Genomic DNA, 106600 nt, shown 5'->3' with positions numbered 1-106600 from the left:
CGTGCGCTTATGTATGTGTTTTACTTGCACCAGGTTTAGCATCGAATAGACCCCTTCCCATGATGTTATATATGCTTACTTCTATAAAAGAAGATATAAAATGCAGAGAATTATCGGATACCCATGCACTTATTTTTTACAATCTGTGTCTTAGTTGTAAACACAGGAAAAAAAAGAAAAAGAAAAAAAGAATGATTGTGTTAAACATAGCATATATATCTTAACAAACCTGTAACCACATCAGAGTAACATTCATTCAGTCTATTTCTATGATCTCCCTTTACAAAATTGAGACCATTTCTCACACTTTTAATTATAAGCTTGCTTAAAGAACCTTTTTCACAGCAGTTAGCAAGACTCGACAGTGTAGAATCTATCAATTCCATATAGAAATATATCATCATGGTTAAAAGTAAAACCATTTCAAAGTCAGTATACCAATTGTTGTGTCAATAATCCATTATTATAATTATAGATTGATGGAATCATTAATCAAGCTTGAAGAGAATGTATTGAAAAGCTCTTAATGAACAAAATCAATAAGATAATATAGGATGCAACCAGTCACAAGATCACATAAAGGATGCATGCGAAAAAAAAATCAGCACAAATTCTCTTCCGTCTCATGATGCCATAATTAGTGTGAGGGGCATGACAAATGCATTTTTGTAATTCATAAAAGGGCTAATGTCAAATCATTGTTATCACCATCAGCTAAAGGTAAAAAAAGAGGAAAGGGGGGATGTCTGTTGTATTTCTCCAAAGCTCAAACATAGAGCTACAACCCAAATAGTACAAATGAATCTAATAAATCACAAAACTTAATAACAAAATAAGTGATAGTGAACAAATGTATAAAATATAGCACCCTGTACTACAAATTGAAAATATGCAGCCACAGATTATAAAAAAATGGCATGTGAACTGCAGTCTCATAATATTCATATTCAATTAACACTCGATATGTAGAAAATATTTTTTTTTACGGATGCTATAAATAATGGTCACTGGCTAGACAGAAAATAAATCACAATTCAACTTGAGGCACAGGGTAATTCTGTTTTGAGGAAGCACAAAATACATCTACAACAGTGAAGGGTTCTCAAAGGATCCAAAATAAGTAGCTGTTGTGAGACAGCCGAAGGGAACTCTGATGTTGTTTCTGTAGCTGTGGCTGCATTCCATGAACTTCTTGTTGACTCTGTTGTACATTGTTCTTGGAGCCATCTTTAACCACATCCACTAATGGCGCAGCAAAATTACTGCGAGCAAAGAGCAGAAAATGTCAAAATGCATCTGATGCATGTTTAAGATGTCTTGATTGAAATGCAAAATATAAATCAGGGTAAGACTGTTGCCTAAAAAATCCTTGCACAACCACAAGAAGTCTATGCACCAAAAAGTTCACAGCACCACAATTTGTCATCATATATCCCTCTTCCTCCCCCTTGCAGATTTCTACTACTTGAATGTTTATAAACAAAGTAATACTGTAGTGTTAGAGCAATTGCCACGAACATGAACATATTAATGCAAAGTAAGATTATCATATTTTCCATGCTAAAAACATTTAGTAATAAAACTAAACACAAGCAAAGTGCTCAAACTCACCTAAACCCTACTGTGCTTGATCCCGTCCTCAACAATGTCATCCCACTTTTTATCATCCATGTTGAAGTACTCGTCCTTCACCATCCTCTTCATCACCACGTCCCTGGCATTGTACAAATCGTCGATCTCCTCGTTGGTCCCTGGCGGGGAGTACTTCCTGGCTCCCCGTCTCCGCCCCCAGCTACCCCCTGGTCCCCATCCCCAAACCCTGCCGCTGGGAATTTTTTTCCGTCCCCGTTCCCACGGGTCCCGGCAGTCCCTGCAGGACCCCAATTTTTCTTTTAAGAAACTCCAAATTTTAAATTCTAATACAAATAAATTTAAAAAAGACTTAAAAAATCTCACCAACATAATATTCAAATTCAAATAATTAAACTCAAATAAACAAACATGGATAACAAGTTTAATCTGAAATAATACAAATATAATATTCAATAATAATACAAATAGTTCAAACTACAAATATTTTTTTGTAATATTTTGAACAAGTAAGTCTTTAAGTCCTCTAATTCTACAACCAGCAAATCTAAAGTCCTCTAATTCAACAACTAGCAAGTCAGTACTCCTCTAATGTTACAAGTCAATAAACTAATAATATATTAATATATATTCATTATCTCACTATTATCATCCATGTCCTTGACAACAACAAATTCAAATATATGTGTTATGGATAAGAGTATCATAAATATCAAATTGAAATAGATAAAATCATATATATATATATATATATATATATATATATATATATATATATATATATATATATAAGATCAAAGTGAATTACTAAAAATCATATTGATCAAGAGTGTTTAGATTTTTAGTAACTAAAATATCTTATTTATACTATTTCGTGAAAATAATTTAAGAACTTGGTCTAAAGAATAGGATCTAACTTATTCATAGTTAGGAGTCAAGATGTAAGTTAATTTGAATGTACAAGGAAATCTTTGGGTATAATTCAAAGAGAATTGGTCTAATTAGTTCTATATTTTAGTCAATTATTAGTGAAAACAGATAAATAATCATTACATTTTTCAATATTTGTGAATTCATGTAATGGTCAAATATAATAGAACTTTTAAGTTACATGTTACAATGAATATTTGTTGAATAACTAATAATCTCATTATAAGTACTAATAAAATAGAATGGGAAACTAAACATTAACTTTTGTTTTCAGTGTACTGCATTCATCATTCTGCTGCAAGTATCAATTTATGACAAAAAAAGACAAGAAAAAACAACCAGGGAAAGAAGAAACAATTAGGGAGACAGTTGAACCCCAAATCATATATTTTCAATGATGGATCACGGGCATAAATTGTAATATCATCCACGATCTTTCAAAGAAATAAAGAAAGTCCAAATAATCAAAACATGAAACAAACATGGGTTTGAACTTAAAACTAAAATCCGAGCAATCAACTAGGCAAAGAAAATAGAAGATTAAAACTTTTAAATGTAAAATGTAATTCTGAAATGATCAAGCAAAACTATAGGAAAAAAAAAAAGCAATGAAGACAATGTGTAGCAAACAAATCTATTGGCAGGAAGAGAGTAGCCAATATTTACACTCTGAGGCGACCGATGGCGAGGAGTGACGTGACTGGGTGGCGATGATGCGGTGTGGGGAAAAGTGAGCGGTGCGACGTGATTTTGGACGAGAAGTGAAGTGAAGTGAATGAGTAATTTGAAGGTTTAAACTTTGGGGGAGACTGAGTCATTAGAGTTTCTTAAAATATAAAGATAATTTTGTAATTTTCTCAAACTAGGAACTTGCAGGAGGGAGGGGATGATCCTTGTTCCTGTCCTCGCTGAAATATTTATCCCCATCCCTGACCCACTGAGTAAAAAAAATCCTCGTCTACGGACTCCAAAGAGGACAGTTCCCATGAGAATCTCCGTTTATGGTACAAGTTGACACCACTAACAATAATTTGCTTTTTAAAAAGCCACTCAGTACTATATATTTCTTCTAAATATATACTTTTAATTAATCTCATTTAACATATATATTGTTTATCAATTGATATAAAAAATGTATAGACACTACCTGCGCGTACGCATGGATATTGTACTAATGGTTTATAAAAAGTGGTTCTGTGTCAGATGACGGTGGAATTGACACACGTAAAAACAACGTCCAAAGGTGAGTTTCATTATTATAATTATAGATGACGTAGTTTGTTTTAGTATCTTATTAGAAACTAAAAACACTTGTTAAAATGTAGGGACTAAAAATATTAAATTTATATAAAGATTAAAATCAAAATTCAAGATATTTTGAGGGGAGAAAATGCATTGTACCCTTTTAATTTTTATTATTTGATTTGTCATATATGAACATGTAAGGAATTATGACTGATGTCGATATTAATGAAATTTAATGTTTTTTAATGTCAAGAAATTGTTTTTGTGTAAATTATTTTAAAGTATTTTTCAAAAGTGAAATTAGTCTTCGTCTTATATTTTTTAATATTTAAAGATGCATTCGATAATTTAATGCACTTAAATATAAAAAGATTTTACATCGCAATCAATTTAAATTTATTCTTTGACTTTTAAGGTTGTTATTTGTTAATATAAAAGTAACAAATCTAGATTATACGATAACTTGTGATTAAATAATAGTATAAAAGAATTAAACAGTCGGAGCATGAATTATTTACTTAATTTTTTGTTTACGAGTAGGAATAAAAAAGTAAAATGATGATAACATAAGCTACTGAAAATTAAGCATAATAGCATGGGTTCTGAAAAAGGGTTCTATAACAGTGATAACCCAACGTAAAATAATAAAATACTAAATTACAAGTAGGGAGGGGGTGTTGCGAGAATCGAACTCGCGACCTCTCGCACCCGAAGCGAGAATCATACCACTAGACCAAACACCCTTAATTAGTAGATGTTTTGCAAATAAGATCTATCTCTTGAATATTTTGTATTTCTGCTTTGATATCTTTTTCCTAATCCCCTCTATGTTACTGTGTCCTAGGCAAAATACACTACACTAGGCTCACGATTCATCCAAACTGAAATGGCGGCAGTAGTATCAGCATCTTCTCATCTATTGTTTGTTCTTCGTTCACAACCATTATCATCATCACCCTCTTTCATTTCTCTTCTCAAACCTCTTCTTGTTTCTTCCCCCTATGCTGTATCTACACCCCTTCGGCATATCCAAGTTCCACCGCTTCGAAAACCTCTCTTCTCTACTTCCTCTTCCCCCTCCCTTACCGTTTCTCAAGATAGTGAAGAATTGGAAGAAAAAGAGATTGCAGACGATGATGATGAATTGGAGACTCCAAGAAGAGATTTTGAAGATACCCAATTGGGTCCCACTTGCTCACCGTTGGAGAGAAAGAGGAAAGAGAGTGTGAAGTTGGAGGTTCCGAGTTTGAGTGTGAAAGAAAGGAAGGAGCTTGCGTCTTATGCTCACAGTTTGGGGGATAAGCTCAAGACCCAGTTGGTGGGAAAGTCTGGTGTTACGCCCAATCTTGCCACCTCTTTCATTGAGACCCTCGAAGCCAACGAGCTTCTCAAGGTATCAATCAAATCAATTACTATGTTCATTTCTCTGTCCCATGTTTATTGGATGTGTTTGATGAATTTTGCTAATACATTGAAAAAGGAACTTGTTTGATACTTTTACTTTATACTTTTATGGCGAGTTGCAACCCGGTAGATGTGTTTGTTTTAGGCTAGTGATTTGATAACTTGCTATGCTTCCAATTCTAAAAAATTATTTCTATTGGATTGCTTGTCTTATTGGTTTACCGTTTCTCAATGTAGCTTTCTTGTGTTAAACATGTGTAACTGCCATTTTACATGCTTTTATGTTGTGATTTGGGACGGTTGGACTTTTGAACCAGTTGATGGTAGTAGCTGTGTTGTTCTTGCATGCTTGTTTTTTTATCCGCAAATGTTAGTTTCTTAGTTTTAGTTATTGCTGATTAATGATTATACCTTTGTAATTTTGCACAGCTTTCATTGATTGGGTGATTTTTATTTGAATGATTTTCATAAACTTCAGTGTTGTACTTAAGTTGGTTGAAATATCTAGTGGCGGGAGGGATTGATTTTGAATGAAATTTTGCAAAATTGGTTTTTATTAAAATTGATTTTAAAGTAATGCAATTTATGTTGGAATGTTTTTATTATAAAATTAAGTTATGAGTAAAATTCAGCACAAAATTTTAGATCTAACGTAAAAGTTACTTAAAGTTGTTCTAATCCAGAATCAATTCTTAATTCTTCTCCAATGTGAAACCAATCCAAAACCAATTATAAACAATTTTCCAACCAGACACCAAACACACAGTTACTTTGCACGCCTAGAAAACAAAATGCGATTTTCACTTGTCTGGGTGGATTTTATCTTAACTAGTCACTATTGTAGACTGCAGATAGTGATTTTTTTGAGCCCACATAATATGTCTACTATTGTGTGATTTGTGTCTTCATCTTGTGTTTTCTCTTTTGCTTTGTAAACTTGTAAAATGCAGAAGTGTCAAGTTTTTCAAAATCTTGGATCCTTACTTGCAACCTGGATGATATTTTACAGATTAAAATACATAGGACCTGTCCAGGCGAGTTAGATGATGTGGTGAAGCAGTTGGAAGAAGCAACTGGTTCAGTGGCTGTTGGTCAGATTGGTCGAACTCTCATCATATACAGGCCCAGTCTCTCCAAAATGAAGGCAGAAGAAAAGAAGAAACAAGCTCGGAACCTTATTCTTAAAAAACAAGTCAAACAAAGACTAGTTAACAAGGTAAAAGTTACGTCTTTATTTATGTTGTTGTGAATAAACTATTGTGTTCTATTGCTATGTTTCTCTAATGGTCTTGTGAAACTGCAGAGTAAGGAACAAGTACCCAAACTATCGTGGCCTGGTTCATCATGGAGTGGAAAAAAACGTAGGGCATAATAAACTCTCTAATTGTGTCGAGGTTTGTCATGGTGCTTGGCTTGAATTAGCTTGAGGCTTTTGCATGCATAAATACCAAAGGTCATGGTACTGGATGTATTATTGGCACAAGAAAAGGATCGAAGAACGCTTACATACTATGATAGAATGTGTTTGTGACCACAGCTGAAGAACATAACGATGAATTGAGTTTGGCTAGAATTGTTTAAAGACCAATTCAGTAGATTCTATTGTATTTGCAATTATTACTTAATATGAAATCTTATTGTAATATTGTATGGGTAAAAAAATAGTAAACCTAAATAAACTACATTTCCTTCCAAGAATAATCTTTTGTTGGAAACAACAGACTCCCTCTCTGGTTACAAGAGACATCTTTTACTGCAAGGAAAAGAGAAAGCAATTCTTGATTGGCATGCAGCAATTATTTTAATTGCATTCTTGTTCAGTTTACAAGCATTCTGAACAATATTAAAATACACGAAAAAGATTGAGGCAGCAGCAACTTGCTTACAGTGCATTTACAATGCAAATGTATTGTAATCTGTGTTAAAATAGAACTGATTTTATAATTCTAATTTGCAACAGACAACATTCTTCTATCCTTCTAAGTTCTAACGCCTCATGAATTATAAAATAAAAAAGGTCACAACTTAGGCAGTCCTTAGCTTTCGCAGCTTATACTGATCTGTATCTTCCGAGTATAAAATGCCCTTGGGAGAAAGAAGGCGCCGGAGGGCAATTGAAAACCGAGCCTAACAACCATAAAAGAAATGCAAATTCAAGAGCTAATACTTTAATTCATTTCAAGCTCTAGCTAGGTCTTGTTCTTACCCATTGAAATAATGCGAGGGAAAACCAGCAGCCTAGCAAACCGAATCTACTACTCAAAGCCTGGGCATCATAAAGAATAGGGTGTTTCAGGCAATATTGGTCAAGCAATATAACTAAAGGCCTGTTTGTATACAAGTCAAAAGTGCTTTTGTGAGTTTCTCTATTCGAAATATAGAGCTTTTCCAGTAGAAAAGTTCTCAAAAGGACCTCTTGCTTTGTATCCAAACAATAAGCCAGGAGTTCAAGGAAAAGTTGTTACCCATAATACTAATGTACCCACACAAAAGCATCCAGTCATTGATAAACTTATAAATTTCAGATCCCGTCCAGCCTGCAAGAGTAAAGATACATGCAAGTTACAATACTTTTAAGACAACTTATCAACAGTCCCCCTTACGTCCAGTCCAGGGCTATGGGCATGGAGCGTGGCAAATCGGCAATGCAAGTGGCCCAACAGTCCTTATCATATATCACGGATAAAGGGGGTATTTGGAACAACTTAAAGGAGTTTATTCGGACATGAAAATAGCTTAGGACTGGTCTTTTTAGCTTATTTTAATAAGCTTCTCAGTAAAGTTTATTAAAACAAGTTCTTTTTAGTTTGTTCCAATAAATTTTATAGTCAAATTGGTGACATAAGTTATTATATGCTAAGAGCTTATAGAAAGCACAATTCACTAAGTTGTTTAACCCTAACACACCGAAAGCCCTTAAACATCCTTGAATAGTATTCACGTTAAAAAAAATAGTAGTTTTATGTGCTAACTTTCCCATATATATAGAAGATGAAAAATACCAGCAACGTTCCCTCGAGGCTGTGAGTAGGGGGTGTTATAGCCAGCGCTATAAAGTATGGAATCAGCACCTTATGCATCTGCATGGTTACAAATACATTAGTTAACAGCTATCTATTGTCTAAATTTTAAAAATATTATAATCCAAAATAGTCGCTACATTTCCATTTGTTTTCCTTGTTGCGTATCAGCTGGTGCAACCAGTTCAATCAGGAACTGGCTCAGTTATTTGAAAACCAGTCAAGAATCAAGTGAACAGGCCTGTTTAGTTCTTGACTGGTTTGAGCTTGCCAAAAAAAAATGTAAAACTTCCAGTCCTAGGATTCAAGACGGGAAATTTGTCCCATTAGATTCATCCACATAAAAACTATAGAGACCAACTTATGTTTGGACCAAAAAGGGACATAAATAGGGTGAAAAATGCATGAAAAGTGAGTTCTCATAAACAACCAAAAAACTGAAAAATCTAATATCACATTCTTTTCTTATTGCTCATAAGACTCATTTTTCATGCAATTTTCACTACGTTTGTGACCTTTTTTATTTCAAACATTAGTTGATTCCTATAGCTTTCATATAGGTGAATCTAATGGGACAAGTTCACGCCTTGAATCAATCAAAAATAGGTTCAAAATTGTCCCAAAAAATAAAAAACGATATGTTTTTTCAAAAGGCTAACTTGTCATAAATTAAATAAGGGGCCACTTTAGAACTTTAAAAAATTAGGGGACCAATTTAGAATAAAAAAATAAGATAAGGGACCATTCCTATGCTTTAGCCTTTCTTTTACTAATAATACTTTTGTAACATAAACTTATTTATTAATTCAACTCTGACTATTAATTTTTAACAATGCAAGACACATACTATGGTATTTTATGTTATTTTAAAATCTAAACAAACTTAACTTCTATAAGTTTTACATATAATAATTACGGTGTGTGTGTATAATTAACATTGGTTCACCCACGGTCAAACCCATAAACTGTGAACTATCTTTACTGTTTTAATACTGATCTGACTTTAAAAACAATATTATGCAGATTATGATTTTAAATCATGAACTCTCAAAGAACAAAACAAACCAGGGAAAAACTAGTGATTTAACTTCTAAATACTTGATTGACAATACCGCCACATGTTTTGAAACAAGTCTCAAAGGATTAAAAATGAAAGGGGAGACAACACAAATATAAAATCTAAATTTTAAAAAAGAATGACCTGACCTCCTGAATCACCATCCGATCAGGAGTAAAAACATAGGGAAATAACCAAGGTACTGATGTTCCAACAATCCCTAACAATAATCCAAGCATAGCTCCAATTGTCACAAGAGACTTTAGAAGCAATCGGGCCTGTTGATATTATGAAAATATGAAAAATGATTGAGAAATGAGAAAACAACATTGATAAGTAAAGATAACCACATAACATATTAGCATTTTGTAAAACTACCCTTCCCAACTAAAAAAAAAATTATCTTCTTATTTAACATGAACGTCACCTAGACGCAAAAAATATCAGAAACCAGAGATATGAGGATAGGGGAGAGACCTTTGGACATCAGAGTATGTGACATTACAAATGAGAAACACTTACCTTTGACAAACTCCTATTTACTCCATATATCAATTCAGGCATAAATGATTGAGCAGTTTGGGAGAGAGGTTCACCCCATACTGTACACATACCATAAGTTTGGACCATGACCTGAAGCAAGAATTAAGTTATCACTGGCCCTGAATTTGATTTTCAAAAAAGCCCAGATAGCAGGCAAATGAAGGAATAGTTCAAAACAGGAGACATAAATAAAACTAACTTGATGAGCAGCCATTGTATGTGTACCCATTGATGTAGCAAAATATATAAGTAGTGCGTAGAAAGCCACCTAAACATCAGAACTTCAGATTACATTAAAAGGTGAGCCTACTCCATACTAAGCTACAGATCTAGTATAATACTTGAGACAACCTTTGACATCAGTGTCAAAAAAACAGGAGCAGCAAGCCCAAGTATCATCAGAATTTCCTTCCCTGTAGGAATGGAGAAGGCAAGTGCATTATATCCCTTCATGTTTAGATTTTGAATCATCATGTAAGCGGCAACAACCTAGAATCAGCAAGGGAAAAGAAAAGCAGTATATAATGAGTTAGAGTACTTTGAGAATAGGTAGAACCATACACACAATTAATATATTATGATGCATAAGAGTTAGCTCAGCATACTTGGGCAACCATTGTAGCCCACGCAGCCCCTACAATTCCATAGCCTAAATAGGTGCACAAAAGTATACAACCAGCGAAATTTATAACTGTAGCAGCAGCCAAAGCTTTCAAGGGTCCCAAGGAATCTTTCATACCAAGACTGCAGAGTGTGAATACCAAAATAATAAATTGATTTAGTAAGCCAAGTCTTAACATATTTTTCAAATCATACAAAGTAAACATTGAGATTTGGTATTATATTAAGCTCTGCTGATGGTAAGAGAAATTTAAAAAAGGTTGTTTAAACATTTTCTTTTCTTTTCTTTTTTTCAAGTAAAACCAGAAAGAGGAAAATGCATACTTTATTCAAGATATAAGCAACAAACCATATATTCCACAAACAGAGGTAAAGTAACCTTGCTGTCCCAGAAATGTCAAAAGGAATTTTAGCCAAGAGCTTCCGACAAAATATCAAGACAAAATTTACGATTAATATTGAACAGTATTTTGACATGATATCAATTGCTACATGAAATAGAATGTCAAGACTCTAGAGCAGTATCTCAGATTGAACATAACCTCTAACTTCAGAGAATCAGATGTTAGAAATAAAAAGAATATTTGCACCTTGCACTCTGAGCAACCCATCCAACAAGTAAAGCAGGCCATGCCAAGCCTCGAATCTAACATAAAAAAAATGAGTGTAACCAGAAAATCACTGCAGTAAATTAGGCAGAGAACACAATAGCTTATCATTTAAAAAAAAAAAAAGGAAATATAAAACATAAAGCAAAGTGTTATTAGTTATTTACAAGATTTTATCCCTTCGTAAAAGGAGTGTTGTTATATTATTACCTTCGTCTACAATTACAAGAAAACAAAAGTTGACGAAAGCATAAAATACTTCCCTCCATAAATAAAATGTTCTGTAACTTATTGGATTTATAGAACATGAGTTGCAGTCTTTATTTAAATCAAAGGATATAAAATCATGTAGAATCAAACCTTCACATAATTGCTAGCTGCAGGTACTACGTGTGCATTCTTTGGCCCAGTGAAAGCTGAAAAGGCATAAATAGAAAAATCAACAGTTATGGGATTTGTTCTGACACCCTTTCAGTACAAGTGAATTATTGTTATCCAAAATGTGTTGAAGAACAAAAATGCCTAAAGCACTCTCCATTTTGAATACCAGTTATTAGTGATGCACCAAATAGCCTTGAGAACAAAAGCATCCCAACGCCACAAGATAACCCAATAAAAAGCAAGACAGATATGTGATGCTGTACTTCTTCTTTGTCCTACACAAACCCGTGAAAGAGCAGTATAAGTCCTGAAAGTGCATACAGTGGTAGATATGCAGATTTAAGTCTACAAGATCATGAAGGCTAAGCTGTAGATCTCAAGTTTCTAATGAACGACAGATTCAAGCAGTGGTCGTTGCATTACTACATATTTAAATACTGCAAAGTTGAAGGTTAAGCTGTAGATATTAACTATACATCAACCAACAATCCGGCTGGCTCCTTACTGCTAATAATTGTTATAATAATGTGTTGCCCTCACAGGCAAGTTATATATAGGATAAAACATGTCATAAGATTTGTGAAGAGAATCGCAAAACATGAAGCACCATCCTAGTAACTTCACTTCACTCACTCACTGTATATTCCAAAGAACACACATCAATGGTGTCAATATTCACTGATCTAGATCAGGTGTGCCTCGTGTATCAATTTTTGTAAGACATTATGCATATGTATCTTATTTAACATACAATCACACATTTGCTGCTACTAACCTGCTTGGCAAGGGCAGTAGCAACCATATTGGAAGTAGCAATTGATAGAAACATGAACACGTAGCTCATGTAGTCGCAAACAACTGTAGCAGGACCTGCTCATAGAAAATTAAAATAAGATAAATGTGTGTGCTATATCCTTAATTATAAGAAACTCTAATAATGTAAGATATATTATAAATGATAATTTATTTATGAGTACCTAAAGCAGCAAGCTCAATTGAGCTTCTCTGACCAATAACTGCAGTATCGATGAGACTCATAAGCGGTCCACAAATCCAAAGACCCGTTGCTGGTCCTGTAAACATCACAATTTCCTTTATCTGACTCCATATGCTTTGCTTCGCGAGTTCCTTTTTCTCACCCTGCCTCGATATTTCTTCGTCTTTTTCTTCTTCTTCAAAAACATCACTGCTTTTGCTTTCGTCTTGGCTTTGAAATGCGCGAACGGTTACGGCGAAGAGAGTGCGATGAAATGTGGAGACTGAGGCTGCGCCGGAGAGACACGAAGTGGGAGGAAGGGAAGGTGCAAAGAAACGAAGGGGAATGCGATGGTTTGAATGCGACGAATTAGGGTGCTGGTGGCGGAGAGAGGAGTGAAGAGATAGTGACGAGAGTTTCAAAGCCATTTTTCGCTCTCTGCTTTCGTTTGGTAGAGGGAACGAAAAAGAACCCGAATATTTCCTCCCACCTGCACCGAGTCCAGGCTTCACGGTGCTAAACTCAATATTTATTTTGTAATCAGGACCGAATGTTGAAATTTAGACGTTTAATGCCGGTGTAAGGTCAAATTTACATTTAATTTTTAATTCAATACTATTGTTAATATTTTTTTTTCAACGGTAAAATTATTTATCAAAATTTTATAATTAAATACTTTTATTATATATATATATATATATTAAAAAAGCATGTGTAGCATATTGACATGTAAAATGAAAATTCATTCAATTTATTCTTTAATTAACATAATTTTATATAAGATTTAAGTATTTCACATGTTACTCTTAATTGTCTATTTCATTAAAATTAAGAAAAGTGATTAATTTTATTTATAATAATAAAATTGTCTTAAATGTATAATTTTTTTCAAAATCATTCTTCTCATTGATCTTTTTCTCTCTTATAATACTTTATCAATATATTTTATTACTTTTTTTAATGAGAGATATTTTAGTCTAAAAATAATTGATACAAACAATAGTATAAATTACATCTTATAAAGAAGAAAAATTATATTATTTTAAATTTTGCTCTTATAAATAAGAAGGGAGAAAGTAATTTAATTTAAGCAATATATAGTTACAAGGATTGTCAACCATATTTTAGAAGCAAATATATGTAGTATTTGAATTTTGTAGTTGATAGGGAGGAATGTGGTAGTGAGTTTTTCTCAAAATTTCATAAAGAACTAGTAGAAGAAGAAGATAATAGAAAAGGTACTTGTATGTTGATAAGTTCTTATGGTTTTCCTTAGCGAAATCATCGTAGGGATTCTTGGAACCCTTTGCGGTCCTTGTCTTTTATGATCAGCCCCCCTTATGCACAGTGAAGGATTTTAATTATATGTTTTCCCAAGATGACAAGTTTGGTAGGGTGGAGCATCTAACTTGGTTATTAGAGGGATTCAAGGAGGTTGTTTCGAGTGATGTTGCACAATAGAGGTAGCTTTGAAACTATTGAGGAGCAAATCAATAGGGTGATGGCTAACCTTTTCTGAAGGAACCTATTTACTAAGGTTTGTCTTAGGAATGCTCCAACTCTTATCTCAAATCACACAACCCCTTCTTCTTTGCTATAAGGAGCACATACAAATGCTTTTCTGAAGACATTCCAAGTTTGAGAATGCTCGAATCAATGAGGAAGGGTTAAATGAAATAGTGAGTATGATAACGAAGGTTTGATGATTGATAACTAAGAAGGACTCAAAGTTATCGTTGATGATTACTTTAATAATCTCTTTGAGAGGAAAACAAGTAGTTTTGATATTGATAATGATGTGGTCTAATCTAAGATTATATAATCTGATATTACATATGAAGATATTAATGTTATGTTTTATAAGATTGAGTTTAAGAATGTCCTATTTCACATGCATTTAGACAAAAGATCTGTGTTCCCATTTGTTAAAAGATAGTGTGTTTAGAGATATTCACAAGTTGGCTGGTCAGATTTAGGAATTTTGTTTACATATCCAACCCAACCAGATCATAAATGGATTGCATTAATTGAGTTTTGATATTTAAAAATTATTTATATTTTGTAAAAATTAAATTTTTTAAAATAATAATTTGTTTTTGTCAAAATTTTGTAAGTATATAATGATTAAATGTACTCAAAAGAGATCAAAATGTAATAATATTTAATTAATAGAATTAATGATTTCAATGTTAATATGATATTTTTATTTTAGATAAAAATAAAATATTGTATTAACATGAAAAAATATAAACAAAATCAAGAGAAGAATAAAAATAACAACTTTAATAGGAAAAAAAATCATAGATGATTTAATTTAATAAATTATGTGAATTAAAAAATAATGTATTTTTTACTTAAAAATTAATTTATATATAATAATAAATTTAATTATAGTTGAGTTGGATTAAAAAAATAGAACTCATTAATTTGAGTTTTAATTGAGTTCCATCGACTTGGATTAAAATATTAAAAAACTCAACTCAAGATCAAATTGGATTATGAATTGACTTAAACCGTGAACACTCTAATGTGTTTTTGTCAAACAATTACAATGCTTATTCCAAAATGTGACAATCCAAATTTATAAAAGACTTGAAACCAATGGCTCTTTGAAATTTTGTTTATAATATTTTATCCAATGTAGTACTAGCAAATAGACTTCACAAAGTCATCGGTGAATGTATCTCTGAGGAGCAATTTGCATTAGTAAAAGGTCGCTCTATCCTAGACCATTCACGTTCAGGCACCAACTATTTATTTATATAAAAAGAAGTACCACAAATATACCAGTCTATTTTTTTTAAAAAATGAAAAGTAATTATTTTTAAAGTCCGTATTATTTAACCAAAACCTTTAAATAAATAATAATACTACAATCAAATAAATAAATAAAACTACATGTTATGGCATAGTTTTTCAGTGTGGTACGAATTACCACCACACTGCAGACTGTCTATCAAGTCAAGTAGATATAATAAAAACTTGGCAAAATAATTACACTCGTCTCTGCTTACGCCACGTGTGGCGAGTTAGCCACGTCAAGGTTTGTCTTCGAGTCCGTTGAGGCCAAGAGCGTTTACCTCTGGAATTCAGTGATCAATGGGTATGTTAAAAATCACGACTTTCGCCAAGCCCTTGCTTTGTTCCGCGAAATGGGTCGTAATGGGATGTTGCCCGATGATTACACTCTCGCAACGGTTTTCAAAGTTTTTGGTGAACTTGAGGACTTGGTTTCTGGGAAATTGATTCATAGGAAGGGTATAAGGATTGGGTTTGTGTCGGATGTTGTTGTTGGCAATTCTCTGATGGCAATGTATTGTAGGTGTGGAGAGTTTGGTGATGCAGTGAAGGTGTTCGATGAAACGCGTCACAGGAATGTGGGTTCATTTAGTGTAGTAATTTCTGGGTGTGCTGCATTGGAAAACTGTAATTCTACTTCGCATGATGATTTATCGAACTTTTTTCTGAGAATGCAATGTGAAGGGTTTAAGGCTGATGCTTTCACGGTTGCAAGTTTGTTGCCTTTGTGTTGTGGCGATACTGGGAAATGGGATTATGGGAGGGAGTTTCACTGTTATGTTGTGAAAAATGGGTTGGATTTGAAGATGGATTCAGATGTGCATCTGGCCCCTCAGAAGTTGGCCGTTTGCTAACTATTAATGTTCAATTGTGATCTTCTTGGACACTAACATTACCTGATTTTAATAAATAAGAGGACAAATTTTGTGAATTAATTTATTGAAAGACAAAATTCGAAATTGAAGATAAACTGAGAGACTAAATTTATAATTTTGCCTAAAAACTTACTAATTTTCAAAATCCTAAAAAATAACAAAAAGTCAGAAAAGAAATACTCCTAGTCTCCTAGGTTTCATTTCTCAAGCATATCGTTAACTATTTTGAAAATTGATTGACCTTATCCGAAATGTGATTGTTCTAAATGTCCTTAGTTTACGGTCTACAACTGAGGTACTCAGTGATGCCATCCTATCCTATTAAATAAATAAATAAATGCAAATCAAATAAACAAATATAAATTGCGCCCAATATAATTAAGAATCTGAATTAATTTTTCATGCTAATTATTATAGCAATCATACACATATAAGTATCAAAGTGAACTCCAACCTATGAGCCAACCCAGCTCGCGGACTAAACAAATTATAAAAACGATGGCTCACTTTTTAGCCGGTTGTCCTGGTCTTAACTCGCTTAACCCATAAGCTGAGATGGTCCAACATACTACTATCCTCTTTTTTTTTTTATTAAAACATACTTCTATCCTTGTAACTGGTGTGATGACTTCATCAAACTAGGCAGTCCTTAGCTTTAGCAGCTTATACTGTTCTGTATCTTCCGAGTATAAGATGCCTTTGGGAGAAAGAAGGCGCTGGAGGGCCATTGAAAACCGAGCCTAACAATCACATAAGAATTACAAATCAGAATGCTTTAAGAACTAATACTCTTGACTCAGAAATGCTGGCAACACACTCATTGCAAATCACAATTATTAGTTAAAAATTTTTGAAAATTACAAATTTTTATAGGTTTCACCTCTTATTTAATGATTCTTTTTCTTGATTTAGTAGTTTTAAATAAGTTTTAGAGATATGCTAGCAATATACTCTCTAACACACTCCTCCTAACACAATCTCTCATTAATTAAAACTTATTGAAAACTACAAAATCATGAGTCATTAAATTAGAGGTGAGGCTAACAAAAAATTGTGATTTTCAATAAATTTCAATAGAGTGTGTTTAAAAAAGTGTGTTACTAGCATTTCTCTAAGTTTTAACCAATGAAAGAGTGTGCGTTAGGACTTAGGAGGGGTGTGTTGCTAGCACTCCTCGTAACTGAGAGTGTGTTGCAAACTAGTGTAACTTGATACAAGCTCTAGGTCTTATTCTTACCCATTGAAATAATGCGAGGGAAAACCAGCAGCCAAGCAAACCGTATCTACTACTCAAAGCCTGGGGCATCAGGAAAAATTGGATGTTTCAGGCAAAATTGGCCAAGCAAATATTACTATGTATGTACGCCAGGAGTTCAAGGAAAGGTCGTTACCCATAATACTAGTGAACCCACACAAAAGCATCCACTCATTGACAAACTTATAAATTTCAGATCCCGTCCAGCCTGCATGAGTAAAGATACATCAAAGTTACCATAAAAGTTTTTACTTATGACACATTCTGGTCCCTATTGAATGAGTTGGACTGTTGGGGAATAAGCTAAATCCTCGTCAAATTAAGCATGTTACCGATATGATTGGATAATTTATAATATCATAGTACTGTATTGGTTTAATTTTATTACCGTTAAAACAACATAATTTAGTTGAGTTGAGAAAGTTAATGTTAAACATCCTAGAAGAGTAAGTATGGGAGAAGAAATAGTAATTTTATTATTATATGCTAGCTTTCCCATTTGTATAGAAGATGAAACGAACATACCAGCAACGTTCCCTCAAGGCTGACAGTAGGGGGTGTTACAGCCAGGGCTATAAAGTATGGAATCAGCACCTTATGCATCTGCGTCATAACAAATGCAGCAGTTAACATGTGTCCTATTGTCTAAAATCCAAAATATTATAATTCATAAAAATCTATGCATTTCCATTTGTTTTCTCTGTTGGGTATCAGCTTGTCTGACCAGTTCAACTGGGAACTGGTTCAGTAACCAGTTCGGTACATCCTCTTTAATAACTGATGATTTGAAAACCAGTCAAGAATTGTGTGACCTGGCCTGCTTAGTCCTTTAACTGGTTGAGCTTCTTTGTACACAAAATGTAAAACTTCTAATGATTGATTAATAATAACACCACACATTTTGAAACAAGTTGCAAAGGATTAAAAATGAAAGGCGAGACAACACAAATATGTAATCTAAATTTTGAAAAAATGAACTGACCTCCTGGATGACCATCCGATCAGGTGTAAAAATATTGGGAAATAACCAAGGAACCGATGTTCCAATAATCCCTAACAACAATCCAAGTATAGCTCCAATTATCACGAGAGACCTTAGAAGCATTCGGGCCTGTTATGAAAACTTGAAAAAGGAGAACTGAGAAATGAGAATTGAATATATTTCCATAAAATAACATTGGTCAGAAAAGATAAATGGATTACCATCTTATAAAACTACACTTCCTAACTAAAAATAATTTATCCTCTTACATAACAAAAACGTAAACTAGGCACAAGAGAGATCAGAAACCACAGATATGAGGATTGGACATCAGAGTATGCTTTGTAATGAGAAACACTAACCTTTGACAAACTCCGATTTACTCCATATATCAATTCAGGCATAAATGATTGAGAGGTTTGGGAGAGAGGTTCACCCCATACGGTACACATTAAATAGGTTTGGACCATGACCTGAAGAGGGAATGAAGTTATCACTGGCCTTGAGTTTTTGTTTTTAAAAAAAGCTCAGATGGCAGGCAAAGGAAGGAATAGTCACAAAACAGGAAACAAAAAAAACACTAACTTGATGAGCAGCCATTGTATGTGTACCCATTGATGTAGCAAAATATATAAGTAGTGCGTAAAAAGCCACCTAAACATCAGAACTTCAGATTATATTAAAAGGTTATACCACTCTAGACAAAGCCACAGATCTAGTATAATACTTGAGACAACCTTTGACATCAATGTTATAAAAACAGGAGCAGCAAGCCCAAATATCGTCAGAAGTTCCTTCCCTGAAGGAATGGAGAAGGCAAGTGCATTATATCCCTTCATATTTAGATTTTGAATCATCATGTAAGAAGCAACAACCTAGAATCAGCAAGGGAAAAGAAAAGCAGTATATAACAAGTTAGAGTACTTTGAGAATAGGAAGAACCATATATAATGCAATTCAATATATTATGATGCATAAGAGTTAGCTCAGCATACTTGTGAAACCATTGTAGCCCACGCAGCCCCTACAATTCCATAACCTAAATAGGTGCACAAAAGTACACAACCAGCGACATTTATAACTGTAGCAGCAGCTAAAGCTTTCAAGGGTCCCAAGGAATCTTTCATACCAAGACTGCAGAATGTGAATACCAAAACAATAAATTGATTCAATAAGCCAAGGCTTACCATATTTTTCAAATCATACAAAGCAAACAATGATTCTTGGTATTATATTAAGCTATGCGAATGGTAAGAGCAACTTAAAAAAGGTTGTTCACAATTACAGTTTTTTTTTTTAAAGAAAGTAAAACCAGAAAGAGGAAAATGCATACTTTGTTTAAAATATAAGAAACAGACAAGATATATTCCACATATAGAGAAGCTGTTTCAGATATGTCAAAGCAAGGGAATTTTAGCCAAGAGTTTCCAGCAAAATATCAAGAGAAAATCTACTATTATATTGAGCAGTGTTTCAACATGAAATCAATTGCTTCATGAAATAGAATGTCAAGACTCGGGCAGTATCTCATATTTGACATAAAAAATTCCAACCTCTTATGATAATCAGATCTTAGAAATAAATAGCATATTTGCACCTTGCACTCTGAGCTACCCATCCAACAAGTAAAGCAGGTGATGCCAAGCCTCGAATCTAAAAAAAAAAAAGAATGAGTGTAACTGAAAATTCACTGCAGCAAATTAAGCGGAGGAGAACACCATCGCTTAACTTTCTAAATTAATTAAGAAACATAAAGCAAATTCTTATTCACAAGATTCCATCTCTTTGTAAAAAAAGCTTGTTATATAAGACCTTCACATACAGTTACAAGAAAACAAAAATTGATGAAAGCATAAATTACTTCTCTCCATAAAATGTTCTGTAACATCTTGAATTTATAGACCATGGATTGCAGTCATTATTTAAGTCAAAGGATATAAAATCACGTAGAAACAAACCTTTACATAATTGCTAGCTGCAGGTACTACGTGTACATTCTTTGGTCCAGTGAAAGCTGAAAAGACAAATAGCAAAATCATCAGTTATGAGATTGGTTCTGCTACCAAAATGTGTTTAAGAGCAGAAATGGATAAAGCACACCATTTTCAATACCAGTTATTATAGCAGCACCAAATAGCCTTGTGAACAAAAGCATCGCAATGCCACAAGATAACCCAACAAAAAGCAATACAGATATGTGATGTTGTACTTCTTCTTTGTCCTACACAAACTCGTGAAAGAGCAGTATCAGTCCTGAAAGCACAAAGTGGTGGATATGCAGATTGAAGTCTACACAATCATGTAGTTTTAGTCAAATCAAATCATAATAGATAAATCATCGCATCACCACCACATATTTAAATATTACAGCATTGAATGTTAAGCTGTAGTGTGGATATTAAGTTCCTATAACCAATCTGGCTGGCTCATTACCGGCTAGTAAATGTTATAGGTTAAACTATTCATATGTTCCCAATAGTTGTCCTCATTCTAGGTTTTAATTCCCATGCGAACAAACTACAAGTTTTAATCCCTACACATGCATAATAAAAGTTGAGCTTTGGTCCATAGTGTTAACACCAGAGAAAATTTTTCAATGGTATAAAACTGCAACAAAAACTTTCTGGTGGGGATAAACCACTACAAAAAAATTGTCTAAGAACTAAAACTTGCTGTTTTCTGATACAGGGACTAAAACTTAAAAAGAAAACAAGAATAGAGACCAAGTAACTAGTTCAAGTTAAATGTTATAATTCTATGTTGTCCTCACATGCAAATCATATATGGGATCGAATGTGTTATAAGATATGTGAAGAAAATAGCAAATGCATGGGGCACCAGCCTAACTTGTGGCACATAACAGTTGATTTTTTATCAGCAAAGGTGAGTTGTTAATTGTTAGTTTTTTTTTGTTAGAAAAGGAATCGAACCTACCACTTTTTTCTCCCTCCCTTCTCCTTTTACCATCAATACAACCTTATAACTCTGGTACATAACAGTAGCTTCACTTCACACACTATACTTAAGAACATCGATGATGTCAACATCACAGATCTAGATCTGGAGTTCCGCGTGCATCATTTTTTTTTTCGTAAGAAGACACATCTTATTAAGCATCCGATATCACGCGTTTGTTACCAACCTGTTTGGCAAGGGCAGTAGCAACCATATTGGAAGTAGCAATTGATAGAAACATGAACACGTAGCACATGTAATCACAAACAACTGTAGCAGGACCTGTTCATAGCAAATTAAAACAAGATAACTGTGTTATATCCATAATTAATAGAAAAATCTAATAATGTAAGGTATATTATAAGTGACAATTTATCAGTACCTAAAGCAGCAAGCTCAATTGAACTTCTCTGACCAATAACTGCAGTATCGATGAGACTCATAAGTGGTCCACATATCCAAAGTCCAGTTGCTGGTCCTGTGAACATCACAATTTCCTTTATCTGATCCCATATGCCTTGCTTCGCGAGTTCCTTTTTCTCACCCTGCCTCGATATTTCTTCGTTGTCTTTCTCTTCTTCTTGTTCAAGAGCCTCAGTGATCTGGTCTTCGTCTTGGCTTCGAGCGGTTACGAAGAAGCGATGGCGATGAAAGGTGGACGCTGAGGCTGCGCCGGATAGGCACAGGGTGGGAGGAATGGAAGGTGCGAAGAAGCGACGAGAAAAGTGATGGTTTGAGAGTGTTGAATTAGGGTTTTGGCGGGAAGGGGAGTGAAGAGAGCAAAGGAGAGGTAGTGATTTCAGTTTGAAAGCCATTTTCGGTGTCTAACTCTGGTTGGGTGGAGGGAAGGAAAAAGGGAAGCTGAATAATCCCTCCCACCAAACACAGGCTGAGTGGCTCACGATGGTAAACTCATTATCTAGTATATAGTAGTGTTTTCTTATCATACTTATAATAGTATGATTTCATTTTATGGAACAGGATCCGTGACACTAGCAAAACAGAAATTTCTATGGACCCTGACCTAAATGTGACGTGTTTACACATCTAATACTGTTTATAACAGCACAGTAAAATTTTAGGAACATTAAAAGATACTAGTAATTTTCATTTTCTCAACTTCCCTTGATGCTTGCTTCTTCCCCACTAAGGCACTGAGGTGTGATTCTAAAATTGGGATGATAATGAACAAAAAAAAAAAAACTAGTAATCTCTATTATTCATTTGCCTACATAAAGTAATCATCGTATGAATCTGCAAATCACCACTATTATTCATTTGTTTCTATTTCCAACAATCCAACACCATTAGTTAAAGCAATCGAATGGAGGATCAATGCAAGTCACTTCTTTTTATTCATCTTTTATTGTTATTAATCAATTACACTTTTTGAATGAGTTTGGGATGGCAATTTGGAATTGCAATACACACTGTTCGTTTGAAGCAGCGTCTAGGAAACTGCATCCTAGGTGATCAATGAAATGCTAGAGTGTGGCTTTGCACCCTGATGTTGTAACTTCTGTAACTTTGATAGATTTTCTCTGCAATATTGATTTGAAGGCTGCACGAAACTATATTGCCTATATGACCAAGTTGATGTTCCTTATGCACAATTGCACATGCACCTGTGCACCTGTGTTAAAGGTGCTTCTAGATCGTTTGCAGAATTACAAGACTCTCTTTAAGGTGGGTGTTGGGTTTCTTTCATGCGTGCCAAATTGGAACCTCTTGTGTGATGAGGTCCTGTCCTGAGGGCGCAGTGGCACTGGCTGGACCCACTTCGTGTTTCTCCAGTGAGGCTCTTGCAAGTTGCAATCTGTGAGACTGTGGTTGAATCAATTTATTTATTTATTTAAAATGATGTGGTAATATCTCAGTTAGTTGCTAGTGACTAAGACACATTTTGAAAAGTGTCCAGGGAAGTCTTCCTCCCGTAAATGGGGCTTCTCATCCAATCTAGTGGCTCCAAATATTTCAGCTAGTAAATAAAAAATAGTCACGTGTCATTAACCATATTGGGTACCCCTACCGGTGGCTTCAATTGATTTGTTTTTAGTTCCTGCTTCAATTGATTCAGTAATTTTTCAGTTCACGTGTGTTTCTTTTACCTTATTAGTGACTGAGAATTCAATTGATAAATTACGTGATTATGATTTTAGATAAGCGGGAATTCAAGTGATGAGAAACTGGGAATTCAATAGGTTATATGCTTCAATTGATTTATTCGAAAAGCATGAAGTAACACAATGGTGATATGAATTGACTTCGATTGGATAAATCAATGGGAAGAGCAATTGAAAGTTTTCTGTTAGTACAGTGACGGTGTGACTGTGGACCAATTTGAATAATTTTCAAAATATAAAAGATGAAAGTAGATTTTTTTTTTAATCAAAGTATATTTTTTTAAAGATGAGAGATAAAATAAAATAAAAAGAATTTTAAGATGATACTTCTACTACATTTTAAGATGAGTCTATTATTCAATATAAAGAAAAATAGACTTATGTAAAAACTTTAATATAAAATAGATTTTTAAATAGATTAATAGACCAAATAGATTAAATAAAACCTAAAAATAAAATCTATAATAGATAATAAACCAAACTCAATCATTACATATTTATTAACATATTTTATTTTTTACATGTTTTTTTTTCTTATCATATCATAAATCCTTTCAAACTTATATTTTATAATTATTTTTTTCTCTCGCCTTAGATATCTAATAATAACATTGTGAATGTTCATTAAATATTTTTTTCCTATCAAATGATATCACTTATCATATTTATACATATCATATGTTTTTTAATTACTAAAAACAGACTAAAATTAAATAAAATTTTAAAAGCCATTTTTTAAATTAGAAAAATATTTAAGTTAATGATAAAATATATTTTATTTTATTTTCAAATTTTAATTAAATAAAAACATTTAGCTTATTAAAAATAAGTGGAAAAATAGAAATGAAAATAAAAAGAAAAAAGAATGTAGCAAATGAGCAAAAGAAGATAAAAATATAGCAACAGCTTGAATTGAACTAAAATATATAAATTTGAAACAATATAACAATTTTTAAAAATACAAAGAATATGACATGAATTTAACGTTGTTGGCTTGAGTTTACATGGTAGGAATAATTTTTCTTTGAATGACTCGAGATGCGACACATGGAACATCGCTTCGATTGATCTGGTTCTTGGATATTTGTTTTGGTGTGGATATGAGAGGAGACAAAATTACCTTTAGAATTTATTTTCTTGTCTAGGTTGGGGCAGATCATTGGCTTGTGACATGATGGTCAATATGCTTCGTTGCGCAATTCTCCAAAAAATCTTCTATATACGTTGGAGACACTTTCCAACGTATACACAGGACGTATTTGTAGTTCATGTATTCATGGTAAACATAGCTCACGTCATTCCACCACTTTGTCGTGTAACATCACATCACAACACAACATGTCTCATTCATTTTTACTTCACTCACGTATTCAAGGATCAAAACACAATATCACTAAACCAATCACTATTGATTAATACATAGGCATTATGCAACATATACATTAAGACTCAATCCTATATGCAATATGGTACCATGTCAGTGAAAAACCTCGTCAGACGCATAAGAGTACATGACAAGACAAACCACACACTAGTAGTCAGGTCACTCTCACTAGGTAAAATCATAGGGAGATTAGTCTGGGTCACGCTGTTTTGCGAGAATGCTTCAGCCATGTGGGATCGGCACAGACTTAAAGGAGCACTCAAACCGGGTGTATTTACCCCTAAGGCTTACACTCCGAAGAGTTCATCAGGGTTTCTCCCTCTTGATTCAGGTCTAACTCAGAAAACATTTTAACACACAAACTCTATCTATGAACTGTACAAAATACATGACTCCTCAATTGTTCTCAAAATAATTTTATCTCGTCGCGCTTGTGATTAAACTCATCAGGTCCCCACTATGGTTCCTATCACAATACTCGTCACGCATTAACTCGTCGCCTTTAAAGGGTCTTATAGTTGTGTGATTGTACGATTCATAGCTTACAACTCAATGCACACATATATATTACAAGTCAATACATACTCAATTTATCACATACATTTAGTCTCAATTACAATGGTATAATCCCAGAGTAGCATGTTATCACACCTCATGAATCATATACACTTTACCTATGAACTATGCAATACACACAACTACTCAATTGTTTTCAAAATCATTTTAACTTGTCACGCCTCAAAGTGATTCAACTCCCACAGTGGATCTCATCACAATATTCATTGCGCAAAAACTCGTTGTTCTTAAAGGGTCTTACAATTGTGTGATTGCACAGTTCATAACTCACAACTCAATACATACAACATCTCAATACATATGTATCTCACCATTCATCACAGGTTCAACTTGTCACTTACTCACAGTTTGAATCACCATCTCATAATTTCAATATAACAATTTATATAAAATGTTTCTCACAACATGGGGAGTAAAATCCCTCAAACAATTTCCCACAATCATATTAAAATTAATGAATCAAAATCATAAGTCAGAAATACGTAAACACCAATAACACTCAAGTTTATCTACCAATTCACATCAGAACATCAATTGGTCCGTCAAACACAACAATATTGTATTTATAATCGTAAAGAAAGATTATAATTCAATAAACATCCCAAAATAAACTCTAATTTAATCATCTAAGGATCCCTACATATATTCATTCGAACCCCAATTGTGATAAACTCATCCCTTACCTCTAAGCGGACTCACGTGTGTAGTCTGGAAGTGACAACGGCGTCTCTGACAGTTCCCTAAGATTCTTCAGCTTTTCCCATATTTGCTTTGTTAGGATTTCTAAGGGTTAGAGAAAAGTAGAAGAGATTGTAGCCTCAATATCACTGTTAGTGTGCGAGACTACTTTTTCTCTATAAAAACGTTCTTTCACAAATCCCAACAGTCAGACTGTGAGAAAATAAGTTACTAATGTGGTGTACAAATTTCACAATGATCCAATGGTTAACGAGTCCGAGATCATAGTTTTACTGAGACAGGTTTGAGTGTATACGGGAAAAGAGAAAGCTCAGTGCAAGGAATATTTTTTCCACCATAGACATTATCTCAAAAATCTCAACGGTGAGAGTGTGTGAAAATAAATTCCGAACCTCTTGTTCAAATTTCACAATGATCCAACGATTAACGAGTCTGATATTATCATTTTATTGAGACAAAGTTTGAGTATATGCGAGAAAAAGAGAAAGAGGTGTAAGAGGGAAGAAGGGAAAACGAACTTGAGAGGAAGATAAAGCGTAGAGATGTATCATCTGAACAACTAACCTAACATGTCTCTATTTATAACTAGATACTCTTAACCTATTATTTACTCTATTTTTTTTATTCTAAAAAAATCTCTATTTTATTTTCTATAAAATGAATAAATAAAATATTTTTTTTCTTTCAAACTATTATTTTAATTAATAAATCTATTTCTCCTTATTTATTTAATTATAAAAAACTCATTATTTTTTTAAAATTATATTTATTTTAAAATAATTTTTTTTTAATTTATTTACGAAAAATGAAATCTAGAACAATTCTTCTCCAATATCTAATTGTGCATACCAGAGAAAGAATGTTCAGGGTTATCACTCCAAGTCTATGTTTTGCTGCCCTTTTTGAACGTATAAATTGGATTGGACCTATTTTCCATTTCCTAATGAGAGCAACAACCTTTTTTCTATTAAGTGTATTTTGCTCGGGTCAGGGGTGTGATTCCCATTCCGGCACGGGAGAATGTTTATCCCTGTCCATGCAGAAAAAAATTCTCGCCTGTGAGGTCCGATATAGGACAATTCCTGCAAGGATCTTCGTTTCGTTTGTGGATCCAAATTAACACCCCCCTTACTTGTAACACCCAAAAAAAAAATATCAAATTTGGAAGCAAATAAAACGGGAAAGATATGAAACGATTATTTTCTTTTTAATAAACACTAGTATTTTATAACATTTTTTTAAGGAGGTGTCAGTTGACCTCACATTTTATACTTGCACGTTCACCATAGTCTTTCTCTAATTCTCTAATAATTTTATTTGAGAGTCACGCTGTTAGCATGCCTCTCGCTTCTCGCGTGGCCTGCATAAACAAATTGGTTGCAAAGAAATGTGTAAGAAAAGTGACAAAATAGCAATGTTGATTATATTCTCAAAAAAAAAAAAAAAAGCAACTTTGGTTATATTGCACAGTGCTCGGCAACGAAATATTACGCCTAAGACCTTTTATGTAGTTTGGATTTTGGAGAGTCCAAGTCTATTCCTGGCCATATTGCTATTTTTTCAAATATTGCTATCTTTATTAATTTCCCTTCTGATCATTTTTTAAAATTAATTATGTTAATAATTTGATTTTTAAATATATTTTAAAGCCTTTCGTAATTAATTATGCGATGGTTTTAAATATCTGAATACTTTTTTTATTATAATTCGTACATTTTAAAGAGTTCAATTTGTATAGATTTTCACAATATCAATCAATTAAAAAATTAGCTTAGATATAAATTTTAAAGTGTTAATAAATTTATTATACATGATAATTTATAATTAAATTAGAGTATAAAATCCATTTACATTGAAATTGTATTTCAATTAAATCTCTTTTTTTTTTACAAATTAAACCTCATTTTAAAATTTATATCAATTTAACATTTAAAAAGAATGTGTAATTCTTTGAGTTTAATAGACTTATAGTGACGCGAGGGTAAAAGCTTGTGGGTCACTGATATAATTAGATAACTAGCATTGAAAATCGTCTTTAAATTATATGGTTGGTGTTCTTATATCCATAACTTACTGATTACAATCACTATCGCCTTTATGTTGGATGATTTGGTGTTTACACAATCCTTATCTTGATGACTACATTTTTTTGTATTTATTATCGCTTCTACTATTGTTTCTCCATTTGATATTTTGATGATATTAGTGGGTCTATTTTTGCATATTTACTTTATGGAAACAAAATCATTTTTAGTGTGATAAAAATTTGTATATTATCAACTAGTTAAAAATAATTCCCTAAAAAGCTAATTATAAATAATAATTGTTATTAATTTTAAGGTTGCTATTTTAAAAAAAGTTTAACTATTTATTTGGTCCTATACTTGTTATCAGTTTCTGTTTTAATCCTTATATGAGAAAAATGTAAACTGTAATTTCTACCCATGAATAAAAGTATTGGTCCTTATTGCTTAAACTTTTTGGTGGTACAAATATGTTACAAAAACTTTCTGACAATATAAATTGTCACAAAAATTGGTGGTATAAATAAGTAGCTGGGGACTAAAACTTAAAAATTTATCGAATAGGAATAAGAATTTAAAATGAGAATAACTATAATAATTAAGTGAATAATTTGTGATTAAAACATTGTTATTCCAATTCTTTAACTCATGTGTACGATTTTGAGTAATGATTTATTTAAGAAACATAATTGCTATTTAATTTCTAAAAGTTAATCTATTTTTTTATAAATAATGAAAATTATAAAAAAAAGCATAACTTTAACCAAATTATACAAAATTATATTTTTATATAGTTACTTTAATAAATTATAAATAATTATATAAGATTTTTAAAATTAGAATTATTATTAAAATATTTTTGTTAAAAAATATATTAAAAGACATATTCCAAATTGCATCAATTCACTGATGAAAGTCCTGGGAATAATCAATAATGAATTGCTGCAATTTCTACACCGATAATATATAGTAGTATAAAAATTAAACCCAAATCAGAAAACTCAAATAAAACTATCAAAAGACCAATGGGCTTCACTGGACGCCGCATAGGACATGTTACTAAGTAAAATTTTAGGTTTGAATTTGTGAATGAAAAAATATGATTAAAAAAAATTGTTAAAAATATTCAACTTTGATAAAAAATAATCCTCCATACCGTGAATATTTTATATTAATAATATAATAAAAAATTATTAAAAATAATCAAAATTTAATTTTAATTAAGACTTAAATATATTTTTTATGTAATTTACTACCTAAAGAATAATTTATTTTATTTTATTACTTGATATTTTAAGGTGTTATAAGGTGACAAATTAATAAAATGACACCTAATCATCTAATGCATTTAGATTAACAAAAAATAAAAAATTGAAAATATCAAATATCAGCGTCTTGTGGTTATGCAAGGATGGGTATAATAGAATTGGGGAATGGATCCTACAAAACGGACAAAGCGTGCATTTAAAACTAGAAAACAAATAATAACGCAACTCCCACCCAAACCGTGAGTGCGGAATCTATCAATCTCAAACCGTTGAAAACACGATGCGAAATATTTTCAACCTCAAATAAATAACGTTGAGTTTCCAAACTTACCACACTCAATCACGAGCCAACCATAGGCGAAGAACGGAAGAAGCCACCATAGTCGTCGTCGTGAGCGAAGATCCATAACAATACAGTTACAAATTGCAACAACACACTCCTCGTTCGATCGTAGCCAGAAGAATGGGAAGTTTGGGAGCGATTCTGAAGAATCCAGATGACTTTTACCCTCTGCTGAAGCTGAAAATGGCGGCGAGAAACGCCGAGAAGCAGATCCCGCCGGAGCCACATTGGGCGTTCTGCTACACAATGCTCCACAAGGTTTCTCGAAGTTTCGCCCTCGTCATTCAGCAACTCGGCACCGAGCTTCGCAACGCCGTTAGTTCCTTGCATTTCTCGCTCCTTCCTACTTATGCCTTTGATTCCACGTTTTTTCTTAATTGACATCTCTTTTTTTTTTTTTTTTCAGGTTTGCATATTTTATTTGGTTCTGCGAGCTCTCGACACCGTTGGTTTGTATTCGTATCTTCGATTTGAAGCCTCGCGTTGTATTTCATAACTTGCGATGATGAACGATAGATATTTCGGTTTTAATTAACTACGCTGTGTTGACGTGGTTGTTCGGTGTTTAATTTTGACTTATTTCTTTATTTGTTTGTTTTATTCTTAGCGTTGAATGTTGTTGAGTGGGGATTGATGTTATCGTCGAACGGCTTTGGGAAATAAAATGTGATTTTAAGATTCACCTCTTTGAAAAAGCTTTTGAAAATGAAAACTCAACAGAAAAGCAGTAACACAAGTTTTTTTTTCTTTCTTTTTTTGTTCTAAAAATCATAATTATTATAGAAGGCATGCAAAATTTGCTTACACTGAAACTATTCAAAGTCCATCAATCTGCTGGATATTTATTGTGTCTATTGTCTTTGAAAGATTTATGTTTAAACCTTAAAATTATTCTATTGAGCAACTGTTCTATTCTTCAGAGATTAAAAAGGCTATCTATATTGTTGTGATTTTTTTTCTTTTCTTTTGACAGAGGATGATACTAGCATAGAAACAGATGTCAAGGTGCCAATACTGATAGCCTTTCACCGTCATATTTATGATCGTGATTGGCACTTTTCATGTGAGTGAGTCATTCTTTTTGCTTTTCTTTTTTTAAAATAATTTCTTGCCAAGATAAGATTCAATACAATTTGAACAACCTTCTTCCAATCTGTTGTTTTTTTAGATGTAAGTATTCAATTTAACCACATCTAGCTTGATTGGATTTTAAACTACGTACCCATAGCAATTGCTTGTAATGATATCAAAGACAACCTTTATCAATCATCAGGAGAATGGTTTTATTGTATATGTGCCTCAAAATTTATTGATGCTGATCTGCACATTAATTGTTTCTAATGTGACTAGGTGGCACAAAGGAGTACAAAGTTCTAATGGACCAGTTTCATCATGTTTCAACTGCTTTTCTGGAACTTGGGAAGAAGTCAGTTCTTATACTTGCACATTTAGCTAAATTGAATTTTAATATTCTGCAGCATATGTGGTCTCAAGTTGCTGTTTGTTTCCATCCTTGATCCAATCAGCAGCCCTTTGGGTTTTATTGCCAATTCTATGCTATTATTGCTTATTACCCTTGGGGAAGAGGAGAGGGGGGTGTACTGTTTATCATTAAGACATGCAACTAAAATATCATTTAGAAGTTAGTTTGTGAATAGCATTTTGTGAGATTCAATTTATTATCCCTTTTCTGTCTGGAATATTAAAATTTGGATACGGAACTGTTGTGGCATGTTGTTGGTCTGGAGGTTGTTGTCAATGTCATGCACCTTTTAATGTAATTACTTATTATGTTGATTATTGACTACACATTATGGATAACTATGGTCCTTTGTGTTTGTGATTGATAAGAATTATCCATTGTTTCCATGCTATATGATAGAGGTTTCTGTATTTTTTTTTCACTAGCTGTTACTTAAATTTCTGGGTATCTGTCCATTGCTGGTCACATTCCACTTAAAATATTTTTTTAAGGCTGGGCAGAGGGGGGGGGGGTCTCATTCTATAATTTGTCTTTTCACAATTGAGTTGGGTCTTTGAGATGTGTATATGGACTATAGATTCACTGCCTTTATTAGCTTCTCTCATTTATGTGTAATTAGAGTTGTGGCTGTGCATTCTATAACAAACAAATTAAATGTTGGTCAATGGTTTTGCAGCTACCAGGAAGCAATTGAGGACATTACCAAAAGAATGGGTGCTGGAATGGCCAAATTTATTTGCAAGGAGGTTTGTCGCACATGGCTTCTGTTCTGCATATATTCTTTTCATTAACTTAGTTGTAGTTAATTAACCTGTGCTGACAAGAGATTATATAGAGTTTGTTATTCGTTTAAATGATGTCTCCATCTGCTAGTTTCTGTTTTTTATTGTTTTTTTAAATGATTTTTGGTGCTTCAAACTATCTTTTATTCAGGTAGATGAAAATTTAGGGAGAGGGGAAATATAATGAAGAGAAAACAAATAGTCTAGTAGTTTTATTCCAACAAAAAATTCCTTAATCATTTGATGTTATACTATTATTATCAGTGCATCTATCCTAAATTCTTATGTACAGAGCACTATGCTGCAAAGGAATTCCTGCATCATCTTGATTTATGACAAGAGATTTTTTTATTTTTTTCCAGGTAGAAACAATTGATGACTATGATGAATATTGTCACTATGTGGCGGGACTTGTTGGGCTGGGTTTATCAAAGCTTTTCCATGCGTCTGGTTCAGAAGATCTGGCTCCAGATGACCTTTCCAATTCAATGGGCTTGTTTCTACAGGTATCATATCATGGTAGTAAGTAATAAAAAAATACAGTATGGTTGCAATTGTTTACTGATAGGAATCTTCAGTTTAGGAAGAAAGAAAAAGAAAACAGAGCACTTTAACTGAAAGAGATGAATCTGTTTTATCGAAAGGATAAAGAAAACACAAAGGAGCAATCCTCCTTTCACACAAGGGAATATCCCTGTTCCACTATGGATACAACTCGATGCCCCTCCTTGTCCTAGCAAGGATCCCTTTATACTTCTCAGCTGAACTCCCTCTAACAGAATTAGCTGTCTAACAGAAGTAACTGTCTAACAGTTCTAACTGAAAGGTCTAACAGAATTAACAGTATTCTGTTTTTAGACTCTTTCCCTCCTCCTATATACTATTAGAGGTCTTGGTTGTGGCTGACCTTGATCCTCTTTCCTAACATTTACTGATATTTCTGGCCATCTTTTGAGATTGCAGAAAACAAACATTATTCGAGATTATCTGGAAGACATCAATGAGATCCCCAAGTCACGCATGTTTTGGCCACGACAGATTTGGAGTAAATATGTTAACAAACTTGAGGTTTGGCTCTATACTATAGTAATTTATATTTAACCTCGTTTTGTTATAAAGTTAGAAAATCAATTCTTGCATTTTCCAATGAAAACACACGTTCCAAGGCAAATAATTAAACAGTTGTTTGACAATATTCAACAGTTTTGTTCAGATTAATTTAAGCATACAGCTCAATTATATTCAACAGTTTAAAATTAATTCTATCAAACGCTTAACTGAAGGGGTACTTAGTCTAACATAAATAATTCTTTCATTGCTTTCTCCCCCATTTCATTAATCTCATACAAATTTCTTATCATTTGATGGAGTGATGGTGAAACCTGTCACACTTTTTTTTACACTTGAATACCTTTTTAACTTTTTTTCTGTGTCCAGGTGTGCTCACATATGATTTTCTTCTTTGTTACTCCAATTTAACTTTTATGATTCAGGATTTGAAATATGAGGAGAACTCTGTTAAGGCAGTGCAATGCTTAAATGACATGGTCACTAATGCTCTGATGCATGCTGAAGATTGCTTAACATACATGGCTGCTTTACGTGACCCGCCTATATTTCGCTTTTGTGCTATACCCCAGGTGCTGTTCTTTTACTTAATTACTTCTGATATTACTGTTATTAAGTTCATGCCAATCATCTTGCAATGATATACCATCATTTATCTGCATGTTTTATATTGTTTGCATATCATGTTATGTTACTACAGTAGAGTTGAATCTTTAGCAGCTTCTTATTCAATTCAAATAAAATACGAAAAAAATAAAATTACTATGTTCTGTCAGTTTCTTTTAAGTTTTTAGCTTAACACTTCCCAAAAGATGTGTGAAAATAACTCATTTATATACAAATTTTTATAAAGTGCTTTGCAGAAACATAGTGGTAAAACCTTGAGACAAAATATTTTTAATTGTAATTTCATGTACAACAAATGCAAGAGTATAGATCTTCTTTCTATGGTTGAACGATTTTCTAGATAATTAGTGGCTGAAGCTTTAGGTATGTAACCTTGCTGATTTTAGTTAATATTACCTGGAATAAGAAAATATTTCTTTTGAGCTGCAGATGTTCTAGAGGAAGAAGCTGTATGGGTCTTAGGCCTACAATTTAGATTTAAACAAGTTACAGTACCTTGTGGTAGATTTACTAGGTTCAATCTGATATGGAACCAATTTTTTTCTTTATACATTACAGTTGTTTTGTGGGGGTGGGGTTAGTTCTAGTTCATATTCATTTTGTGTTTAATGATTTAAACAAATTACAGTACCTTGTGGTAGATTTACTAGGTTCAGTCTGATATGGAACCAATTTTTTTCTTTATACATTACAGTTGTTTTGTGGGGGTAGGGTTAGTTCTAGTACATATTCATTTTGTGTTTAATGATTTATGTATATCGCAATAGTTATTTTCATAATTTTTCCCGTGTAACTTTGATGTTTATTTGACATATGCCGTGACAGATAATGGCAATTGGAACACTTGCATTATGCTACAATAACATTGAGGTCTTCAGAGGTGTAGTTAAAATGAGGCGAGGTAAGAGCAAATATTTTGATACTAATTTCCTTGTGATTTGATTTTGAGGCATACTAAACATAAAGTCAAACTTGGTATATGTCAGGGAATGTGTCTTTGAAGTCCTAGGAATTGTGAATTGCTGCAATTTGTATTTCATGTTATTTCATGCTGAATCAATCTCCATAAAATTAATTACCTTGGAATCTGTTTGTTATTATGGAATCCACATATGCATTTGTGTCAAACATAACTTTTGTATGGGCCCAGCACGAAGTCATTGAGCATCTTCCATTATATTCTGTGATTGTATCTTGGATGTTCAAATATCAAATCTAAATAAATACTTTGCAACTATTACTACCACACATCTTCTGTAGCATTCTCCTCGTATGCATGTTGGTTAAGTACTGAAAGACAGTTTGAACTTGGGAAGAGTGGCCAATGGCATATACTTTTGAGTTAAGAGGTCAGCAGCTGCAATTCTATGATCGATATCCCTAGTTTTGAAGTGAACTGATAATACCTTAACCTAGATATAAATTATTAGTTGAGGCATTTGAACAATTTCCTTTCCTCCCATTTCATTTGACAAAATATTGTTTTTTTCTTCTGGGAATAAAAAAGGATCAACATGTAGCTATTGGTTTTCGTGTTTGTTGTCTGCTGTTGCTCTGTCTGTGTGTGTGTGTAATACTAAACTAGCTGTTATTTCTTCATTTTGTTTTCACTTTTCAATTTATAGGTTTAACTGCCAAAGTGATTGACCGAACTACGACTATGGCTGATGTCTATGGTGCTTTCTTTGATTTTGCTTCTATGTTGGAGTCCAAGGTATGAATCTTTCGTTGTCCTGAACACATTATGATTAGGTTTTCAACAGAAGAATGTGAATGCTACTCATGTTGCATTTTACATTGGATAATGTTCCTAATTCCTAATTCCTATTGAATGTTTATAACAGCAAACACATTAGTTTTACGTTGGATAATGTTGCTGCTTCCTACCGATTCCATTGTTCTAAAGGAAAAGATATATTTTAGTATCCAAAATTTTAAAATGTTGATCTTGTTGCAGTCTTTTTTTCCCTACAGCCGTAGTACATTCCATCCACCATGGAACTAAAAGCAGTTTTTCAGTTTCAAGAGTATCTTTTAAAAGCTGACTTTTTCCAACTTAAAAGATTCAGTATTTTCCTTTGTAGGTTGACAAAAATGATCCCAATGCAACTAAAGCATTGAGCAGGCTGGAAGCTATACAGAAAACTTGCAGAGAATCTGGTCTCTTGAGTAAAAGGTATGCACATAACCGAGTAGCTACAAAAGTACTTTATCTTTTTATCGTTGACAGTCTAGCAACCCTTTCATTGATTTAAGCAGGAAATCTTACATTGTGAAGGATGAAAGTGGATATGGCTCAACCATGGTACATTTTTGCTTTTTTTGTTTTTTGGCTTAAATTAGCCTCTGATGTCAAGTAATAATGTTAATCAATGATGTAACAGCAACAATGACAGTCATATGTAATTTTTTTTGGTAAACTGTGTTTTTAAATCATCATCTGTTCAAAACAGTTGATGAGAGATTTAAAAACACAATTTATATAAAAAAAAAAAATACATGACTGTTCTGCTATCTACATTATTTTAACTAGATCCTGCATTTCTAAGAATATGCACTGACGGAAACTATTCCTACAGATTATCGTACTGGTCATCATGGTTTCCATCATTTTTTCTTATCTGTCTGCTAGCCACCAAAATAACTAGTGTAAGTAAGTTTTATTGTTAATTAATGTACGGTTGAAATTCTAAGAACAATATTCGTTATTTATAAAATTCTTCACTCCTTTTTTTTTTTGTAGCAACTAGCCATGCCTTCTTGCCTTTCCGAACATTGATATCATGCCTCGTTCATGGAATGCAAATTTGCACGCAAGCAATATTATGATGGCTGCAGTTGACTATCGTGTATTTTAATGGAAAAATAGTCGAATGTAGTGTCAAGAGCTCCTTGTGTTAGTTTGGATTTAACTCTACCCCTACGTTCGTCCTGAAAATTATCATTATTCTGCGTGTTATTAGTTGTTTGTATTCACGGATAAAGTTGGAATACCAGATGAGTTATACCAGTGGTGCCCCCTCCCCCTTTTTTCCCCTCGTTGTTCAAATTCTATAGCGTGGCATGCCAAAATCATTTACACGAAAGAATGAAGAAAGGTTAAAGAGGATGGAAAGAGACAAAAAGTTAAGGGTTTTAATCTGATAATTAATATTCACAGGAAATTTTTTAGATCAGGATTTGTCCTTGAAAACTCATAATCGTCGAATCACAATCCATCCATTGTGATACAACCGTGGTCAATCGCAGGTTTTTTTTTAAAAAAAAAATACTGAACGGCAATTACTAGTCCCGGCTTTAAAGTATAAACTATCACTTTACTGCCCTAATATTTGAATTGAAGGCTGCGGTTAAATATTATTTTCACTTAACAGTAACATTTATGATTCGAACTCTACACATTATATACAAAGTTTTTTTTTTTTTGAAAGGATATACAAAGTTTATTAAGAGGTAATATACTTCTATTGAGACCAACCACTCTTAAATAAAACAACAAATAAGTTAGATGTGTGTATAAATAGTAGATTAAATTTGAAACAATTATTAAGAAAATAGTATATTAAATTAAATAATTAGCTTAAAAATAAGTAATAGTAATAAGAATAGAGGAATATACAAATATTTACATCAGGAGATATTAGTATTTTTATCCTTTAATTTTAAGATTAATTTTGATTTTGTCCTCTAATTTTTTTTATCAATTCAATTTAGTTATGCAATTTCTGTTTTTTTTCTCTCTAATCAAAAGGGCTAAAAGCCCAAGAAAAGAAAGCTAATTAGCTATTACACGAGGAAGTCAAAGCCCCCTAGCATCATTAAAAAGCGGATCCTTCATGAAAGAAGGATGGTGCTCAAAAATCAAAAGAGTCTCCTTAGCAGAACAAGCAAAATCAGCTAGCTTATCTGCACAATAATTCCGTTCCATCCCACAAATTGCATATGAACCAGTCTTCTTCCTGAAACACACCCAAGTTTGTTGCCCTTTATAGCAGTCGAGTTAGTGCTTTTGCTATAACGACGTTAAATCCCATTGGAAACTAATTCTTTTCTTATTTAAATTGATTGAAAGGTTCCTTTAAACACTAGATAGTGATTAATATATATCAAAATTGTGTGATTAATGAAAGGAAGTGTGACACTAATAATTATTTTTATTAAACTCTGACTTTGAACATACACTTTTTTTTGTATGATTTAATGGGTTAAATACATTTTTAGTATGTAATGTATCGACCTTTTAAAATCAAAGACGTAAACATTTGCCTAAAATCATGTTTTTTAATTCAACATATTTTTTTGATAATTTAACTTCAGTCCAAACATGCATGGATTCATGTCCAATCATCCAAAATCACATTACAATACTCCTACCAACCAACTGATTTTAGGTAAATGTTCATATATTTAGGATAAAACAATTGATTGAGTTAAAATAATTTTAAGTAACTTTTTAATCTAAAAATTGATGGAGTTAAAAATAATTTTAAGTAGCTTTTTAATTGGATAAAAAAATAGAGTTTTACTACTAAATTTTAAAATTAAAAAATCCAAATATCAATAATTTAACTTGGAAATTAATTTTCCCTTTATCATACGGATGTAATTCATCCGTCAGATGTACTATGAGTCATGCGGATGTGTAAAATTAATGGCTCAAACAAGAATTGAACTTGTGACTTTGAGGTTATCAGCACAACGCTCTAAGTCTAACCAACTAAACTCATGAGGCAATTACATTATAAAATAAATAATATTAATATTGCTATACATAACACTAAAATTTATAATGTATATTTAATGCGCATGTAAATTTAAATAATAAATTGTGACAATTAATTTTAATATAAATCATACGAATTATTTAATTCATATAGTTTTTATAAATAAAAAATATTTACTATTACAAAATTTAATATATATTAAATCTTATAATAGTAAAAAAAATTTAATGCACAAATGATAATTTAACATATTAATAATTAAAAAAATAAAACTTTAAAGAATTAAAGAAAAACAAAAAACTAATACGAATGAAGTTCATTCGTATGGTTTATACGGATGCTTCATCCGTATAAAACATACGGATCAAGTTCATCCCTATTATTTATATATGGATCAACTTGCGGATCAACTTCATTCGTATAATTCATACGGATCAAGTTAATCCGTATGTGAAAAATTGCTTACGGATCATCACTCAACTAGAAAAAGTAACTTAAAAAGAAATAACGAGCCAGGGATATTTTGGACATTAATCAAAAATGCTGGGTGCACCTAACAACACCGTTTTCTTCATCATCAGTTTTGCAAACGATCACCCAAATACACATTAGTTGGTTAAAGTCGCATAAACAAACTATGAAGGAAACAAGTTGAGATTGTTGGGTGGAATAAAATAAAAATGGATAACAAAAAATTCATTTATAAATTCTACAAGATGATCACAAAAGGAAAAGTTGGCATCTATATCTCAAATCAATTTGTTTTACAAAATCAAAACATACATACAAAATTCGCAGGTTAAGAAACCAACCCAACAGGAAAATCTTAAAAGTTAAAACACTTCAGCCACCTTGCTCGCAAGAACCCGCTCCCTCCGTTCAATGTAACTAAACGGAAACCAACCTGCCCTGCCTTTGCATTCACCCTCGGCCCATCCGCTGTTTGTCACCTGTTAAAACCGTAAGCACCATAATAATGGCAAAGGAAAATCAGATCAACTTGGAAAACAAGGATTTTATGTTAGCATTGCATGATAATGGTATAAATGCATTCTACTTGGTTATTCCCGTGTCAGTTTTGAAATGGTTCATCGTAAAATATAGTTATATTCAGATGCAGAAAACTATTAACCTTTCGAACAACAACGTAATCACCAACTGATAGATTTAGCTCCACTTCAGATACAGCAGAATATGGAAATAAAACCTGAAAGAAGAGCAGAAGTTACAAAAGAAGAAAGCAGTAACCTGCTTTCAATATTTATTATCTGCAAGTGTTCCCGTGTACAAGAAAGTAGAAACAATCTCATGCTAACCTCTCCTAAGAAGTAACCCATGCTATCTGTTGATCCATTGTGTGCCTGAGAAGCAAAGACACCATTCACTTCTTCATATGACGGAGGTGGTGGCATGCTGTTATCCAGACTAGGAGTAGTGGGGGTTTCAATTCGTTGTCGCTCTGATGTCACCTATCATTAAATATACATATAGCACGAAATCATATGCTTATAACAAAAGAAAATTACCTATCTGCCAAATGGTATATTTGGCTTCTGCATGGATAATAAATGGTAAAATGACCACGTGATATGAATACTTACCTCTCCCTCAAGCTGATCAAGTATTTGTAGGACTATTTGATGATAGGAACGCTCTGCTTCAACCTTCATAAGTAGAAACAAAATGTGGTATTAATTAGAAGTTATGATTCGTTATTACTCTGAAGAACCAAGGTTTCATTAAATTGAAGAATTGCAGAATCATAAGGGCAAACTGCAATACCATAGCTATAAGACGCTGAAGAGTTAACCTCTGTTGCTGTGCTTCAACAGCAGCCAAAGCTGCAGCTGCTTCCTTCCCCAGTATGGTCATGTTTGTCTTCAGATCCTGCAGCTTAGCTTCAGCTGCTTCTAATTTCATAGCATTCTCTCCATTGGGTGGCATTTCTCTTACTTTTGCCTGGCGTTTAGAAACTTCAATAGCCTGTCTAGGTTCAAAAGACAGAGTAATTACACCACAAAATAGTAAAATAAAATCATTAATGAAACATGCACTGAAACACAGAAGACAGACTACAAAAAGCAGGTGACAAATGAAAAAGGATGTCCAACAAGTTTTGAAAAGTTAAATGAAAGATAAATACTCGAATACCTGGGCTTCCGCTTCCTGTCGCATTCTGTCATAACGTTGAGCAAGATGCCTAGCATCCTCCAATGGAGCTCCCACCACCATTGCCCTTAATGGCTCTGCAACCTAATCGGCATTGACCATGACTTCAATCACATAGTTATTAGGCTAAGATGGCAACACACACTAGGTAAATCAATAATATGAGCCACCAGTATAGATAGCGTGAGATTGATGAACTCAGTATACGAGCATGGCTATTAAATTCTATTCACGATTGAACTTGAATATGGCCTCCATATTCCTTTTTCATTAGATTAAATGTACTTAAATATCTGTAAATCTCATTCATATCCAGTAAACCAGTTCAGTTAGGGGGAAATCCCCATCATTACTTCTGTGAAGTCAGATTTGAACCTTATAATCTTGCAATTGCAAGTACTGCTCAATGAACTCATACATAAACACTCCACACATAAGCATACTTACATATCAACATGTATATACTACCTGTGTCCCAAGAGCTTTTAGTAAGTTTCCACGCTCCTTCTCAATTTGAGCATGGGCTTGCGCAAAACTTAGTGCAGCTCTCGACAGTGTATTACCACTGGTACATGTATTTTCTGCACCATATTTCCTGCTGTCTTCTGACAACTTTGTTCCTGTTAAATAAGATATAGAGGAGTTCAATAATAGTGTTTTCTGCAACAAAGTTATATAGAAGCTTCATAACCTTACCTATTTCCACTTGCTTGGACCCGGTAACAATATAACCTTCTACACCTCGAACAATATCCCTTTGATAATGCTGAAACCACAATTGGAGCTATTATCAGCTTAGGGGAGAAGGGATAAATCGACATGAACTATAAATGAAAAAAAAGAATTGAAATCAAAGAACCAAGTCACCTTCCCCGCACGTGTCGATATATAAAGTTTCTCAAGTCTCTGGTGTAGCTGGAGCTCCACTCCATCAGTAACCACATTATCTGAACCTCCATAACCGCCACCCCCAAACTGCTTCAGAACAGCCTAAATAGCAACAATTCTGAATTTTCATTAGCACCTCGATGATTGAGAAAGGAACTAATCAAATCGAAGGAACATTTGAGAAACAGGAACCAAAAAAAAAAAAAAAAAAGAAATGAACGAAAGCTTAATCATCACAATTAATTAAGGAAAGACATAACCTACATGCAATTCCAAAGGATAAGTGGTTTTGGTTTTGTCCTCCAATCATACTTGGAGTTTCACCTCAGTAACCTATGTTGACCTTTAATAGAAACCTTTATTATGCAAATTACAGTTACAAAACTACAATTCTGATTGGAGAAACACCAAAAACACCAACGAAACTGCATCTAAGTTTTGTCCATTAATGAAATGGAAACACAGACATGCGCACGGCTCGGTGATTTTGAATTCAGCTACTATTATTGATTAGATATTAAATTTAAGCTTAATCACCGAAACACAGACATGCGCATCTCGGTGATTTTGAATTCAGCTACCGAGCTCAACGCGTAAGCAAGATAAGACACCGATTTAAAACTCAACTTTGATCTACAGTTTTCATTTATTGATTTTCGCAATGCAAGTATGAAATTCGATTAGATCTAATACTCTGCGGTATCATATTCACGAGAACAACAATTACTACAAGGTTATAACCACACTGCTCGGAGTTAGACGAAAATTGCATCGGAAAATAGCAACGAAGGGTACCAAATGTAAAGAAAACCGTGAGAAGGTGTAATGATTTAGAGAGAACAAAGAAGAAATGGAAGGATCTGCGGTAACGAACCTGTTGCTGGCGAGCGACCTGTTCTCGAAGCTTGGAGGCTTGCTTTCTGATAGCATCCATTCAATTCAATTTTGGTTCAGTGAAGAAAGGAGCGAATAAATTGAATCTAATAGTTTCAGTTGTTCAGTCCCAGAGCACTGCCATCAAAAGCTTCTTCAAAACGATAACCATTCATTCATTGGGCTTTGGATCCTTCCTCGAGAAACTTGTCTTTTTTCAAAAAAAATTATTTTTTTTAAAATAATAATAAAGACAGTTACAATGCAATTATCACTCTTCTAAAGCACCAAACCAAGGTGTTATATGGATGTACACCCGGCAAGAGGAATTAGATGAAAAATAAAGGGATGGGAAATGAGGTGAGTACAATTTTTTTTTTTTTTGTTGGAAGTGAGTATTATTATTCTTTTTTTAACCTTCGGTTAATTAGAAGAAAAAGACTTGACTAATTCAGAGCTGGAAGTCATTAAAGTCTGGTTAAGGATTATTTTCATCAATAATCAAACTAAAATTTCTACACATTAACCATTTGTATTTATAGGTTGTAAAGTGAAAAAAATAAAAAAATTTATTAATGATTTTATTGATAATAGTCATATTTCATTTTAAATAACTATCGTTTTTCTTTTTTTATGATATGAATTTAATTCCCCAGCTGAAAATGTTTGTCTAACAACTCAAACCAGATGCGTAGCAAATTAAATTTAAATTTTAAATCATATTCTGTAAAATTAGATTAAAAGTTTTTGTTTCTTTGTAATAGAACTAACAAGTGTTTAGTGAAATTAATGGTTAAAATTAGAAATTTCTTTTAATTTCTATATACATGAATAATGAAACAGGGGACCACATCCTTAAGCTAAAAAGTCGTGGCAAATTTGTCAAAATAACTTGGTTACTGTGAAGCATGGTCATGCTAGGCTTAATTGACTTGGGCTTGGATACAGTTTATGACCATTGTAACTTGTATGGACGTTGATGTTTTTGTGTTGGCAACTTCAACTTCTCCATCATGAAGTCTGATACTACATTCTTACAACTTCTGATAACATTGCAGACTTTGTCTTTGGTAGTGCAATGGGTGTGAAAAAGATATATATGTAGGTTCTGTTATTCTGTCTAATCACCAATGATTCATCATGATTAGCATGGGCGAACTCTTCATTTGCTTCAAATGCATCAATCCTCATGAACTTTTCCTATAATGGTAGTGATTGCTTTGTAGTTTGGACAATTAGAAGCCATATGACTAAATAATTGGCACCTGAAACACTTTCATAATTTAGGATTGGTCTCTTTGGTGGGCTTATGTGGTGTTGTATTTGATGGGCTACATTGTTGGGTTTGCATCTTTTTTTATATCCATAGGAATCCAACACAAAATACCAAGAGATTCATAAAACTCTCATCCACCTTATTCAATCAGATAAGCAAGCTAGAAAAGTGTCCTGCTTCCTCATTGGAATCACATTTTTGCATATCATAAACGATAAATAATACTACAAGTATAAGGAGTTGACATCACCATCAATTGTCCCAATATGAGTCAACGCTATAGGACATGCTTTGGAAGGTAAAGTGCTAAACTAATAAAAGTTCATTTTCATGGTCCTCAATAGGTACAAAGATTCCAAGATCAATGATGGAGCCTAAAAGCTGAGACTGAGCCCACCAGAGTAAATGCTGGCAGTGGTGGTGGAGCAGGTACTTAGTGGGTTTCTTTGACACCTACTACTAACAGTATCTAACACACTTTCTATCCAAAATGAAATGAAAATCTACTAAGCCAAACTATCACTCAAACAGTGGTATCTCACACACTATCCAAAATCTACAAAGCCAAAACTATCACTTAAAACAGTGATATTTTTGGATTCTCATTCTTGGTTTTGCTTGCGCTCCCCCATGGCTCTTGCTTGGAATTTAGTCATCACTTTGATACTACTTCTTCTGCAACAATCTTGTTTCCTTGTCACCTTTGCCTCAAGCAATGTAAACTATGCTCCTCCTCTTTTCTACTAGCCATATTTTGATTTTTTTTTCCCCCTTAATAGCATCTTCAAATGGCTATAAGGGGTTATTTTATTTTTTTACCTCTTCCATCCTTATTTGGTTCTCTTTGTTGTTATTCCCGGTTTCTTGTAGGTTCATATTGTGTATATGGGTGACAGAATGAGCCAGAGTGAGCAACAGTTAGTTGAAGACTCTCACCTTGACATACTATTACGTATTCTCGGAAGGTTTCCCCTCTAATTCATTGTTCTTATTCAGTGTATATGTTTCTGTTTCTCTGAAGTTTCAATTTGAGTTTATAAATGTGGTGTGTACTTGGGAGTGTGTCAGGGAAACAAAAGTGTTAAACATGTTCATAATTTTTAACATGAGAATACTTGCATATTGTTTTCTGGAAAATAATTGAAAACAAATGGCGTTTGAATTAATATTTTCAGTTTAAATATAAAATTGAGAATCTGAAATGCTCTTCTTTTTCTTTCTTTAACAGCAAAGTTGCTGCTAGGAGGTCCATCCTGTATAGCTATAAGCATGGCTTTTCTGGATTCGCTGCAGTTTTAAGTCAGCCTCAAGCTAAGCTCATTGCAGGTATTTATTTCACAGTTGTTTCAATGGAAAAGCATATTGCTAAATACTTTCTGTGCAAATAAATAAATAGGATTAAAATGAAATTGAAATTTTTGAAGATTAATATGAAAAGTTGAATATTATGATTTTATTTTTCTTTGCTATCACTCTGTTTATTCTCTGTTTGCATTCTATCTTTCTTGTTTCCACTTCCATACATTTCAAAAAATGGAGTGTACACTCAATATTTTCCTCTTATTATGCCGTCATTAAGTTAGATAAACAACCGTTGACAATTGATAAATTTGATTCAATTTTAGAAAATTTATTTATGGCATCTATGTACCCGTACGATTACCTTTATCTATGAGAGACATCTTAATTAGAACATTACGATTATCCTCTAAAAAGGAAACTTTGTTAGAAGAGATCTAAACCTTTTTATATGAAATTAATGACTGAGTTTCATTAAGAAATGGTGAAAGTGGCCCCCAGAAGCATGACACACAGACCTTTAAATAGTTAGACATCCAACAACCAACCAATTAGCTATAGCACCAGCCAATAACTAGTCATGGATTATTCCAACATGCTGTATTTTTTAGATGAAAATATCCTTGCAAAGTGAAAGCTGATTTAAAGAAAAGTCATGATGGTGTGCAGGATGTGGCAGCATCAACTCTGACAAATACATAAACTATAATCTCTCTTATTAGCAAAATGTCAAAGTTATGGTGGTAAATAGTGTACTTTGTGAAGCAATATACAGAAGTTGTGGTAGTGAGTCAAAATGGTTGCATAAAGAACTCGTATATGATGTGGGAATCTTTATGCTATTGTGAGTTCAGCAAAACTATAACCATGAAATAAATTTCAAAGAAAAACATGAAAATCTGTAATTCGGATTATTTGATTGCATCATTATATATTGGCGTGAGAACTCTAACATATCTCAATCAGAGCTCTGCCAAGTAGTAGTAATAATTTTCTCTCCTTATCTGCATTTTGTACATGCAGATTTCCCAGGGGTTGTCCGTGTGATTCCTAATAAAATTCTTAGTCTTCACACAACAAGAAGTTGGGACTTCTTGCACGTAAAGCAAGATATAGTAACCGGTGCTCTTTCTAGGGGTCAATCTGGAAGAGGCACCATCATCGGCATCATGGACACTGGTTAGTATGGAATTGCTGTGTATGCATTTGCCTGATAATAAAATCATAAAATGGGCTTGTGATTACATAATTGATTCTTTGCTCTGTAGGTATTTGGCCTGAGTCAGAGAGCTTTAGAGATGAGCACATGGACAATCCTCCTCTACATTGGCGTGGTATATGCCAGGAAGGTGAAAGCTTTGACCACTCCCATTGCAACAGGTTGATTATAATAAGTTTATTTCTAGTCATTTAGATTTTGAGTAAATAGTTCTGACTGTTGTTTAATCACAAATTGTCATCTATAATAAGTTTGTTAACTGTTATAATAATCAGTCTAAAACTTTTTAGGCTGATGGTGCATAGAAATTAAACTCTTAATTTTCTTCTTTGAACATTTTGGTCAAAAAATGTAGCCTTAGATGATGGTATCTTTTGATATGATGGCAGTAAAATTATTGGTGCACGTTGGTATATTAAAGGATATGAAGCTGAAATTGGCAAACTAAATACAAGTGATGGGGTAGAGTACTTATCTCCTAGAGATGCATCAGGCCATGGCACTCACACTTCATCTACTGCAGCCGGCGTTGCAGTAGAAAATGCAAGCTTTATGGGACTAGCTAAAGGATTGGCAAGAGGTGGTGCTCCATCAGCTTGGTTAGCCATCTACAAGATTTGTTGGTCTACTGGAGGATGCAGCTCTGCTGACATTCTTGCGGCATTTGATGACGCGATATTTGATGGGGTTGACATTCTTTCAGCATCTCTTGGCTCTGATCCTCCACTTCCTACTTATGTTGAGGACGCACTAGCCATTGGTTCTTTCCATGCTGTAGCCAAAGGAATTTCTGTGGTATGCTCTGGTGGCAATTCTGGTCCATATCCCCAAACTGTCATAAACACTGCTCCTTGGCTTGTTACCGTTGCTGCCAGTACCATTGATAGAGAATTTTCATCTAGGATTATCTTGGGAAACAATCAAACTCTACAGGTACTTCATCAATTCATCTTTGTTGTGCTTGCTGTGATGTTTCACTTTCACCACAAAATTCTTCAAACACTTAATAAATGTTAAGCTGTTATTATTGTTATTATGATTCGAACAAGGACCAAGAAGTTATTTAGTGATTGAGATGAGCGTAGCTTAGGATTTTCTGATGAAAGTTATGGATCTTCATTTCTTTATGAATATAGCTTGGCATTTCAAGCATGAAACAACATTACATCCATTTCGATATGCCTGCAAGTCTTTAGTTCAAGTAAATCACCACTTTGATCCTAATAAGATTGTAAGCGTTGATTACTTTAATCACTTTAATCATGGACTTCATAATAAAACTTTCACCTTAGTCTCTGACTTTGTAAAATGTTACAAAATATCATTCACTTAATTCCTTTCCACTATACTTTGACTTAAGTGACCGACGCTTGTAATTAAAGCAATTAAAGGGAAGGTTTATTATCTTATTATGATTCTGTAAGTAAAGCTTGTTAGACTGAAGGATGTTCTTTTCAGATTTCAAGGTGATATAACTTAATTTATCGGAAAACTAAAAACACTAACCAAAATAGTTGCAATTAAAAACAAATTTTTTATGTACTATGTACAGCTTCACCTGCTTTGAAGCACCTAAATTTAAACATTTAACTGAGCAAACAGACACAAATTATGTGTTAATACTAGTTTGCATACATGCAAGATTAACCGTTTGCAGTGCAGACACAACTATATTTTATTTCCCTCATATAGGGTCAGAGTTTATATACAGGGAAAGATTTGAGCAAGTTTTATCCTATTGTGTTTGGAGAAGACATAGCAGCTTCAGATTCTGATGAAGAAAGTGCAAGGTAAATTTCCTTAATAACTTCCTGTTAGCTTCATATCCCTGTGAAGCCGGGAGTGTGACTGTGAAAGTGCATATTTATTGTTTTCTGATCAGGAGCTGCAATTCTGGGAGCCTGAATTCAACCTTAGCAAAAGGAAAAGCAATTCTGTGTTTCCAGTCTCGGTCACAGAGGTCAGCCACAGTTGCTATAAGAACAGTAACAGAAGCTGGAGGCGCTGGTCTCATATTTGCTCAGTTTCCAACTAAAGATGTTGATACATCGTGGAGTAAACCCTGTGTCCAAGTTGACTTTATTACGGGAACAACTATTCTATCATACATGGAAGCAACTAGGTGAGTACTATGCAAGAGCAACATCTATTCTTTATGCACAAGTCTGTCAAATGTAAGAAAGTAATAGTCACATTGTTATTATTAGAGATTCCACATTGACTAGTGATATAGTCAAAATTATGTATATAAGTGTGGACAATTCTTACCTCATAAGATTGAGTTGAGTCTAAACTCAAATTCTAAAATATTGTTAGAGTCTATATCCTAGTGGTTGTAAGAATTAAAAAGAAGATGTATGAGTATATTGGTTTAAGAAAGCATAATATTGTTGATTGCACTAGAGTCTTTTTATTACATAACAATAACATGGTCTTGGGAACATGGACCAAATTATCTTGTGATGGATGCATGTGTTGTAGGAATCCTGTAATAAAGTTTAGCAAGACAAAAACAGTTGTGGGGCGACAGTTATCACCTGAAGTGGCATTCTTCTCGTCGCGGGGACCAAGTTCTCTGTCTCCTTCGGTGTTGAAGGTTCTGATAATTCATTCCTTCATCAAGGCAATAGTTTTTATCTTAACGAAAATGTAAAGCTTTTATGTTTATGATCGATGAATGTGGCGCAGCCTGACATTGCTGCTCCTGGGGTTAATATTCTGGCGGCTTGGTCACCTGCTTCCTCTGCCCGTTTGGTATCTGATGCTGAAAATGAAGATGAGACAGAGTTACATCCCCTTAACTTCAACATTGAATCAGGAACTTCCATGGCATGCCCCCACATAACTGGTATTGTTGCACTTATAAAGACTATCCATCCAACTTGGAGCCCGGCAGCAATTAAGTCTGCCCTTGTCACAACAGGTAAATATCCACTAATCTTTTATTTCTTCTGTCTCTAATTATAAAATATAATTGAGTAACTTATGTTTATTAATTAAATTAATTGTTATCATTAAATTTATTTATAATTATAATATTTTTCAAATTTATTATTAATTGTATTGGAAATCTTTTCATGTTCTCTAATCTCCACTAGAAAGAAAGAGATAACTTAAAATATTTCAGTCAAAAAAGAATTAATGTATGAGAAAAACAAACTCTTATAATAAAGGACAAAAAAAAGTTATTAACTATATTTTATAAATAACAACAGGAGAGTATTTCACAAAGGATATAGATTAAAGACAAAATAAAATTTTTTTAACCGTTTTTACTATTGTTTTCTTATCCTTAATAGAGTTTTATCTCTTCGTAACAAAAATAGTGTTTTATCTCAAAATTAAATGTCAACTTTAAACATAAATGGACCTTTAATCAAAGATTAATTATTAAATCATGTCATAAATATTTAACATTAAAAATATGTAGAAATTAATTGAGATCATGCACACTTAATGATCCTGAACAACAATTTTTCCATCAACGGACATGTTTATCCTCACACACACACTAATCACTTGTCCCTTCTCGAAGTTATGGAAGGCACTAATTTGAGCAATTTCTTTTGGTTTTGATGTAGCTTCTCTGAAAAATGAATACAAGGAATATATTTGGGCCGAGGGAGCACCACATAAACAAGCTGACCCATTTGACTACGGTGGTGGTCATGTTGATCCTAACAAAGTCACAGATCCTGGTCTTGTATATGACATGAAAAACTCAGACTACATTCGTTTCCTCTGTTCTATGGGCTACAACAACACCGCCATAAGCATATTGACAGGGTTTCCTACCAAATGCCATAAATCACACAAGTTCCTCTTAAACATGAACCTGCCTTCTATTACCATTCCAGAGCTAAAGCAACCCCTCACGGTATCAAGAACAGTCACTAATGTTGGTCCAGTTAAATCAAACTACACTGCTCGTGTTGTTGCTCCAATTGGAATATCAGTTATAGTTGAGCCATCAACCTTAGCATTTAGTTCCAAAAGAAAGAAAATGAAATTCAAGGTAACTTTTTCTTCCAAGCTACGAGTTCAAAGCAGATTCTCATTTGGATACCTGTTATGGGAAGATGGGTTGCATGAAGTCAGAATACCCTTGGCAGTTCGCTCTGCAGTACATGAATTTTGTGGACAAATATAATATCATGATCATTATTACCACTGTCACAAAATGATAAGAATAATGTACTAATATGATGGTTCGGTCTCATTCTTGCCTCCCATCATACCCAATGCCCTCACATTTTGAAAATGACATGCCATTTCATATTTAATAATTGCATTCTGTGTCATAATTTGTGTTAAACTTCTTGACATAATTTATGCGAAAATCCAAATTCCTTTTTTAACATCAATTTTGTCATTAACACTTGTTAAGAAAATTTTGAGACAATGCATAGATGGATAAGCATATGAGACCCAATATTTGACCAAGATTTTAAAGAATATAATTAATTTATTTTTTTTTTAAAAAAGAATAGATGGCTTTTGAAAGGTCTTACTAATTAGTGTATTTAGGATATTGATTAAAAAACTAATAAAATAAAATATTTATTATGCAAATAATAAGAAATAAAAAAATATGAATAATATAATTTTTCATCTCCCACTAAATTTTTTTTTACTTTAAATATTTTTACTTTAAATATTTTGACTTTTAGGACAATGGTTAACATTTGTCATTTTTTAGTATACCATTTGTATCTCTAATCAACAACTCATTTATTTTTACTATACATTACTATCACTATATATTAAATAAGGGTGATATTGGAAAAAAAAATATTGATTTTATAAAATGACATATATTTTTGGAATGACTTTTTTAAAATGTTATATAATCTGAAGCAGAAGAATTACTATTAATTAAAAACATTAATGTTATAAGGAAATACTAACTTTCTTTGTTTAGAAAAATGGCAAATGTCACAATTTACAAGAATGTGAAGGGTGGGATAAGTAACACAATGTTGTTTAAATAATTTTAAGGTAAGTTATGTGAATATTATTAATATGCCGTAACATTAAGATACATTATGAATAAAAAATTAAAAAATCAAACTACAAAAATGTTATCTAAATAATTTTTTTAAAACTCCAAAAGGAAAATTAAAATAGAATAAAATTTTCTAAATGGGTGAAAAATAATAGTTTGTGACTATAAAATGATTTTTTTATTCTTTCTCTATTTAATATCAATATATGAAATGAAAATATTTTTTAATTTATTTAAAAATTAATTTTTATTTGTTAAATATATATAATTAATTTAAATTTAAATTTAAAGGATTGAAAATTTGAAAATATGAAAAGTCAAGAAAACATATGCATGAGAAAAATGAAAAGTTAAAAAAAGAAAGTGAAATAAAATAATATATGAAATATTTTATAAAGCTGAAAAAATATCATGTGATAATTTTAATGGAAGAAATTATATATATATATATATATATATATATATATATATTTAAATAATACATACGATGATTTCTAGTTAATTAATAATGTAAATATTTGTACTCGCATTGTATTCAAGTTAAACTTATAATACTATTATTAATTTAATTGATCTAATTTACACAAATACTTTTGGTCCCAACATTGTCATGATTGGAGAATTAGAAAAGAAAACAAAATAGCGGGAGAAATAATCCAAAATTTGGCACATCACGAGGCGTGATTAACGCGGCCAAGCAAAGCTTTGCTAATCTCCATTTGTGTTTTTGTTTGCGTTTTCCCTTTAGTATTGATTTTTTCCCTCAAAATTCAACGTTGAAAAGTTGTATTTAGTGCACTATGCGCAACCCAGACGGTTTCTTCTTTCCCGGTTACTTCATTATGGAATTCAGGTATCTATTTTTTCGAAAACTGTTAGCGCCAGAGAGTGAGTTATTTCATCATTTTAATTTTTAATCACACACTTAGTCAAACACGGACGTTCATCTCCTGCAACACAACTTTGATTATAATAATAGTCAAAACCGGCATGTGACCTTAACATTTTTGTTTGTAACGTAAAATTGGACCGGGCCAGCCAGTTTCTCGAGATAAGAATTGCAGCATAGTTTTTGACTTTACAAAGCCATCATAGATATCCTTCATTCCAAAAACAAACAAATAAATAACCAAAGTTTAAGGCATCAATAATAGTCAAGCCCCACCACCTGACCAAATGTCACGCCCTTAGTGCATGACCCTCGAGGAAAATTTAGTACTCCCATATTTAAAACGAAAATGCTATACTGACTTGTAAGAAACCAAAAACTATAGAGAGATAAAAGATAACACCAATACCTCAACTCAAACGCTTGTTTCGCCTAACCAAAGGAAACTCCACTGCGGTTTCCCTTTCTTCTCTGTCTTCACTACTCTCTTTTCTCAATAGGTAAAAATTCCATTAAATCTCCAATAACGTTTGTGTTTCCGAGAAAGGAAAAAAAAACATTAAATTAGAACCGCGTAAAATAATATTCTGTCGTGACAATAATAGATTTGAGTTCTGTAGGAACAAGAAAAATGGAAGTTGCGGCGGCGAAAGCGCTGAAACCAAGCTTGCGGACAGAGTTTATTTTCCCTCAAGCAATTTACGACGAGATTTTATGTTTTAACGCGAACAACGTTGTTGCCGATGAAGATTTCTCCATGGACGACTTACTTGACTTTTCCAACGGGGAATTCCAAGTTGGAAAAGACTTCGATGATTACGAGGAAGAGGAAGACGAGGAAAAAAACAGCACCTCCGGTTCCTTGCAGTCGCAGGACAGAGCCGAAGACGACAACAATTCTAATTCCACCGCTGGAGGCGGCGGCCACGACTATGTTTTCGCCGGCGAGTTGTCAGTTCCGGTGAGTTTTCAATTCTTTCATAAAAAAATACTGCAATTAATTTTACGCTTAAATACATTTTTTCCATATAATTTAGTATTTTTTTTATTTTTCTCCTTATATTCCTAACTGTTTTCTTTTTCATCCGTGTTTTAGATGAAAAAAAGACATTTTTCAAAATATTGTTCTACTGTTATCTAAAAATATTTCATGAAAAAAAACAAAACACACATTTTATAATGATTAAAAAAATTAGAAGAATGAAAATGATAAAAATACTAAATTATAGATACTAAAAATATATTTAAACATTAATTTTAATTCATGGTTTTGTGAAGAAAAAACAACAAAATAATTAATTTTTGCAGGCAGATGATGTGGCAGACTTGGAATGGGTTTCTCACTTTGTGGATGATTCTCTCCCGGAGTTATCTATATTGTACCCCATTCATTGTTCCAAGAAAACAAGAGTATGGGCCGAACCGGAATCCAGATTGAGCCCGGCCCAAACCGTTTCAAAAGTCCCGAGAAAGTCGAGAACTGAAAAGCCTAGAAAGCCCAACACTCGTGTCTGGTCCTCTTTTACGGTGTTTGCTGGCTCCGTTGGGTTCGGCGAGTTGGTGACTAAGAAGCAGAAGAAAAAGGTTGAGGCCCAAAGCGGTGGGGCCCAGTCTCTGCGACGTTGTAGCCACTGCCAGGTGCAGAAAACACCGCAATGGAGGATCGGTCCACTAGGGCCCAAAACACTTTGCAACGCTTGCGGGGTTCGATTCAAGTCTGGTCGGCTTTTTCCAGAGTATAGACCGGCCTGTAGCCCGACCTTTTGTGGCCACATTCACTCTAACAACCATCGTAGAGTGTTGGAGATGAGATGGAAAAAACAGATAGCAGAATCCGTTACTGGTTCAGACCGGAAACAATTGATCCCAAATTATTAAATTTTGTTAGACAAAATTTACAATGGAGTAGAGTGCTAGTATTATTTTTTCGTTAGAATTAAAGTTTTACCTCTTATATGCATATAAAAGTTTGCATTATTGAGATAAAATTTTAATTCTAACTAGGCTATCCAAGGAAACTATGTTTAAGTAGTTTTTTTAGAGTCCAATAGGCTATAGATTAGGAATAGGTCAACGAACCGGTCTGAGCCGGTTTGATATTTGTACCACGGTTAGTGAGTAGTGATTTAAATTAGTGCTAGTGAGCTAGGGAGGAACTAAGTGGTAGTAATGGACATTAGGAAGGCATTGATTGCATGTATCCCATTTTCCTAGATCAATTGAGTATAATAAAATCGAGAAAGAGAAAATTTAATTACTTATGAGGACATCTTTGTTGGCCACATATATATATATATATTCAAGTTGGGTTGATATTTTATTTGCCTCTCTTTCAAGCTTGATTGAATTATTCAGCGGTGTGCGTGTGAGATTCTTTGAGTGTGTGCATTTATGTGTAAGAGGGAGAGGTGGGGCTGAGAGGGATTGAAGCATTAAAGTTTTAGTGGCCTTTATTTGAGACCATGGATACTGTGCTACCGCCAAATCGATTGGTCAACTAGGATGAGGTGGACTACTATTATTAACTTATTGTTATCTCTGTCCTTCAATATTATACTGATTCATTTGTTTTATTATAGTTATGGTATAAGAAAGAAAAATTATATTATAATTATTTTTTTACATATATTTTGTATAATATTAATAGTAAATTATAAAATTTATAAATAAATTAATAATAATATTAAGTTAATTTTTAAAAAAATTATTAAGTATTTTATTTCTTTTATTTGTTTATATGTGTTAAAATAGTCTGAGAAAATAATTATTTTGCAATAAAATAAATAATTATATAGTAGTTATAAATTCTTAATTGCTAACCAGTGGTTTTTTCTTTTTTAAGATAACCATCAGTTATGGCAATTCATTTACAGTTAAAGATCAAATATTATATACAAGTAAAAATACCGTCAAAAACATAATTACAAGTATAAAAACTTGATACTTTAGCTAATGAATAAATAATATGATTTGTTTGTCTCTTTATAAAAAATAAATTTTTATTAAAATTTATACATGAATACATTAAAAAATGATGAAAATATTTGTAATTTTGCCCATTTCAACAAAAAAATTCTTAACTAATGATGTAAAGACATTAGTAAGTTGCTAAAAAAATTATAAAAAAGTATAATTTAAAAAAAAAGGATTTAATATGTGATATTACATGTATTAATAATTTATTTATTTTATTATAATTTTTCTTAAAATAATAAAAAAAATTGTTAATTTATTTTTATCTTAGTAAATAATGCATTTTTATATAAAAATAATTGATAAAGTAGATAATATGGATAGAGTTTTTTTTAAATAAAATAGACGAACTTTGTAAAAAGAAAAATCCTACAAAAAGATCGAGTAATAATACTTTACCTTTGTGTTTGTGGCTACATGCATCAATGATGAGTCATCTCCATGTTTAATGGTTAGGAGACATGACTTATACTTCACGGAAAATGGTATTTTTCTTTCTTTTGAACATTTTTCTTTTACAGCTTCTTTTGAAGATAAATTTTTTTATTTTTGATTTTAGTTAAGGACATTAATTTAATAATTAAAAGATTTTTTTTGTTGAAAATTATGTTCGAGATATATTAGAAATCATAAATAAAGTCACAGTACTATTTGTTAATAAAAAGTTTACTCTTTTCTTTCTTAATCAGTGTTCTTAAATATTGATTAGCATTTTACTTTATTTATTTTATAATTTAATATAATAGCAACTATTTTTAATCATATTCGTATCTTTAATTAATTCTTAAACATTGTATATATTTTTCATAAATAGACAAGAAATAAATTCTTAGTATGTCTGTAATAATTTTCAGTTTTCACTCATCTAATCATCTTTTATTTGATATCCTCTAACTATGAGTTTCTCTATATAAGCAAGTCCCTAACCAAGTTGCAACGAAATTAACATCGCATAACCAAGACTTACGCAAACCATCCCTTTAAGTTTTTCAAAGTGTCTTAAATCTACAAACCTCAAAAAACACTTGAAATTCACAAAGATAGCGAGCCCTTACCAAAAAAGTCACATATGCACTTATTGTGGTTGATGAATGGTTGATGGGCCAGGCGCACTAGTATTTTTGTTGAAGCCGAAGGGAGTGACATCATTTAAAGACGTGTTTAACAAAATTAACTTAAAAGTTAACTGAAATTTATAAACAATAAGTTATAAGTTAAAAAACTAAATATTTAAAAGTTATCTGATTGAGATAAAGTTATTTTATGATTTTTTTTATGTATATATATATTAGAATAACTATCTTACAATCACAGTGTTTTTAATTATCATTCTTTAACCGGATGACCTATTTACTTCTATTGATTCTTTTTTTTTTTACATTTTATATAAAATCTCATTATCCAAACATAATGGTTTGTTTGTTTCAAAGTGAAAAGAATGATTGTGAGTGAAAGAAAAATACCACAAAATCTATTCATTCCATGGTTTGGAAGCTCTGAACAGGAGGAAGGAAGAGAAAATTATTGGGAAATAATTTAAATTTATAATTTCAATTCTCTAGCATATTATTTAGATTTAAAAAAGAATATTATTTTATTTTTATGATGCTCTTTTTATTTAAAGATGTATTATATAAATTAGATATTTATTTTCTCTTTTAAAATTATGATGTTAGGTTTATATATAAAAGTTATTTAGATAAAAAAAAATATTTAATCTCAATAGGATATCACCACCCTAGATAAGAGAGAAGGGTTATATCGAGAGAAAGTTTATAAGTCTATTTAACTTATCCTAAAATGTTGAGTAGATAGTAGATTAGAGATGGATATCTAAATCACATTAAATAAAGGTTGAAGTTTTGGATATAAGGACGAGTGTTTGAACTTAGTTAAATAAATTTGTAATATTTTTTATTTCATTTGTGGTGTTGTCTCTTGTTTTTTATTATGTAATTTTTGAATAATAAAAATATAAGTGTGTTTTTTCAATAAATATTTAATCTTACACAATTTTCTTTTTCTCCAATTTTGGACAGAAAAAATAACAAATTTATATTTAAAAAATTAAAAATTTATTATAATTAAGAAAAAGAATATACTGATTTATTTCTTATTAAAAGAACCAGAGTTACTACATAAATAAATGATAGGAACAAAAAACCCCACACTCGTAATCACTAATCAGTCAATTTAAATAAAAAGAGTAGTTTACCATGATTGAATAATAATCGGAGAGAGAGAGAGAGATTAGCCAGTTTTGCGTTTGGACCTGTGATCAGATCCAAAATGAACAAAATCAAGCCCAACCCAAAACGCATGGTCGTGTGTCGTTCATCCATTGCTGCGTTTTGTGGTGAATTGTCGTCTTTCCCCGGCCCTATGTATTTCCATTAGAGAGAAAATAGAGATCAAGCGCAGACATGGGAACTTAACAAAGGAAGAAACGCGAATTGATGATGGAGGTCACCAAAGACGAAGCTGCAACCCCAGGAGCAGGAGGTGCTCAACCTCGCAATCCAAATCCAAATCCAAATCCAACTCCAAATCCAAACCCTAACCCTAACCCTCCTCACACCACCAGAGGATCTAAAGGAAAATCGTGTAAGGGATGCACCTACTACTCATCGCTTCATAAAGCCAAGTCCAAAAACCCCACATGCGTTGGTTTCTCCAGAACACTCCAGCAAGGTATCTCTCCCTCTATTTGTTTTACTATTCATATCTTTGATGAATCTTGAAAACTTGTATATTGGTAAAAGCAGAAAATGCGTGAAATGGAATTTTGTGGGTCAAAGTTTTTAAACCTTGTTATTATTGAACAAAATATTGTATTCTGCGCAATGAAAATTTATCAATTAATTCCGAGCTATGTTGATATCCATTTAGCGGGCCTGTACTGGAATAGTTGTTGATTTTTGCGGAGCACCTATCCTTTTACCTTGTAGTTTGATTCAGAGCAACGTATTTAAGATGACATTGCATTTCTTGTTTTGACTTGAGCCTGCAGCTGGATTCTAATTTGCTTATGTTGAGTGTTAGCTTGTACTCCAAATCATTAGGAAATTGAGTATGAGAGGAAGTTACATTCACCGCCATCCTTGCTGCTGAGCAAGGTTTTAAAAAAATTAATTTCTGATAAAAAAATATAGTTTAATGTTTCTTTTGGATAGGTTCTATATTCTATCCTTTGCTTTACTTATGAGTTATGAGAGTTTAATCTTTATTTCATTAGAAGCCTTTGATATCAATGTTCTTATACATATAACCAGTACCCCCCTTTGTTGTCGGAGAATCTGAGTTGGAAGCTTCCAAAGAGGGCCGCAGCCTTACCAATTTCAAGTATGCATGTGTTGGATACTCTGTCTACTTAGACAACAAAGATTCTTCAGCTGACTCGCAGGATAAAACAGCAAAATTGCCCTTTTGCGTTGGTCTTGAGGTTTTATATCTTGACCTCCTTTTCCTTGTAGTTTATGTATTTTTTTTTTTAACTAGGTTTATCTTGTTCCATGGGTTTCTTCAAAGTTAGTGCTTATTTTGTGTAATCTAGAGTGTCATATATCATGCGGTGAGCAAAATCTATTACGGGGGTCAAATAATAAACTTGTGAAGTCATGAAAGATAAAAGAGAACTGCTAGACTCTAGCACACTCTTTGATGCTTGGTAAAATTTATGTGGAGCTCACTTGTTGAATGGGTCTCATTTATTGTTTAGGGGCTCTCACATGATTTCCACACAATAGTAAGAGTCAACAAGATTGTTGCTAGCAACCTAGCATTCCTCATGATAAAATAAAATTAAAAAATGGAGAGTGGGGATGAGCTGGTGCATCAGTGATCACTTAAAATGTAAATGAAAGCGTGGTGTTAGTTATGACACTGTTAATGCATGTTTCAGGTGGTCTTAGAGGAGAAAGCTTCAAATTCACATGCAGGCCATGTTCCTGCTACTCATAAAACTGAAGGTATTGAAATTCTTGGTTTTTATTTTTATTTACAGTTCTAGGTTATTTCTTTCTTTTTCAATCATGCCTCATTTAGTTGGAAAAAGAATAATAGTAAAAAAGCCTCAGCATATTTGGATAATTATCTGGTATCTTGGAGATGGTCATTTTGTGTTCCTTCTTTGTATCAATGATAACTTTCCCAAAAGGTAAAAAATGTTACGCTGGAAATTCATATGCAAAGTCATAGAAGCAGACAAGCAGTAGGACATCTCATCTGTCGTGTGCTTTTCTAACATTCTCTCAAAGTTGTTCTTTATTGTGCTAAACAGCTTAGATATATTTATTACCAAGTGTTAGGATAAGAAACTCAAATACTGAAGTGTATTTTAGAAGGAACAAGAGACTAGAGGGGAAATTAGGCCCATGGGCCTGTCTAACATGTTAGTCTGGCAGTTATTAGTGGCAGTTGGGTAATAAGGGAAAAACTGCTCTGTATTCAGATTTTGGGAATTCACAGTTGGGAGAGAAGCTGAGATTTTTGAAATTCTAGCTATTATCCAATAAAAAAATTGTTTTTTCTTCTCTCACTTGCCTGTGTATTGAACCATATTTTTATTAATGGTGGACTGCTTTATCACCAACATAGCTAGAAATCCTCAAGTTTCTTTAAAACAAAATGAAAAATGAAAAATGGGGCTTTTTTAATTTGAGCATCATTTAGTTTTGTCAACCTTAAAGAATTTCTTTTAATTTAAGATATTATTCATCAGTTAGTAGTTCTGTATCAAACACTTTAAAAAACAGTTGATTTTGAAGCAATTTCCTCTGCCTAGTGCCTACTATATCGGTGGACTTTTCTACACTTGTAATGGGGCAATTGATAGATAATGGTGAATGTAACACATGGAACTCTCAACACAATCCTATTTACAATTGTACAAGGTGACTCGTTCTTCTAGACTAGTATTCTTCCTGTATGCCAGAAAAAAATTGTCATTGTTTTACTATATAATTCTTTCATTCTGCATGAATTTCTACACCAAAAAATCATTTCATATTAAACATGATTTTATATCTGGTTTTCTGAATAATTATTTTATCAGTTAAGATTCCTAAATTTTGGGGTTATTTTTCTTCTTCTTTTGTTTGTACTTTTTCTTACTGTACCTTTTCATTTCGGGCTTTCTGGTCTTATTTGTCTTGAAGATGAACATGCTGCTCCTCAACCTAGAAGATATATACCTCCAAATCATACGACAGAGTTCTTGAACAGGCAAGTTGAAGTTTTCAGCATGGTCAAGTTAACTCTTGTAGTGCGCATGTGCTTTCTAGCTACACGAATGCTAGGAATGTAGTATTAACTTACTACTTCTAACATCTGAAGATTCTAAATATGCAGGTTTCAAAGAAATGCAGGCCTGGTGGCATCTGGTGTTGCCAAAAACTTGAACAGAGTGGGTAACTATGTGAAAGATCTCCTAAATGACATTCTAAACTAATTCTACAATGCACCTTGCATGGGTGGTACATTCATGCTCCCTTATGTTGATTTTTCATTTCAATCCTCACCCCCTAATGTGCAAGGCGCATTATAGAACTACTCCGACATTCTATTTAGGCGAACGACGGTGACAACTGTAGTTCGTGTACGAAATAAATTCAATTTTACACATTGGCCATTTTCCTTACCTTAGGTCAATTTATTATTTAGGTTACTGGCGGTTTTATAAATAAATTTTACACATTGGTCATTTTCCTTTCGTTTCTGAACTTCGTTAAAATGAGTTTTTTGTCCAAGTTGGGTTAATGCGTATATATAGTTTTTAGATTTCTTATTGCTAAAAGTGTGATTTTTTTTGTTTGTTCTGTAACTTCTTTGTGGGCTTCCAATGTGGACCCCAAATTTATGTACTGGTTCGGCCGTATAGCCCTTTGTTGTCCACTAAACTACCTTTATGCTGCGTGCCTTTGCTATCTGTTTGGCATGTCATACTGGGCTCGTTTTTTTCTTTTATTTTTGAGAATCTAATATTTAACATCTAAGTTGGTGCTTAGAATCTTAGATATCAATGAAACTACTTGGCCATCTATTGTAATAGGGGCTTACAAATGATCGAAATTAAGATGTTTATAAGGATTGCAGAATGTTAAGCTCAAGAGAATTCTAGATGTAGATGCAGTAATTGAAGGAAACCAAATTTCCATTCTTATGAAGGCAGTGACCTTTGATTTTCTATCATTTTAAGAACTAAGGGGTGGATTCGATTAGGATTTCAATAAGGTTCTTGTAATTCTGAATGTTTTCCAAAAATCTATGTTGTTCTTTCATATTTTTTAATTTCTTACTGAATAGATATATTGAAATTGAAACTAGAAAATCTAGGTTATAAAAGTCTTCTAAAAAAAATTGTAAGTTGTAACATTCTTGCGTAGTCTTTTAAATTCTACATGATTTTTTTATATTAAAATTATCTTTTAAAATCTCAATTCAATATACCTCTTAAATTAATTTAATAACATTAAATGAGAAAAAAGAGAGGAACAACGCCTCTTTTTTGTGCTACCTTCAACAGAAATAAAGAACATTTATGTGCTTTGTAGCCCCACTTCTTTTTTGGGACCACTAGCGCATGAATTGATAATTACTTGGAAATATTTCTCATTTTTAAACCTAAACTAACAAAATAACTCTGTCCTGCGAGACGCTCGTTTGGAATGATATTTAAGATGTATGCCATTGTTCAAAACCATTACTATTAACAAAAGAAAAGGGTTACAAATAGTAGTTTCTATTTTCTGCGAATCGAAATGGACGACGCATCACGTATACAATCATACACACACTAATCAACCTTGTGGGGTTATTAACTGGATTTTGATCGCGGGACAAGCTTTCTTGAAGAATGCCGACAGATTCTAATTATTATGTAATTAGAAGTATTCTTTTTATAAGTGTAACATTTAATTTCAATTAAAAATTTCTATTTATTGATTTGCGTGAAAAATTATTTTAATATTAGATTTGAGGTTGATCACATTAAAGACAAAAATGATATATTGAGTTTTTGAAGAATTCTTAATCTTTTAAAGAACTAAAATAATAATTGAGGTGAATAATTATTAACTGTTCGTATAAAAAAATCTACTCTTCCAGTTAGTAGGTTATTATTATAAAATTAACAAATAAACATATCATTCATAATAATTTGTGTTTGAGAATGTAAATGTATAACCTATTTTTCTCATAATATTTTGGTTTATTAGTTTTTTAAGTAGTGCTCTTCTTCATGCAGTGGATAACAGGTAGTTCCTAGCATAGAATGGAGTTAGATGAATCCAGTTCGCTGTGTGTATGTTAAAAGAAAAAGCGTGAAGGTAACGACAAACCCAATCCATCTAACCGCGCGTATAAGGTAGTAATAAGCACTTAGGTTGCGCGCGCAGACCTGTGATGTGGTTAACTTTGATTATCTTTTAGATTAGATTAGATTCCTTCTTAATATGAACCAAAACCAAAACCAAAAAAAAAAAAAAATAGTGAGTGGACCCACAAAATATAAAAGCCAAGCTCCGAACCCATCCTCACTTTTATGTGATGCCAAAGCATTTGTTCACTCACAAAGTGAGCATGTGATTTCACTGACACTTGACAACTCTGCGTTGTATATATATATAAAAACAACGGCATTTCAGTTCAATAGTATTGAATCATGCATCAATCAATGAAAATGAAGAAGGTGTTGAGGAGCTTGTTCCAAATTGCGGTTTTTCATGTGTTGTTAAAACCAAAAGCGGGATTGGGGAGCAGCCACGACTACGGAGACGCGTTGTCGAAGGCGATTATTTTCTTCGAGGGACAGCGATCGGGATTCCTGCCAGAGGATCAGAGAGTGAGTTGGCGAGGGAAGTCGGGGCTGAGCGACGGGTGGAACTACAACACGGATCTCACCGGCGGCTACTACGACGCCGGCGACAACGTCAAATTCGGGTTTCCGATGGCCTTTACCACCACAATGCTTGCGTGGAGCGTGCTCGAATTCGGTGACGTCATGCCTCCCAATGAGCTCAGGAACGCCCTCGTCGCAATTCGTTGGGCCACCGATTATCTCCTCAAGACTGTTTCTCAGCCCAATCGGATTTTCGTTCAGGTAAATTAATTACTTATTTAATTATTAATGTTGATTGTTGAGTACATAAACATCTATTCTATCTCTAATTGTAGTGGTTGTTTGTTGGTTTAGTAAACTAAATTGGTAGTACTCGTATGCTGGGTGGGTGGGTGTGTGAATGTGATGCACACTGATGCTATTCATTAAAGGGGTTGGTTTGGTTAGATTAAATTTTGTTGTCCCCTGCCCCTGATCTTAATGCTCATGATTTTTATTACTTACATTTAAGGTTTTTAACAACTAAAATTAAATTTCTCATCATAATTTTCATCTACAGTAATAATACTTAATAAAAATATAATAGAGATGCAAATATAAGCTATTTTTTGCTTTTCTTAGTTTTCATTTAAATATGACGTCATTCCTCCATTATAGGAGGGCAAAATTGTAAATTTGGTCCCTCAGTTTATCTTCAGTTTTGAATTTGATCCCCTAATAATTTAATTCATGAATTATGTTCTCATATTTTATAAAATTGTGTAATGTTGGTTCCTTAGGCCACGATTGGACGTTGACCGTTACAAAGGAATGTTGACTATCATGTGTCGCATTCTTATTAGATGATGACTGTCACATGTCATGTTTTGATTAGTCAATGAAAATAACAATACATTTTATCTTTTATGGAATCGACATTCAATCAGAACATGACATGTGACATTATTTTTCATGGAGTTGACATTTAATTAGAATATGAGACATGATAGTTATTATCATCCACGTGAGACACGTGACAATTAATGTCACTTGCTAACGGTCAACCTCCAAGTATAGACATTGCATGATTTTATAGAACAAGAGACCCCATTCGTAAATTAAATTACTGAAAAATCAAATCCAAAACTGAAAATAATCCAAAACTGAAAATAAGATGGAGTACCAAAAATATAATTTTATCATTACAAATTTTAAAATGTTTTATATGGGCATGGCCGCAAAGGCGGGTTCTACTTCTACAGTCTACTTCTTTGTCGGGATTTGACGCTTCGGGCCCCCCACAGGCAGTGCCTCTTCAATAGGTTGGGAAACCAAACAAAACCCACCGGATCTTTTTTCTTACTACTTTTAATATTTTTAGTTTGGATTAAATATATTGTGATTTTTAAAATTAATTAATTTTTAATTTTAATTTTAATATTTAACAAAAGTATTTTCTTAATTTTTAATTTTTTTTAACATTATTTGTGTTTTTAGTTCTATCCATGTATTTAGGGTTTAGGATTTATTTGATAGATTAATAATTTTAAAATTTTAAAAGTGAATTTATTGAAAACTTTATAAGATTTGAAAGGTTTTATAAAATGTGAGATTAGAAATTGTAAAGAGAAAAAATTTCAGTTTATTTATTTTGAGTAAAATTTGATGTTCGATCAATAAAGTTTAAATAGGATTTTTTCTGTAAAAAAAAATAGAAGACAATATAATTTATTGGATTATACATACTTTAAGTAGAAAAACAATAAAGTTATAAAAAAAATTAGAAAAAAATAATGACAAGACAAGATAAATTTACTTAATTTTAAAAATATATAATATAATTAATTTTAAAAAGAACTTAACAAACCCAAATTCAAACTAAAGTGAGAAAAAAATATCAATTCAACCTACATTTTTTTGGTTGTGAATCTAACCTACATTTTTTTTTTACTGTCATCACCATCATCATCAAATTGGCTGAATATCTAACGATTAGTTTCAACTTGTGAGAAGGAAGAAGGAGATGGAACCATTGAATCCACCTTTGATGGAAGGGTCAAGGTTCAAATGAATAAATTGCTTTTATATACTATGTATTAGACATAAATCGGTAATTTGAATTAATCAAGCACTTGTTGGCTTTTAGATAAAGTTGTAGCACCATTAAAGTATTTTGAATAAATGAAAACAACTCCACTCTAGTAATAGAGGGTGGACCAATTGGCAGTGTCACAATTTCATGTTATAGTCACTCAATTATTCATGAGTGATCCGCTTTCCATTCTTAAAGTTCGTGAAATTTATAGGCTTAAAAATGGTCCTTGCTGATGGCGACAACAAAGCCTTTTTCTTTTTTCATTTGATTCTTTAGGCTGTATTTGACTATTTGCATTGAGTCATGTTTAGAGATTTCCATATAGATATTATTAATTAATTATATGAAATAATTTTTATATTAAATATAAAATATTTATAAGATAATTCATTTTGTTTAAAATATTTTTTTACAATAAAATTGAAAAGCATAAAATTATTTGTAATAATTGATTTTATGTTTAAAATAATTAGTTATAAAAAAATGAGAAAATAATTAATTAAAACAATCTATTAGCTTTTAATCATAATCTCCAAAATCTTATTTATTTGAAAAAAATGTAAATAATCTAAAATTACAATATGATTTTCGCTACAATTATCAAACAAGAGAGAATAACATTATAAATATTTTTTTTATAAAAATAAATTATAAGCATCATTCCAAACATGTAGCTTAGTCACGAAGGAAATATACGTCATCTAAAAGCTAAGGAATAAAGGGACAGTGAATCATTTGATTAATGATTGCTGTCCCATTTTGCTTTATATCAAGAGTTTAACATGTACATAAAAGTTTTTTTAATAGTAACATCAACTAATCATAAATCAGTTTTGGTAGAAATATAAATTTAACTTATGTGACAATTATTTTTAGTTAGTTTATCTTGATAATTTGTATTTGGATAACAAAAATTTTTATTTTATCTATTGTGTTATGATTGCTTAATGACCTTGTTTCATATTAATGGCATAGGTGGGTGATCCAAACTCAGACCATGAATGTTGGGAGAGACCAGAGGACATGGATACAGCCAGGACTACGTATGCTGTTGATGCACCAAACGCGGCTTCCGATGTCGCCGGTGAAACAGCCGCCGCTCTAGCCGCCGCATCCATGGCATTCCGGTCATCGGACCCGGGTTACTCGGAGACATTGCGTCGTAATGCTATTACAGCCTTCCAATTTGCAGATAACTACAGGGGTGCTTACAGTGACAATGATAATGTTAAGTATAATGCCTGCCCATATTACTGCGATTTTGATGGCTATCAGGTAATTAAATTTACTATGACTTTAAATAATGAATCAAACCAACTAGTAAAATTTAAAAAAACATTTAAGAGAAGTTCCATTTAATTAACAAAGGGTTATCTCATTAACTAAAATATATATGTTTAAGTTTTTTATTTTAAGAATTAATTTACTTTAGATTATATTATTTTAATAATTTTTTTATAAATAATATAATCTAAAAACTGAATATTGATTAATAATAAAAATAATTATTTTCTTCAGTTAGTTGGTCTAAGAATAACTAATTAAAAAATATTAATTTGATTTCATATATATTTTTTAAAACAATGTGTAACTAAATAAGATACAGAATTATGTAAGTAACATACTAATGAAAATATTTGATCTTCACTAATGTTGCTATAATTAATTATATTTTTATTTTGGAATATAATTAATTATAGCAACATATAGGATTAATATTATTATTGTTCCGAGGAAAACGATTTACTTTAAACTTTTTAAACTCAGGAGACAATGAAAACGATATGGACAACGATACATCCAAATGATAAAAGAGATTTGGAAAAGTCAAAGAACATATTGCTTTCACCTGTCAGTCAATTGTGCTAATTGCGAACTAATACGAGCATATTGCGTTCAATTACCATCAAATTATACATTGGATGAAGAAATTAGATATATCTTATCATCATGTGAAAAATGTTAGCTGCACAATCTGTAAGAACTAAGAAGTATTGTTTAACTGCATTTGATGTTGTTCTTCATAAGAACAAATATTATAATAACTTGTGCATTTAAAACCTATATATTGCTAAAACGAAATTTCAATTTTAACTAGAAAAATAATAAAAAAGTTACCTATAATTGTGCGTCTAAATTTTGTACTATATTAATGTGGATAATTTCGGTGGTTGGAGGATGTCACATGTTATCACATGTGCTAGGTCTGCCAATAAGGCTTCCCGGTGCCCACTCCATAGCCAGCACAGTCAATTAGTGATTGCTAAAAGTGTACTTGTTGGAGGATGCAATTGGTTGCTTTACAAAGAAGATTTTTGTGGGGAAGTGAGGAGGGAAGAGAGAAGATAGCTTGGGTTAGTTAGGAAACAATTTGCAAAACGAGGGAGCTAGGAGGGTTGCGAGTTAAAGATTTACTTTTGTTCAATGAGGCATTAATTGCAAAGTGGAAATGAAATATGTTTCTTGAGAGGGAGAGTCTCTGGGTGTTGTGTTGGAGTCAAAATACCAAGGGTGGCAAGGGTTGGAAGGGTTGGGTGGGAGAGTTGATGATTTAAAAATAGTGTGTGGACAACATTTTTGGCAACACACATCGGGTTTCCGCGGAGTGTGGGTTCAAACTCGATGGCCGGTGATGTGGTGCCCGATTACTTGGTGTGCATGGCAACAAAGATCTTGTTCATATACGGTCATGGCTAAAAGCCTACCAAAAGGATTTTTATTATTCTTTCCAACAATGGAAACCCTTCACTAGCTAGTTGTTTAATGTTTGGATTGGTTGATTGGAGGAAATTGTTTTATATACAGGAGATAGCATATTATGCTCACGGGGTACATTTTGGGGCATGCATTGAAAAATTCTGGAAGTTGAATCTTCTGGTATGCGTATTATTTATAATATTTTAAGATTCAACATCTATGCTAAATTAAATATAGGGGCCGTGCATTGTTTTGTTATATAGGGACATCATTAGCAAATAACGTTGAGGTCAAATGATTGTGGGGTATTTGTTTCCTTGTAAATTTACTCAAGCACTTGTGCATTTTAATGAAATTTGAATTGCTGATAAAAAAAAAAACTAGTATGTTTTTATCCTCTAATATTAAAAGTAATGGTAGTTGAGTTGAGTTAGTTGTTTTTGATGGGTCAGTTAGTTATTGTTATTTTTAATTAACATTTACATGGTAGGATGAGTTGTTATGGGGAGCCGCATGGCTAAGGAGGGCGACGCAGGACGATAATTTCCTCAACTACATTCAAACCAATGGCAAAACTCTTGGTGCCGACGACAACATCAATGAGTTTGGTTGGGACAACAAACATGCTGGCCTCAACGTACTTGTCTCTAAGGTCAGCCTCATATTATTACTTCAACACTAAGTACAACCACAACCTTAAATTCACAAAATTTCATGTCATCTGAACTATATACACATCATTCACATTTTCACACACCCAAATAAAATAAATAAATAAAATTAAATGCAGCTTCATAAGTGTTTTTGGTGTTGTTTTTTCAATTAGAATTGAAGTTTCACCTTTAATGGAAACCTTTATTATGCAAGTTAAGGATGTGAAACACTAATTCAGATAGCAAAACAACACTAAAAACACCTATAAAACTGTATTTAAGTTTTGTCCAAAAATAAAAGTAACATGCACTTGTTGATAGCCGATAAATAAATTTATCAATTTTTATAGGAAGTCATAGAAGGAAACATGTACTCTCTTGAGTCCTACAAGTCCTCAGCAGAGAGCTTCATTTGCACCCTCATACCCGAATCACCAAGCTCACACATAGAGTACACGCCAGGTGGACTTGTGTACAGACCCGGAGGCAGCAACTTGCAACATGCAACTTCAATTGCTTTCCTTGAATTGGTCTATGCCAATTACCTAACACACGCTTCACAAGCCATCAATTGTGGCAATGTCTATGTTAGTGCACAAACACTTCGCCAACATGCTAAGAGGCAAGTTGATTACATTTTGGGTGATAACCCAATGGGATTATCCTACATGGTTGGCTATAGCAACTACTATCCACAACGTATTCATCACCGTGGATCTTCCTTACCCTCCATCAAGGATCATCCTCAGTTCATTGCATGCAAAGAAGGTTCAATTTATTACAATTCCACCAATCCCAATCCTAATGTTCTTGTTGGTGCCATTGTTGGAGGACCTGACGAAAATGATGATTATGTGGATGATCGAGTTGATTTTAGGAAATCCGAGCCAACCACATACATTAACGCACCATTTGTTGGGGTTTTAGCATATTTTGCTGCTAATCCCAACTTTAGTTAATATAATAAAAACAATTACCATAAGGTATAGGTTCATCTTTTTGTAAATGAAAAGATATACGCCGAAGATGTTTCTCATCTTGAGAAAATCAAGAGGGTAGAGGCTTGATTGGGTTTAGGAGCATTACTAGAAAGGATGACGGGTTTTTAATTACTTCTAAATGTTTTATTCTCGATGTTTGGATGTACGGGTTTGTTAACTATCTTAAAGTTATATCAGTGAATATAAAGTGTTCATTTTGTTTTAAATTATTAGTGTTGTTTTTTTCTTCTGACGGCTTCAAAAATTTATATAATTAACACTTACAAAAATGAGTACAAGATAAACAATTTCAAATTTGGAATTGGAGTCACGTAGAAGGAGATCAGGAGAGACAGAAAAATATTACATATTTACACATACATTTCTTACATATACTTCGAGTAATATTTAAACTACCAGATTGGTACCAAACGAGTAAAATTTCAAATTACTATTCAAGTTTCTGGATTTAATTAGTGTCTATTTTTTCTTTTAACCATAATAGGCATCCAATGTGTAAAATTATTTGGTACATAATAACCTTGAGCAAAAAGATGTAGAAGGTTTAAATAGAAATTTAATAATAATTTATTTGCGTTTTGATGCCTATCGTTAATATATCGGTCCTTATATTTTCCGTGGCCTAATTACTACAAAATTGACAAGAAATGCTAGTTGGTTTGGAATGTAAGCATTGATCAATCCGTTTTTCCAACCAAGCACAAAATAAAACAAATCAATGAAGTAACAGATGACCCTAGTCTCCTTCTCAAGCACAATGTGAATGCATCAAAAGTCAAAACTATAGATGACCCTAATTAATTTTTACTTTCAACGGTTCTTAGATCCAGTTTCCCTTCATATTATAGGTGATAGGTTGAGCTGCACAAAACATAAAGCGTGTGCTTAATGTCCCACTTAGTGGATGCAAAATTCAAGCAACAGCAGGTGTTATTCTATCAATTTAATTTGATTCCTATATCATGGTATTCTCATAAATTCATTAGAAAGGGAAAGATCAATATATTACACTGTTAAGAAATACGGAACATAAATAATAAGCTAAATAGAATTTAACAAGGGAGCTTAAAGTACCCTCTGAATAAATTCGTCATACTGATTATTCATCCACTTCTGACTTTCTGGATACCAGGATTTGCTTTCATAAACTTTATTTGCCAGGACGAGAGCATGAATAGAAAGACTTTGGGGGATTTGAATCTTTAAGCTTAATAACATTAATGATTCCCTTCCTTTCCACTAGTAAGTACTACTCGGCTGTATATGGAAATAGAGAATAGAATAAGGTTCCTATGGAAAGTGGAAAATCAGATGCGAGGGGAACTCAACCTTTTGAGTAGTAGAAAGATTTAAGATGCTGCAGGAAGTGAATGCTCCTAACTGCCAGTGTCATATAGAAAAAAGTACTTGCTGAATTTTATTATTAATGACATCTCAAAACTATTAATGCGCAATAACCAAGCCATAATCATAGACAGCTAAGGTTTCTTTGATACTCTTATGCAAGTTGTGGAGAAACTCATGAAATGAAAATATTATTCGATAAGTGGAGATACAAGCTTGCATTCATAATTTCAGAGACCCATAAAATATAAGGCTCAAAGTGATGAAGTTAAGGGGAAAAAATTCAGAAAAATGGAAGTACCCAACGCTTTCAAGAATTAGACTGGCTTAATTAACTGCATGAACCTTAAACATTTTCAATTCGTCCTCCATCTCTGTATATACTAGTAAAACTCGAACCTCGAAAAACACCCCGTATGATTAAGAATTAGTGTAATAGGGAATTAAATATCAACGTATTAGCATTACCGTTTTAGACTTCAAGTTAATTACCAGTAATGCTAAATTAATTAGATCATGACAAACTTTATTAAAAAGGTACTATCATTTAATTAGATGCGTGTATGCATAACAAGTGCGAATGCTTACTATTGGTTCGCCATGTGCTAGAAACCAATTAGTTTCTTAAGGGCATTCAGCATCCCCTTTGGACTCCCATTTCAACAAACTTTTCTACCACTTGCTTTTCAATTGATATCTTTAGGTCTTTCTAGTACCAACCTATTTCTTATTGATATATCGTTATAACACCACTACATTTCACAGGGAAAAATTCTCGACTTTTGGTATCAACAATTACAAATCAGCATCTTCTACCCCAATATTTGACAATAGAATATGAAATACTATAATTTAATTTCTGCCATGATACTTCGTACTTATCAGAAGGAGTTCATGCATTTAAAGTTTAAAACAATAAGAGCGTGACATTAATACTACTATAGTTTGTATTTATGAGTTAATTAGGCCATTGAAATATGACAGCCGTTCGATTGGGGCAGGGGAAGAAGGCATAATTACAAGGAGCCAATTGACAAGGTATGATCTGGAGACATCGTTACCTCAATCTCACAACATCTTTTCATTGAACCAAGACCATAAATCAGTAACAAGGAGACAAAACAGTTAATCAGCAAGGTAAATTATAACCTCATACATCTTTGGTCGTTTTCTTCCCCCTACGGACAACAATAATTGGTACCCTTTTTGGTGCATGGAATACATTTGTCACGACTAGGGAAAACAAATATCTATGTTTTATTTTTTCTATTTTCCAAGTAATTTTTACGAGGCTTGAAAAAAACCATCCATTTGAACCACGAAATAAATGGCAAAGGAGAATGGGAAGGAAGGAAGAAGGCTGAAGTTATCATCATCCACATGTCAAGTGAGGATAGGTTAGCTCACAGCAGCCTCAAACGAGACATCACTTGAGAACTATAAATGAAGTGAAAGCTGTGCATGTGTGGTAAAGAGGTGCATACAACTACAAAGGTTGCTGTAGGAGATAAGATATTGAAGTAGTGCTAAGTGCCTAACACCTGCAGTGAACAATGGCCTCTGCATCAGCATCTCTTCTCAAGTCTTCACTTGTTCTTGACAAGTCTGAGTGGGTGAAGGGACAAACACTTCGCCAACCTTCTGCTGCATCAGTTGTGAGATGCAACCCCACCACCCCATCAGGCCTCACCATCAGAGCTGGTTCCTATGCTGATGAGCTCGTTAAGACCGCGGTATGATAATAATAATGCACTTAACTTTTATACATATTAGGCTTTCCCATTTAATTTCTTCAAAAGTTAACAAGCAAGCATAAGTTCATTTTAGCTTATAGAGAAACTGAATATGTTCAATTTAGCTTCTCAAGTACTTATGGAAAAGTTTTTAAGATTCAAATATTAAAAGTTTCTTGTAACAAAACTTAATTGAACTATTCATTTCACACCCATAATCCATTTTCTTCTTAGCGCTGCTGAGTTATTTTTGTTTTCACATTGGCTTTGTAAAAATTTAGAGGATAAAGTGTAGTTATAATTGTCACAATTGAGATTATGATTAAATACATGCATAAGTAGTGATTATGAAAATTTTCTAATCATCAATTATAACCACACTTTATTCGCTGAAGTATGTTCTCTTTATCTTAGAAGCCAAATAAATCTTTGCTGTCCTAGTTTGCCCCCTAAGTAATGGTTTTCACATTGTTGATGCAATAATATTTTGCTGTGCGTTTTCTTGCTTGTTTGTGTGGAAACAGAAAACAGTGGCTTCACCAGGGAGGGGTATTTTGGCCATGGATGAGTCCAATGCTACCTGTGGGAAGCGTTTGGCTTCAATTGGGCTAGAGAACACTGAAGCTAACCGCCAGGCATACCGTACCCTCCTTGTGACAGTTCCAGGACTTGGTCAGTACATCTCTGGTGCCATTCTCTTTGAGGAAACTCTCTACCAATCCACAACTGATGGCAGGAAGATTGTCGACGTGCTCCTCGAGCAAAACATTGTTCCCGGTATTAAAGTCGACAAGGTAAGCCTTTTGGATTTAGGAGTCACCCTATCCTTCCCTTTCCTTTCTATGTAGTTAAATGCCATTTCAGTCTGTGCCATGCCTGAAATGATAATGGAAAAGAATAAGCACTAGTTTTGATGCCAATATGATATGTACTTATGTTTAATTGTACTATCAATCATCCAGATATTTGTTAGAGTGGCCATATGGAAAGATGTCACATGCCTCACATAAACACTAGTTAGTTGTAACATACTGGAGATTAGCTTTTTGTAGTCTATAATAGTGAAAATTTTGAAGTTAAACTCAAAAGGGAGAATTTGAATATGTATAACATTGTATGCACTAATGTGTGGTTTATGTGTCGAGAACAACAGGGTTTGGTACCCCTTGCTGGTTCCAACGACGAGTCATGGTGCCAAGGTCTTGATGGTCTTGCCTCTCGCTCGGCTGCATACTACCAGCAAGGTGCCCGTTTCGCCAAATGGTGAGTGCTAACTTCCCCCCCTTTGTGGTGGCAGCAAAATCATTTTCATAATTCCATGCCCTCCTTTTCTTGTGCTGTACTTCTTGCTCATCTTTTTCATCATATTATACCAATCCCCAATTCCATATCAGGCGTACTGTTGTGAGCATCCCCAACGGTCCCTCTGCTCTGGCAGTTAAGGAAGCTGCCTGGGGTCTGGCTCGCTATGCAGCAATTGCTCAGGTGAGAAATAGCACTTAAGTTATATTAATGATTTTATTTTTTGTTACACTTCTATTCATAGGTGATGTGTGGTAGGATACTTTTTTTTATATAAACCTAGGAAGAGGACCTATAAATTTCTAATGTTTTCATCTTATGGTTGTTTTAGGACAATGGATTGGTCCCAATTGTGGAACCAGAGATCTTGCTTGATGGGGAGCATGGTATTGACAGAACTTTTGAAGTAGCAAAAAAGGTCTGGGCAGAGGTTTTCTTCTACCTTGCTGAGAACAATGTCCTTTTTGAGGGTATTCTTCTTAAGCCTAGCATGGTTACACCTGGAGCTGAGTCCAAGGACAAGGCCAGTCCTCAGACAGTTGCTGATTACACCCTCAAGCTCCTTCACAGGAGAATTCCCCCTGCTGTCCCTGGAATTATGGTAATGCCAAATGCATCATCATTCTTTGCATTCCTAACTTCCCTCCCTTTCATGTGCTAATTAACCAATCCTGTGCTATGCAGTTTTTGTCTGGTGGACAGTCTGAGGTTGAAGCTACCCTCAACTTGAATGCCATGAACCAATCTCCAAACCCGTGGCACGTGTCGTTCTCGTATGCCAGAGCCCTCCAAAACACTGCCTTGAAGACATGGGGAGGCCGCCCAGAGAACGTGAAGGCGGCACAAGATGCACTCCTTTTCCGTGCCAAGTCCAACTCGCTCGCCCAGCTTGGGAAGTACACCGGTGAGGGTGAATCCGAGGAAGCCAAGAAGGAGTTGTTCGTCAAAGGCTACTCCTACTAAGATGTATGTAGTGAATATGATACATGTTAGGCAGCAGCAACACCAGCAGTTATAGTAGGTGTTGACGGAGGATGAAGTGGAAGAAGACTAATTTGTCTAAAATGTAATGTTTTTATAGTCTTGGAGACTATTTTTGTTTATGGTTACATGTACCTTTACAGCTTATAAACCTTCTGCTGTGAGTGGTGTACTTGATTGATTATGTCTCAATATATAACAAACATGGTTGAATCTCGGCAATCAATGAAAAAACCCATTAAAAAATGTGTTGAAATTGAAAAAACCCATTAAATGATCTTTGGGAGGAATATAGCAGCATGATCCATTGGAGTATTTGCTGGTTGAATTTGGTATTGCTGAGAAGCTCTTCTAAGACAATTTTATGTTGTCGATATTTATTTATTATGACAATCACTAGTACATATACTTTTACTACCCAACTCATACCCAATTAGGACAATAGTACAAGACTTGTGTTGGCCTTGTGTCTGTTGCATTAGTGAACCCATATCAGGTGAACTGAAACTGATCAACGAAGCACTGCAGGTTCAGCATATTATAAAGTCAAGGTGTCACTATTTTTTCTTCATGTGCTAGCATGTACAGTCTCTTGATCACTATTTTTGTAGCTTCACAGAAGCACTTTTGATCATGTACGTAGATGAATTTAAATGAGCATCACTGAAAGATATGGATACCAAATTGTGTTCATTCACAAAGTACATATCTACAATCAAAACACCAACTGATAACTAACCTGTTAAATATATAGATTTAGTTATTTACTAGAATGGATATAAAATAGGTCAAAGACAAACACAAAGAAAGTAAGAACCAAATCCATCCAGATTACTCCCTCAAAGCACGTTTCATGGTCGAGAGTTCATTTATTTAATTAAAAATCTAAAAGAAAGAAACTGAATTCAGCTCCTTGTATGAATGCGTAAGGAATATTACATGATCGACTAAAAAATGATACCATGGTTGAAAACAACTAAGCCAAATTGAAAAGGCATGGATGGGATAATGTCCATGACCTAAAAATCCAAAGTCACTGTTTACTGCACTAGTTAAGTTTGTTGAACTTTCTAATGCTTTTACTACATTTGGTAGGTATCTCCAATAGCGCTTTTGAACTCCACTAATTTTTTTTGGAGCATCTGCTAATGGCAAGCCTGCAATTGATTGAATGATATCAAGTCAAGTCAGAAAACAAGTACTAAAAAATGCTTCAGTATTCACACAATGCTTCATACAGTATACACTTTGTTTTTGGTACATTATGCTTCACACAATATTCACTGTGAGAATTTATCAAATAAAGCTTCCAAGTTCTAACAAGCAACAGAAACAAAAATGTCAAATAAGCAAAAATTACGAGATTTATAACAGATCATAATTAATTTGATATGGAACATGAATGAAAAAAACAGAGAAAGTTAACACTGAGACGGGTGCAAATGCAATGGAGTGCAAATGTGGCACCCTTCGACCGAACTTATGCACACAAGCTCAATCCTCTGCAAGTTCTTACAAGCCAAAAATAAGTGTTAAAACTTCAAGGGCTCTTCACCTAGGTAATGTTAGACTTTCCTTTCGAAATATTAGCATTAGAAATACTACCAACACTTGTATCAAAATTCATAAAAATATATTTACAATTCTTGTTTTAAGTAGCTTTCAGAATAGATGAAATGGAGAACTAGTTGAATTTTTTGGCATCCAAATAGTGACTGAAAATCTAAAGGAAACGTTTTGATTAAAGTAGATTAAGACAAGGGACCCGCATAATAAAGAATCAATTTGGCATTATGCCAAGAAGGACAATTATGTAGGCTAAATTGATCAATAAATAACTCCAACAGAACCTCCTAAGTGACTGCATAAACCAACTCAAGTAAAAACTACTAATTCCCATGTGAGAATCCATAAGCAGCATGTTATTATCAGAAACTCTGACAAGCAACATTGCTCGGAAATGGAGACAAGCATGGAAAGTCAATGAACGATTCTACTTTCCAAGTCATTGTATAATGTATATCGTAATTGACAGAAGGACACCGGTTTTAATTTGCAACTCGAAAAGGCAATGAAGCTTGCCCAATCAGATGAAACTCAAACACACACCTCCATTAGTCCTCAATAAGAAACTCCCTACACTTTCATTAACCTAAATATTTATTGATTATGAAAAACCAAGTGTCGTTTCATCCTTTTTAATTTTTCTTTGGTTCTCATCCTCTTATCTTATTCCTAATATTTATTCTTGTATGAATAATTGAAAATCAAAAGAAAAAAAAAAGAAGGAATCGGAGCATCCTTCCTCCATTCTACTATTTCTTAAAGTTAAACTATCAATTCTCAAATATTCAAATTTGATAATCCAGGAAGACCATCAGATCCATTTTCCGTGGCCTTATTACAACAAAATTGACAAGAAATGCTAGTTGGTTTGGAATGTAAGCATTGATCAATCCGTTTTTCCAACCAAGCAAGTCTTCTCTCAAGTCTCAACACACCAATATGCAAAATCCGAATGTCAACTTGTGCAATCCTGGCACAAGCCCGAAGCAAAATGTAATAATCAGCATGAGCAACATAAGTCAGCGCACCTTCGTCCCTCTTTCTCACATAGTGAATATAATCAAGTCTTTTTCGCTTGACACTAGGTGGTATATAATAAAATCTGTTCTCCTCCATCTCTAATTTCATCTGTCTAATGGCTTCCTTGACATGAGATTTTCCTGAACTGTGCTCTTGGGAATCTGAGTCTTCACTGTCTGACAAACTCTCATGGGAATTATTGTTGCTCACATCTTCAAGGCTGGTGTCATCATCAGGAAAGAGTTCATTAAAACCTTTTTTTCTAATCTTTTCCTCCTTGGATATCTTGCCAATGCATCCTTTATCCCTGGAACTCGTTTGGTTGAAAGAAGTATTTGACTGCTCTACATTTTCTGATGGTTTTGTATCCTAAAACAGAAAAAGGAGAAAGTGTTATACAACACATTTTGACAGACATTCTTCATGATGTACTCAGACAACAAAAACAACTCCCGGAAACTAGACATACCAAGGCAGATAGACAAAAAAATATTTTTATTTAATAAAATCTGCCCAACATATAACATTTAGGAGATGATGGAATACAATTTTTTATATATATAACCATAATATTTGGAGGAAAATATTCATGTAGGAGATCTTCATTAATGTTATCTCCATAAATTCTGCACTCACTATATGAGCATCTATAACTACAAGATTTCATTAAGAGAATATGAATGTACAGCCCTTCACTGATTCCAATTACATATCGTTAGAGCACAACAAACCTTCAGTGAGTGAAGGTACTAGCAGTGACATATCAGTTGACCCATGAATATATGAGCATTACTTACAGGAATCAGGTATGTCGTAATTTTGATTGTTGAACCAAGTAAATGTATTCAAATAATAATAACAATATGTAAAAGTAACAAGCAACATGCCATCTTCTAGAAATTTCTCTCAATCACTTTCATCAAAACAAAAGTTTTTAGAGAAATTTAAAGATAGATAAATGGCTGGCACTAGATTGAGTCCCTTCATTTCCGCAGGAAAAAGAAAATAAATTCTTCTCTTTATTCTATTTTGTACAAATTTGATCTGAGGAAATAAGTCCGTGGGGACAATAGTTCATTCATGATATTTTTCTTGAATTTCGACGTCCTTTACTTTAGGAAACAGTGATGTAGCCAATTTATTTTCCAAGCTTCACTGGGAAAGAAATTGAAAATCATGAACAGCCGAGCCATGTCCCATAGACAAAAGAGCACAGGCAGAGGCGCTACTTCTTTCTTAACATATCCCAGGAAATAAGAAGAAAAAAAGAAGTTTAAACTTGAAAGTAATTCCAAGACATCCTAATTCTAAAGGCCTGTGCATATCAATAGAATAACTAGCTCAATTCTTTAATTACCTCTTCATTCTGATAAAATTTCCATAGGTATTCTATCATTTTTTCTTCCTCGTGATTACCATAAGATGGTTCTGATCCAGCAAAGACAACATCCCTACAGTATTTGAGATATGTAGCCAAGTCCTTTGAATACCCTGTCCATAAATACTGGATGTTAGATAGTCATTTAATTGTTGTAAAAAATAGGACGAAAATAGAATATCAACTCGTGCAACATAGGTTTGGTTAAATATAATAATATAAGTAAACAAAAACTTCACCATAGGTATCTGCAATCTCATTATATCTTGCTTGAAGATGTTGGAGAAGCCAGGCAGAATCCAATTCGTGTTTCTGAGATCCTACTTGATCTTCAGCTGAATCTTTAGATTCTTTACCAAAATCATGTCCATTATCAGAGGCAAAAGCATTACCCATTTCACTGTTGTCTTTGGCATCATCATCACGAGACAAACTCTTCTCCCACTCTCCAAAGCCATTTATGTTATACAATATCCTTATTGCTACTACCAGAATTGACATAACGCATACATGAGTAGGTAGCCTAAAATAATTACTGGATAAGGATAACCACAAATCAGGAGGCATCGACCATTCATATATGCGGCATGCATAAGGAAGAATCTTTTCAACAGGCAGTGATAACTTTTGAAGAAAAAGATAAGCTATAGCATAAAAGTTCACGGGAGGTAACTCCAAGCCTATGAACTGAGCAATGGATGCAGCAAATGACTCTAGCTTCTGTACTGGAATAGCTTGTTGGGGCCTGAACATAACACTTGAACTAATAGGACATGCACTTGTTGGTTGTCCCATGCGCTTTTCAATTTCAACAAAAGCAGAAAAATATGGAAGCTTCCCTTCAAGTGTCCACTTCATCATGTCAGATGGCAGGACAGCTTCCCTGGCTACATGACATGCCAGAAATGAAACAGCAACAGTACAAGGTAGTGGAATCCTTTTCTTTAAAGACCTAAACCATATCATGACAGCTCGCTTGCCAAACATATTGTGGGGCTCTGTTCTGTATTTAGCACGTAACTTGTAATCTTCTGGTTCATCTGAGAACAATGCAGAAATAAACTATTAGATAGGCTTGATGGAAATATGGTAAGTATCTTCCAACTGTTGAAAAACTATAGTACACACTTCATTAACAAGCTAATCCTCTTATCTTGCTGCTATTACAATACATTTGATAATTAAGGGGTCAAATCCAAGCTTAATGAACCAAATTGAGTTGCAACTAATCATATACAATATGCTAATGAGTAAATTTTTCAGTTAATTATAAGGTTTCGTGAACTTTTAATACAAACAGAAAGCATTAGTGAAACCTTTGATGAACAAGACAAGTAATGCCCCAAATATGTCACAAGCAAATAAAGCAAGAATTGGAACTTTATGGTCAATCCTGAACCACAAATAAGCATTGACAAGTACATTGAGAAATTGACTGGAACATAAAGAACCAAACCATGCAACAAAAAAGGGTACATGTATTGTAATTTAAATGTAGAAATATAAGAGATAAAACATCATTTTACCTTCATTCTGCGTTTCAGAGTCATGGATTACTTTATCAGCCCAGTCATCACCGAAAATGCCAGTCTTGGAGACAAACCTCAACCAAATTGGGCCAACCAAGCCACAAATTAAAGGGGTCACCTTAAACTCCTTCACCAGCGCTTCACACTGAAGCTCAATCATCATCTGCAACCCCATCACATACCGCATCCTTATCTCATTGTGGTAGTCTTCAAAGCATGCAACTTGGGAGCCACCAAAATCAGCAGGAACAGAAGGACTTGCCTCATCAAACTGGGCAGCGTCAAATTCCTCCTCTCTTTTAACTTGAACATGATCATTTCGTTGAGGATTTTCATCTTCTAAACCCAGATTCCTAATGAAATTGGAGTGGGAATCGTAAAAGGAGTCATACTGAGAGATGGGCTCGGCTTTGATTGCAACAGATCGCTGGCGTTGGTGACTAGGCAAGTAGACAGCACTCTTGTTGAAGAGATCATCGTCATCAACAGCGGTGTCCATCACATCCTCGCATTGAGAACCACAGCGAAGGCAGTAGAAAAAGCCATCAGAACCATCACCAACACCCACGTTGTTACAGGTTTGGCAAATCAACTTATGGACATCAACCATTGCTACACTTGATGTTGCCTCACGCTAGGGTTTCCAAAGCTGATGACGTTTTGTTTTGCACCTTTATGAGGAATTTAGAGGGAAGAAGATGAGTGTTGTTTTTGAAAAACAAAATGCAAAAAAAAGGCGCATGATCCAAGGCACATGTCAATATAGAATTGAAGATGCTTTATTTATTTATATGTATTTTCTATATAGTGTTGCAACATAAGGAACCCATTAAAAAACATATCAGAACAGATTACTTCAATGTAAAAGCCAAACAATAATACTATAAACCAAGGCTATCTATTAGAATATGAAGCCAAATTATTACAATATTTGAAATTAAAAAGAAAAAAGAAAAGTATGCAAATGATTCAATTTATAATACCCATTTAGTTGCCGTTGTGCTTGACAGTTGAGATGCCACAATCTCATTTTTGAAATCCACAAAAGCACAATTTCTCAACTTGTATTATTAGATCAAGAAATTAAGATTAAAGCGTCATTTGAAACACAAATAATAAAATGGCCAAATGCCACTCAAATCTTTCATGCCATTTATGAATGACTTGGAAGCACCACCAAGGACCAAAAATGAGGTTCAAGTTTGGCAGTAAAAGAAAACGAATAAAAAAAATAGTGTTCACAAGCACAGCAATGATTCCTGATTCTGCACAACTAAGCAACAGAGGATTCAAAAGAAGTAGTAAATAATTTAGAGCAACCTAAGCAACAGAGGAATCAAGTGTGAACAATTTCATATAACAATTAAATTTGTTTCTCTCAGTGGTGAGGCCAACCTGGTGCGGCTGCAACTTGCGGTTGACGACCTCCTTCAACGACGACCACGGTGGACAAAGGGTGGCTCCACGGTACTAGGGTTGAAGGATGAGACTGGTGTTTCGAATCCGCGTCCCTTTAGCCAAAAACGACGTTGTTTTAATAAAAAATGATACTAAATACTAATAAGTAATAATAAGTGAACCGGTCCGGGTCTCAAAACCCACCGGGTCAAAAACGACGTTAAAGAACAAGATAACCTTTGCACTTGAACTTGCAAAACCAAGCCAACCATGGCTCTCAACCTCACACCTTCTTCTTACTTTCATCACCCTTTCATTTCACACCAAATTCACTTTCATACACTTTCAAAACCTTTCTCTCTCACACACTCCAAAACCTCAACCTTCTCAGTCTCCAAAACCCTATGTCTTTGTGCATCACCATCCAACACCCCCATTTTCCTCCCATATCTCCGACAACTAGAACCAGAAAATCATGAACAAGGAGAGGGCATAGAAACAATAGTAGAAGAACAAGAGTATGACCCAGATGATCCAATCTACAAATTCTTCAAAACCCGCACTCGGTTTTCTTCCCAAGACCCTGGAAAAGAAGGAAAATTGTCCCTTCAGAAGAACCGTCGCATTTCATGGCACCTTGCTTCTGACCTTATTGAAGAAGAAGAAGAACCTGAAATGGGTTTGATTGAAGAGAAGGAAAAAACGGTGTTTCAGAAGAAGGCTTTGCCTTTGCCTGAGGGCATTGTGGGAGAGATTGTTCAGCTTGCAAGGAACTTGCCACAAAATCTAACTCTGGAGGAGGCTTTGGCTGAGTATGAAGGAAGAAGGGTTAGTGAGAAAGAGTGTTGGGAGGTTTTGAAATTACTTGGGGATGAGCAACTTCTGGTGTGTTGTTTGTATTTCTTTCAGTGGATGAGGTCGCAGGAACCGTCACTTGTTACTCCTCGGGCTTGCACTGTGTTGTTTCCTTTGTTGGGGAAAGCAAAGATGGGTGATAAGTTGATGGTTTTGTTCACAAACTTGCCATCTAGCAGGGAGTTTAGAGATTCTCATGTTTATAATGCTGCAATTTCAGGCCTTCTTTCTAGTGCCAGGTAAAATATATTCTTGCAAAATCATGTGTGGTGCTTTGCTTTTTTTCTCTCAGCTGCTTAAAATGCAAGTCAAGTAGTAGTTTGTTACTTTTGCTTAGATAGGAATAGAATGTTACACATTTAATTAAATAATACACTAGTTCACTTGTTTCACTGTTATAATTCTTCTAATTATCATGGAAAGTAAAGAAATGACCAATGTGCTATAGCCTATAGGCTTGTTATCCAAGCAGTGGTATAAAGCATGCCCATTCTTAATTAGTATATGTCTAAAACACTGGAAATGACATATTGCATCATCTTTTACCGAGAATTCTGATCAATGTTGACATTAAACCAGACAATGTTATGACATGAACATTAAGTGTACTAGTACGTACATCAGTTTTGCCATGAAGTCTTTTCATGCTAGTTCAGTTTTTCCATTATGGCAGATGGATGGAGTCCTTTATTTAACCTCTTGGGCTTGTTTTGTACTAGGTTTCTTGGTTAGTTTGTTATTAAGAAGCCTATGAACAACTATACAATCTATGAAATTTCCTTGGCTACTTGTCAGAGAATTAAGATATTTCAAGTTACCTCAGCTGTATTGGTTCCCTGTGCTGCTTCCAAACTTAAAAACTGTGAAATTAACATATTTAATTCTTGTATAGCAAACAGTGTTGAAAAACAAAAGATATTTCATCTCTCCCTACTCTGACAAATGTTTTAGGGCAGCATCCCACCCCCCGCCCCCTCTCCTGATATACCACATATTTTAAGAGTTTATTGTTGAAGTCTACCTCATTGTTTTAGGTATGAAGATGCTTGGAAGGTGTATGAGTCAATGGAAGCAGATAATGTTCTTCCAGATCATGTGACATGTTCTATTATGGTTATCGTTATGAGAAAACTTGGCCATAGTGCAAAGGATGCATGGCAATTTTTTGAGAAAATGAATGGAAAAGGAGTCAAATGGGGTGAAGAAGTCCTAGGTGCACTAATAAAGTCATTTTGTGTTGAGGGTTTGATGAGTGAAGCTCTCATCATCCTATCTGAACTGGAGAAGAAAGGGGTTTCTTCAAATACAATTGTGTACAACACCCTGATGGATGCATATTGTAAATCCAACCGTGTAGAAGAAGCTGAAGGCCTCTTTGTTGAGATGAAAACTAAAGGGATTAAGCCCACTGAAGCTACATTCAACATTCTAATGTATGCATACAGCAGAAAAATGCAACCTGAGATTGTAGAGAAGCTGATGGCTGAAATGCAGGAAACTGGCTTGAAGCCAAATGCCAAATCATATACTTGTATAATCAGTGCATATGGGAAGCAGAAAAATATGAGTGACATGGCTGCAGATGCATTCTTGAAGATGAAGAAAGACGGTATTAAACCCACTTCACATTCTTATACAGCTCTGATCCATGCATATTCAGTTAGTGGCTGGCATGAGAAAGCTTATGCAGCATTTGAAAACATGCAAAGGGAAGGCATTAAACCTTCCATAGAAACCTACACTGCTTTACTAGATGCATTTAGACGTGCCGGTGACACCCAAACATTGATGAAAATATGGAAGTTGATGAGGAGGGAAAAAGTTGAAGGAACACGTGTCACATTCAACACTCTTGTTGATGGTTTTGCTAAACATGGTTACTACAAGGAAGCAAGAGATGTAATATCTAAATTTGCAAATGTTGGATTGCACCCAACAGTGATGACATACAATATGCTGATGAATGCATATGCACGAGGAGGGCGACACTCAAAGCTGCCAGAGTTGTTGGAAGAGATGGCAGCTCATAACTTGAAGCCAGATTCTGTAACTTATTCAACTATGATATATGCATTTCTCCGTGTTCGAGATTTTAGCCAGGCATTTTTTTATCACCAGGAGATGGTCAAGAGTGGGCAGGTGATGGATGTCGATTCATACCAGAAGCTTCGGGCAGTTCTGGATGCTAAAGCTGCAATTAAAAACAGAAAGGATAGGAGATCCATGATTGGTGTAGTTAGAAATAAGATGGGCGTTGTGAAACCGAAGAGAAAAAAGGATGAGTTATGGAAGTACAGGAAAAGACATGTGAAACAAAAGTAGTTCTGATATTAGTGTAAAGTAAGTTATAGATGCGTTGACTTGTAAGGATTGTAAATTTGTAAGTTCAATTTTGACCGATTATTTATTTCTCTAAAGACAAATGGTAACAAGTGCCGATAAGCAGTAAAAAATGAGAAATTTTCATTAAAAAAAAATCATCAATGCATATTTGTTATGATTTCCAATGCATTTCTAATATAAATGCCAATAAAAACTTTCTATTTGTAATTTTTTAATTAATATCATTAGGGCACTAGTTAACAACATTCTTCTCTAAATGGGTGACATCAAGATTTATAAGGCAATTGGGAATGCTCATCATTTGAAAGACAAAATGAAACAAATCAATGAAGTAACAGATGACCCTAGTCTCCTTCTCAAGCACAATGTGAATGCATCAAAAGTCAAAACTATAGATGACCCTGATTAATTTTTTCTTTCAACGGTTCCTAGATCCAGTTTCGCTTCATATTATAGGTGATAGGTTGAGCTGCACAAAACATAAAGCGTGTGCTTAATATCCCACTTAGTGGATGCAAAATTCAAGCAACAGCAGGTGTTATTCAATCAATTTAATTTGATTCCTATATCATGGTATTCTCATAAATTCATGAGAAAGGGAAAGATCAATGTATTACACTGTTAAGAAATACGAAACATAAATAATACGCTAAATAGAATTTAACAAGGAAGCTTAAAGTACCCTCTGAATAAATTGGTCATACTGATTGTTCATCCACTTTTGACAACATCTTATCATTGAACCAAGACCATAAATCAGTAACAAGGAGACAAAACAGTTAATCAGCAATGTAAATTATAACCTCATACTTCTTTGATCGTTTCCTTCCCTCTACAGACAACAATAATTGGTACCCTTTTTGGTGCATGTAATACATTTGTCACGACTTGGGAAAAAAAATATCTCTGTTTTATTTTTTTCTATTTTCCAAGTAATTTTTACGAGGCTTGAAAAAATCCATCCATTTGAACCACGAAATAAATGGCAAAGGAGAATGGGAAGGAAGGAAGAAGGCTGAAGTTATCATCGTCCACATGTCAAGTGAGGATAGGTTAGCTCACAGCAGCCTCAAACGAGACATCACTTGAGAACTATAAATGAAGTGAAAGCTGTGAATGTGTAGTAAAGAGGTGCATACAACTACAAAGGTTGCTGTAGGAGATAAGATATTGAAGTAGTGCTAAGTGCCTAACACCTGCAGTGAACAATGGCCTCTGCATCAGCATCTCTTCTCAAGTCTTCACTTGTTCTTGACAAGTCTGAGTGGGTGAAGGGACAAACACTTCGCCAACCTTCTGCTGCATCAGTTGTGAGATGCAACCCCACCACCCCATCAGGCCTCACAATCAGAGCTGGTTCCTATGCTGATGAGCTCGTTAAGACCGCGGTATGATAATAATAATAAACAACTTCCTATTCTCTCGCATAAACTAAAATTAACTTATGCACTTAACTTTTATATATCAGCCTTTCTCATTTAACTTCTTCAAAAGTTAACAAGAAGCATAAGTTCATTTTAGCTTATAGAGAAACTGAATATGTTCAATTTAGCTTCTCAAGTACTAATGGAAAAGTTTTTAAGATTCAAATATTAAAAGCATCTTGTAACAAAACTTAATTGAACTATTCATTTCACACCCATAATCCATTTTCTTCGCGCTGCTGAGTTATTTTTGTTTTCACACTGGCTTTGTAGGAATTTAGTGGATAAAGTGTAGTTATAATTGTCACAATTGAGATTATGATTAAATACATGCATAAGTATAGTGATTATGAAAATTTTCTAACCAGCAATTATACACACTTTATTTGCTGAAGTATGTTTCTCTTTATCTAAGAAGCCAAATAAATCTTTGCAGCTGTCCTTGTTTGTCCCCTAAGTAATGGTTTTCACATTGTTGATGCAATAATATTTTGCTGTGTGTTTTCTTGCTTGTTTGTGTGGAAACAGAAAACAGTGGCTTCACCAGGGAGGGGTATTTTGGCCATGGATGAGTCCAATGCTACCTGTGGGAAGCGTTTGGCTTCAATTGGGCTAGAGAACACTGAAGCTAACCGCCAGGCGTACCGTACCCTCCTTGTGACAGTTCCAGGACTTGGTCAGTACATCTCTGGTGCCATTCTCTTTGAGGAAACTCTCTACCAATCCACAACTGATGGCAGGAAGATTGTTGACGTGCTCCTCGAGCAAAACATTGTTCCCGGTATTAAAGTCGACAAGGTAAGCCTTTTGGATTTTGGAATCACCCTATCCTTCCCTTTCCTTTCTATGTAGTTAAATGCCATTTCAGTCTGTGCCTTGCCTGAAATAATAATGGAAAAGAATAAGCACTAGTTTTGATGCCAATATGATATGTACTTATGTTTAATTGTACTATCAATCATCCAGATATTTGTTAGAGTGGCCATATGGAAAGATGTCACATGCCTCACATAAACACTAGTTAGTTGTAACATACTGGAGATTAGCTTTTTGTAGTCTATAATAGTGAAAATTTTGAAGTTAAACTCAAAAGGGAGAATTTGAATATGTATGGCATTGTATGCACTAACGCGTGGTTTATGTGCCGTGAACAACAGGGTTTGGTACCCCTTGCTGGTTCCAACGATGAGTCATGGTGCCAAGGTCTTGATGGTCTTGCCTCTCGCTCGGCTGCATACTACCAGCAAGGTGCCCGTTTCGCCAAATGGTGAGTGCTAATTTCCCCCCCTTTGTGGTGGTGGTGGCAGCAAAATCATTTTCATAATTCCATGCCCTCCTTTTCTTGTGCTGTACATCTTGCTCATCTTTTTCATCATATTATACCAATCCCCAATTCCATATCAGGCGTACTGTTGTGAGCATCCCCAACGGTCCCTCTGCTCTGGCAGTTAAGGAAGCAGCCTGGGGTCTGGCTCGCTATGCCGCAATTGCTCAGGTGAGAAATACCACTCAAGTTATATTAATAATTTCATTTTTTGTTACACTTCTATTTATAGATGATGTGAGGTAGGATACTTTTTTTATATAAACCTAGGAAGAGGATCTATAAATTTCTAATGTTTTCATCTAATGGTTGTTTTAGGACAATGGATTGGTCCCAATTGTGGAGCCAGAGATCTTGCTTGATGGGGAGCATGGTATTGACAGAACTTTTGAAGTAGCAAAAAAGGTCTGGGCAGAGGTTTTCTTCTACCTTGCTGAGAACAATGTCCTTTTTGAGGGTATTCTTCTTAAGCCTAGCATGGTTACACCTGGAGCTGAGTCCAAGGACAAGGCCAGTCCTCAGACAGTTGCTGATTACACCCTCAAGCTCCTTCACAGGAGAATTCCCCCTGCTGTCCCTGGAATTATGGTAATGCCAAATGCATCATCATTCTTTGCATTCCTAACTTCCCTCCCTTTCATGTGCTAATTAACCAATCCTGTGCTATGCAGTTTTTGTCTGGTGGACAGTCTGAGGTTGAAGCTACCCTCAACTTGAATGCCATGAACCAATCTCCAAACCCGTGGCACGTGTCGTTCTCGTATGCCAGAGCCCTCCAAAACACTGCCTTGAAGACATGGGGAGGCCGCCCAGAGAATGTGAAGGCGGCACAAGATGCACTTCTTTTCCGTGCCAAGTCCAACTCGCTCGCCCAGCTTGGGAAGTACACCGGTGAGGGTGAATCTGAGGAAGCCAAGAAGGAGTTGTTCGTCAAAGGCTACTCCTACTAAGATGTTTGTAGTGAATATGATACATGTTAGGCAGCAGCAACACCAGCAGTTGTAGTAGGTGTTGACGGAGGATGAAGTGGAAGAAGACTAATTTGTCTAAAATGTAATGTTTTTATAGTCTTGGAGACTATTTTTGTTTATGGTTACATGTACCTTTACAGCTTATAAACCTTTTTGCTGTGAGTTGTGTACTTGATTGATTGTCTCAATATAACATGGTTGAATCTCGGCAATCAATGAAAAAACCCATTAAAAATGTGTGGAAATTGAAAAAACCCGTTAAATGATCTGTGGGAGGAATATAGCGGCATGATCCATTGCACTATTTGCTGGTTGAATTTGGTATTGCTGAGAAGCTCTTCCAAGACAATTGTATGTCGTCGTTATTTATTTGTTATGACAATCACTGGTACATATATTTTTACTACCCAACTCACACCCAATTAGGACAAGAGTACAAGACTTGTGTTGGCCTTGTGTCTGTTGCATTAGTGAACCCATATCGGGTGAACTGAAACTGATTAACGAAGCACTGAAGGTTCAGCTTATTATGAAGTCAAGGTGTCACTATTTTTTCTTCATGTGCTAGCATGTATAGTCACTTGATCAAATTTAACCATATCATCTTATGCAAATTATCTCCATCCTTCGTGGCTAATCCAATTCTAATAGCTTCACAGAAGCACTTTTGATCATGTACGTAGATGAATTTAAATGAGCATCACTGAAAGATATGGATAGCAAATTGTGTTCGCACAAAGTCCACACCTACAATCAAAACACCAACTAATAACTAACCTGTTAAATATATAGTTTTAGTTATTTACTAGGATGGATATAAAATAGGCCAAAGACAAACACAAAGAAAGTAAGAACCAAATCCACCCAGATTATTCCCTCAAAGCACGTTGCATGGTCGAGAGTTCATTTATCTAATTAAAAATCAAAAAGAAAGAAACTTAATTAAGCACCTTGCATGAATGCGTAAGGAATATTACATGATCTACTAAGAAACGATACCATTATCGAAAACAACTAAGCCAAATTGAAAAGACATGGACGGGCTAATGTCGATGACCTAAAAACCCAAAGTCACTGTCTGCGGAACTCATTAAGTTTGTTGAACTTTCTAATTCTTTTACTACATTTGGTAGGTATCTCCAACAGCGCTTGTGAACTCCACTAATTTTTTTTGGAGCATCTGCTAATGGCAAGCCTGCAATAGGTTGAATGATATCAAGTCAAGTCAGAAAACAAGTACTAAAAAATGCTTCAGTATTCACACAATGCTTCATACAATATACACTTTGTTTTTGGTACATTATGCTTCACACAATATTCACATTGAGAATTTATCAAATAAAGCTTCCAAGTTCTACCAAGCAACAGAAAGAGAAACAAAATTGTCATATAAGCAATAATTATGAGATTTATAACAGATCATAATTAATTTGATATGGGACATGAATGAAAAAAACAGAGAAAGTTAACACTGAGACGGGTGCAAATGTAATGGAGTGCACACAAGCTCAATCCTCTGCAAGTTCTTACAAGCCAAAAATAAGTGTTAAAACACTCTTCAAGGGATCTTGACCTAGGCAATGTTAGACTTGTTCCTTTCGAAATATTAGCATTAGAAATACTACCAACACTTGTATCAAAATTCATAAAAATATATTTACAATTCTTGTTTTAAGTAGCTGTCAGAATAGATGAAATGGAGAACTAGTTGAATTTTTTGGCATCCAAATAGTGACAGAAAATCTAAAGGAAAAGTTTTGATTAAAGTAGATTAAGACAAGGGGCCCGCATATTAAAGAATCAATTTGGCATTATGCCCAGCAGGACAACCATGTAGGCTAAATTGAGCAATAAATAACTCCAACAGAACCTCCTAAGTGACTGCATAAACCAACTCAAGTAAAAACTACAAATTCCCATGTGAGAATCCATAAGCAGCATGGTATTATCAGAAACTCTGACAAGCAACATTGCTCGGAAATGGAGACAAGCATGGAAAGTCAATGAACTATTCTACTGTCCATGTCATTGTATAATGTATATAGTAATTGACAGAAGCACACCTGTTTTAATTTGCAACTCGAAAAGGCAATGAAGCTTGCCCAATCAGATGAAACTCAAACACACACCTCCATTAGTCCTCAATAAGAAACTCCCTACACTTTCACAAACCTAAATATTTATTGATTATGAAAAAATATGCACTTATCATTCAATTTGTTAAGAGTTTATAATAGATTGATTATCCAATATGGGCAATGTAAGAATTCAAAAAGGCATTATTAGCCTAGCCGACAATCTCATTGAAGAATAGCAGTGCAGCATGATTACCAGTACCTTCAACAAACAGAATAATCAAAAGTCAAAACAATTCCAATACACTAACTAACCATTTTTAAAAGCAACCCCCCATGCTTTTCCATGTCTTCCATCCTGTAAAATAAAATGAAATAAGAATGAGAGTCTACTCATGAGAAGTGAGAAATGCGGAGGAATAAATCGGCATCACCTTGTAGAGATTGATTTTAGTGATTTCGTAAGAAACTTCATTCCAGTGAGTCTTGGCCATGTGGTAGCCGATTCCCCAGTTAGGTAAGAACTGAGCCACATCGAACAAGTTCTTCTTTCTTCGCTTCGATTTCTTAGTCTTAGGGTTCTGAGCAGAAGAAACGGCGGATGAAGAAGAAGAACTCAAGGATCTAATGGAGTTGAGCGAAAAGCTTAGTAAGTGAGAGTTTCGAACAGATTCAACTCTGCTACCCAACGCACTTGCCATTGCTTTTCTGCTAAAATCAAAATCTCTCTTGTTGAGAAACAATTGTCAAAAATTTTGGGTTCATGCTATCGTGTTTGACTAAGTATTAAAATACTACGTGAATAAGAAACAAGTATCTATTTTTTGGCAACGGCGTTCGAACCTAAACTATGGTGGAATTGATATTCCATCGTAACCAAATAGACCAGAAATGCCAGCAAAAAAGTAGACCTACTTTGATCAAGACCAAAGGTTAAATTAGTTAATTTAAATAATATAAATTTAAAATTTATTTAAATAATACTCACGAAATTAAATAATTTAATTGGCAGTTATACTTATATTTAATGATATAATTCCTAATTTAAGAAATTATATTTTTCACCCATGCATAATTGAATATGACTTAAATGATTAATACATAATAAATAGTAAATACATATACTTTTATTATAAATGAGTAAATATAAAAAAATTAGAAAGTGATACAGTATTTCTCATAGTTACGACCAAACGATATTTCCAATTGTTTATTATATAAATGAGCAAAGCTAGTACTTACAAGGTCCTTTTATATAACATGAGTTTAATTTTGATATATTTATTATTATAAAGATGTTAACATCATCAACTAATTAAAATTATTTTAGATATGATTTTTAATGTAAATATTACAAAAATAAATAATTTTTCATACATTAGTAATATAATAGTGTAAAAATCTCTTGTGGTATTAGTATATTTTAAACTTAAATATAATTTTAGTTCTCAAATTTTATTCAATTTATAACTTTGTTCCTTCATTTAGAAATAAAGACATTTAATTTTTTATTTTAAAAAATTCATAATTTTGGTCCTCCTATTTTAAAATATAGAAATTTGGTCTTTCTATTTTTTAAAAATTCATAATTTTGGCATAATTCTCTATTTTGCCTATGTGAATTTTTTAAAATTAAAAAAATCAAATGTCTCTATTTTAAAATAAAATTATCAAAATTGTGAATGTTCTAAAATATGAGGATCAAATGTCTCTATTTTAAAAATTGAAGGATTAAAGTTACAGATGAAATAAAATAAGAAGACGAAAATTATATTTAAGTCTGTATTTTAATTAAAGATAAATGTTAATAACATAGTCTCTAACTTTATTTGGATACTCTCTAATGATGAATGAAACTCATTACATAAGAAGCAAAGCCTATCAAATTTTGTGCTTTTAAATTTCAACTAATAAAAGTGTGTAGAAAAAAATGTGCTAAAAATGGAATGATTGACCATTTTGGATCATTTTTTATAAATAAAATACTAATATGAATTTCTGTTAAAATAATTCATCAACATGAGTTCCTTTTGACCATTAATCAGTCAAAATTATATTTTTGACCAATAAATTCAAAGTGTCATATTCTCCTTAAACCTACCTATTAAACTATTTAAAAAATACCCATATTAATATTTTATTTATAAAAATAACTCAAAATATTCTTTTGTTAAAAATGTATTACTAACACTTCTATTCAATCAAATTCTTGTTATATTTTACAATTTTATTTATATAATATATTAATGTTTTATTATAAAACGTTTAATATAAATTAATAATAAACCCTAAACAATAAAACCAAACGGGTAATAATTGCTAGATTAACATTAAAGATATGCGGTTTTTAGAAAAAAACAAAATGAAATTAATTCAAGATACTTAGTTGTTTTGTTTAGAGAAGCTTCATACTTTGTTAATCCTATATTTTGGAAATAGTTTAGTTGGCTGGCTATAAAGGACTGATAATACCCAAATACAATATTATTTTTTTCAAATAAAAATGAGATGAATCAAGTATATAAGAACACACTTTGTTAATCCTATCTTTGCGGATTAGTTGGCCAAGATACTTGGTAACCCCTAAACCTAAAAATTGAAACATTTCTTTGAAATTTGGGATAATTCAAACATTACACGTTGTTAAATTATATTAGAGAATGATTAATCATGACAGTTTGATAGCCCTAATTTTAAAATGAACATTTTTAATTGTTTGGGCCGGTTAGCTGGGTGCAAGGGTTTGGACTTTGGAGAGTAATATGAGGGTTCCTCTTCTACGGGGGGCCATAAATAGTCTTTACTTTAACCGATGCATTAGCATTCCGTCCCTTTTAAGATAGTACAGAAACTGAAGGCAGCAGATTTCAACAATTTGAAGGTTGAATCATATATATATAGACATGTAATAAAATATCATAAAGTTTGTATTAAAACCAACAGTTCCTCTGCTGTCAGACTAGGAAAACCAAAATATTAAGGATGCATTGGACATAAGCTGCTTTAAGGAACGTGGTATATCCTGGACAACAATTTATGTTATACCCTCGAATTTATGCAGTAGTAACCTTGTTTATGCAGCTCATCCATATGAAAGCAACTATTTTCCGTCATTAATTAGGTCTGCAGCCAAACAATTCAAATTTTAAGCAAAAAAAAAAACAAGATTCACATAAACAAGGTCAACAGTGTAAAAGAAATTTGAGTAAACATAATATTTCTGTAGCCTCTGCCCACACTGGCACACCCTATATGTTGTACCTTTGTTACTTCTCAGACTCTTGTTTGAAGGATTCTACTGGTGGCACACTGGCAGATTCATGATTATTGCCTCTTAAAATATCCATGCATTGTTCCTTAAAAAAACAGACTATATGTTAATTCAACAACTAAATCAAGTGTCACAACTTTTGTAGTTTCTGAGCGCTTAAGAAAACCAATTAAATTCAAGGGTTATGAAATGCATATTACAAAACAGCCCACAAATCAAGAACTCAAATCAATATGGAAAACGAGAAAAAAAAAATTACCTGGTTGTTTGGTGCTGATCCATTTAACCGCAGTGGCCTGGTATTAAGATCAATTAACTTTTTATCCATTTTTCCATGACCATCAATATTATTTTCTTGCCTTGGAAAAGGTGAGACACTGTGATTCTGCTGACTATCTCTTGTTTTTAGCTTGAGTGACTGACTTTCATCCCTTCTCGATTCATTTTGATCCATAGGTTGCAGCTCTAGTTCTTCCATTTGGGCAGGTTTATCACCTGGAAACTGACATAAAAAAGTCCAAAACGAAGATAAATAAACTTCAAAATATCTATTCAGAAGCTAGAAAGCTTGATAATTCATTGCAGCCTAAAACATACCTGAGCTCTTTGCCTCAATAGAAGATATCTTCCATGGGTTCTTTTACCACCAACATGCACAATCATATCACATTGCAGACACAGCGAACTACCATCTATCTCACAGTAAAAGAAAGCTACACATACAAATTTCCATGACAAGGGACAAAGGTTCAACTTCTATATAGTTTAGAATGCACAATCTTGCAAAAAAGATATGAATACCCTTCAGTACCAGGTGCATTTTCACATATGTCACAGCGTGGAACATCAGTGGGGTCAGCAAGGCCAACTCGAACATGCCTACTAGCAAGTTTGTTACACATATGGATCTGTAGCTCCAATGCAAACCACAAACACGATGCTGTCAGAGAAAAAAAATTACATGCAAATGTATGGTACTTCCATTAAATTATACATGAATGTCGTTACCAGAAACACATGTCAAAAGGCATAAATAAGTGAGTATTAGTAATTATTACCCCATCCAATCCAAAATATAAAATTCACATGTAGGATGCATCACTTAACATAAAAAGATTTGCAAGGAAAGTATGTACAGATGGCTGGTGCAAAATATCATTTCATTCGCCGGCTTGGCTACTTATATTCTTGTGCCATTTTCAAGTGAGTCCCAATTCCAACTCTTTTGATTAAGTGAATCAATCTCCATATGAAGATTCCATGCAATAATAATTCAAAGGCATTTAAAATCCAATGGTGTAAAAGAACATCTTAAAAGATATAGGCCCTGTTTAGATAAACTTGTCCGTAAACACTTACAGGAAAAGACAATAAGAAGGTAAAATGAGTTGAATTTCTCACAATATAAGCTAAAATCAACTTATGCACTTAAGCTTTTGGAGAAGTTAAATGAAAGAGCTTCTATAAAAGTTAGGTGTACAAATTGATGTTTACTCAAACAAGGCCATATAATATAATTAATGAAACATAATAGTAGCAAATTTGTTAATCCGCTTAAAAAGAAACTCGTTCATTTTGGTCGTACTCAAAGAAGGTAAGAAAATTACATCAACAGCAAGCAATATCTAAACTGGAAGTAAATGCAAATTAAAAACAACATGAAAATCTGAGAAAAAAATTGTGAATGAGTGAGCACACTGCTTACTTATGAGATCCAACACCAAAATTGAAGTGAAACAATAATATTCAAGCAGAATTTGGCATCATTTGTTGCTCCTTTGAACACACTTTATAAAAAGTAAAATAAAATTCAATAAAGCAGGGAAAAGTGTAAATAATTCTTCAAAGCATTGAATTATAGATGAAAAAAGAAGTAAAATTGAAAGAGTGAAGAAAGCAGCAACCTTGTGGTCACAAGCGGAGCAGAGAGCGGCCTCATCAGCGGCGCAGAAGAGAATGGCAGCGGCGCTCTCGCATACGTCGCAAAGGGTTCGCATTATCTTCAATTTCTTTATGTTTATGCCTTCGAATGCTCTCCTTCGCCTTTCTTCTTCTTCTTCTTCAATTCTTCAAAACTTGACTTCATCTTAGCAATTCTAAAACAGTACTATTAAGAAGGATTCCACAACTAGACGAATGCAAAGTTGAAAAATACTCGAAAGTAAAGCAGAGAAATAAATAAATGAATAAATTTATTGATATTAATTGTTATCTCATAAAAGTGAATAAATTTATTATTAGTTTATGCACTTTCGGATGAAAAATTATAATTACAAAATATTACCCATCATATATTAGATATTAATATTATGATGACTTAAAAATATATTCTAATTAAATTATTTATTATGTATATTTATACAGTGAAAAAATCAACATGTATATAGTAATCAAAACTCTTTTAAGCCTAAAGTACAAGTAAAATTAATTAATTTTTGTGCTACTTAAAAATGTTAGTTAATATTCCACCTAGTCCATTTTCTTAAGAAACGAGTAATAGTGTAAAACAATTAAAGAAAATATTATTTAATTCTACTAATTACATTTAATAATTTTTTTACTAAATTTCTTTCACTAAAATTTGATATAAGAATAGAAAAAATTAATCATCAACAAAATGAATCAAAATTTTTAATAAAAAATAATCACCCAGAAAATTAGATACTTAACGCAACCCCATTAAAAAAAAACTTTGCACAAATATTAGTGTGAAAAAACAAATTTGGTTTAGATAAAACCTTTTTATCCAAGATAGTCGTGGCAAGTGGTAACTTTTTTTTTTTTTCAATGTGGCAAGTGGCAACAGATGACCATGAACCATGGCTGCTACCCGGGCCCACTCTGATCCTTTGCTCGGTCACGTAGCTTCCACGTTTAAAATTAAAACACTACTAATTACTAATATCATACATTGTACATTAATTACTAAAACAAAAAACAAAAATCATGTAATGTATAATTTGTCATGTAAAATAATCTAAATGATACAATTAAGTGTTTGCTTGATTTAAATTTTAACTATTAGGCTTTCCAAACAATTAGCTAGCATTCAAAACTAAGTTTTTCCAATATATAGACACACAAACACAGGATGATTGAACTCAACAAAAGTAGATGATAGAGCATGCTGGAACCACAAAGATTCGAAGGTGAGTAGTAATATGAAAGTAACCGTTCATCCATTCACAGCCACATGTTGTATAACTACCAGCCTGTGCTCGTGGTGGCTTGCTATTATCGTTTGTCCGTGAAGAAAATGGCAAATTAACCGAAGCAAAACTCCAAAAATGTGGGTTAAGATTGATTACATCGTGAAAGCACCACCAAATCGAATCTCATACTCTTATTCTCGTGTCAGCTTCTATTCTACTGTCGCACCTTTACTTTTCTACATTCTTGGGTCATTGCCTATTTTTAATGGCCCAAAATACTTGTATATGGGCTTACAATAACAACTGTATTCTATGTACAACCATATCAGGGCATTTGTTTCTTGTTCAAAAAGTCTCAAATGGTAAAAAATATCCTTATCCCTAGCACCTCCTCTCCCCCTTCAATCCTTGTGCCACCGCCTCTTTTACCAACAAGGTCCGATCCTCCACCGTGAGAGAGGTTGTTGTGTTTGTGCTCGTGTTTGCATCTGATTCTAATGAAACATGCTTCGCAAGCAAAAGCCCCAGCAATATCTGCTTCTCCGGCGTCATTATCTGGTTTATGTGACCATTTTTAGGGGGCAAAATCAAAAGCGAAACGAGATCAAAAGCTTTGTAAAGGCGGATTAAAAATGGGTCAGGATCCTGTCGCCTATTCCAGAACGGTTATTTCGGAATAAGATCCTATTTTGGAATACAAAATATAATTTTTCGTATTTCAGAATAACCATTCTCGAATAGGAGTACCTGATAAAAGAAGTATTTTTATCCGTTAGAGTCTTTTAGGAGGTGCAAAATGCAAAATGGAAGGTGTAGCAAACAAATGCCCTCATTTGAGGCTGGTTTCTAATGAACGAGGCAAAAAACGAGCAAGTTACATATGACCCGAAGCTACACATGGATAAGTACATTTTGGAAGTTGGAATAAAAATAGAGACTTTGAAAAAAAAAGTCTGAAAAATATTTCTTTAATTAGAAAGGAATGGAAAATGCTAAAACCTACGGGGGAAAATGAAAAAGGAATCAGCGATGCGTGAGTTTGCATCTTGGGTATAAGGTCATATTACTGTAATTTACCAGATTAGTTAATAAAATTTTCATAGCACTTTTACAACCTGATTCGTGATAAATAAGTGATATACTCGAAGTCGATATTCTTTTCTTTAACCTCCAACTGTGATTTCTGGCTCTTTTCTTTATGCTCTCGTTGAATCAAGTGTAATTTGCTAGAAAATTGTCACAAAGTGCTCAGTTTTAAATCACATTAATAATGCTAATAATTATGAAGTCATCTAGTTAAGAATTTAGCAAATTTGATGAAGCGGGAACTGGGAAGACAGGTTAAACACACTTGATTTGTAGTGCTTATAATATATAAACCGTTATAATTTTTTTCTTCCAAAAACTAGTGTTAAGATATTTCACTTGTTGACCTTTTTTTGCATTATGTAATATTTTTTATATCGATATAATTTGTTTAGAAAGATATATATATATATATATATATATATATTACTAAACATTCCTTGATTTTAATTTTTTTTCTCATATTATACAATTCAAATGTGTATGTTTTGTCTAAATTTCAAGCTAGATCAATTTTAGATTAGTATTCAGTTGATTCAAGACTAAGTTGGGTTCACAAATAAAATTAGTCCAATCGAAAATTAGGTCTGGACATATAATCTATATACACAAGGATGACACTATCCATATGTATTATGTCAAGAGTGTGTTGTCTTTCTGGCTTAGAAACATACTAAGCTCGAGTGCTCAACTTGACAAAAGAATATTTATAAAATAAAGAACTAGCTGCAAAGTTTATTGATCTTTAGATAACAAGTAATTATTTACCAACGAAAAAAAGATAGCAAGTAACTAGAGCAATATTTAAAGTCTTTCTATCGGTTTATTCTTTTTTAAATCAAACCAGCTATAAAGTTGAAAGGAAGATGTTCTGCGTCTCACTTTACTCCAAAGCCTGAGACTGAATTAGATTCCAAGATCTAAAAGAAATTAGGAGGGGAGCAGAGCAATTGCTGAATGTTGCAACGAACTTGGAGTTGGACATCAAAGATAATAATGTAGGAGAAAAGCCTGCATCTGAGAAAAACATGAACAAAGCACAAAAACACATGCAACTCAGTCTTTATTAAAGTCAGCCTCTTTGGACTTTAATCCAAGTTTTTGTTCTACATCAGCCTGTTAACACTTTTTGCATGTGCTCAAGTAAAGTGTAAGTTACGAACTTCTCATCAGCAGCTTAAAGATTAACTTCACTGCCATCATTGGTAAACTTTGGAGTAATTTATTGAAACAAAAGAAATTCATTACAGTACAATAACAAAATAGTAGTATCATTTATTAAGGGACAAAGCTAGTATTAGTAAGTGTTATAATGGTTTTTATTAGATTAATATTTATCTAACAGAAATTAAACTATTTATATAAAAATTGTAGATTATACATAGGGTCATGACTAATTTTATGCAAATGATCGTTTAAAGCTTCCAATTATTTTAGGACCCCGCAAAAGACTATATGTATTTTTTTTTTAAATATCTATTGTTAATTCAAATTATTACTTGACAAGTTTTATTGTGGTGATATATTTCATTAAATCTTTTTTTTTATATTTTTATATCACTTTAAAATAAAATTTATTATCAACATGATGATTATTATCAATTTCAAAACCTTTCACAATTATCTCTCCTTAACCTCTTCCATTTTGCTCTTCTTCCCTCTATCTTTCTAACTTTTCATTTTCTAAATTTATTTGGGGGGATTTTAATATTCTTAACCATTATTTTGGTAAATTGGTAATAACAGAGTTGGGTGTAGGTAAGATAATAAATAAAGATATTATTATCATTTTATATAAATAACAAGATAATAGTTTTATTAAATCATTTCATGTGTATAAAAATAAAGTGTTATTTTGCTACTATTTCTTAATTTTTATTTTTATTAACTATAAATAATATTATAACACACACATTATAGATTATACATGAAAAATATAAAAATCAAGTGTTGGTTAATGCATTGAATTATTTAAATATTACTTAAGTTCAATCATTAAAAAAAATATTTTTTTATTAGATTTTATTTACTTTCCAGTCCAACTTCAAATTAATCAAGATTTAAAAGTAAAAGATTAGGACAAAAATAATATATGAAATATATAAAAAGAATATGTGAAAAAAAAAAAAGGATGGCAGGAAAATCTTGAGTAAACTGACTTTAACTTTTCTTAGTAAATATGTAAAGAAAGAAAGAGTTAATTAAGATTACAAGGAAGTAATTTAATTGAATTCAGTGACTAATTAACCCTTACCTTTTCATCTTGTACATTAAAAAAATGAATTTGAAGGAAATTGCGGGTTTTGGTATGAATATTGATGAACCCAACCATATTAGATTAATATTGATTGAATGGATCAAAGGACATCCATCATCTATTATCCTAATATATATATATATTTTGCGAGTGCTTGATGATTTCAACAGGATGAAGAGAATTGAGATGAGATGAGATGAGATTGAGAATATATAAAACGCAAAGGGCCCATACAGTCATAGGTACGCGTGCTACCCAAAACCCAAATGGAAGAGTTGTCTTTGACTCTTCCCGCAAATCCCAAACCGTACGATATCTTTTTTCAGTATCGTTTTTTCTGCTTTTGTTGGCACTTTACAATGTGCCTATAGCGTCATAAGTGGCATGCTATGGTCCATCATTATGCCACCAAATGGGGAAGACATCACTTTCTTTCTTCCTCTACCACAAAGGCTTAAACCCGCAAATTTTTAGGTTGCTCTTGATTGGACCCTTGATGTCATTTAATAATTAGAGGTTAATTGAAAATGTTAAGTCAAATAGTAATGAATTCTTAGAGAATCATTTTTTAAGTTAAATCAAATGTAGTTGTGGTCTCCTTGTCATAGAGTGAAAGGTGGACTTAATTTGCGGAGGGAATTGAAGATCACTCAATTGAACCGAAATAGAAGGAATAAAGATAGCTCTCATCAAGAGGAGGAAGTCCCTCTAATTTTATCACTAATTTAACCAAGGAACATGAGAAATGAACATCATAACTGTTTCCTAAGAAGTAAGTTCAAAACTTAATAGTTGAAATAATATATATTGAGTTATATATTCTCAACAACCAATCAGATTAATCCCGTGTTGGTCATTTGATCGCTTGTACATTCTTGATCCAAAATCAAAATCAGTAAGATATAAATTATTCTTGAATATAAAGCCAAATTTATTTATAGATATACTTTTTAGATAAATAAATAGTTCTTTTTTTTTAGAAAGGCAAACAATATATTATAAAAGGTACCAGTGGTACTATAGCGTCTAAATAAATAGTTCTTAGTTCTTATTATACATACGTAAACTCTAAACTTGCAACCCAAGTTATAATAAATTAGTTTAACTGCAAATGGCATTCACAAGCTTCGTTGATTTATTTTAGGACTAAAAAAGCTAACATAGATTGAAACATGAAAAAAACGCACAATTAAAAAGCTAACATAGAATGAAACATGAAAAGAAATGCACAATGTAATCATGATTAATGGCTTTTTCAGAAAGGGACGCCATTGTTTTCCTGTGTTTAATAATGTTTTAAGCTCCAAACACGAAACGAAGAAAATTATGAAGGTTTGAAGCCGTCTTTTAGAAAGAAAAATAAATAATGGTAATGATTTTCATTGACTTTGTAAGAATGAACAGACTCACGCGTAATTTAAAGTTTCTGTAATCAGGGTATGATATTTTCTTCCTGGTAATCAAGATAATGTTAATTAAGAGGGACTAGGTCACTAGGGCTTTCACTAAGTTAAAAGACTAGACATGAAAAAAAAAATTACAACATTTGTTCACTAAGGGATTTGACCCCTCTAAAATTATTTTGTTGCTGTAACTAATCAAAGAATATGTTGTAGCTAGTGATTGGGAGGGGGGGCTATATTAAAACTTGGGTTAAATTAAAAATGTGGCCCCACACTTCGAGACTATATGGAAGAAAAAAAACTCTACATTTTGCTTCTTACATGATTTTTCTTTTTTCACAAATTATTTTAATCATCATTGGTCAATATAACACTATTATTACCAAAGTGTTTTATTTATAGGCAAGAACTGATTCAGAAACCTACGAGAAGGGTTTTTTTTTTCCAACAATTATTTAAATATTTAACTTTAACAAATAACTAGCTATTTGACAAATAATAACTTTTGAAAGAGTAGTTATTGATCTACATGTGTAACAATTATTTCTTAAAATTTTGGTAATTATTTTAATATAAAACAGTAAAAAAATCTACATAGTATAGATTTACTGCATTGTTTGTATGGATATTTATGTTTTTTATTTACTTACAATTTTGTTAATTAGTTTAATAACTACGTAGTATAGCAGTAAACAAAAAACTATTTTTCAGTACATTGAGAATGTGCGTAAAGATTATTATTAAAGGTTCCACATACTAATTATAACTCATACTATTTTTTTGTTTTATGTTTTGGAAGACTTTTTAGTCTCACGGACAAAATAATAATCAAACACGATTCACAATCCATGAAAAAAAAAAGTTATAGTAATAATTAAAATTCATCAAATTCTTAATTCTATAACAATAATATATAATACATATAAATATGTTTATAATAAAATAATGTTAATATATGTTGAACCAATTATAAATTAAGCTATGTCATAGACTTATGGCTTCTTTGTTGAGGTCCAATGTTGGCTCGGAAATATGAATAAATGGTACTCAAAATAATTTAGGAACAAGGATTTTTTTTGGGTATGTTTTCTAGTTCCAACTTATTTGACTCGTCTTATTGGCTAATTGGTACCAATTATCCCTCAAAAAAGAAATAGGTAACCGTACGTGTATCAGTAAAAAAAAAAAAACAAAAAATAGACAAAAACGCACACACGCGTATATATATATATACCCCCTTACTTGTAGGGACTAAATAATAAATCTACCATAAACATAAATAATAAGTGTATTTTTTTTGTGAAGGAACCAAAATAAAATATATATGTTAATTTATTTTATATAGAGACTAAAAAAATATTGTCAAATATAGAGATTAAATTTAATATTTTTATAATGTTGACAAACAATGAGAACCATTATAAATGATAGGAGAAGTTGAGTCTTTCTAAATTTTTTAAATAATAAAAACAGAAGTTAAAATTAATTAAAAAATGAGAATAAAAAAGTTAACAATATAAAAAATAGTAGAAAATTAATGTTGGTTAGAAAAAAAATTGAAAAATTTAAGAAGTTATCTAAAAACAATTTTTTTATTGAAATGTGGACACCAAATTAAAGGTATTTCCTTTATTATTAGTAGGTTAAATTAATTATTTTATTTTATTTTTTATTCAACTTAATATTTTAATTTTTTAAATCAATTTAATTTAGTCGGTAAAAAATCACACTTTATAATAATTTAAAACCGTCACTAAAAGAATGTAAACTTCCACAAAATTCATATTTTTTTTAAAAAAATGAATCAACTTTAAAAATTAGATAAATAAATTGAAAAAAAAATCAAATTAAATTGATTTTAAAAATTAAAAAATCAAATTGAATCTAAATAATGAATTATGGGAGAAAAATTAATTTAACCCTATTATTATAAATTATTAGTATAGATATATAAACGATTGTTTAAGTAAATTTTAACTAGTACTCGATAACATTGTTGATTTGTTCATAAATATTTCATGATATTTGTGGATGGCAACAACAAATAGTGTATTAAATTCTAAGGTTGGTAGCTAGTGTGACAGAGAAAAGGAAGCAGTTGTCCTGATTTATATATATTGCCTTTCTTCCAGCTGTCTCCGATCACAACGTGAAGCACGTTACAAGGACCAAGCCCCTCCCAATCCTTCCTTGTTTTCCACTTCTAAGTTCTGACAGAGCTAGTTTGAAGGAGTTCACTGTCCGCGTCACAAACAATACGGAGTTATGTTCACCGATCATTGTTTTTCGTCTAGCTTAGACATACGTCACTACAAAATAGAAATTAAAATAAACTGTGAAATTAATGAAGACGTGTTTGATTTTCTGCTTAACGCCAATCCAATCAAATTTATCTTCATGATGGACTTCTTATAAAATGGGAAGGAGTGAAGGACAAATAAATGAACACACCCATAATCTAATTTGCACCTACCAAGGTTTTATTAGGTGAATATCATAATGTGGAAGGCGGATGAAGTTCTATTTACATATTTGCACGTGAAAATAAAAGAAAATAAACAACATTGCTTTTGTACCTGCAAAAGAGTATTAGGATAATTTTCTCCTCCAGTGTGCTGGAGACTATTTGTTGTTCTTTGACAGGTTCCTTCTTTGGAGATGGTAGGAATGGGTATACATCTTTTACTATATTAACAATACCTAGGGATATGGCCCAAAACCCTTCCACCACGACCAAACACCCCTCAATCACAACTAATCACAACTAATTATCTATTGATTAGTTACTATCCCATGGCCAAATAAACCCAGGAACATGATCTAATATTTCTTCATTATAATTAATCTAATATTTCTTCATTATAATTAAAACACTTTGAATATGTGATATTCTATAACGTGGTCGAATATTCCCTCGAACATATACACAATCATTCATTTTTTTTTTTAAAAATCTCATCAATGTTGTTTTTTACATAAGGAAATTTACAACTTTAATTAATATCAAGTATCATTTTAAAAAATGGCAATAACTGATAAATAATTAATGAAAAAAGTGGATTTGTTTTTATAAATAATATTTTTTTATAAAAGATAATTATGCTTGAATTAGATAAGATCACCATGTAAAAAAAATAACTTGACATTAAGATGATAAAAAACTTAACACCTCTTATCCCAATTATAAGATTCTTTTTTTGCATTTGAAATCTAAAAAATCTTTTAACATGTACTACTACTTTGACATTGAAATGTGAATGTTGTTTTTTATTTTTTGTTCAATAGATGTGTATTGTTAATGTAATTTTGTTCTGCTATTGTAATGAATGATGCAGTAAAAGAAATTTACACTAGCATTTTTTTATTTGTAAGAATATCTAAAACAATATATGAAAACATCTTATTTAACCAATAAATAAAAAATCCTTAATAAATTTACACTAGTTAATATATAGATAATTTATTTATTTTTATTACCTACAAGGATTTGTTTGCTTTAAATAAGTCTAATTTTATTTTGATATTTAAATTTAGATTATATGTGATTTTAATTTTTTCAAATGGATTGAAACTCTTTCTTTTAAAATTAAGTAAAACCATTCCCTTCATTAACTGTATTATAATTAAAATTCTCATTTTTTCCTTCAAACCTTCATAAATTGAATCCATGCATAAATTTGTTTTCAATTTTCTTTACTTAAATGTTACCAATCAAAATATCAAATTTCACTCAAAATAAAAACCTCAAAATTTTATAATAAACTCTAATGTTCCATCTTACAAAATATTTCAATTTTTTTTTACCTAAATTTAAACTTTCAAAATGATTTATATCTTAAATTTACCATAAACTTCTAAATATTTGAATAGAAAATGAGAATTTGAAAGTTTTAAATTAAAAAGTAAAGAAAGAAATGTAAGTAATTAAAAAAAGAAATTGATACATAGTTCAAATAAGCCCATGTTTAGTAGAATACAATGAAATTAAATAAAATATTTTAATTAATTAGTGCGGTGGAGGTATAAGACCCACAGTAATTTTTTAACTTACTTTTTCAATTATCCTGTATAGTGTAACTTTCAATCGAAAGATATAAGAGACCGTTCAAATAAAATAGAACTTAAAATATAATTAAATAAGACAAGATCTCATATACGTATGAGTTAGTTCAACTAAAAAATATATACGTACTTAAGTTATAAATCCAAGTCATCATTTTTTTTTATTAATGTCATTTTTATCTATTAGATTTATTTTTAATTTCGTTTTAGTATTTTAAATTTTAAATTTTTTATTTTGATCTGTTTTTAAAATATATTATTTTGATATTTTTTAATTTTTCATCTAAAACGTTTAACTTTATTATTATTATTTTAAATTTTAAAATAATTAATTTAATTAAAAACTGTCACTCTTTTTATTTTGATTTATTCAATCTTCTTCCAATCGCATCCACCATAACCACTACAACTCATCTTCAACCTCCCAACCACCGCAGCCTAACACTAGAAGATCCGCGTGACCATAAAACTAAAAAACCCAATGAAAACAAGATGGGGAACAAGTGTGGTTGCAGGTAGCCAAACCACCAAATCTGCGCAACCCATTTGATAAAACAAAATTTCCGATCTGAAAATTGTTGCACGAGTATGGTTCTCGCAAATGGGGGAATGCCCTCAGCTCTGACCACACCGTTCCAGTTTTATCCGAGGTGAAGAACCACCGTTGAGATCTCGCCGCCGCAAATGGAGCTCAGATCGGAGGAGGGCGAGGAGGGGACGCGGTTGTTGTCGGAGACCGGGATTTCTGAGATAGATAGATACTAGTATTATTTGTTTTTTCATAATAAAACAGTGTTTTAAACTCAGATAATAAATTAGAAAAACCCATAAATAAATAATAGTAATTGGAAGTGCTACAATATTTAATAACTGAAGTGACCGTTAGACACAAAACTCCAAACGTGTCGATGCTCAACTCGGGGAACGGAAC

General features: G+C 33.0%; 15 protein-coding genes and 1 non-coding gene across 22 annotated transcripts; 9 read left to right on the top strand and 7 right to left on the bottom strand.

The window, feature by feature from the left end:
• Positions 1-4436: 4436 nt before the first annotated feature.
• TRNAP-CGG lies at positions 4437-4508 on the bottom strand. Its single transcript has one exon. It is a non-coding gene; the product is annotated as a tRNA-Pro (tRNA).
• Positions 4509-4581: 73 nt separating this feature from the next.
• On the top strand, positions 4582-6867 carry LOC114375941. The gene is made up of 3 exons (XM_028333809.1): positions 4582-5158; positions 6179-6385; positions 6473-6867. The coding sequence occupies exons 1-3, from the start codon at positions 4652-4654 to the stop codon at positions 6539-6541; spliced, it is 783 nt and encodes a 260-aa protein (XP_028189610.1). The 5' UTR covers positions 4582-4651; the 3' UTR covers positions 6542-6867.
• Positions 6868-6947: 80 nt separating this feature from the next.
• LOC114375940 (protein DETOXIFICATION 46, chloroplastic-like) lies at positions 6948-12902 on the bottom strand. Of its 2 annotated transcripts, XM_028333807.1 has the most exons (14): positions 12377-12901; positions 12175-12269; positions 11566-11674; positions 11379-11434; positions 11001-11056; positions 10395-10533; positions 10141-10278; positions 9989-10057; positions 9769-9879; positions 9396-9524; positions 8172-8249; positions 7635-7706; positions 7376-7435; positions 6948-7296 (listed from the first exon to the last, which is right to left on the bottom strand). In XM_028333807.1, exons 1-14 carry the CDS (start codon positions 12801-12803, stop codon positions 7195-7197), a joined length of 1641 nt encoding a protein of 546 aa, XP_028189608.1. In that variant the 5' UTR covers positions 12804-12901; the 3' UTR covers positions 6948-7194. The 2 variants fall into 2 exon arrangements, with proteins under 2 accessions (XP_028189608.1, XP_028189609.1); XM_028333808.1 differs by lacking the exon at positions 9396-9524 and having other exon boundaries at positions 12377-12902.
• A 3510-nt stretch (positions 12903-16412) lies between these two features.
• Positions 16413-22175, bottom strand: LOC114376465 (protein DETOXIFICATION 46, chloroplastic-like). The gene is made up of 14 exons (XM_028334596.1): positions 21624-22175; positions 21429-21523; positions 20399-20507; positions 20245-20300; positions 19884-19939; positions 19282-19420; positions 19024-19161; positions 18872-18940; positions 18649-18759; positions 18287-18415; positions 17830-17907; positions 17441-17512; positions 17287-17346; positions 16413-16789 (listed from the first exon to the last, which is right to left on the bottom strand). The coding sequence occupies exons 1-14, from the start codon at positions 22054-22056 to the stop codon at positions 16688-16690; spliced, it is 1647 nt and encodes a 548-aa protein (XP_028190397.1). The 5' UTR covers positions 22057-22175; the 3' UTR covers positions 16413-16687.
• A 7347-nt stretch (positions 22176-29522) lies between these two features.
• Positions 29523-36653, top strand: LOC114376748 (squalene synthase-like). 2 transcript variants are annotated; one of them, XM_028335004.1, is made up of 14 exons: positions 29523-29973; positions 30065-30107; positions 30632-30721; positions 31009-31084; positions 31818-31887; positions 32286-32429; positions 32887-32991; positions 33417-33563; positions 34444-34519; positions 35244-35332; positions 35703-35794; positions 35878-35923; positions 36198-36271; positions 36362-36653. In XM_028335004.1, the coding sequence occupies exons 1-13, from the start codon at positions 29779-29781 to the stop codon at positions 36264-36266; spliced, it is 1242 nt and encodes a 413-aa protein (XP_028190805.1). In that variant the 5' UTR covers positions 29523-29778; the 3' UTR covers positions 36267-36271; positions 36362-36653. The 2 variants fall into 2 exon arrangements, with proteins under 2 accessions (XP_028190805.1, XP_028190804.1); XM_028335003.1 differs by having other exon boundaries at positions 29524-29973; positions 36198-36267.
• A 2354-nt stretch (positions 36654-39007) lies between these two features.
• On the bottom strand, positions 39008-42540 carry LOC114376750 (SH3 domain-containing protein 2-like). Its single transcript, XM_028335005.1, has 10 exons — positions 42274-42540; positions 41379-41501; positions 41208-41277; positions 40980-41131; positions 40494-40595; positions 40125-40325; positions 39944-40006; positions 39659-39811; positions 39475-39549; positions 39008-39292 (listed from the first exon to the last, which is right to left on the bottom strand). The coding sequence occupies exons 1-10, from the start codon at positions 42331-42333 to the stop codon at positions 39176-39178; spliced, it is 1116 nt and encodes a 371-aa protein (XP_028190806.1). The 5' UTR covers positions 42334-42540; the 3' UTR covers positions 39008-39175.
• A 1503-nt stretch (positions 42541-44043) lies between these two features.
• LOC114376747 (subtilisin-like protease SBT3.9) lies at positions 44044-50285 on the top strand. The gene is made up of 11 exons (XM_028335002.1): positions 44044-44265; positions 44419-44513; positions 44777-44874; positions 45871-46026; positions 46116-46227; positions 46456-46999; positions 47759-47856; positions 47949-48188; positions 48548-48662; positions 48755-48989; positions 49648-50285. Exons 1-11 carry the CDS (start codon positions 44179-44181, stop codon positions 50214-50216), a joined length of 2349 nt encoding a protein of 782 aa, XP_028190803.1. The 5' UTR covers positions 44044-44178; the 3' UTR covers positions 50217-50285.
• Positions 50286-52310: 2025 nt separating this feature from the next.
• Positions 52311-54221, top strand: LOC114374160 (GATA transcription factor 7-like). 2 transcript variants are annotated; one of them, XM_028331766.1, is made up of 3 exons: positions 52311-52460; positions 52581-52921; positions 53269-54221. In XM_028331766.1, exons 2-3 carry the CDS (start codon positions 52592-52594, stop codon positions 53836-53838), a joined length of 900 nt encoding a protein of 299 aa, XP_028187567.1. In that variant the 5' UTR covers positions 52311-52460; positions 52581-52591; the 3' UTR covers positions 53839-54221. The 2 variants fall into 2 exon arrangements, with proteins under 2 accessions (XP_028187567.1, XP_028187568.1); XM_028331767.1 differs by lacking the exon at positions 52311-52460 and having other exon boundaries at positions 52467-52921.
• Positions 54222-57291: 3070 nt separating this feature from the next.
• Positions 57292-60680, top strand: LOC114374998. Of its 3 annotated transcripts, XR_003658676.1 has the most exons (6): positions 57292-57624; positions 58206-58375; positions 58835-58901; positions 59717-59825; positions 60090-60156; positions 60283-60647. XR_003658676.1 is itself a non-coding variant. In XM_028332731.1 (5 exons), the coding sequence occupies exons 1-4, from the start codon at positions 57390-57392 to the stop codon at positions 60150-60152; spliced, it is 561 nt and encodes a 186-aa protein (XP_028188532.1). In that variant the 5' UTR covers positions 57295-57389; the 3' UTR covers positions 60153-60156; positions 60283-60647. The 3 variants fall into 3 exon arrangements, 2 of the variants coding, with proteins under 2 accessions (XP_028188532.1, XP_028188531.1); XM_028332731.1 differs by lacking the exon at positions 59717-59825 and having other exon boundaries at positions 57295-57624; positions 60064-60156; XM_028332730.1 differs by lacking the exon at positions 59717-59825 and having other exon boundaries at positions 57299-57624; positions 60283-60680.
• Positions 60681-62200: 1520 nt separating this feature from the next.
• LOC114374997 (endoglucanase 24-like) lies at positions 62201-69401 on the top strand. Of its 2 annotated transcripts, XM_028332728.1 has the most exons (5): positions 62201-63031; positions 65820-66119; positions 67650-67721; positions 68032-68193; positions 68545-69401. In XM_028332728.1, the coding sequence occupies exons 1-5, from the start codon at positions 62594-62596 to the stop codon at positions 69151-69153; spliced, it is 1581 nt and encodes a 526-aa protein (XP_028188529.1). In that variant the 5' UTR covers positions 62201-62593; the 3' UTR covers positions 69154-69401. The 2 variants fall into 2 exon arrangements, with proteins under 2 accessions (XP_028188529.1, XP_028188530.1); XM_028332729.1 differs by lacking the exon at positions 67650-67721 and having other exon boundaries at positions 62206-63031.
• A 2498-nt stretch (positions 69402-71899) lies between these two features.
• LOC114376067 (fructose-bisphosphate aldolase 1, chloroplastic) lies at positions 71900-74777 on the top strand. Its single transcript, XM_028333982.1, has 6 exons — positions 71900-72272; positions 72797-73066; positions 73426-73535; positions 73667-73757; positions 73906-74175; positions 74259-74777. Exons 1-6 carry the CDS (start codon positions 72093-72095, stop codon positions 74535-74537), a joined length of 1200 nt encoding a protein of 399 aa, XP_028189783.1. The 5' UTR covers positions 71900-72092; the 3' UTR covers positions 74538-74777.
• A 2051-nt stretch (positions 74778-76828) lies between these two features.
• LOC114376065 (TATA box-binding protein-associated factor RNA polymerase I subunit B) lies at positions 76829-81590 on the bottom strand. Its single transcript, XM_028333980.1, has 5 exons — positions 81444-81590; positions 80046-80719; positions 78759-79559; positions 78499-78632; positions 76829-77510 (listed from the first exon to the last, which is right to left on the bottom strand). The coding sequence occupies exons 2-5, from the start codon at positions 80656-80658 to the stop codon at positions 76899-76901; spliced, it is 2160 nt and encodes a 719-aa protein (XP_028189781.1). The 5' UTR covers positions 80659-80719; positions 81444-81590; the 3' UTR covers positions 76829-76898.
• Positions 81591-81667: 77 nt separating this feature from the next.
• On the top strand, positions 81668-84724 carry LOC114376066 (pentatricopeptide repeat-containing protein At5g50280, chloroplastic-like). Its single transcript, XM_028333981.1, has 2 exons — positions 81668-82540; positions 83336-84724. The coding sequence occupies exons 1-2, from the start codon at positions 81717-81719 to the stop codon at positions 84621-84623; spliced, it is 2112 nt and encodes a 703-aa protein (XP_028189782.1). The 5' UTR covers positions 81668-81716; the 3' UTR covers positions 84624-84724.
• Positions 84725-85752: 1028 nt separating this feature from the next.
• LOC114374994 (fructose-bisphosphate aldolase 1, chloroplastic) lies at positions 85753-88629 on the top strand. Its single transcript, XM_028332725.1, has 6 exons — positions 85753-86032; positions 86597-86866; positions 87226-87335; positions 87473-87563; positions 87711-87980; positions 88064-88629. Exons 1-6 carry the CDS (start codon positions 85853-85855, stop codon positions 88340-88342), a joined length of 1200 nt encoding a protein of 399 aa, XP_028188526.1. The 5' UTR covers positions 85753-85852; the 3' UTR covers positions 88343-88629.
• Positions 88630-89110: 481 nt separating this feature from the next.
• LOC114374995 lies at positions 89111-91335 on the bottom strand. The gene is made up of 3 exons (XM_028332726.1): positions 90873-91335; positions 90754-90796; positions 89111-89558 (listed from the first exon to the last, which is right to left on the bottom strand). Exons 1-3 carry the CDS (start codon positions 91137-91139, stop codon positions 89407-89409), a joined length of 462 nt encoding a protein of 153 aa, XP_028188527.1. The 5' UTR covers positions 91140-91335; the 3' UTR covers positions 89111-89406.
• Positions 91336-93237: 1902 nt separating this feature from the next.
• LOC114374665 (B-box zinc finger protein 19-like) lies at positions 93238-95865 on the bottom strand. The gene is made up of 6 exons (XM_028332335.1): positions 95614-95865; positions 94521-94617; positions 94307-94422; positions 93969-94211; positions 93700-93794; positions 93238-93561 (listed from the first exon to the last, which is right to left on the bottom strand). Exons 1-5 carry the CDS (start codon positions 95704-95706, stop codon positions 93705-93707), a joined length of 639 nt encoding a protein of 212 aa, XP_028188136.1. The 5' UTR covers positions 95707-95865; the 3' UTR covers positions 93238-93561; positions 93700-93704.
• Positions 95866-106600: the final 10735 nt, after the last annotated feature.

The sequence above is a fragment of the Glycine soja genome, chromosome 11 (genome assembly GCF_004193775.1).
Source record: "Glycine soja cultivar W05 chromosome 11, ASM419377v2, whole genome shotgun sequence".
Lineage (NCBI taxonomy): Eukaryota > Viridiplantae > Streptophyta > Magnoliopsida > Fabales > Fabaceae > Glycine > Glycine soja.
The sequence above is the reverse complement of the archived record's forward strand: the minus strand, read 5'-3'. Positions and strand labels throughout refer to the sequence as shown.

Excerpts from the sequence above, each read along its gene's own strand:
- LOC114374995 (XM_028332726.1), bottom strand. The coding sequence starts at position 91,139 with ATGGCAAGTGCGTTGGGTAGCAGAGTTGAATCTGTTCGAAACTCTCAC. Across the intron at positions 90,797-90,872 it reads CTAAAATCAATCTCTACAAG|GATGGAAGACATGGAAAAGC; the intron begins GTGATGCCGATT and ends TTTATTTTACAG. Across the intron at positions 89,559-90,753 it reads GGGGGTTGCTTTTAAAAATG|GCTTGCCATTAGCAGATGCT; the intron begins GTTAGTTAGTGT and ends AACCTATTGCAG.
- LOC114374994 (XM_028332725.1), top strand. The coding sequence starts at position 85,853 with ATGGCCTCTGCATCAGCATCTCTTCTCAAGTCTTCACTTGTTCTTGAC. Across the intron at positions 86,867-87,225 it reads CCGGTATTAAAGTCGACAAG|GGTTTGGTACCCCTTGCTGG; the intron begins GTAAGCCTTTTG and ends CGTGAACAACAG. Across the intron at positions 87,981-88,063 it reads CTGCTGTCCCTGGAATTATG|TTTTTGTCTGGTGGACAGTC; the intron begins GTAATGCCAAAT and ends TGTGCTATGCAG.
- LOC114375941 (XM_028333809.1), top strand. The coding sequence starts at position 4,652 with ATGGCGGCAGTAGTATCAGCATCTTCTCATCTATTGTTTGTTCTTCGT. Across the intron at positions 5,159-6,178 it reads AAGCCAACGAGCTTCTCAAG|ATTAAAATACATAGGACCTG; the intron begins GTATCAATCAAA and ends GATATTTTACAG. Across the intron at positions 6,386-6,472 it reads AACAAAGACTAGTTAACAAG|AGTAAGGAACAAGTACCCAA; the intron begins GTAAAAGTTACG and ends GTGAAACTGCAG.
- LOC114376750 (XM_028335005.1), bottom strand. The coding sequence starts at position 42,333 with ATGGATGCTATCAGAAAGCAAGCCTCCAAGCTTCGAGAACAGGTCGCT. Across the intron at positions 41,278-41,378 it reads TATCGACACGTGCGGGGAAG|CATTATCAAAGGGATATTGT; the intron begins GTGACTTGGTTC and ends TTGTGGTTTCAG. Across the intron at positions 39,293-39,474 it reads ATTACGTTGTTGTTCGAAAG|GTGACAAACAGCGGATGGGC; the intron begins GTTAATAGTTTT and ends CGGTTTTAACAG.
- LOC114374665 (XM_028332335.1), bottom strand. The coding sequence starts at position 95,706 with ATGCGAACCCTTTGCGACGTATGCGAGAGCGCCGCTGCCATTCTCTTC. Across the intron at positions 94,618-95,613 it reads GCTCCGCTTGTGACCACAAG|ATCCATATGTGTAACAAACT; the intron begins GTTGCTGCTTTC and ends TTGGAGCTACAG. Across the intron at positions 94,212-94,306 it reads TATTGAGGCAAAGAGCTCAG|TTTCCAGGTGATAAACCTGC; the intron begins GTATGTTTTAGG and ends TTTTTATGTCAG.
- LOC114376067 (XM_028333982.1), top strand. The coding sequence starts at position 72,093 with ATGGCCTCTGCATCAGCATCTCTTCTCAAGTCTTCACTTGTTCTTGAC. Across the intron at positions 72,273-72,796 it reads ATGAGCTCGTTAAGACCGCG|AAAACAGTGGCTTCACCAGG; the intron begins GTATGATAATAA and ends GTGTGGAAACAG. Across the intron at positions 73,536-73,666 it reads GGTGCCCGTTTCGCCAAATG|GCGTACTGTTGTGAGCATCC; the intron begins GTGAGTGCTAAC and ends ATTCCATATCAG.
- LOC114375940 (XM_028333807.1), bottom strand. The coding sequence starts at position 12,803 with ATGGCTTTGAAACTCTCGTCACTATCTCTTCACTCCTCTCTCCGCCAC. Across the intron at positions 10,534-11,000 it reads TGGGTTGCTCAGAGTGCAAG|TCTTGGTATGAAAGATTCCT; the intron begins GTGCAAATATTC and ends CACACTCTGCAG. Across the intron at positions 10,279-10,394 it reads GGGCTACAATGGTTGCCCAA|GTTGTTGCCGCTTACATGAT; the intron begins GTATGCTGAGCT and ends TGCTGATTCTAG.
- LOC114376066 (XM_028333981.1), top strand. The coding sequence starts at position 81,717 with ATGGCTCTCAACCTCACACCTTCTTCTTACTTTCATCACCCTTTCATT. Across the intron at positions 82,541-83,335 it reads GGCCTTCTTTCTAGTGCCAG|GTATGAAGATGCTTGGAAGG; the intron begins GTAAAATATATT and ends TCATTGTTTTAG.
- LOC114376065 (XM_028333980.1), bottom strand. The coding sequence starts at position 80,658 with ATGGTTGATGTCCATAAGTTGATTTGCCAAACCTGTAACAACGTGGGT. Across the intron at positions 79,560-80,045 it reads CTCTGAAACGCAGAATGAAG|ATGAACCAGAAGATTACAAG; the intron begins GTAAAATGATGT and ends CATTGTTCTCAG. Across the intron at positions 78,633-78,758 it reads TGAGATTGCAGATACCTATG|GGTATTCAAAGGACTTGGCT; the intron begins GTGAAGTTTTTG and ends ATTTATGGACAG.
- LOC114376748 (XM_028335004.1), top strand. The coding sequence starts at position 29,779 with ATGGGAAGTTTGGGAGCGATTCTGAAGAATCCAGATGACTTTTACCCT. Across the intron at positions 30,108-30,631 it reads GCGAGCTCTCGACACCGTTG|AGGATGATACTAGCATAGAA; the intron begins GTTTGTATTCGT and ends TTCTTTTGACAG. Across the intron at positions 35,333-35,702 it reads CTTCTATGTTGGAGTCCAAG|GTTGACAAAAATGATCCCAA; the intron begins GTATGAATCTTT and ends TTTCCTTTGTAG.
- LOC114374998 (XM_028332730.1), top strand. The coding sequence starts at position 57,390 with ATGATGGAGGTCACCAAAGACGAAGCTGCAACCCCAGGAGCAGGAGGT. Across the intron at positions 58,376-58,834 it reads CCTTTTGCGTTGGTCTTGAG|GTGGTCTTAGAGGAGAAAGC; the intron begins GTTTTATATCTT and ends TGCATGTTTCAG. Across the intron at positions 60,157-60,282 it reads ACGACAGAGTTCTTGAACAG|GTTTCAAAGAAATGCAGGCC; the intron begins GCAAGTTGAAGT and ends CTAAATATGCAG.
- LOC114376747 (XM_028335002.1), top strand. The coding sequence starts at position 44,179 with ATGGCTCTTGCTTGGAATTTAGTCATCACTTTGATACTACTTCTTCTG. Across the intron at positions 46,027-46,115 it reads CATCGGCATCATGGACACTG|GTATTTGGCCTGAGTCAGAG; the intron begins GTTAGTATGGAA and ends TTTGCTCTGTAG. Across the intron at positions 47,857-47,948 it reads TCTGATGAAGAAAGTGCAAG|GAGCTGCAATTCTGGGAGCC; the intron begins GTAAATTTCCTT and ends TTTTCTGATCAG.
- LOC114374997 (XM_028332728.1), top strand. The coding sequence starts at position 62,594 with ATGCATCAATCAATGAAAATGAAGAAGGTGTTGAGGAGCTTGTTCCAA. Across the intron at positions 63,032-65,819 it reads CCAATCGGATTTTCGTTCAG|GTGGGTGATCCAAACTCAGA; the intron begins GTAAATTAATTA and ends TTAATGGCATAG. Across the intron at positions 68,194-68,544 it reads TCAACGTACTTGTCTCTAAG|GAAGTCATAGAAGGAAACAT; the intron begins GTCAGCCTCATA and ends CAATTTTTATAG.
- LOC114376465 (XM_028334596.1), bottom strand. The coding sequence starts at position 22,056 with ATGGCTTTCAAACTGAAATCACTACCTCTCCTTTGCTCTCTTCACTCC. Across the intron at positions 19,421-19,883 it reads TGGGTAGCTCAGAGTGCAAG|TCTTGGTATGAAAGATTCCT; the intron begins GTGCAAATATGC and ends CACATTCTGCAG. Across the intron at positions 19,162-19,281 it reads GGGCTACAATGGTTTCACAA|GTTGTTGCTTCTTACATGAT; the intron begins GTATGCTGAGCT and ends TGCTGATTCTAG.
- LOC114374160 (XM_028331766.1), top strand. The coding sequence starts at position 52,592 with ATGGAAGTTGCGGCGGCGAAAGCGCTGAAACCAAGCTTGCGGACAGAG. Across the intron at positions 52,922-53,268 it reads CCGGCGAGTTGTCAGTTCCG|GCAGATGATGTGGCAGACTT; the intron begins GTGAGTTTTCAA and ends TAATTTTTGCAG.